Source organism: Oncorhynchus clarkii, chromosome 14, assembly GCF_045791955.1.
Source record: "Oncorhynchus clarkii lewisi isolate Uvic-CL-2024 chromosome 14, UVic_Ocla_1.0, whole genome shotgun sequence".
In the NCBI taxonomy this organism is placed as follows: Eukaryota; Metazoa; Chordata; class Actinopteri; order Salmoniformes; family Salmonidae; genus Oncorhynchus; species Oncorhynchus clarkii.
Genome location: NC_092160.1, coordinates 30,949,719 through 31,057,218, shown reverse-complemented (window position 1 = coordinate 31,057,218; position 107,500 = coordinate 30,949,719). Strand labels below are relative to the sequence as shown.

Sequence of the window (107,500 nt, the reverse complement as noted above, 5' to 3'; positions counted from 1 at the left end):
TCAAGTGAAAATGCAGAAGGTGTAAAGAACGCCAGTTGGATGTGTGTTGTTTTCCGTTGTTGATGTGATGTGTGTTTTATCATAACAGATGTGTGTTTGCCATTGTTGATGTGATGTGTGTTTTGTACCGTTAGACTCATCATAACAGATGTGTGTTTGCCGTTGTTGATGTGATGTGTGTTTGGTACCATTAGACTCATCATAACAGATGTGTGTTTGCCGTTGTTGATGTGATGTGTGTTTGGTACCATTAGACTCATCATAACAGATGTGTGTTTGCCATTGTTGATGTGATGTGTGTTTTGTAACGTTAGACTCATCATAACAGATGTGTGTTTGCCGTTGTTGATGTGATGTGTGTTTTGTAACGTTAGACACATCAACAGATGTGTGTGGTCTCTCTGTGAATGTTGTTTCTGTTAAGATGGCCCATTCCTCAGTCTAGGGGCTCTATTGGAATGAAATTTGGTCCCCTCCCCATTTTATTTCATTTGATAAAAAATCAAGTGTAGCCTACCCTCCCCTTAATTAAGCCTGGTTTATAAGCATTGCACTTATCCTGGCCATTAGCCAAGTAGCCTCTGGATACAGGCCTTTTAAATGGTCTACTGAGAGTGACGTGAAATATTTAGGAGATTTTGACATACCTGCATACTTCATTTAGCTTGTTCAGTAGATTATCCATCCCCATTCTCAAATAGAGCCCCTCGTTTGATAACCAGTTCCTCCAAACTATTCAGTCCTCCTATAAATGCTTTATCAACGGCAGATTGTTTTGAGGATCTGCCTCGCACATAGGCAACGATACAATCGACAGTATCCTAGTATTTTGTATAGATGTGCCAGTGTTATGCGTAAAGACATTTAGACCTACCTGTGCACACAGTGCCATGGAACGAGAGATGCGCATTATGACATCATACTTCTGACCCCACCCTATTTATAAATATTCTTGCTGTTTTTTTTATTTATTATTGTTTGTCCATTTCATATCGGGCCCTACATAGTGCTACCCTTACCCTGGGCCTAGGATACTAAGGCTGGTTCAACAGCAATACGTCTTGTTTTTTTTTATCCTGGCCTGGCAACGCAGCCGATCCATAAAAGGTGTTTAAATGTTCTATCCGTCAGAGTGCCTTGAATTGAAAATATACCTCACATCCAAAAACAGACACACACATGCCTACCTGCTTGCTACCTTTCAATTGTTCAGGTATCCATTCCCATCTCCAAAGAGCCCATCTCCTCAGGTGACCAAAGACGCTCCAAACTTATTTCAAATGTTCAGTCCTATAATGCAGCATCGGCGGTAGTCCTAGGCTATATCTGGCTTATTGAGAACCTGTCTCACACATACAATACAATTTACAGGAACCTATAATGTTTTATTTCAGGAGAATTGCGATGCGCTTGTCGGCTAGGCTTGGTGAAGCCAAATACAACCATTTTGACTGCCAACACTCCCAAGTGTGGCTATTGAGCAAATACTGGATGTTTTTTAATTTACTGTTGCTATTAAGTTATTGTAGCCTTTGCTATTTAATAAACTGTAGTATCAATATACTATATACTGTAGTATCAATATACTATAAACTTTAGTATCAATATGCTATAAACTGTAGTAGTGTCAATATACTATAAACTGTACTATCAATATACTATCAACTGTAGTAGTATCAATATACTATAAACTGAAGTAATGTCAATATACTATAAACTGTACTATCAATATACTATCAACTGTAGTAGTATCAATATACTATAAACTTTAGTATCAATATACTATAAACTCTAGTATCAATATGCTATAAACTGTAGTAGTATCAATATACTATAAACTGAAGTGTCAATATACTATAAACTGTAGTAATGTCAATATACTATAAACTGTACTATCAATATACTATAAACTGTACTATCAATATACTATCAACTGTAGTAGTATCAATATACTATAAACTGAAGTATCAATATACTATAAACTGTAGTAGTCTCAATATACTATAAACTGTTGAATGAATATACTATCAACTGTTTTATCAATATTCTATCAACTTTAGTATCTATATACTGCAAACTGCGGTAGTATCAATATACTATAAACTGCAGTAGTATCAATATACTATGAAGTGTAGTATCACTATACTATAAACTGTAGTAGTATCAATATACTATGAAGTGTAGTATCACTATACTATAAACTGTAGTAGTATCAATATACTATCAACTGTAGTATTGATATACTATAAACTGTAGTATCAATATACTATGAACTGTAGTATCAATATACTATGAACGGTAGTAGTGTCAATATACGTGCTATAAAGTGTAGTATCAATACACTATAAACTGTAGTATCAATATACTATGAACTATAGTATCAATATACTATAAACTGTAGTATTATCACAATACTATCAACTGTAGTATCAATATACTATAAACTGTAGTATCAATATACTATAAACTGTAGCAATATCAACATACTATAAACTTTAGTACTATCAATATACTATAAACTTTAGTATCAAAATACTATCAACTGTAGTGGTATCAATATACTATAAACGTTGTATCAATATACTGTAAACTGTAGTAGTATCAATATATTATGGACCAGGAGGAAAATATGCCATGTCCCCAGCCAAACTTAAAGATTGTCAATAACTTACAGAACTCGAGACAAATGCATGCAGTAGACTAAGCCATGGAACACATGGATTGGCCAGTGAGTGGCCAGGCCCTAGTCACACCTACAGGTTGTTTATTCTTCAAAACCCTGCCGTTTCACACCACCGCCAGCTACTGCACTCATAATTCTGTCTGTGAAAATAGTACAAATATTTTGACCTATAGCGCTACTGCCATCTCTGAGATTTACCACTGGGTTAGGCTTGTTAAAATAGAGCCCTAGATGTGTGTCAGAACTGTGTTGTTCTGTGTTTGGTTTGGTGTGTCACAGTACTGTACTGTCCTGTGTTTGTGTTACATCGTGGTTTGACAGTAACTGTGTGTGTATTACATTGTGGTTTGACAGTAACTGTGTGTGTATTACATCGTGGTTTGACAGTATCTGTGTGTGTATAACATCGTAATTTGACAGTAACTGTGTGTATTACATCGTGGTTTGACAGTAACTGTGTGTGTATTACATCGTGGTTTGACAGTAACTGTGTGTGTATTACATCGTGGTTTGACAGTAACTGTGTGTGTATTACATCGTGGTTTGACAGTAACTGTGTGTGTATTACACGGTTGGCACAAGGTGAAGTACTGCTCTTGAATTTTCAGATTCATTGTTAGATATCATCTTGAGAAAGAGGGCCTTGTTTTATGGACATGGTTTGAAAATGATAAAGGTATATCATTCATTAGAGTTTTGTTTACTGTAGAGATAATGCAACAAGATGCCATGGCAACTGATAAGAAATCTACTACTACTATAATTACCAATGGCATTAGAGCATGTTGATCTAGTATGTTCTATTTTACTCTCAAGGCTCTCCAAGATCTCCATAGAGAAACCGTGTCTATAATCAGTTAAAAAATACGAAGAAGGACACTGTGTTTTTCAAGATGCCATGGCAACTTTAAAACTTTCCATCATCAAATATTGATTATTCACAGTTTTATATTGGCTGTGGAGTAGTTGTTGTAATGCTCATAGATCGTAGTCCAACAGCTTTCTATTCTTATAAATCTATTTTGATTGCTCTTAATTTGCGTAGTCTTAGGGTGCTATTCAATCAAACACGTAATCAGCAAAGACGGAACACTCTCCTTCGTCAATGGAAACGCCTGATTTCATATATGTGCTGGAAGAATGTTATTTCCCCGGGTCCTCGTGTTTGCCTGATTCAAGGATTGTTTGAATAGCATCTCTAGTTCTCCCTTGTGTCATTACTAGAGCAGAGATGTGTATTTTCCATCCTCAAGCATCATCATATGATCATAATATTATATGCTACAATAGTAACACAGTGCTGAACAACGTAGTGCATAGTTGTAGTTGCTTGTTTGTTGTGAAAGCATGACTAGATGTTGTGTACAATGTTCTGTTTCTGATCCAATACTGACCATGTTTCTCTGGTTATCCACTTCTCCACCCCTTTGATTCTACTATTTGCCTCTTCCCCTACTCTGTTCCCTCCTTCCTGCCCCCTACTCTGTTTCCTCCTTCCTGCCCCCTACTCTGTTCCCTCCTTCCTGCCCCCTACTCTGTTCCCTCCTTCCTGCCCCCTACTCTGTTCCCTCCTTCCTGCCCCCTACTCTGTTCCCTCCTTCCTGCCCCCTACTCTGTTCCCTCCTTCCTGCCCCTACTCTGCACCCTCCTTCCTGCCCCCTACTCTGCTCCCTCCTTCCTGCCCCCTACTCTGTTCCCTCCTTCCTGCCCCCTACTCTGTTCCCTCCTTCCTGCCCCCTACTCTGTTCCCTCCTTCCTGCCCCCTACTCTGTTCCCTCCTTCCTGCCCCCTACTCTGTTCCCTCCTTCCTGCCCCCTACTCTGTTCCCTCCTTCCTGCCCCTACTCTGCACCCTCCTTCCTGCCCCCTACTCTGCTCCCTTCTTCCTGCCCCCTACTCTTCTTCCTCCTTCCCGCCCCCTACTCTGCACCTGCCTTCAAGGTGTGAACAGGTGCGTGCCCCCCTCCTACCCCCCTCCCCAGGATCCCCTACCCCTGGAACAGTATGACCTAGCAAAGGACTTGGCACATGCAGAGGTTTTTGAATTGAGTCAATCCAAACGAGGCCAGGCTCCTTTCTGGCACAACAATTTTACTAGATTAACACCTTTTAAGAAATAGAGAAACAGACTCTTTCCAAGGACCATCTATTTTTTTCTGAGAGACACTCAAACTAAAATATTTGGAAGATTACATCGTTGTCCTGTGAAAAATAATTGAAGACAAAAAAAAGAACTACTGGAAGAAGGACCAATGATGTTTATTTGTGAGTTTCATTGTGGAGACTGAGTTTGTGAGTTGTCACCCAGGAGACTGGAGAACTATGGATTCTAACTTCTTCACTTCATTCTAACTGTTCTTGGTTCTGAGTTCCAATGCTTCTCTCCTTCAGTAGACACTCCTGTTCCATACTGAACTGTACTGTACAGGAGTCTACTACTACATCCCTCAACCCCACCATCGCCATCTGAATGTCCTGGATTCATGGAGATAGCTTTTATTTTGTTCTTTTCAGGCTCTGCCTCTTTTCCATATTTGAAGTAAGCATATTTAATGTTTCTTTACCAGAACTAGTGAGTCCACCTATCTACAGTACAGTATGATTGTGTAGATGACAGGCGCTGTGTTGATGTGTGTGTCTGTGAGGATTATGTTGTTGTGAGTGTGCACTGCAACGATGAGGCTGAAATGGCATCCTATTCCCTATATTGTTTGGTAGGTGGGGTGCCACTTTAACTGACAGGAGAGCTGTTGGCCGGTTCTAATGTTTCTCAGAAGTTCTGTCGTCAGCATCACTGACGACTGTCCCATTAAAGACTGGTCAGACCATATCTCTCTCTCTCATTCTCTCTCTCGTCTATCTATCTCTCTCTCTCTCTTTACCCTCTGTCTATCTCTCTCATTCTCTCTCTCGTCTATCTCTCTCTCTTTACCCTCTGTCTATCTCTCTCTCTCTCTCTCTCTCTCTCTTCTCTTTACCCTCTGTCTATCTCTCTCATTCTCACTCTCTCTCACTCTCTATTCACTCTGTCTATTTCTCTCTCTGTGCTTTCTGTTTTTCTCTATTCCCTTTCTTTCTCTCTCTTTACCATCTGTCTCCTCTCTATTCCCCCATCTCTCTCCCCCTCTCCCTCTCTCTCTCTCCCTCCCTCCCTCTCTCTTTCTCTCGTCTCAATCCCCATTCCCCTCTATATCTGTCTTATCTGTCTCTTTCCCCTCTCTCTGTCTCTCTTTTCCCTCTATCTTAGTTGTCTCTCTCTTTCTGTCCCCTCCCTTCTATCTGACTATGTTTTTGTTTAGTGAGGTTAGACATCTAATTGGATGTCTGCCATTATCCATGATATTACGGCAGGTCAGGGAAATAATCAATAGCCGTAACATCAATACAACATTTACATAATCTACTACACACCAAACACTGTTGACAGGGTATAATCATTGCGTCCATCCACAGAGGCTGAGTGTTGGGTCACAAAGGGTTTCATGTTCCTGTCTGTCTGAGTACTAAGATGTAGACCAGTAGAATGTCTGTCTGTCTCACCTGTCTGCCTGAGTACTACGCTGTAGACAGGTAGAATGTCTGTCTGAGTACTGAGCTGTAGACAGGTAGAATGTCTGTATGTCTGAGTACTGAGCTGTAGACAGGTAGAATGTCTGTCTGCCTGAGTACTGTGCTGTAGACAGGTATAATGTCTGTCTGTCTGAGCACTGAGCTATAGACAGGTAGAATGTCTGTCTGCCTGAGTACTGAGCTGTAGACAGGTAGAATGTCTGTCTGTCTGAGTACTGAGCTGTAGACAGGTAGAATGTCTGTCTGTCTGAGTACTGAGCTGTAGACAGGTAGAATGTCTGTCTGCCTGAGTACTGTGCTGTAGACAGGTATAATGTCTGTCTGTCTGAGCACTGAGCTGTAGACAGGTATAATGTCTGTCTGTCTGAGTACTGAGCTGTAGACAGGTATAATGTCTGTCTGTCTGAGTACTGAGCTGTAGACAGGTATAATGTCTGTCTGTCTGAGTACTGAGCTGTAGACAGGTAAAATATCTGAGTACTGAGCTGTAGACAGGTAGAATGCCTGTCTGTCTCACCTGTCTGTCTGATCGGACTAACACATATAATCTAATTCCATGACAGAAATGACAAAATGACAAAATTATATGACAGATAATTTTTCTTTTTTTCATTTTATTCAGCTGTCGAATAATTGACTTTCACAATGAAGCAAATAGGTTTTTTCTCGTTTTTTAAAATTCTGCATATGTTGAGGAAGCAGAGCCAACCATACAGTTGTGTGTGTTCCCTTGTTTTAGACATAAGTAAGAATACTACACTATTGGAGATGGTGTCAACCAGCGGAGGCTGCTGGGGAGGCTGATGAGGGGAGGACGGCTCATAATAAAGTCTGGAACGGCGTCAATGGAATGGTATCAAACACATCAAAGACGTGGTTTCCATGGTTTCCATGGTTTCCATGTGTTTGATACCATTCCATTGACGCCGTTCCAGACATTATTATGAGCCGTCCTCCCCTCAGCAGCCTCCACTAATATCAACTGGTGTCGGGTTTCATTTCAAGTTCTGATGTGGCTCAGTTGGTAGAGCATGGTGCATGTAATGCCAGGGTTGTGGTTTCCATTCCCTTGGTGGCCCAGTATGAAAATGTATCCACTCACGACTGAAGGTTGCTCTGTAGAAGAGCTTCTCCTAAAAGTTCAATGTTTTTTAAGGGTGAGAATGTTGTAAACTAGAGAGAAATATCCACTGAATATCTCTGTTTATAGGTCTTTGTTTTCCTGTTTCAAAGTTTGAATTTAAGTTCATCAAGTCTGTCATATTAATGATCAAATCTTCTATATTAGTTATAAAATCTGTCATATTAATGATCAACTCTGTCATATTAATGATCAACTCTGTCATATTAATGATCAACTCTGTCATATTAATGGAAGCGATGTTCATACTTAGACACAAATACAGAAACAGATTTTTTATCAGATGATACCAGTTGATGGAAATCAAATACAGTATGCCAACTTGTGCAATGTGATATATCATTGTATCTACAATACTCACGACAATGTGATATAAAACAATTATTATATAGTTTTATGTCATTTGTTTGCCTTCTCATAGGCCCTATATAAATTAATTATTGAAGAAGAAATCATTTAGATTTTATTTGTATGGTGTGTAATTTATGTTTTTTTATTTCAGTAAAACAAATGTGATAAAAGGATGATTTGATTCCTGGTATCTCTAGAAAGTGTTCCTAGAATGATTGCTTTAGATCAGGGTGGCCAACCCTCCTCCTGGAAAGATACCCTCCACCTGGAGAGATACCCTCCTCCTGGAAAGTTACCCTCCTCCTGGAGAGATACCTTCCTCCTGGAGAGATACTTTCCTCCTGGAGAGATACTTTCCTCCTGGAGAGATTCCCTCCTCCTGGAAAGATACCCTCCACCTGGAGAGATACTTTCCTCCTGGAGAGATACTCTCCTCCTGGAAAGTTACCCTCCTCCTGGAAATTGACCCTCCTCCTGGAGAGATACCTTCCTCCTGGAAAGATACCCTCCTCCTGGAGAGATACCCTCCACCTGGAGAGATACTTTCCTCCTGGAGAGATACCCTCCTCCTGGAAAGATACCCTCCTCCTGGAGAGATACCCTCCACCTGGAGAGATACCCTCCTCCTGGAGAGATACTTTCCTCCTGGAGAGATACCTTCCTCCTGGAAAGTTACCCTCCTCCTGGAAAGTTACCCTCCTCCTGGAGAGATACTTTCCTCCTGGAGAGATACTCTCCTCCTGGAAAGTTACCCTCCTCCTGGAAATTGACCCTCCTCCTGGAGAGATACCTTCCTCCTGGAGAGATACCCTCCTCCTGGAAAGATACCTTCCTCCTTGAGAGATACCCTCCTCCTGGAAAGTTACCCTCCTCCTGGAGAGATACCCTCCTCCTGGAGAGATACTCTCCTCCTGGAGAGATACCTTCCTCCTTGAGAGATACCCTCCTCCTGGAAAGTTACCCTCCTCCTGGAAAGTTACCCTCCTCCTGGAAAGTTACCCTCCTCCTGGAGAGATACCCTCCCGTTTGATTTTATTCCAACCCTGCACCTACACACCAGACTCTACTAACCAGCTGATCCCCAAGACCGTGATTATCTTGAATCAGGTGTGTTAGAGCAGGGCTGGAACAAAAGCCTGCAGGAGGCTATCTCTGATCTAACTGTGCCCTAACAAAATGCATCCCAAATGGCACCCTATACCATATACAGTGCAATACTTTTGACCAGTACCCATGGTCAAAAGTAGGGAATAGGGTGCCATTTGGGACACACTGTGCCCTAACAGAGATGCTATCTAACAGAGATGCCCTAACAGAGATGCTATCTAACAGAGATGCTATCTAACAGAGATGCCCTAACAGAGATGCTATCTAACAGAAATGCCCTAACAGAGATGAAATCTAACAGAAATGCCCTAACAGAGATGCTATCTAACAGAGATGCTATCTAACAGAGATGCCCTGACAGTGATGCCCTAACAGAGATGCTATCTAACAGAGATGCTATCTAACAGAGATGCTATCTAACAGAGATACCCTAACAGACATGCTATCTAATAGAGATACCCTAACAGAGAGGCTATCTAACAGAGATACCCAAACAGAGATGCTATCTAACAGAGATGCTATCTAACAGAGATACCCTAACAGAGATGCTATCTAACAGAGATGTCGTAACAGAGATGCTATCTAACAGAGATACCCTAACAGAGATGCTATCTAACAGAGATGCCGTAACAGAGATGCTATCTAACAGAGATACCCTAACAGTGCCTTCCAGCGTCCCACTAGTGATTACTGGATCTATTCATGCAGCAACAATGATTCAGGCATGTATTCTCTTTCCCACTCCAGTGTAGGACTTCTCGTCTTTCTGGGCCGTCCCAAATGGCAAACCAATTCCCTATAGGTCTCTGGCCAAAAGCAGTGCACTATATAAGGAATAGGGTGCCATTTGGGATGCTCTGTGCCTGCGAGTGGGAATTCCCAGTGTTAGAGAAACCAGACAGACAGAAACATGAAGGGCAGGAGCCTGGGAGCCAAACTGAATATCACTCTAAATATCACTCAGAATATCCTTCTAAATATCTCTAAATACACCAGTCAAGCACAACAACCTCTGCTCACATATGCAGTGTGTATTCCAGGATAGGTCAGGCTGTTTCCATGTGAGCGGAGGTTGTTGTGCTTGACTGGTGCATTTACCCCCTAGCAAACCCAAAAATGATTATTGTAGTACCAGAGCATCTGTTGAATATCAGGGACATTTTACTCTTTTTACCTGACGAATCCTAAGACTATCTAAAACCTACATTTTCGCCTAAAATTACATACCCAAATCTAACTGCCTGTAGCACAGGACCTGAAGCATGGATATGCATATTCTTGATACCATTTGAAAGGAAACACTTTGAAGTTTGTGGAAATGTGAAATGAATGTAAGAGAATATAACACATTGGATGTGGTAAAAGATAATTCAAAGAAAAAGAACATGCTTTTTTTTCATCATATTTGAAATGCAAGAGAAAGGCCATAATGTATTATTCCAGGTTTGGTATGATTTTGATTTTGGCCACTAGATGGCAGCAGTGTATGTGCAAAGTTTTAGATTGAACCAATGAACCATTGCATTTCTGTTCAAAATGTTGTATCGAGTCTGCCCAAATGTGCCTAATTGGTTTATTGATACATTTTCAAGTTCATAACTGTCCACTCTCCTCAAAGAATAGCAAGGTATTCTTTCACTGTAAATTAGACAGTGAAGTAAGATTAACAAGAATTTAAACTTTCTGCCCATATCAGATATGTCTATGTCCTGGGAAATGTTCTTGTTACTTACAACCTCATGCTAATCACATTAGCCTGCGTTAGCTCAATCGATCCCGTAGAGGTTAAATTAAATGTAGATTAAATCAGTTAATTTAGATTTTAATACATTTTCCTATTGATCTCCTCAGTGTATTAATGAAAGATGTAGGGGGTTTGACAGAAGGACAGAATGGTGGGAGATGATTATATAGTTAGTCAGTATTTGGTTTATTTACATTACTTTTTAATTTTCCAGTTCAACTTCCACATTTTAGAGAAGCTAACTGACATAAAATGGTGAGGAAACAGACAGAACAGTCATACTACCTGTGACTAGCAGCTAGCTAGCTATATGTGCATACTGTATAAACAACAGATCATATATTATATTACAATATTAGTATTTTCCGTTGGAGACTGCCAACAGTGTTGCTTCAGTTCTAGTTTGAATCTCAAATGACAACATAATCCCCAATATAATGCACTACTTTGGACCAGAGCTCCAAGGCTCCTGTTCAAAAGTAGGGCACTGTAAAGGGAAGAAGGTGCCATTTGAGGCCCAGTTCTATCCTCAGTACCAGAGACCCAGTTCTATCCTCAGTACCAGAGACCCAGTTCTATCCTCAGTACCAGAGACACAGTTCTATCCTCAGTACCAGAGACCCAGTTCTATCCTCAGTACCAGAGACCCAGTTCTAGCCTCAGTACCAGAGACCCAGTTATATCCTCAGTACCAGAGACACAGTTCTATCCTCAGTACCAGGGACCCAGTTCTATCCTCAGTACCAGAGACCCAGTTATATCCTCAGTACCAGAGACCCAGTTCTATCCTCAGTACCAGAGACACAGTTCTATCCTCAGTACCAGAGACCCAGTTCTATCCTCAGTACCAGAGACCCAGTTCTATCCTCAGTACCAGAGACACAGTTCTAGCCTCAGTACCAGATACCCAGTTCTATCCTCAGTACCAGAGACCCAGTTCTATCCTCAGTACCAGAGACACAGTTCTAGCCTCAGTACCAGATACCCAGTTCTATCCTCAGTACCAGAGACCCAGTTCTATCCTCAGTACCAGAGACCCAGTTCTATCCTCAGTACCAGAGACCCAGTTCTATCCTCAGTACCAGAGACCCAGTTTTAGCCTCGGTACCAGAGACCCAGTTCTATCCTCAGTACCAGAGACCCAGCTCTAGCCTCAGTACCAGAGACACAGTTCTATCCTCAGTACCAGAGACCCAGTTCTAGCCTCAGTACCAGAGACACAGTTCTATCCTCAGTACCAGAGACCCAGTTCTATCCTCAGTACCAGAGACCCAGTTCTAGCCTCAGTACCAGAGACCCAGTTATATCCTCAGTACCAGAGACACAGTTCTATCCTCAGTACCAGGGACCCAGTTCTATCCTCAGTACCAGAGACCCAGTTATATCCTCAGTACCAGAGACCCAGTTCTATCCTCAGTACCAGAGACACAGTTCTATCCTCAGTACCAGAGACCCAGTTCTATCCTCAGTACCAGAGACCCAGTTCTATCCTCAGTACCAGAGACACAGTTCTAGCCTCAGTACCAGATACCCAGTTCTATCCTCAGTACCAGAGACCCAGTTCTATCCTCAGTACCAGAGACACAGTTCTAGCCTCAGTACCAGAGACCCAGTTCTATCCTCAGTACCAGAGACCCAGTTTTAGCCTCGGTACCAGAGACCCAGTTCTATCCTCAGTACCAGAGACACAGTTCTATCCTCAGTACCAGAGACCCAGTTCTATCCTCAGTACCAGAGACACAGTTCTATCCTCAGTACCAGAGACACAGTTCTATCCTCAGTACCAGAGACCCAGTTCTAGCCTCAGTACCAGAGGCCCAGTTCTATCCTCAGTACCAGAGACCCAGTTCTATCCTCAGTACCAGAGACACAGTTCTATCCTCAGTACCAGAGACCCAGTTCTAGCCTCAGTACCAGAGACCCAGTTCTAGCCTCAGTACCAGAGGCCCAGTTCTATCCTCAGTACCAGAGACCCAGTTCTATCCTCAGTACCAGAGACCCAGTTCTATCCTCAGTACCAGAGACCCAGTTCTAGCCTCAGTACCAGAGGCCCAGTTCTATCCTCAGTACCAGAGACCCAGTTCTATCCTCAGTACCAGGTAGATCATTATCATCATATCATGGTGTTTTATGACATTCAGAGTTCTGCATGACACATGAGATGAACTATTTGAAGGTTTTCTCTTTTAACAACCAACATGTTTGCCATTATTTTACAACCTTCCACTGTTTCATTCCATGTAATGATATGATGATTTCTCTAGGCCATAATATTCTGTTTCCCTCTCTCAAGGGATTATATGTATTCATGGCAGACAGTAGAGAAGTAGAGAATATTAATCCACAGTCATGCCTTAGTAATATTATTATAACACTTGATTGTGGTTTGCTAGCAATCAATAATTAATTGATTGGTGGTTAAGACATTAACATAACACTGGACTCTAGTTAATACTTTGATAAATCATGTGTTCATTTGATCAGTTAGTTCTCTGCCACACACTGACTATTGATAGAATATCCTACCACTCCTACAGAACAGATTCAAGGTAAATGGGTCATTTTCTATGGCATCGGCACACAACATAGGAGATTTATCTACTGTTCATGGTGTTCGCATGTATTTATGCTGAACCAATAAGAAACCTGGTAGGAGGAGCTATATGTAACCATGGTCCTGAATACATTCATGTACTCCGTCTATTCATGGCAGCAGCTCTACTCAACACAGTTATGGATTCTTTGAGGTGCATTTTGGAGAGACACTATTTATTTTCCTTCCAATATTATCACAAATATTTATGAAATGTAATATGGTGTATTATGTTGATATTAATGTTGTTGTTTTAGTCATTGACAGTATAAGCCCTTGATTCTGTTGTTGGCCGGGTGTCTGTTGTTGGCCGGGTGAGTCTATATTTAGGGCTGGAAGGAAGGAGAAATCTGTAGCAGCCATTATACATATGATGCACTGGTTTCGTCCCAAATGACATCCTATTCCCTATATAGTCCCCATGGGCCCTCGTCAAATGTAGTGCACTAAACAGGGAATAGGGTACCATTTGGGACGTACACACAGTCATCATTACAAATCCTTGTTGCTTTTCTCTAGTTGGTTATACAGTAGTATGTGGTTTCAGAACAATCAGGGTACTAGTGTATGGACACTGAAACAGGTAACAAGACAAGTAACAAGTTTAGTTGGAGCTATTAGGCTATTCACTGTACATTCACATTGCCATCTAGAATGGGGGGGGGGGTGGACTCTGGTATGACTTCTATTTTATCTGTCAGTCTGAAATGTCATCACCATGTTTGTACAGTACAAATAGCAGGAACATATATTTTCTCTCTGGCCTTCGATTAGGTTTGTTTTGATTTGTTGTAGAAATGGAAAAAAACAACCCTGAAACTAAGTAATGCCTATTCAAATCCTGAAACTGTGAATGGGGATCGTCGAGAAGTCTATGTATATGTTTTGATGTAATCAAAGAGCACTGGGAATTATTACGTTGTATTTCTCTGTAAAAACTGAACCACATTGATATAACTGTACTTCTGTTGAAATTAAAACCTCTATATACTGAACTGTGTTCTAAGGTCAATGTGGACGTTCGACAGGATATCCTTATCCTGTAATGTGATGTAATATCCTGTCTGTGTACTAATCCTTCTGTTCAAATAAGGCAATGTCTTGTTTCCCTGTTTGTTTGCTGCTCCAGTGACTGACTGGGTTTGAACCTGGTTTGATGCACTACACCATACTGTGTCGCTGAGCTATCAGCAAGGACACTCCTAATGCCAGCAAGATTCCACAAATGACATTGTTTTTAGCTTGACTAAAGATTACTTGCCAACGGTGAGAAGTGATTTCATAGACGGAGAATACATCTACAGGGGTAGTGTGACACCTAGTGGTTACTCGTAGTTTTACACTTACTAAAGGTAAGCTCTGTGCACTTATATAACTGTCCAAGAAGAGAGGGCATTTTCTTCACCATAGTTTCAGCATTCTTCAACCAATTTCCAATGATTACATTTACCAAACATTTGCTGAATTCAATCACAGAGAATAAGTTAAATAAACATGTTTAATTCAACCTCTACAGCTATTCAAAGGCAAACTTGGTATAATTATTATTCACACCTACAATAGAAACCGAACAAACTGGACTTTGCAGCCCATGATGCACTCAGTAGAGACAGAAGAGGATGGTATGAAATTGTTGCACTTTTTTTGAAAGTTTTGCAGAAAACATCCTCCATATTGTTTCACCTAACATGTGTTTTCAGAACAGTGGAGATGAAGCAGAGGAATCCACTGTAGACTATTGAGACACAGCCATATAGCGTATCCATTTGTGACATCATCTTCATGCAGAGTTCAGAGGTCAGGAGATAGAGGTCATGTGAGATGTTTCAGGTAGTTCCTCAGTATCTGGGGAATGTCCAAGCGGTCTATGGACGTCATTTTATTAACCACGGGGAGGTAGCTCCGAATCGCAAGCCGTGTCAGTGACATCAGAGTATTGGGACAAACTGGAAATAAAACACAGGGGAGGTTCTCGTTAATTCAATGAAATACGAGAATGTCTCCAATGTTCTCATCATTAACAACCATCAATCAATTAGAGTTACAAAACAGACTGAATATGTGACAGTCAAATATGTAACAAATGTAACGAATGTATAATGATTCTTTAACAAATATGATACAACTGTTTCACAAATATAACACAAAAGTAAAACAAGTGTGTGTGATGTTCTCACCTCTCTCCTTGAGCAGCAGAGCCACCGCCTCGTTCTGCTTGGTGGTCTTGTCAATAATCAACGTGGGCAGATACACGTCTGCCCCAAAGTCTATGAGCAGCTGTATGTATTCCACTCCACAGCCATACCTGAGACACATCTCCAGCACCGTCTTGGGCTGCTTGATCCTGGCCAGCATCTTCTCTGACTTACAGTTATAGTTAGGATTAGCCCCGTGGAGCAGCAGCAGCTTAAAACAGTCCAGGTGTCCATATACAGCGGATATGTACAGGGGTCCCCTGCAGGCTGTGGCGTTGGAGGCCCACTCAGGGACTTTGGGCCAGACGTCGACCTCGGCTCCGAACTGAAGCAGCTCCCTGAGGACCTCCACGTCTCCCTCGCGGGCGGCGGTCAGCACCGGGGAACAGTTGTTGTACGGGCTGCCGTTGGGGTCGGCTCCAGCCTTTAGTAAGACCACAACACAGTCCAGGTGTTTACCACTGACCGCTGTAAACAGAGGGGTCTGGGCCTTCACATCTAGACTGTCCACCTGCAAAACCAATCAATCACCAAACAATAATTAATCAATAGGTTAAATCACATTTATATTCTGAAGCCATTTTTACATCAGCAGCTGTCACAACATGCTTATACAGTAACATAGAGTAAATGACTGTTGTTTGAATCAACCTTAACTCTAAAAGTGCAGATTAAATTAAACCAGGATTTTTTAGTCCATGTCAGGAGTAGGCGTCTGGGTACGAGAAGCTAGTCCAAAGTACTCTATCGCCATATCTCACCTCCGCTCCGTGCTCCAGCAGGAGTTCCAGACACCTCAGGTGTCCGTGTGCTGCGGCAGTCCGTAGAGGGGTAACAGGGATCCCCCAGCCGCTTCTGCTGTTGATAGACTTTCTGTAGCTCTCCTGGGACAACAGCTCAGCTAACACCTCCACGTCATCACTGCTCACTGCCTGGTTCAGAGCCTGGGGAACAGAGCAGTATTATACTTCCACTTATACCTCCACCATACACACAGTGTTATTGAGCTGCACTGCTGGGTGGTATTCACTACACTCAAAACAAAAAAAACTGAAGCAGGGAGGTACTATCTGAACTTGTTCAATAAAATAAGCTTGTCATTTGTAAATGATGTCCTTATGAATACGACCCTGGTTAGGTCACACCCATGTAGACCTGGAAGTCACCCTCTGATGCTGTGCAAGTCTACTGATGCTGTCTCAGTGATAGGTTGCTAAGTTACAAAGCACTGCAAGCTCATTGGCTGTACCTGGCCATGCTCATTGTCCTCCTCATCCTCTTCCTTGGGCTGAAGCAGAGAGAAGATCTTGGAGACATCCATTAGACTCATCTTGAGAGGGTTGGTGGCTGTGTTGATACTGTCTAGGACCATACTGTTACTATAGCTGTAACAGTTACAACTCCCCCATCTGAGGAGAGAGGAGAGAAAGAGATAGGAGAGAGGAGAGAGAGAAGGGGGGATACAATTCAGTTAATGAATGACCTTTATAGATTCTCTGAGAAAAAATTGGAATCAGACAAAGACAGGGAGAATACAAACACACAGGCATAGCTAAACTGTTTGGGTTTGTACCAACCAGGACTCATCTGTGCTTAAGGACAGTAATAGATAGAGACAGGGAATAAATAGAGACAGGGAATAGATAGAGACAGGGAATATATAGAGACAGGAATAGATAATAGAAAGGAATAGATAGACAGTGAATAGATATAGATAGGAATAGACAGAGACCAGAATGGATAGAGACAAGGAATAGCTAGAGACAGGAATAGATAGAGACCGGAATAGATATACAGTGCCTTGCGAAAGTATTCGGCCCCCTTGAACTTTGCGACCTTTTGCCACATTTCAGGCTTCAAACATAAAGATATAAAACTGTATTTTTTTGTGAAGAATCAACAACAAATGGGACACAATCATGAAGTGGAACGACATTTATTGGATATTTCAAACTTTTTTAACAAATCAAAAACTGAAAAATTGGGCGTGCAAAATTATTCAGCACCTTTACTTTCAGTGCAGCAAACTCTCTCCAGAAGTTCAGTGAGGATCTCTGAATGATCCAATGTTGACCTAAATGACTAATGATGATAAATACAATCCACCTGTGTGTAATCAAGTCTCCGTATAAATGCACCTGCACTATGATAGTCTCAGAGGTCCGTTAAAAGCGCAGAGAGCATCATGAAGAACAAGGAACACACCAGGCAGGTCCGAGATACTGTTGTGAAGAAGTTTAAAGCCGGATTTGGATACAAAAAGATTTCCCAAGCTTTAAACATCCCAAGGAGCACTGTGCAAGCGATAATATTGAAATGGAAGGAGTATCAGACCACTGCAAATCTACCAAGACCTGGCCGTCCCTCTAAACTTTCAGCTCATACAAGGAGAAGACTGATCAGAGATGCAGCCAAGAGGCCCATGATCACTGGATGAACTGCAGAGATCTACAGCTGAGGTGGGAGACTCTGTCCGTAGGACAACAATCAGTCGTATATTGCACAAATCTGGCCTTTATGGAAGAGTGGCAAGAAGAAAGCCATTTCTTAAAGATATCCATAAAAAGTGTTGTTTAAAGTTTGCCACAAGCCACCTGGGAGACACACCAAACATGTGGAAGAAGGTGCTCTGGTCAGATGAAACCAAAATTGAACTTTTTGGCAACAATGCAAAACGTTATGTTTGGCGTAAAAGCAACACAGCTCATCACCCTGAACACACCATACCCACTGTCAAACATGGTGGTGGCAGCATCATGGTTTGGGCCTGCTTTTCTTCAGCAGGGACAGGGAAGATGGTTAAAATTGATGGGAAGATGGATGGAGCCAAATACAGGACCATTCTGGAAGAAAACCTGATGGAGTCTGCAAAAGACCTGAGACTGGGACGGAGATTTGTCTTCCAACAAGACAATGATCCAAAACATAAAGCAAAATCTACAATGGAATGGTTCAAAAATAAACATATCCAGGTGTTAGAATGGCCAAGTCAAAGTCCAGACCTGAATCCAATCGAGAATCTGTGGAAAGAACTGAAAACTGCTGTTCACAAATGCTCTCCATCCAACCTCACTGAGCTCGAGCTGTTTTGCAAGGAGGAATGGGAAAAAATGTCAGTCTCTCGATGTGCAAAACTGATAGAGACATACCCCAAGCGACTTACAGCTGTAATCGCAGCAAAAGGTGGCGCTACAAAGTATTAACTTAAGGGGGCTGAATAATTTTGCACGCCCAATTTTTCAGTTTTTGATTTGTTAAAAAAGTTTGAAATATCCAATAAATGTCGTTCCACTTCATGATTGTGTCCCACTTGTTGTTGATTCTTCACAAAAAAATACAGTTTTATATCTTTATGTTTGAAGCCTGAAATGTGGCAAAAGGTCGCAAAGTTCAAGGGGGCCGAATACTTTTGCAAGGCACTGTAGATAGGGAATAAATAGAGACAGGGAATAGATAGAGTCAGGGAATAGATAGAGACAGGGATTAGATAAAAGACAGGAATAGATAGAGACAGGGAATAGATAGAGACAGGAAATATATAATAGAAAGTAAAAACATAGAGACAGGGAATATATAATAGACAGGAATAGATAGAGACAGGGATAGATAGAGACAGGGAATAGATAGAGACAGGGAATAGATAGAGACAGGAATAGATAGAGACAGGGAATAGATAGAGACAGGAAATATATAATAGAAAGTAAAAACATAGAGACAGGGAATATATAATAGACAGGAATAGATAGAGACAGGGATAGATAGAGACAGGGAATAGATAGAGACAGGAAATATATAATAGAAAGTAAAAACATAGAGACAGGGAATATATAATAGACAGGAATAGATAGAGACAGGGATAGATAGAGACAGGGAATAGATAGAGACAGGGAATAGATAGAGACAGGAAATATATAATAGAAAGTAAAAACATAGAGACAGGGAATAGATAGAGACAGGAAATATATAATAGACAGGAATAGATAGAGACAGGGAATAGATAGAGACAGGGAATAGATAGAGACAGGGAATAGATAGAGACAGGAAATATATAATAGAAAGTAAAAACATAGAGACAGGGAATATATAATAGACAGGAATAGATAGAGACAGGGATAGATAGAGACAGGGAATAGATAGAGACAGGAAATATATAATAGAAAGTAAAAACATAGAGACAGGGAATATATAATAGACAGGAATAGATAGAGACAGAAATAGATAAGCCACTTAAGTGCTGGGAATGTTTGTGTTACATGCATCTCTCACACACACTACATAGAGACCAGTTCACAGAATAATATATACAATTCAGTTAATTTACTATCAGACATCTGTAAATGTGTTATTGGAAGCCAAGTAGGATGAGCACTTCTTGGAAAAGACATTACTATGCAAGAGTTAAATTAGTAAAATCCACATCCTCACCATATGGGTTTGCACAACTTTGCAGAGAGGGCATAATGGGGAATTGAAAATTAAATATTTCTAAGTATGATCATGGAAAATATGAACAAAAAGCAACAGATTTGGGGATTGTTAAAAACTTCCAACCCAGACAGAATCCCATTCCCCATTTAACTCCTGCTATAGCTACCATGATCCAAAGACCCAGAGCCACACAGCAAATGGTGGTTAACAATGCTTTCCACTTACCTCACCTACAGGGTCACCAACCAGGGATTTTTCTGCCAACAATGTTAATCGGGACGTTGGTAGTAAACACTTACCACTCTCTTATAACTCCATGGTCCGTTGGTCACGTGGAGGAAGAGGAGACTCCAAGAGGAATGTGTTGCTGTATCTACACAGGGACTGGGGTCTGAGAGCTGTGTGTGTGTGTGTGTGTGTGTGTGTGTGTGTGTGTGTGTGTGTGTGTGTGTGTGTGTGTGTGTGTGTGTGTGTGTGTGTGTGTGTGTGTGTGTGTGTGTGTGTGTGTGTGTGTGTGTGTGTGTGTGTGTGCGTGTGTGTGCGTGTGTGCGCGCACGGGTGTGCATATGTGTTGCTGTCTAACACAGCAGAGCAGAGAGGGGGTCTGGCTGGCTGGGTGCTGTTTGGGGGCTATTTTTAGTCCCACAGATGGACCTATCTAAACTTCCATTCTTGGAGAACTGTGGGGGGTTATAATTAGATGGGTGATAGACTAGTGACACTGACACTCAGGCTGTGAGTTTGGTTGGTGGGTAGGGGCCTTGGTGTTTCACTGTGTCCTGAGTAAAGATCACATGATAAGGCAGCACTTCTAGTTCTGATGGTCAGTGGTAGAAATAACTACTAGACTACTCTACCAGCAAACATGTCATTCAATGATGTGTGATCTGAAATTACTTCAGTCCCTTTTCATTTTAGCTTGCCATAATCACCAAAAGTAACTTTAACCCTTTAGGTTTCATTTTTTTTTAAAGAGTGTAAGTGTGTAGTGAAATCCTTTAAGATCAATGATTTGTGCTGTATTGTGTCTACGTGTAACAGGCCTGTCATCACCTCCATTTCTTTAGTTTGCACTGTGACTTATAGTCTGTGCGCAGCTGTCTGACTGTCAGAGAGGCTGTTGTAGACTATCAGCTGTTCACACAGCCCTGCCCTGCCCTGCCTGCAGAACCATGATCAAGAAGACCTCTGCATTTGTAGAAGTATGGTGGTCATGGTCATCTTACATTCCTTTCCAAGATTATCTACACATTCCAGGCATTTTGGGAAGTGAAGTCTGTTTCCGCCTCTCAAAAACACAGGGAAGGGAAATTATTTGATGTAACCATTGTTTGCTTATAGCTTAGATTACTTTGTCCTTATAACTAAACTGAAAATGTAGCCAATTTCTGAAAGTAGGCCTGCTTTTGTAGTTTAATTATGCCTGCCTATAACATACGTTTCTACAAAAAATGTATGCAGGTAATAAAGTATACTATGATATAATATCATAAAGCATCATGATTTACATAAAATGTTGTCACATAAAAATATATAAGCAGGCAGATAACAAGGTTAGCCAAAAGTATTTCTAAATATGAACTTTTTCTTTTTCGGACCCTCTTCATCTACCCCTCTCCAGTACGCTAGGTGGCGGTAAATACTCCTTGTTAGCAGCACTGCGCTCGCAAGAAGAACATATTTGCTCTGTTGTAGTTTTGGTTGTGTAACTAGCTATCTAACGCGTTTTACATTTTATATAATAGCTAGCTAATTCATCACAACGTTTGGGGATACATAATTTCGCCAACAAGGTTAGGTTTTTAATGTTACGTGTACGTTGTAGTTGTGTGCACTTTACTATATTCGTTGAGGCTAGACGTTATGGTCTGCTGGCAGCGGTAAAGCTAGCTACTTTAGGTAGCATCAATCCAACTTTCGTCAACTCCTCTCGTTACGTGATTCAGTTGTCCGTCAGTTGATCAGAAAATCACGAAAATAATATCACATAGTGGCCACAGTGTTTGATATTAGGTCGGTTTGTTCAACCTTTGAAAGTCGAAGTTACGTTGGCAACATCATAAACAAATACGTCGCCATGTTGGCGGAAGTTGTGTTCCCTAGATATTGAAGTGGCATTTCTGGCGTCGTGAAAATAGCTTTGTCTTGGCCCTAGGTATGGAGGAGAACGAGGCACTGGAGATCTACTGCAGGAGAATGATAACACAGGTCAACAATCAACTAAACCCAGAAACTGCAGGGGAGAGGGGGTGGAGAGAGAGGCAGGAGGAGAAGGGGGAAGAGGGGGAGAGAACAGCTCTCCGGGGGAGGGGGAGGAAGGGGTTGCAGAGTGAGATGTGGAGGAGGATGATCATACAAATACACAGAAAACAGAACACAGAAACTACAGCAGCGAGTGAGAGGCAGAAGGAAAAGACTGTGAGGAGACAGAGGGAGTGTGAGGACCTTGCAGGAGAGCCTGTCCCTATACAGCTAATTTCTGCTCTGAAGATGAAGACTTTCACAGAGGAGATGAGACGGGTAAGACAGACACTTTATCTGGGCATAGTAACTGTCTATCAGTTCTGGTGGGTCTACCCTGGTTTAGTCTCATTGTATCTCAGCCGTATCTCTCTATGTTTGTGTGTGAATTAACAGGCCATGGACACGGAGCTGCATGACCCATCAGTGTGTGGAGTGTGTGTGCAGCAGCAGGCAGCGTTGTCCCTAAACACCTTCATCAGGAGGAAGACTACTCAACTAGACAATAACATACTGGAGGATAAACTACACACACACCTCTGTAACAGGGTACAACACACACACACACCTCTGCAACAGGGTACACCACATACCTCTGCAACAGGGTACAACACATACCTCTGCAACAGGGTACAACACACACACACCTCTGCAACAGGGTACAACACACACACACCTCTGCAACAGGGTACAACACACACACACCTCTGCAACAGGGCACAACACACACACACCTCTGCAACAGGGTACAACAAAACACACACCTCTGCAACAGGGTACAACAAAACACACACCTCTTTAACAGGGTACAACACACCTCTACAACAGGGTACAACACACCTCTACAACAGGGTACAACACACCTCTACAACAGGGTACAACACACCTCTACAACAGGGTACAACACACCTCTTACAACAGGGTACAACACACCTCTACAACAGGGTACAACATAACACACCTCTACACCAGGGTACAACACAGCACTCCTCTACAACAGGGTACAACACACCTCTACAACAGGGTACAACACAGGAAGACGGACTGCACATAGAGTACAGGATATTCAATTGTGGTGTTCCTTTCTGCTTCTGTCTTGTCAATACATTCCCTGCTCTGGTCTGTTATCATTTTAGGTTTCTGTGCCAAAATGGCCGTCTAAACTACCAACTGTCCCAGAAAAAAATATGGTGTGTAGTGGGTGAAGTAACCTGTGTTCTCATGTGTTGTAGGATGCTGTGTGTCTGTTGGGAGAGTTGCTAAGGGGCCTCCCCAAGCCCTCTGACGCCCCCAGCGGGATTTGGGAACAACTGCAGGCCAGAGGAAGACAGCAACTTGGGGTTACCTTGGAGACAGAACAGGAATCTGGATGTACCCAGACAAGAGAACGTCAATCTGGGGTTACCCTGACGACAGTACAAGAACTGAGCTAAGTGCACCCTCATGCTGGCCATGTGACTGAGCATAGCAGAAATGGCACCCATTTCCCTATGTAGTGAACTAGTTTTGCGTGGAGACAGCCCTACGTGGAAGTGGATTGCAGCCTGTGATTTTCACTGAGTGTCATTGATCATGTGTAATATAATGAGATTCATCTTATAAAAGAAAATACAATTCCAACTGCAGTACAAAATACATTTTATTTCTGTATTCTTGTATTCAAGTTTCACATACAACACTGTTAAAAGCAAATAAGCATCGTGGTTTTCTCAGTCCTTGACCATCCATTATGCCTTCAGTAAACATTAGAACAACTTCCTGGGTTATACAGTCCAATATCACAAACAGTTACAACACAGTCATTATAGTTCAGCCATGGAAAGTGTTCATGCAATGTAAACATGTTAAATACAGAGTAACAAGTAAATGCAGTACGTTTCACATTTCTAATGTTAGAGCCAATAGCAACATTAGCTGAAGAACGCTCAACTCCGTTTGCTTATATCGAGGCAGAGTTGAGTTTTGATAACTGGTTGCATGATATGCGAGCAACAACATTGAGTCACCATCAGTTGATACTTGTTAAAAAGTCCATTCTGGGGCCTCCCGGGTGGCGCAGTGGTTAAGGGCGCTGTACTGCAGCGCCAGCTGTGCCATCAGAGTCCTGGGTTCGCGCCCAGGCTCTGTCGTAACCGGCCGTAACCGGACCGGGAGGTCCGTGGGGCGACGCACAATTGGCCTAGCGTCGCCCGGGTTAGGGAGGGCTTGGTCGGTAGGGGTGTCCTTGTCTCATCGCGCACCAGCGACTCCTGTGGCGGGCTGGGCGCAGTGTACACTAGCCAAGGTGGCCAGGTGCACGGTGTTTCCTCCGGCGCATTGGTGCGGCTGGCTTCCGGGTTGGATGTGCGCTGTGTTAAAGAAGCAGCGGCTTGGTTGGTTGTGTATCGGAGGACGCATGACTTTCAACCTTCGTCTCTCCCGAGCCCGTACAGGAGTTGTAGCGATGAGACAAGATAGTAGCTACTACAACAATTGGATACTACGAAATTGGGGAGAAAAAGGGGTAAAATTTAAAAAATAAATAAATAATATAGTCCATTCTGAAAACACCTACCTGTCCCTATGTTTGTCCTGTACATCCTGTCCCTATGTTTGTCCTGTACATCCTGTCCCTATGTTTGTCCTGTACACCCTGTCCCTATGTTTGTCCTGTACATCCTGTCCCTATGTTTGTCCTGTACACCCTGTCCCTATGTTTGTCCTGTACACCCTGTCCCTATGTTTGTCCTGTACATCCTGTCCCTATGTTTGTCCTGTACATCCTGTCCCTATGTTTGTCCTGTACACCCTGTCCCTATGTTTGTCCTGTACACCCTGTACACCCTGTACACCACATATGTCAGAGTCAAGGCCCGCGGGCCACATCCGGCCCGCAAGAAGGTTTTTTACGGCCCCTGGGATGATCTTGATTTATTATTAGAACCGGCCCGCAGCAAGCCGGCAGCCCGCAGATCTTTTACACGCACCAATACTACATTTCCCACAATGCAAAGGTGACGCACCGAGCAGTAGGCTGCTTCATTTCAATATTTATTGGCACAGCAGTCGTCAGCATCACAGTAAAATTAACTTTCAGATACCCATCAAAAATGGCAAAACGGAAGGTGGATACTGAGAACCGGGGGTTTCAAACAAGGTGGGAGTCGGAGTATATGTTCACGAAGGTAGCTGGAAAACCTGTGTGTCTTCTGTGTGGAGAAAGTGTGGCGGTACTGAAAGAGTATAATCTGAGACGACATTATGAAACGAAACACGCGGACAAAAACAAGAATATGGACATGGAACAAAGGCTACAAAAGGCAGAGGAATTAAAACGAGGCCTCAAATCTCGACAGGCTCTGTTCAAAAAAGCCAAATCACAAGGCCAGGCTGCTGTCAAGGCCAGTTTTATTTTGGCAGAAGAGATCGCTAAATCAGCCCGGCCATTTACGGAGGGGGATTTCATCAAAAACTGCATGATTAAAGTTTGTGACGAAGTTTGCCCAGAAAAAAGGCAACTCTTTTTAAATGTGAGTCTGAGCAGAAACACCATTGCCGAGAGAGTAGACCAGTTGTCCATCAATCTAAAAGAGCAGCTTGTGAAAAAGGGAAAAGATTTTATTGCATATTCCTTGGCTGTGGATGAGAGCACCGACATTTCTGACATTGCCCAGTTGTCAATTTTCATCCGCGGAGTGGACTCCAACCTAAGCGTGACAGAGGAGTTTTTGGCTTTACGTCCTATGCATGGCACAACTACGGGGCATGATTTGTATGAAGAGGTGTCAAGATGTGTAAATGAGATGGAGCTGCCTTGGGAAAAACTCGTGGGGTTGACAACCGACGGAGCACCTGCGATGTGTGGACACAGGAGCGGACTGGTGGCGAAGATACGGGAAAAGATGCAAGAGGAAAACGCGACAGGTGAGCTGACAGCTTATCATTGTATCATACACCAGGAAGCGTTGTGCGGTAAAGCCTTGAAAATGGAGCATGTAATGAGCATCATCACGCGCACAGTTAACTTTATCAGAGCCAAAGGTTTGAATCACCGCCAGTTCAAGGCATTTCTGACGGAGTTAGAAACGGAGCATGGTGATTTGCCTTATCACACAGAGGTGCGATGGCTAAGCCAGGGAAAGGTGCTTCAAAGATGTTTCGAGCTTCGTGAGGAGATTTGTCTGTTCTTGGACAGCAAAGGGAAAGACACAACACAACTCCGAGACGAAATGTTTCTGTGTGAAATGGCTTTTCTGTGTGACATTACGAGTCATCTGAATGCAATAAACTTGCAGCTGCAGGGTCGGGATCGTGTCATCTCTGATATGTACAGTACAGTGAAGGCATTTAAAACCAAACTGACTCTGTGGGAGACGCAGATGCGGAAAGAAAATTTGAGCCACTTTCCCAGCTGCCAGACCATGAAAGAGAAGCTCTCTACCAGTGCGTTCCCGAGCACACAGTTGGCTGATAAAATAGGTATGCTTGCCGCTGACTTTCGACGCCGATTTGCTGACTTTGAAGCACAAAAAAGCAGGTTGGAACTGCTCGGTAACCCATTTGCTGTTGACGTGGAAAGCTCACCACCAAACCTCCAAATGGAGTTGATTGACCTCCAATGCAATGATGCACTGAGGGCAAAATATGCGGCAGTGGGTGCTGCGGAGTTCGCCCGTTTCCTCCCCGGCACAATGCCCCAGCTGCGCATCCAGGCTGCTCAAACGTTGTCTATGTTTGGCAGCACATACCTGTGTGAACAACTGTTTTCTTTGATGAACCTGAACAAAACATCACACAGAAGTCGACTTACTGCTGAACACCTCCACTCAATTCTGAGGATTTCTTCAGCTCAGAGCCTTACCCCGAACATTGATGAACTTGTGGAAAAGATGGGACACCACCAAGTATCACCCTCAACCTCAAACAAGTGAACATTACTGTGCAATCACATATTTAGAGTTTTTACTCAGTTCAAGTTTAAAAGTTAAAATTTAATATTTGTTTTCACTGCATGTTACTTCTCCTTAAACAAAGTGTTGTTTTTGATTAATAGATTTTTGCACTTTATTTTTTTGTATTTCAATCCAATTATATTTTAAAAATATTTCAGTTGAGTGGATGATAGAAAATTGCTATTATTGTTTTTTCTTTGAAGTAAATTTAGCCCACTTTTGCTAAAATAGAAAATATAGTCTACTGATGGTGCCTTGAATACCGGTTTCTTTCATTTAATGTTCATGTTATGGGGATATTTATATAAAGGAAATTTGTCTTTTGTGTCTGTTGAAAATTAAAGATTACTGACAGAGCCATAAGAAAATATTGCTTTATTTATCTGATCATATTGTAATATATTTGTTAGGTTTTCAGTAGGTTCAATTAGGTTCACTAGACTATATGCGTCATTTAAAAATTTTTCAATGAACATTCGAACAGTCCGGCCCTCGTCTTGTAGCTGATTTTTTTATTTGGCCCTCCGTCCATTTGACTTTGACACCCCTGCTGTACACCCTACCCTGTACATCCTGTACATCCGCGGTCCTTCCATAGGGTGCCGAATTCATACTTTTGAATCGACTTTTTCCTAATTTATGTTGCTTGTAAACTCGCTGTTTATTATCTATGCATAGTCACTTTACCCCTACCTACATGTTCAAATTAGCTCAACTAACCTGTACCCCAGCACATTGACTCGGTACATTGAAAATTCTAGCCCTTCGGCTGCTGCCATAGAAGTGCCCATCCATGAAGGCTCAAGGTCATTGGCCACAGATAAAATGACTTCAAATCACGTTATATGTACAGTAGCTTTGATTGGACTGATCATGTCAACATCATACTTTCAAAATTTTAGCTAGCAAGCTAGACAAGCAGTCATCATCATGAATCAAGACGACGATCTACTGGCAAATCCAATTTAATCCTTGTCATATGAAAGATAAATTATAGATAAAACGTATCGGTGCTCATCGGCCATTGGACATTAATATTAAGTTGGAAATCGCAAATTCAACGAGTAGTTTGGAAGGAATCGGTGACAGTGGCTGTGTGGACAAGGCTCTCCTGGCCTCTGATAGTCTGCACTTGGGTAAGATGTAAGTATCCCATGTGCCTCACCCTAATAATTTACCCCTCTTAATTTTGCCTACTGTTCTGTCTGTAGCCTATAAACTGTTTTGGAGAAATGTAAAAATCAAATATTTTAGGAGCTTTCCTTGTCTGCTTCTATGACCCCTTTATTCATCCTACTGTTCTGACTTGGTGTACAGAGAGAACACTATAAGAACGGCCCATCTTCTGAATTCTGTTGCTGTACATTTCAAAAGTGCTAAACAAATAGTTATATTGACTGACATTACGTCTGTCCTAGCTCGCTCATTGTCTTAATCGAAATTGCTGATTGCCTCTTATCCACTTGTCTTCCCCTTATGCCATAGTTTGTACATCTCAATTGTCATTAGAAACCACATTTCTTTAAGCAAGTCAGCCATATCAGCTATGTTTTTAAAAGGCAGTAAATGAGGCTGAATGAACTGTTTCGCTGCCAGACAAGGCTCTGCTGATAGCCAGGTGTAGCAGTGGTAAGATGTTGGGACTGCTGTTATGTTTGTGGGCACCATTTGTCACCGTTATAGTGCAGTTCATGTATTGTTTAGTGTTGTGTTGTGTATTGGCTTTTCTGGCATGCATTCCACTTCTTTTTTTGCCCCACCAAGATTTACACACTAAAATCACATTTGGAAACCTGGCACCATCCCTATGGTGAATCATGGTGGTGGCAGTATCATGCTGTGGGGATGTTTTTCAGCAGCAGGGACTGGGAGACTAGTCAGGATCAAGGAAAAGATGAATGGAGCAAAGTACAGAGATCTTTGATGAAAACCTGCTCCAGAGCGCTCAGGACCTCAGACTGGGGCGAAGGTTCACCTTCCAATAGAACAACGACCCTAAGCACACAGCCAAGACAATGAGGGATTGGCTTCGGGACAATTGCTCTGCCAAAACCCGGCCTGAAAATAGCTGTGAAGCAACGTTCCCCATCCAACCTGACAGAGCTTGAGAGGATCTGCAGAGAAGATTGGGAGAAACTCCCCAAATACAGGTGTTCCAAGCTTGTAGCGTCATACCCAAGAAGAATCGAGGCTGTAATCGCTGCCAAAGGTGCTTCAACAAAATACTGAGTAAATGGTCTGAATACTTGGAAAAACTGAAATATCACATTTACATATTTTCTTTAAAATTAGCAAACATTTTTCAAAAACTTTTCTGGTTTGTCATTATGGGATATTTTGTATAGATTGATGAGGGAGGAAAACAATTGAATCAATTTTAGAATGAGGCTATAAATTAACAAAATCTGGAAAAAGTCAAGGGGTCTAAATACTTTATGAATGCACTGTAAGGTTAACAATTACATTTTAATACTCAAGCACTGATTTAAAAAGAAAACACATAGGATAATGACGATGATACTAAATGTAGGTTCCATGGCATGGAGAAGGTTATAAAGACGTATTACTGAATTCCAGCGATTTAAATGTATCAAAAGGAGGTGGTCGTAGGAGAGTGTGTGTGTACTCTTGTCAGGCTTCATCTTGGGTTTCTTGTGGGAGAGACTCTTGGCGTTACACAACGGACAGATAGGAGCGTTATGATGGAGCTGTTGGTGGCATGGCAGACAGGCATAGGATACATTTACATTTTTGTAACTTAGCAGACGCTCTGCAATAAGTGCATTCATTTGAAGATAGCTAGTTGAGGCAACTACTTCAGTCTTAAGTATACTTTTCCTGAATAAAGTAGTTATCAGAAAGTCAGTGTCTTAGGAAAATACACGTGCGTGTTATATCTTTTTTTACAAATAATGGAGTAATGCGACATATAAGCGAACAAATGAAAGTGTAGTTTAAAGTATCGTTATTGTTTCTTTTTAGATCCTTTTCGTGATCTAATCCCACTCCGGTACGATAGGTGGCGGTAAGGAATCACTGTTGACAGCGCTGAACTCGCTAGAAATAAATGGTTCTGTTGTGGTTATTCGTGTGTAAACAATTGAGTTGCTAGCAGTCTTTATAATCTCTTAGCTGGCTAATTATTCACACAGTTTGTAGATACACAATTGGAACAACATTTGTATTTCTTGCACGTTTAAGGTTAGATTTGTATTTGCACGTCGTAGTTTGTGTTGCACTTTACTACAACGATATTCGTTTCGGCTTGCTAGCTTTTTGTTCTGCAGCAGTACGGCTTTGAAGCCCGTTTAGCTACTATAGATAGTTAACGTCAACCCGATTCTCGTCATCTCTTCTGATTACGTGATTGTTGTCCGTCAATAGATCAGAAAATCCTGAAAATAATATATCAAAGTGGCCACTTTTCTTTGATATTAGTTCGGTTTGGTCAACCTTTGAAAACTTACGTTAGCCATTCTTGTCTGCTTCACAGTCAGCGGTCGCCGGTACGATTAATTTTGTTTATTCGTTTTGTTTACTTCTAGCTAGCTATCTATCATCAATTCGTAATGCATTCGTGATAGCTTATAGTTTGGTTAAAGGCGGCATAATTCGCAATCCCGTTTATTTCCGTCATCACGTTTGAATTAATCTGAATTTGGTATTGTTTTTTGTTAACAGGTTTTGAGCCCATTATGGACCTTCACAAGATAATCCACGATACCCTGCAGGAGTTCATTCAGACATGCATTCCAGAAGCAGACCTGAGTTCCCTGGATGATGTGTTGCTTCCCTACATCACTGGAGTCCTGGAGGATCTGGGATCTCAGGAGAGCGTGGAGGAGAACTTTGACGTGGAGGTCTTTGTAGAAATGCTGGAGGCCTACATTCCTGGCTTTGCTGAAATTGACAGTGTTAACGTTTGTGATATGATGTTCAGCCTGGCTTCAAAACTAGCCACAGCCCGGAGTTCAGAAAATAGTGTGCCAAAGGCTAGAATGGAGGTCCCACTGACAGTCAGCGCTACCTCCACTGGGCCTCCTGTGAGGGAGATGCACTGCCTTACTACACAGACTGAGGGGGCCACCGCCAAGGTGCCATTCCCTGAGTGGGAGGCCCAGGAGCCGCTCCTTCTGGAGATGTTCCCCAAGTGCAGACTATCAGAGGCCAGGAGTGCGTTGTCCATTGCTAAAGGTGACATGGAGGAGGCTGTCCGCCTCATCATCGAAGGAGACATCCAGCTCAGCCACACACCTCTAAACGTAAACCATGGGAAGATGGGTTCCCCTCAGGCAGAGCAGAAGATGAAAGAGAGCATCCTGGAGAAGTACATGCTAGTGGACAGGGAGGAGGATAAGAAAACACACAGGCCTGTTGCACCTAAAGATGCCCCTAAGAAACTGGTGCGTTACCACAGCAACCAGGTGGTGACCACAAAAGGGGAGCGGTACCAACTGGTGAAGAAAGAGGAGACGGAGGAGGTGAAGAAGACTTATGTCAGCATCAAACCCGCACGCAAATACAGATTCCATTGATGACTGACTGGCACTCTTCTGGAACACCAGCCATTGACTTTGTTGTTTACATCCTTTCTGAATGCCTTGTTTTTTTGTTTGCCTGGTTATGGAAAATGTTTGTTTTTGGTATGTGTAAGTGTCTGATTTGAAAAGTGTGTGGCCATCGTCTTGCTTCGAATATAATTTCTCCTTTGCAGTGATTCTCTGGCATCATTGTTTTGTTCTCTAGGTGGGTCATGATGTGCTCTTGTAGTGGGCTGGCCATGTGTATAAGACTTGAATAACTGCTACATTTGATTCTCTTATGTCCAAACTGTGTACTTTTTTTTTCTCCATTTCAGCAGGTCTGACATGGTACAGATTTTTTGGGGTCAGATATAATTGTTATTGGTATTTTTCCTGGCAGGGGGACTTAGCGATTTGGGGCCTGTTTCAAAACACTATTTTCAGTACTCTATCGCAATACCTTATTCCTCATATAAGGGTAAGTTTAGTCCATTGAGCCTGTGCACCCATTCTTTTACTAAAATAAAAATATCATTTTTTTTTTTTTACTAAAATAAGTTATCGGCGACCTCATAAACATGCGGCGCCACGTTGGCGGAAGTTGTTCCTTAGACTGGAAGTGATATTTCCCGCAGCATGAAAAGGGCCTTTTTTTACTAGCAAGGCACTGGAGATCTTCTTCTGGAGAATGATAACACAGGTCAACAATCAGCTGAACCCAGAAACTGCAGGGGAGAGGGGGTAGAGAGAGAGGTGGAGAGAGCAGCCCTCCGAGGGAGGGAGAGGCAGGAGGAGAGGGGGAAAGAGCAGCCTTCCAAGGGGAGGCAGGAGGAGAGGGGGAAAGAGCAGCCTTCCGGGGTAGGGGGAAAGAGCAGCCCTCCGGGGGAGGGAGGAGGAGAGGGGGAAAGAGCAGCTTTCCAAGGGAGGGAGGAGGAGAGGGGACAAGAGCAGCCTTCCAAGGGAGGGAGGAGGAGAGGGGAAAAGAGCAGCCTTCCAAGGGAAGGGGAGGCAGGAGGAGAGGGGGAAAGAGCAGCCCTCCGGGGGAGGGAGGGGGAAAGAGCAGCCCTCCAAGGGAGGGAGGAGGAGAGGGGAAAAGAGCAGCCTTCCAAGTGAGGGGGAGGCAGGAGGAGAGGGGGAAAGAGCAGCCTTCCAAGGGAGGGGGAGGCAGGAGGAGAGGGGAAAAGAGCAGCCTTCCAAGGGAGGGGGAGGCAGGAGGAGAGGGGGAAAGAGCAGCCTTCCAAGGGAGGGGGAGGCAGGGGTTGTAGAGTGAGACGTGGAGGAGGATGGTTATACAAGTACACAGAGAACAACTAAGAAAGGAGAGGGGAAAAGAGCAGCCCTCTGATGGAGAGGGGAAGCACCCAACCCTAAAGGACAGAGAGAGACAGGAGAAAGGGCTGCAGAGGCAGTGAGAGTCTGTGGACCTTGTAAGAGCAAGGAAAGGACCAACCCTGCTGCCCAGACTGGGACCCAGCTGGTCTCCTTACAGCTCATCTCTGCCCTGCTGCCCAGACTGGGACCCAGCTGGTCTCCCTACAGCTCATCTCTGCCCTGCTGCCCAGACTGGGATGTACAGTGCCTTGCGAAAGTATTCGGCCCCCTTGAACTTTGCGACCTTTTGCCACATTTCAGGCTTCAAACATAAAGATATAAAACTGTATTTTTTTGTGAAGAATCAACAACAAGTGGGACACAATCATGAAGTGGAACGACATTTATTGGATATTTCAAACTTTTTTAACAAATCAAAAACTGAAAAATTGGGCGTGCAAAATTATTCAGCCCCTTTACTTTCAGTGCAGCAAACTCTCTCCAGAAGTTCAGTGAGGATCTCTGAATGACCCAATGTTGACCTAAATGACTAATGATGATAAATACAATCCACTTGTGTGTAATCAAGTCTCCGTATAAATGCACCTGCACTGTGATAGTCTCAGAGGTCCGTTAAAAGCGCAGAGAGCATCATGAAGAACAAGTAACACACCAGGCACCGAGATACTGTTGTGAAGAAGTTTAAAGCCGGATTTGGATACAAAAAGATTTCCCAAGCTTTAAACATCCCAAGGAGCACTGTGCAGGCGATAATATTGAAATGGAAGGAGTATCAGACCACTACAAATCTACCAAGACCTGGCCGTCCCTCTAAACTTTCAGCTCATACAAGGAGAAGACTGATCAGAGATGCAGCCAAGAGGCCCATGATCACTCTGGATGAACTGCAGAGATCTACAGCTGAGGTGGGAGACTCTGTCCATAGGACAACAATCAGTTGTATATTGCACAAATCTGGCCTTTATGGAAGAGTGGCAAGAAGAAAGCCATTTCTTAAAGATATCCATAAAAGTGTTGTTTAAAGTTTGCCACAAGCCACCTGGGAGACACACCAAACATGTGGAAGAAGGTGCTCTGGTCAGATGAAACCAAAATTGAACTTTTTGGCATTAATGCAAAATGTTATGTTTGGCGTAAAAGCAACACAGCTCATCACCCTGAACACACCATCCCCACTGTCAAACATGGTGGTGGCAGCATCATGGTTTGGGCCTGCTTTTCTTCAGCAGGGACAGGGAAGATGGTTAAAATTGATGGGAAGATGGATGGAGCCAAATACAGGACCATTCTGGAAGAAAACCTGATGGAGTCTGCAAAAGACCTGAGACTGGGACGGAGATTTGTCTTCCAACAAGACAATGATCCAAAACATAAAGCAAAATCTACATTGGAATGGTTCAAAAATAAACATATCTAGGTGTTAGAATGGCCAAGTCAAAGTCCAGACCTGAATCCAATCGAGAATCTGTGGAAAGAACTGAAAACTGCTGTTCACAAATGCTCTCCATCCAACCTCACTGAGCTCGAGCTGTTTTGCAAGGAGGAATGGGAAAAAATTTCAGTCTCTCGATGTGCAAAACTGATAGAGACATACCCCAAGCGACTTACAGCTGTAATCGCAGCAAAAGGTGGCGCTACAAAGTATTAACTTAAGGGGGCTGAATAATTTTGCACGCCCAATTTTTCAGTTTTTGATTTGTTAAAAAAGTTTGAAATATCCAATAAATGTCGTTCCACTTCATGATTGTGTCCCACTTGTTGTTGATTCTTCACAAAAAAATACAGTTTTATATCTTTATGTTTGAAGCCTGAAATGTGGCAAAAGGTCGCAAAGTTCAAGGGGGCCGAATACTTTCGCAAGGCACTGTAGCTGGTCTCCCTACAGCTCATCTCTGCCCTGCTGCCCAGACTGGGACCCAGCTGGTCCCTCTACAGCTAATCTCTGCCCTGCTGCCCAGACTGGGACCCAGCTGGTCCCCCTACAGCTCATCTCTGCCCTGCTTCCCAGACTGGGACCCAGCTGGTCCCCCTACAGCTCATCTCTGCCCTGAAGCTCCAGACTGGGACCCAGCTGGTCCCCTACAGCTCATCTCTGCCCTGCTGCCCAGACTGGGACCCAGTTGGTCTCCCTACAGCTCATCTCTGCCCTGAAGCTCCAGACGTTCACAGAGGAGATGAGATGGGTAAAATAATATTTCTCTTCACATAACTGTCTGTATCTTTTGAGCTACATGTCCCTACTGGCTGTGCCATTTACTGACACACTGTGTGTGTGTGTGTGAATTAACAGGCCATGGACACGGAGCTGCATGACCCATCAGTGTGTGTGCAGCAGCAGACAGCTTTGTCCCTAAACACCTTCATCAGGAGGAAGACTACTCAACTAGACACCAAAATACTGGAGGATAAACTACACACACACACACACAACAAGGTGAAACAGGGTAAAACACACCTCTACAACAGGGTACAACACACCTCTACAACAGGGTAAAACAGGGTACAACACACCTCTACAACAGGGTACAACACACCTCTACAACAGGGTAAAACAGGGTACAACACACCTCTACAACAGGGTAAAACACACCTCTACAACAGGGTACAACACACCTCTACAACAGGGTAAACCAGGGTACAACACACCTCTACAACAGGGGGAAACAGGGTACAACACACCTCTACAACAGGGTGAAACAGGGTACAACACACCTCTACAACAGGGTAAAACAGGGTACAACACACCTCTACAACAGGGTAAACCAGGGTACAACACACACAGTACTTTAGACTGCTCACTATCTGTGTTCTTTGCTGTTTAGGTCCTGTAGCTGCTGCCATGTTGTTATAGTCACGTTCTGTCCTTATGTTCCTGTACACTTAAAAGGCCCTCTGAATGGCAAACAGTCCCAAGAACAACAAGTCTTATGAGAACAGAATATTAATCGGTGTTGTAGGGCGCAGTGGGAGAATCTCAATTGCATACCGCCTCCTCTAACCCCATTGGAGGAGGTCAGAGAGGTGGTACCTGTAGCTTTCTCATCCAATGGGTTTTGAGGAGACAGGGAAAGAGGACACCAGGAGAATGCAAATGAGGTTTTCCCAGTATGTTTGTTGGGTGAGTTGCTGAGGAGCCTCCCCAAGCCCTTTGACTCCCCCAGCAGGATCTGGGAACAACTGTAGCCCAGAGGAAGACATAGCAACTTGTGGTTACCTTGGAGACAGAACAGGAATCTGGATGTACTCTGCCAACGCAATGTCAATGAAGGGTTACCTTGAAGGCCCAGAATGTTAACCTGACAGCAGTACAAGAACTGAGCTAAAGGTGCCTTCGTACTGGCACTATCACCGTGTGGACATATCTGAAATATTTCCTACGTACTGCACTACTTCTGATCAGAGCCTTGTGTGACCCAGCCTGTGATTTTCACTGAGTGTCATTTATCATATGTATTATGAGATTCATCCTAAAGTATAAAAGAAAATACAATTCCAACTGCAGTACAAAATACATTTTATTTCTGTATTCTTGTATTCAAGTTTCACATACAACACTGTTAAAAGCAAATAAGCATCGTGGTTTTCTCAGTCCTTGACCGTCCATTATGCCTTCAGTAAACATTAGAACAACTTCCTGGGTTATACAGTCCAATATCACAAACAGTTACAACACAGTCATTATAGTTCAGCCATGAAGTGTTCATGCAATGTAAACATGTTAAGTACAGAGTAACAAGTAAATGCAGTACGTTTCACATTTAATGCCAGAACCAATCACAACATGGGTACAGCTACAGTATAGTATTGTGTATTATTGCATATAACGTGGTTATGGTCTATTAAACCTTAAGGTTAACAATTACATTTCAACACTCAAGCACTTTTAAAAAGAGAACTACACTAAATGTAGGTTCCATGGCATGGGGAAAGGTTATGACGACATGTTTTACTGAATTCCAGATGTGAAATTTAGCAATATGAGGTGGTAGTGTGTGTGTCTACTCGTCAGGCTTCCTCTTAGGTTTCTTGGGGTTGCGGGAGCGACTCTTGGCCTTGCACAGTGGACAGATGGGAGCGTTACGATGGATCTGTTGGTGGCATGACAGACAGGCCTGGAGAGAGGACAGAGATGTTAGTGTGTTATTACTATGTAGACACACAGACGTCAGTACAGTGTCATTATTGTGTTGGTACACAGACAGGGGAGAGGTGTGTATGTGTGTACCTTCATAGGAGGGTGTGTACTGTGTACCTTCATGGGAGGAGGCTGTTGTCTGAAGGTGGCGGTCTGGCGGGCATCTTGTTTCCGGGAGACCTGGAGCTGTTGGGCCGCGGCAGCCGCTGCTGCAAGGGATTCTGGGATGGTGGGCTCATGAGGCTCCTTCTGCCACTCAGCCTTCTGCTTCTCAAAGTAACTATGGCAACAGAGATAGAAGATAGCACAGAGAACAGTTGATGTGTGTGTGAGAGTGTGTGTGTGTGTGTATAGTATGTGTACTGACTCCAGAGAGAGTTTCTCCTCCTCTTCGTTGAGGTTGGGCAGTCTGTGAAGGCCCAGGGTCATCCTGAGGGCATCTACATGTTCCTTCAGGGGTTTGTACTCATCATGGAGCCTCCGCGTCGTCTCCAGCAGCTTGTTCAGGTCGTTCTCTGACTGCTTTATAGTGCTCTCCATCTGGGGAGTAGGAGGAGAGAAATACATCAACTATTAAAGGGTAACTCTCAACCCCTTCACCTTTAAAAAATGCATCCAGGTGAGAAGTTGTGGGTGGGGTGAATTGCTCAGAAATATTCATTTTGGGGGGGTGTAAACGTAGTTGTGCTTGATCCCAACACTTTCTCACTAAAGAATATTTACCAGAAGTCCACTGGTACCCCCGTGGGCACGGGATGAATATTGTAAATATATATATGTGCCTCGTGGGATTAGAACCCACAGACTGCACCACTAATCAGTTGTAGGAAGTTGCTATGACCACCATTGTCCTCTAGTTCTTGTTACAATGGATATAGTCTCGCTATTGTTATTTTACTGCTGCTCTTTAATTACTTGTTCCTTTTATTTCTTATTCATATTTTTTAAACTGCATTGTTGGTTAGGGGCTTGTCAGTAAGCATTTCACTAAGGTCTACTACACCTGTTGTATTCAGCATTTCACTGTAAGGTCTACTACACCTGTTGTATTCAGCATTTCACTGTAAGGTCTACTACACCTGTTGTATTCAGCATTTCACTGTAAGGTCTACTACACCTGTTGTATTCAGCATTTCACTGTGAGGTCTACTACACCTGTTGTATTCAGCATTTCACTGTAAGGTCTACTACACCTGTTGTATTCAGCATTTCACTGTAAGGTCTACTACACCTGTTGTATTCAGCATTTCACTGTAAGGTCTACTACACCTGTTGTATTCAGCATTTCACTGTAAGGTCTACTACACCTGTTGTATTCAGCATTTCACTGTGAGGTCTACTACACCTGTTGTATTCAGCATTTCACTGTAAGGTCTACTACACCTGTTGTATTCAGCATTTCACTGTGAGGTCTACTACACCTGTTGTATTCAGCATTTCACTGTAAGGTCTACCACACCTGTTGTATTCAGCATTTCACTGTAAGGTCTACTACACCTGTTGTATTCAGCATTTCACTGTAAGGTCTACTACACCTGTTGTATTCAGTATTTCACTGTGAGGTCTACTACACCTGTTGTATTCAGCATTTCACTGTAAGGTCTACTACACCTGTTGTATTCAGCATTTCACTAAGGTCTACTACACCTGTTGTATTCAGCATTTCACTGTAAGGTTTACACCTGTTGTATTCAGCATTTCACTGTAAGGTCTACTACACCTGTTGTATTCAGCATTTCACTGTAAGGTCTACTACACCTGTTGTATTCAGCATTTCACTGTAAGGTCTATTACACCTGTTGTATTCAGCATTTCACTGTAAGGTCTACTACACCTGTTGTATTCAGCATTTCACTGTAAGGTCTACTACACCTGTTGTATTCAGCATTTCACTGTAAGGTCTACCACACCTGTTGTATTCAGCATTTCACTAAGGTCTACCACACCTATTGTATTCAGCATTTCACTGTAAGGTCTACTACACCTGTTGTATTCAGCATTTCACTGTAAGGTCTACTACACCTGTTGTATTCAGCATTTCACTGTGAGGTCTACTACACCTGTTGTATTCAGCATTTCACTGTAAGGTCTACTACACCTGTTGTATTCAGCATTTCACTAAGGTCTACTACACCTGTTGTATTCAGCATTTCACTGTAAGGTCTACTACACCTGTTGTATTCAGCATTTCACTAAGGTCTACTACACATGTTGTATTCAGCATTTCACTGTAAGGTCTACTACACCTGTTGTATTCAGCATTTCACTGTAAGGTCTATTACACCTGTTGTATTCAGCATTTCACTGTAAGGTCTACTACACCTGTTGTATTCAGCATTTCACTGTAAGGTCTACTACACCTGTTGTATTCAGCATTTCACTGTAAGGTCTACCACACCTGTTGTATTCAGCATTTCACTAAGGTCTACCACACCTATTGTATTCAGCATTTCACTGTAAGGTCTACTACACCTGTTGTATTCAGCATTTCACTGTAAGGTCTACTACACCTGTTGTATTCAGCATTTCACTGTAAGGTCTACTACACCTGTTGTATTCAGCATTTCACTGTAAGGTCTACTACACCTGTTGTATTCAGCATTTCACTGTAAGGTCTACTACACCTGTTGTATTCAGCATTTCACTGTAAGGTCTACTACACCTGTTGTATTCAGCATTTCACTGTAAGGTCTACTACACCTGTTGTATTCAGCATTTCACTGTGAGGTCTATTACACCTGTTGTATTCAGCATTTCACTGTAAGGTCTACTACACCTGTTGTATTCAGCATTTCACTGTAAGGTTTACACCTGTTGTATTCAGCATTTCACTGTAAGGTCTACTACACCTGTTGTATTCAGCATTTCACTGTAAGGTCTACTACACCTGTTGTATTCAGCATTTCACTAAGGTCTACTACACCTGTTGTATTCAGCATTTCACTGTAAGGTCTACTACACCTGTTGTATTCAGCATTTCACTGTAAGGTCTACTACACCTGTTGTATTCAGCATTTCACTGTAAGGTCTACTACACCTGTTGTATTCAGCATTTCACTGTAAGGTCTACCACACCTGTTGTATTCAGCATTTCACTAAGGTCTACCACACCTATTGTATTCAGCATTTCACTGTAAGGTCTACTACACCTGTTGTATTCAGCATTTCACTGTAAGGTCTACTACACCTGTTGTATTCAGCATTTCACTGTAAGGTCTACTACACCTGTTGTATTCAGCATTTCACTGTAAGGTCTACTACACCTGTTGTATTCAGCATTTCACTGTAAGGTCTACTACACCTGTTGTATTCAGCATTTCACTGTAAGGTCTACTACACCTGTTGTATTCAGCATTTCACTGTAAGGTCTACTACACCTGTTGTATTCAGCATTTCACTAAGGTCTACTACACCTGTTGTATTCAGAATTTCACTGTAAGGTCTACTACACCTGTTGTATTCAGCATTTCACTGTAAGGTCTACTACACCTGTTGTATTCAGCATTTCACTGTACGGTCTACTACACCTGTTGTATTCAGCATGTGACTAATAACATTTGATTTGACATAGATGTGCGTGAAACGGTAAACCAAAATGTAGAATTCGTGTGCCTTACTGCCTTTTGAATTTTGTGTAACGTCAGTAGTCTAGTCAAGGAAGCATCAAGAAAAATATATTGGTACACTCCACTATATATTGGTACACTCCACTATATATTGGTACACGCCACTATATATTGGTACACTCCACTATATATTGGTACACTCCACTATATATTGGTACACGCCACTATATATTGGTACACTCCACTATATATTGGTACACTCCACTATATATTGGAACACTCCACTATATATTGGTACACTCCACTATATATTGGTACACGCCACTATATATTGGTACACTCCACTATATATTGGTACACTCCACTATATATTGGTACACTCCACTATATATTGGTACACTCCATTGCCAAATAAGGTGCTTGTTTCTAAATGAAACCAGAAGGCGGTACCACCCAGCACATCTAGAAGGGAGTGTATTTCATACCGAACCCCTCCCTTGAGGTGACGTATAGGAACCTTCTCCAGGTGCCTCTACATCACAATTTCAATGGTAGAGTTGAACCACTGGGGCAAAAATAGCTAGATGTACTACTAAAAGACCAAATTACAAAACATTATGAACACCTGCTCTTTCCATGATGTAGACTGACCAGTTGAAAGCTATTATTGATCTCACTTGTCAAATCCACTTCAAGGGGAGGAAACAGGTTAAAGAAGGATGTTTAAGCCTTGAGACAATTGAGATATGAATTGTGTATGTTTGCCATTAGGCGGGTGAATGGGCCAGACAAAAGATTTGTGTCTTTGAACAGGTTATGGTAGTAGGTGTCAAGAACTGCAACGCTGCTGGGTTTTTCACGCTCTACAGTTTCACGTGTGTATAAAGAATGGTCCACCACCCAGCCAACTTGATACAACTGTGGGATGCATCGGCATCAAGATGGCCAGCATCCCTGTGTAATGCTTTCGACACCTTATGTCCGTGCCGTGACAAATGTAGGCTGTTCTTAGGGCAAGAGGGTGCAACTCAATATTAGAAAGGTGTTCTTAATGTTTTGTAACTGTCAAAATGAACACACCAGAATTTAGGTTTCACTATAACTCTAAAACTTCTGTTTCTCAAACAACTAACATTTTTTCATGCGTTACTTTTTAAAATCTTTTTGTGCAATCAGAAGTCGAATAGTGGCTTCTGTCTCACACACACACTCTTTATTGCTCTCTCTCTACTAGAGGTCGACCGATTAATCGGAATGGCCGATTAATTAGGGCCGATTTCAAGTTTTCATAACAATCTGAAATTGATATTTTTGGGCGCCGATTAAAAAAAAAAAATTATACCTTTATTTAACTAGGCAAGTCAGTTAAGAACACATTCTTATTTTCAATGACGGCCTAGGAATGGTGGGTTAACTGCCTTGTTCAGGCGCAGAACGACAGATTTTCCCATTGTCAGCTCGGGGGATCCAATCTTGCAACCTTACCAGTTAACTAGTCCAACGCTATAACCACCTGCCTCTCGTTGCACTCCACGAGGAGACTGCCTGTTACGCGAATGCAGTAAGCCAAGGTAAGTTGCTAGCTAGCATTAAACTTACCTTGTAAAAAACAATCAATCAATCATAATCACTAGTTATAACTACACATGGTTGATGATATTACTAGTTTATCTAGCGTTGCATTGCATATAATCGATGCAACGCTGGGGGATGATTTAACAAAAGCACATTTGCGAAAAAGGCACAATCGTTGGACGACTGTACCTAACCATAAACACCAATGCCTTTCTTAAAATAAATACACAGAAGTATATATTTTTAAACCTGCATATTTAGCTAAAAGAAATCCAGGTTAGCAGGCAATATTAACCAGGTGAAATTGTGTCATTTCTCTTGCGTTCATTGCACGCAGAGTCGGGGTATATGTAACAGTTTGGGCAGCCTGGCTCATTCCGAACTAATTTGCCAGAATTTTACGTAATTATGACATAACATTGAAGGTTGTGAAATGTAACAAGGATATTTAGACTTAGGGATGAAACCCGTTAGATAAAATACCAAACGGTTCCGTATTTCACTGAAATAATAAATGTTTTGTTTTAGAAATGATAGTTTCCGGATTCGACCATATTAATGACCAAAGGCTCATATTTCTGTGTGCTATTATGTTATAATTAAGTCTATGATTTGATAGAGCAGTCTGACTGAGCGATGGTAGGCAGCAGCAGGCTCGTAAGCATTCATTCAAACAGCACTTTCGTGCGTTTTGCCAGCAGCTCTTCGCAAGCACAGCGCTGTTTATGACTTCAAGCCTATCAGCCTAATGGCTGGTGTAGCCGATGTGAAATGGCTAGCTAGTTAGTAGGGTGCGCGCTAATAGCGTTTGAAACGTCACTCGCTCTGAGACTTGGAGTGGTTGTTCCCCTTGCTCTGCATGGGTAACGCTGCTTCGAGGATGGCTGTTGTCGATGTGTTCCTGGTTCGAGCCCAGGTAGGGGCGAGGAGAGGGACGGAAGCTATACTGTTACACTGGCAATACTATAGTGCCTAAAAGAACATCCAATAGTCAAAAGGTATATGAAATACAAATGGTATAGAGACAAATAGTCCTATAATTGTATTAACTACAACCTAAAACCTCTTACCTTGGAATATTGAATTCTCATGTTAAAAGGAACCACCAGCTTTCATATGTTCTCATGTTCTGAGCAAGGAACTCAAACATTAGATTTTTACATGGCACATATTGCACTTTTACTTCTCCAACACTTTGTTTTTGCATTATTTAAACCAAATTGAAAATGTTTCATTATTTATTTGAATCTAAATGGATTTTTATTGATGTATTATAAGTGTTCATTCAGTATTGTTGTAATTGTCATTATTACAAATAAATAAAAATCGCTGATTAATCGATATCGGCTTTTTTTGGTCCTCCAATAATCGGTATTGGCGTTGAAAAATCATACTCAGTCGACCTCTACGCTACCCACCACATTGATATCAGCATGTATTAGTCGTAGCTCCTCTACATGGGCCATCTTCTCCTGCATTAGGAGGTCCATCTCCTGTTTGTATTCCTTCAGATGTTTCTCCTCAGACTCTAGGGACTCAAACTCTGACTTCAGACGAGACTTGATCTTCTGCATCTGTACTGTCTTGTTCCTGAAATGATAGAAAACACAATTTAACCAATACATTACTACTTAGTTATCACTGTACACCCCTAGTTACCAATGTAACACAGTAGATACTTTACAAATACACTAGTAGTTAATTACCAATTATACAACATTCTGTAATTTTTTAACCTTTATTTAACTAGGCAAGTCAGTTAAGAACAAATTCTTATTTAAAATGACTGCCTAACCTGGACTACGCTGGGCCAATTGTGCGCCGCCCTATGGGACTCTCAATCACGTCCGGTTGTGATACAGCCTGGAATCGAACCAGTCTTTAGTAACGCCTCTAGCACTGAGATGCAGTGCCTTGGACTGCTGCACCACTCAGTAGTTACATACCACTGGGCTACTTACCAATGATCCAGTTACCAATTCTACAGCATTAGGTAGTTACCTACCACTGCACTGTTTTACAATTGCAAGTATTCATTTGATTACAGGGCAGAAGGCACAAAGACAACATTCTGTCAGTTCAACTTCACATCACTCAATCATGCTTCAGAAACCAATTCCCCTAAGGCATCGTCTATTGTTTCTCCTTTATTTAACCAGGTTAGCCTCTTCAGATAAAAACGTTTTTTTTTTAAAGAAAGACCAGAACCCGAGACATCATAGTGTATTATTGTGTTGCTGTTTCAATAGATTCGTTTGTGAAACAAGGAGCGAGAATATTTGTCACGGAAATAAGTAATATAATGCATGCATAACCGACATATTCGTGCACGACATGCCATTGTTATAACTGGAGCAATTCTTGTCTAGACATCTTTTTTTCTACTGATGCCAAGCTAATCAGCGTCACATCTATTCAACAATGTGCAAATTTGCAACTGGTTCCGCCTGAATGAACTCAGACATTGGGGGAACGGGACCACCAACCATGGTTAGCCAATTATTAGCTAACGTTACCTGGCTAATGACAGAAAGCTAGCTAAGTAGCCAACTAGCCGATAATCTGGCAAAGCACTTCGCATCTGGATTTTTGTTGATGCAAACAGCTGGATTGGTTATGCATAATACATAACTAGCAAGCAATTTTGTAATGTGCAAAACAAAAGCGAGAGTTTATCTGCAGTTCTTTCAAGAACAATAGAACGGTCGCCACTGCTGGCTAACCTTGATCAAGGCTATGTCGCCACATATAGCTAGCTCCCTAGCTCAATAACAAAGCCAAGACGCTAATATTAGCTTCTCGCTGCTCTTTTCCTGAGCCATCCAGCTACCTGATTTACCAGATGTGGTTTCTTTGAAGAAGAAAAAAAATCTTTACCGTATTTCCATAATGTTTTCTAGTTTGCACATTATCTCTTGTTCGTCCCCCATGATTTAGACTTTAGGCCCTGATAAATTAGATCTTAATGGAAGGACAGGGTGGTCTGCCAGCTAGCTAATAAAAACACAATACCTTCAGCGGTGACATGCGCTATGAAGCACCACGCATGCGCTAGGAAAGCCAGTGCCTACGTGTCCTGTACTGCAGTGACCCTGGCTGGAAACTGTTACATAGTGTCCGCCTGGCACTGAAACTATCTGATAAAACCCGTTACATCAGGGGTTCTTAAACGTTTTCAGCCTGGGACCCAAATAATAAATGGTGTGTTTTCCTGGGACCCAAGCGTAGGAACATGTGCAACTATACGTAAATATCATTGCCCTTATGTCTAAAAAAAAAAATGTAATATAGACAAAAATAAATAATGAAATACCCATAGATATCTTTTGTTTATTTTCCCCCATTAAAAACACTCTTACATACCTGTCTAGAATGGAACTATTGCTGTTAAAATACAATAAATAATTGAATTCTGAACTTGAATATTGATTGATCACGTTACACAGATGTATAACAGAACACACACACACGCACACAAGCTTTTTGATCGTGCAACCCAAAGTAACAGTATAGATAAAGCATTAGCAGGCCTACTGTACATTTTACTGTATAAATTATTGTTGATAGAAAGTCTAGGTTGGAACTGTTGCTGTTAAAATACATATTTTTATATTCTGAACTGGAATAAACGGATCATATCACACAGATGTAGACCAGAAAACACACACATACACACAGTCCTAATGAGAGGTGTATGGCTGGTTGAAGTTTTCAACAAACATATATATTCTGGGCTGCTTTAGACAGAACCCTGACTTGCATAGGTGTGTGATGCCAAACTGTATCAAAACATCTTACTGCTTTCTCAGTCAGGCTGGAGACCGCTTCCTGCTGCATATGAGCAACCCAGAACTGTGTGAGTGTTTGCCTCTAAAAGCATCTTGCTTCAATCAGTCAGTTTATTCCAGTTCAGAATAAAAATTATTACATGTAACAGCAACAGTTCCAACCTAGACTTGTTTTCAACAATAATTTCTACAGTAAAATGTACAGTAGGCCTGATCATTTTTAATCTTCATCTGTAGTGTTTCTTAGGGTTGCTCTATCAGTGGCTAAGCTTGCTTTGGCTAACGTTAGCTATTAGCTGTATGACGTTAAAAGGCCAGGGGATTGTTGAAAGAGAAACTCATATCTACTACTATGAGAGATAGTACTCCCTTATTTATGCTTATCGTCACTTGTTATAAAATGACAATGCCTTGCTAGTTGAATTACTGTTCCACTTTTGAAGCACTTTTTCTTGAAGCCCGGTTCTGAAATCACTCCCTGGGTTTACCGTCATGTACAGTAGTGCCTGGACTCATTACTAACCACTTCCCCACACACAAAAAAACATTGTGGGCGCTCCTCGTTATTTCTCAAAGTTTGTATGAAAGAGACAAGAAGTCATCACTGTATTTGCGTTTCATGACGATTGAGCTCAGTGAGAACGTGTGGCTAGCATGAGTCCATTTCCTGACAGCGGTGAAGAACAAGTCAGTGGCTTGAACCACAGCGCTGCAGCGAGTGGGTCGCGGAGGGATCTTCAACAAAACTGGAGAACAAAAGATCCGGTAAACCGCGAAGCACACGGGTATCTCCCTCTCCCACTCGCGCAGCTGCCAAACTGAGCAGAAACCGCTGATAAGCAGAGAGCGCGCTGAACCGAGAGCGCAGTTGCACTTGACCAAATCAATTCTAGTAATTCATGAAATAATTATACATTTACGTCGCGACCCACCATTAACAGGTCGCGACCCATACTTTAAGAAACGCTGCGTTACATTGTTGTTGTAACATTGTAATGGAAACGGTTGCATTGTTTCAATGTAATTCTAAAGATAATGATGCCAACTGCCTACACTCATAGGGTAAAGTTGATAGTAGATTTCTTATTGTGTTTCAATTCTTAAAACATTATTTTCACAAAATAACAATTACATGTTGTATTATAAAAGAACAATGAAAAAGACATAGAGGGTATTTTACAAAACAACAACAATGTAGAAGTAGGAATGAATGTCTTGAGTGTTGTATTTACTAATCACTTTTTCCTTGGCTAGTGGCAATGTGGTCTAGGGTTAAGGCTAGATCTACAGTATATTATCAACATTGCCTTATCATATATCTCATGTGAAAGTATCGTATTCTAAAGGTGGATGTAAATTCAACGTATTGTGCGCCATTTTGCGGTGGTCCTGTGAGGGTCAAGTGTTAGTACACCGCAGTAATCCACCTTGAGTTAGATTCCTGGGCTGCCATTGGATTAGTCCTGAGAACACAACAATGGCTCGTTTTAATTCACCATAATCCCAGTGAATATTGAAAGCACTTTCATATGACTCTGTGGAGAAGAGGCTAATGCCGAAAGAAGAAACTCTCAGGAACGTAATAATATAGGAGATAAAATATTTACAAATGTCTTCTGTGAGTATCCATTTATACTCTTAATCCTATAAAATCTGGATTGAAGTTAAAATGCGGCTGTTTGTGTAAGATTAGGGTGAGATTGTGTAAATGTAGCATTTGACAGTAAAACAAGGCCAACTTTTTCCCATAGTAATGTCTCTGTTGCTCTGTGAGACAGAATAATGGTCTAGAAAACTATTTATTGTATATAATATGCTTACTTCCTTTATTGTGTATTTCACATTTCCTATTCTTATTTATTGTGTTCTTTTTCTAGTATTACATTGTTATTTATTATTGTATTGTTGGGGTTTTGAGTTTTCAAGAATCGCATTTCACGGTACGTGTGCATGTGACATTACAACTTGAAACCAGTCATTTTAAAGGTTTACGGTATTACTACCCTGACTTATACGTGTTTGTTAAAAGTTACATTTTTGTTTGTTAACCACTCACATCAGACACAAATGTTTTTTTAAAGTTTGCGTTTCAACACAACAGTACGTTGTTCTGTGAGATACTTGTAGTACGGTGAGTTCACTCAACTTTGAAACTCAATCTTTTATATCTTAGCACTTTTGAGTACTATAAACATTGTACTTGTAGAAACATTCATATTTTTTTGTGGTTGACGTATCCTGGTCAGAAGAGGCCGATGTGATCAACATTAAACATCTGATAATTGGCCTAAATATGGGCCTTCCTGGTTGGCCTGGTCGTCTCAGATCTCAGCTGTTTAGTAACTTTATCCCAATTTGCTCCATAATCAGTGTTAATAAAAACCACCTCGGAAATCCTAGCGGGGCTACCTGGGATAGGTTTGAACTTATTATATATATTTTTATTGTCCACACAATTTGGAAACTTTCACTAACATGATTGACATCAAAACAACAACAGCAACAATAGAAACCTACACTACAGTTCTGTGTGGATCATGGGGTCCTAGAATAAACCTTCCCCTGTTCTGAGAATACTCTCAACTCTATTCTGTTCTGAGAATTCTCCCTAAATAATATTTAACGTTTAAAAATACCTTGTGGGCTTCCTGTTTTGATTGTAGTCCCCTACGACCTCTTGCGATTGGATGATCCTGCAGGTTGAACAGAAAAATGTAAGAAACATAATTATATTATATTTTGGGGGTCTTCTACGTCCCTAAGAACCTAGCACACAATTTTACAATCATAGTAAGAGACGTATAATTCGCTTAGCCCCTTAGTACACTGAACAAAAATATAAACGCAACATGTAAAGTGTTGGTCCCATGTTTTATGAGCTGAAATAAAAGATCCCAGACATTTTCCAGATGCACAAAAAGTGTATTTCTCAAAAAATGTTGTGCACAAATTTGTTTACATCCCTGTTGATGAGCATTTCTCATTCGTCAAGATAATCCATCCACCTGACAGATGTGGCATATCAAGAAGCTGAATAAACAGCATGATAATTACACAGGTGCACCTTGTACTGGCAACAATAAAAGGCCACTCTAAAATGTGACATTTTGTCACACAACCCAATGCCACAGTCTCAAGTTTTGAGGGAGCGTGCAATTTGAATGCTGACTGCAGGAATGTCCACCGGAGCTGAATGTTAATTTCAGGCGCCTCCAACGTTATTTAAGAGAATTTGGCAGTACGTCCAACCGGCCTCACAACCGCAGACCACGTCTATGGCGTTGTGTGGGCGAGCGGTTTGCTGATGTCAACGTTGTGAACAGAGTGCACCATGGTGGCGGTGGGGTTATGGTATGGGCAGGCATAAGCTAAGGACAACAAACACAATTGCATTTTATCTAAGGCAATTTGAATGCTCAAAATGCCCATTTTTTTAAAAAAGGTATCTGTGACTAACAGATGCATATCTGTATTCCCAGTCATGTGAAACCCATAGATTAGAACCTACTTAATGTATTTCAATTGACTGATTTCCTCATTTGAACTTTGAACTCAGTAAAATCTTTGAAATTGTTGAATGTTGCGTTTATATTTCTGTTCAGTGTATTCTGCATGCCTATCCCTTATTGTAAACCATACTACCTATTATACTAACCATTACTCTATCTATGTGTTTTAATAGGCTATTAAGTTCTCTCTCCTCCCATTCATACTCCAGTTTGTGTCTATGTGAACGCCCTCTGGTAGATCAATGTTCGTGTCACCACCATGGACGCTGAGCTGGAGTTTGCCGTCCTGCCCAGCACCACTGGCAAACAACTCTTCGACCAGGTACGTGGACAGGCGGACGAACGGACAGACAGTCAGGCAGACAGACAGACAGACAAATCTTTGTTTCCCCGACTAGGGACAAACAAGTGATCTTCTTCTTCATTGTTGTGTAGATAGTGAAGACCATCGGGCTGAGAGAGACCTGGTTCTTTGGCCTACAGTACCAGGACAGCAAAGGCTTCTCTACCTGGCTCAAACTCAACAAGAGGGTGAGTACATTCTCACTACTCTCCTCAGACAGTAACAACATATAGGACTGCCTCTTCCGCTGCCCAGCGCTCCTTCTCCAGACGCTCTACCTCCTCCTGGGCAAACGTCCTCCTTCTCCAGACGCTCTGCCTCCTCCTGGGCAAACGTCCTCTCCTTCTCCAGCTCCAGGGCCTGCGAGTCTGCTCATCCAGCTCTGCACGCATGCACGCACGCACACACACACACACACAGAGTAAACACACACACACACACACACACACACACACACACACACACACACACACACACACACACACACACACACACACACACACACACACACACACACACACACACACACACACACACACACACACACACACCCATGCCCATTCATTCACTTATTAACTCACTCATGTTGTTGCAATGCTGTAATGTTCCCAGGTGACAGCTCAGGATGTACGCAGGGAGAACCCTCTGTTGATAAAGTTCCGGGCCAAGTTCTACCCTGAAGACGTAGCTGAGGAACTGATCCAAGAGGCCACGCAACGACTTTTCTTCCTGCAGGTCACACACACACACACACACACACGACTACATGCGCATACACAGACACACACACACACGAGCTGGCCAGACACACGTGCACACACACATACATCAAATCAAAGTTTATTTGTCACGTTCACAGGAAACAACAGGTGTGAACAGTACAGAGAAATGTTTACTTACAAGCTTTTCCTCAACAATGCAATGTTCTATATCAAAGGTAAAGGAGACCTGATTGTTTTCATCAAGGATCTCTCTGTACTTTGTTCCATTCATCTTTCCCTTGATCCTGCTGCTAAAGAACATCCCCACAGCATGATACTGCCACCACCATGCTTCACCGTAGGAATGTTGCCAGGTTTCTTCCAGACGTGACGCTTGGCATTGCTTGGAGAGAATCTTGTTTCTCATGGTCTGAGTCCTTCAGGTGCCTTTTGGCAAACTCCATGTGGGCTGTCATGTGCTTTTTACTGAGGAGTGGCTTCCGTCTGACCACTGTCGTGTCTTTACTATCATTAACTGAAGACTGATAGTTTTTATCAAAGATTCTCTGTAATTAGTTATTACACGATCAACTGATTAATCATGTAACTAATTAACTAGGAAGTCGGGGCACCAATGAAAAATATTCAGATTACAAAGTTATAATTTCCTAAAATAACTTTTCAGATGTTTTATCTGATCAATTAGCCTTTGAATTAATGAATTATTTACTTTACCTCACGTTAGTCTCATTCCAAACGTCGTAAATTGTTGGTTATCTGCACGAACCCAGTCTTCACTATGAGTCATCCATACATTAATTGTCTTAAATCATTTATTTATTACTAACTAATTCACAGAAATGCATAAACAAACAAACAAACAAGGTAAATGTGGTTACAAGAAATGATAGGAGAATGTGCCCTAGTGGGCTAAACCGGCATGGTGGCTTGTTAGACAAAAGGGGAAGTGGGGGTCGACTAAGAAGTCACTACAGAGTGATAATTATAACAATTGAAATGCTAATCCTTTACACATGAATGCTCACTCATTCGGGAACAATTGCAATCAATATATATATATTTACGCTCAGTGTGTCGTCTTGATCGCTGGTGAAAAGTTCATTTCTTTTGTAGAATTGTCCGTCTCTCTCCCTCTCTCTCTCGGTTGTGGTTAGAGGGGATTGTTCAGAGTGACATTCGTTATAGAATGGATGTTTCGGCGGTTGTCGTTCTTCGCTTTCAATGATACCGAATTCCTAGCTGCAGACTAGTAATTAATATCAAAGACTTGTTCTTATTCTTTCGGTATCGATAGTCTAAGAGTTTAACCACGTGGGATGGTTAAAAGATTCAGCAATGGTCTACAACTTTTGTCTTCCTAATGGGGAAAAACATGGTCTGCAACCTTTAGCCATCTCGTAATTGAGGTAAGCTCGGTCTGCTGATCGAAAACCCGAGTGGGGTTTTTATTTGGAATGGCAGAAAAGGCTGTCCCAGGATGTCTGACCCTAACTGGGCTCAGGGACGGTCCTCTGATTTAGTTCAAATCCAATTCCCTTTTTTAGTTTTCCTTCATTAAACAGTCCAAAATCACATTGTAAAATTATGTAAACAGTATCATAGTCACTCATTCATCTTATACAACAATTAGATGTAAACCTCATATCTGGGGCTATTATATAAACAGCGTTATGGTAATGTGGCCACACGTCTCCCATGAGCTTCCCCAAAGCGTGACAAACGGACCAGTTCGTAGCTGGATTCTTCACCGATCTTTTATACTTTCTCCGGAACATGAAATTTGTTCGTACCTCAAGTTCTGTGAGGTGGAAGGATTTCCTTTGTCCTCTATGAAAATGTACTCTCTCTATACTATGTGGCAGGGTCTTCTCAGGAATTTACGACCTCTGACCACAGCAGCCTAGTTGAAGGAGGCAAGGGGGAGGCAGGGAGAGGGGGATGGGTTTGCTATACCCAAAGAGGCCAACGTCATGACACCACTATACCATAAAGTCCTGTTTGGTGGAGTACTGCAGAGAAGGTTGTCCTTCTGGAAGGTTCTCCCATCTCCACAGAGGAACTCTGGAGCTCTGTATGAGTGACCATCCTTCCCCAGATCTGTGCCTCGACATAATTCTGTCTCGGACCTCTACTGACAATTCCTTAGACCTCATGGCTTGGTTTTTGTGGGACCTAATATAGACAGATGTGTGCCTTTCCAAATCATGTCCAATAAATTGAATTTACCACAGGTGGACTCCAATCAAGTTATAAAAACATCTTAAGGATGATAAATGGTAACAGGATGCACCTGAGCTCAATTTCGAGTCTCACATCGAAGGGTTTGAATACTTATGTAAATAATTTATTTCATATTTGAATTGTTTTTAATTTGCCCCAAAAAATTGATGAGGAACATTTTTATTTGATCTATTTTAGAATAAGTCTGTAATGTAGCACAATGTGGAAAAACTCAAGGGATCTGAATTCTTTCCAAATGCACTGTATGTATATTATGATGTACACAGGTTAGACACACACACACAGCTCACACTGTTTATAATGTATGTCACTGCAGGTGAAGGAAGGCATCCTGAATGATGATATCTACTGTCCTCCTGAGACGGCTGTGCTGTTGGCCTCCTACTCTGTTCAGACCAAACATGGAGACTACAAGAAGGACTACCACTTCCCTGGTTACCTCAGCAGGGACAAGCTGCTTCCCCAGAGGTGTGTCATCTCTCCCCGTCCCCCTGTGTGACATACCTCAGCCCACAAACAGAAGCTAAACTGGTGATCATTTTGAAGAGAGATCTATTCCAAGTCTCCCTGAACGCTCCTCTGATTGTTGTCTTCCATACTCAGATCAGTGTTGGGGTCAATTCCATTTCATTTAGCAGACACTCTTATACAGAGAGAGTTACCTAGTCTGCTCTGGGATTTGAACCAGCAACCTTTTGGGTACCGGCCCAACGCTCTTAATCACTAGGCTACCATCTTCTCTCTATCCTCCTAATTGACCCTTCTCGGTTCCTCTACCCTTAGGGTTCTGGAGCAGCACAAGCTGAACAAGGAGCAGTGGGAGAATAGGATAAAGGTGTGGCATGAGGAGCACAAGGGAGTGCTGAGGTAAGACCACATGTCCTCTCTACTCACAGTACAATCCAAGTTAACACTGGCTTACTTGTATTGCACTGATTTTACACTGATGTACAAAACATTAAGAACACCTTCCTAAAATGGAGTTTCACCCCCTCTCTTTTTCCCTCAGAACAGCCTCAAATCGTCGGGGCATGGACTTTATAAGGTGTTGAAAACATTGCACAGGGATGCTGGCCCATGTTGACTCCAATGCTTCCCACAGTTGTGTCAAGTTGGCTGGATGTCCTTTGGGTGGTGGACCATTCTTGATACACATTGGAAACTGTTGAGTGTGAAAAACCCAGCAGCTTTGCAGTTCTTGACCCAAACCGATGTGCCTGGCACCTACTAACAGACCCCGTTCAAAGGCACTTAAATATTTTGTCTTGCCCATTCACCCTCTGAATGGCACACATACACAATCCATGTCTCAAGACTTAAACATCCTTCTATAACCTGTCTCCAATCCTTCATCTCCCGTAATTGAAGTGGATTTAAAAAAAAACTAAAGTCAAAGTCCGCACGCACCTCTGTGGAAATCTAATTGGCATAATAAACAAATCCCCATGAAATATCTGTCAGTTTAAGCCAGAGATATCTTTAGTTTGCTTTGGATATGTCCAATCCACCGCATTCGGACTTCTGCATATGTTTGTAAGACCATGAGACATCACAGAAACCTCACAAGATCGTCTGTAGCATCCTAACGATTTGGCCTACAAACCACTCTATGGGAAGATGAGACTCTCATGAACACAATGGTGGTTCTCCATTTTGCCCTACGACCCCCACAAGCGTCTTGGTACTCGTCTGAAGTCGGTACAGCCGATCTGCCAACTTCTGTCTGTAACGTCCCAACAGTTTGGGCTACACACTAATAGGACCCCTCTGTGGAAAGGTCTCACGAACACATACACATTTTTTTGTTCGTTGTTTTGCTCCACAGGCCACACAAGACTTGTCTGAAGGTCCCCCAGTACCAGTTTAAAAAACATATGGAATTATACATGGAGAATGTTTAGTGCCAAAAATAAGGGGTTAAATACATGTATAAAATCTAAAAAAAACAACAACAAATGTTTCCTGATCTTTCTAATATCTCTCAGATGTAGGACAGACACTTCAGAACAAACTTCCTTTACATTTTTTGGGGGGGGACTATCTGTTATTCAATGCATTTGCTAATAGCAGTAAGACCAATTTAAAATATTCATCAAATAATAATATTTTTTTGGGATGCATCAAGGGGTCTTAAAATTCAAAATAAAATATCTAAATGATCCTTGGTATGACCTTCTTAAAACAATTCCCTCCCACCGGTATATAGACAAGGTTTAGTCTGTAGACTGTAGAGGGTTCAGGTGACATTAATAAGAGATCATAGCTTTCACCTGGATTCACCTGGTCAGTCTATGTAATGGAAAGAGCAGGTATCCTTCATGTTTTGTACACTCAGTGTATGTAGAATGTGCTAAGCATTATGATAGCTGCATACAGAGCATCTTCCTCACTGATTGTCTGTGTCTATGTGTGTCTGTGTCTGTCTCTGTGTCAATCTGTCCCCAGGGAGGATGCCATGGTGGAGTATCTGAAGATAGCTCAGGATCTAGAGATGTATGGAGTCAACTACTTCAGCATCAAGAACAAGAAGGGTTCAGAGCTGTGGCTGGGGGTAGACGCTCTGGGCCTCAACATATACCAGAACACTGACAGGTAGGAACAGTTAACTACACTGAATAAAAATATAAACTCAATATGTCAATTTAGCAGTGCCCCATGGTGGCGGTGGGGTTATGGTACGGGCAGGCATAAGCTACGGACCTCATGTTTCAGCATGATAATGCACGGCCCCGTGTCGCAAGGATCTGTACACAATTCCTGGAAGCTGAAAATGTCCCAGTTCTTCCATGGCTTGCATACTCACCAGACATGTCACCCATTGAGCATGTTTGGAATGCTCTGGATTGAGAAGTACGACAGCCTGTTCCATTTCACACCAATATTGAGGAACTTCACACAGCCATTGAAGAGGAGTGGACAACATTCCACAAGCCACAATCAACAGCCGGATCAACTCTATGTGAAGGAGATATGTCGCGCTGCATGAGGCAAATGGTGGTCACACCACATACTGACTGGTTTTCTGATCCACGCCCCTATCTTTTTTTAAAAGGTATCTGTGACCAACAGATGCATATCTGTATCCCCAGGCATGTGAAATCCATAGATTAGGGCCTAATTCATTTATTTCAATTGACTGATTTCCTTATATGAACTGTAACTCAGTAAAATCTTTGAAATTCTTTGAAATTGTTGTGTTTATATTTTTGTTCAGTATAGATCCGAATTCTCCATAGATTCATCATGATATTAGACTACTTTTGTCTGAAGTGTGAAAACATTGGATAAACTTTGATTTTGGAGTGAACTATTCTACAGTGTTTTCTTTATAGGATGACCCCTAAGATCGGCTTCCCATGGAGTGAGATCAGAAACATTTCCTTCAACGACAAGAAGTTTGTTATAAAGCCCATGGACAAGAAAGCCCCGGTACGTCACCTCTGTTTCTTTGTCTGCTGTGTTATAATTCAAACCTCTGATAGTACCCGTTTCTTAAGTATAAAAAAAGGTCACTTCATTTTTTTCAAGAGGCATTTGTGGTAAATGAGTCTGTTCCAGGATTTTGTGTTCTACGCCCCTCGTCTGCGGATCAACAAGCGTATCCTGGCGCTGTGCATGGGGAACCATGACCTGTACATGAGGAGGAGGAAGCCAGACACCATCGAGGTCCAGCAGATGAAAGCCCAGGCCCGTGAGGAGAAGACTAAGAGACAGATGGAGAAGTGAGGACAGAGACATGGAGAAAAGAGAGAGAGAGAGAGATGAGTTTGTTAGCACATGTTTACTCATCCCTTGTGTCCCTCGTTCCAGAGCTCTGCTCGAGAGCGAGAAGAAGAAGAGGGAGAATGCGGAGAAGGAGACAGAGAAGATCGCCAGAGAAACCATGGAGCTGATAGGCAGGCTGAAACAGATTGAGGAAGAGACCAAGAAAGCTCAGGAAGGTCAGACTCATTCTGTCATCTGACAGTGTGTGTGCTGTATGTGCTGTATGTGCATGCATGCTTGTGTGTGTTCATATTATTTTGTGTGTGTGTGCATGTGTGCGTGTGTGTGTATGTGTATGTGTAGAGCTGGATAAGAGGACTCGCAGGGCCATGGAGCTGGAGAAAGAGAGGACGTTTGCCAAGGAGGAGGCAGAGCGTCTGGAGAAGGAGCGCAGGGCAGCGGAAGAGACCAAGGCAGCCCTCCTACAGCAGTCAGAGAGCCAGATGAAGAACCAGGAGAACCTGGTACACACACACACATAGACACACACACACATAGATAGACAGACAGACACCACACAAAGACAGACAGATAGCCACACATACATAGACAGACAGAGACAGACAGCCACACAGACAGACAGACAGACACACACACACACACACACAGACACACACACACACACACACACACACACGCACTATACATACACATGGATTTAGTACTGTAGATATGTGGTGGTGGTGGAGTAGGTGCCTGAGGGCACACAGTGTGTTGTGAAATCTGTGAATGTATTATAATGTTTTTAAAATTGTATAAACTGCCTTAATTTTGCTGCTTTGACAGCAGCTAATGGGGATCCATAATAAATACAAATAGACAGACAGACCGACAGACAGACGGACAGACAGCCACACAGACAGACAGACAGCCACGCAGACAGACAGACAGACGGACACTAGGAGAATCATTTATTATTCTAAGGTTCTTTTTCCAGGCTACTGATCTGACCTCTAAGATCTCCCTTCTGGAGGACGTAAAGCAGAAGAAGGACGACGATACGAAGAGATGGCAGAAAAGGGTGAGAGAATAAATTAATAAATGAAGGAATTAATGAATAAATGTGTGTGTGTGCCAGCGTAACCCTCCATCTAACCACAGTGATTAAATGTGAGTGTGTGAGTGTGAGTGTGTGTGTGTGCTAGTGTAACCCTCCATCTAACCACAGTGATTAAATGTGAGTGTGTGAGTGTGTGTGTGGGCTAGCGTAACCCTCCATCTAACCACAGTGATTAAATGTGAGTGTGTGAGTGTGAGTGTGTGTGTGTGCTAGCGTAACCCTCTATCTAACCACAGTGATTAAATGTGAGTGTGTGAGTGTGAGTGTGTGTGTGCTAGCGTAACCCTATATCTAACCACAGTGATTAAATGTGAGTGTGTGAGTGTGTTTGTGTGTGTGTGCTAGCGTAACCCTCTATCTAACCACAGTGATTAAATGTGTGTGTGAGTGTGTGTGTGTGTGCTAGCGTTATCCTCTATCCAACCACAGTGATTCAATGTGAGCGTGAGTGTGAGTGAGCGTGTGAGTGAGTGTGTGTGAGTGCGTGTGAGTGTGTTATCCTCTATCTAACCACAGTGCTTCAATGTGAGCGAGCGTGTGTGAGTGTGTGAGTGAACATGTGTGTGCGTGTGTGTGTGTAATAGCGTTATCCACTCTGAGCGGTCATGTGTGTGTTTGTCATCTGGCGGTCATGGTGGATGTTGATTTGAAGACTAAAGTCATCCGTGTCCACATCCAGGACTCTGTGCAGGGGGACCACGACGAGACCGACGAGAGCAGCGCTGAGGCCAGCGCCGAGCTGACATCACCAGGCATGGTCAGAGACCGCAGCGAGGAGGAACGCATGACGGAGGCTCAGAAGAATGAACGGCTACAGAAACACCTCAAGGTCAGAAACACCTAACTTAAAGGGGAACTTTTTTCACCCATTAGTTCACTGTTGATACGGTCCCAAAATGTTTTTCATGTCAGCAGTCAAGTTGTCAAGATATTGGATTTTCATGAAGAAAAGTTTCACCAACCACATCATCATGATGATCCTTGCTCCAAGATGGCATAGCAGTCAGACGTCTTTTGTCCTCGTCTTGTCGTGTCCCGTATATATACAGTGGGGCAAAAAAGTATTTAGTCAGCCACCAATTGTGCAAGTTCTCCCACTTAAAAAGATGAGAGAGGCCTGCCATTTTCATCATAGGTACACTTCAACTATGACAGACAAAAAAATCCAGAAAATCACATTGTAGGATTTGTAATGAATTTATTTGCAAATTATGGTGGAAAATAAGTATTTGGTCACCTACAAACAAGCAAGATTTCTGGCTCTCACAGACCTGTAACTTCTTCTTTAAGAGGCTCTGTCCTCCACTCGTTACCTGTATTAATGGCACCTGTTTGAACTTGTTATCAGTATAAAAGACACCTGTCCACAACCTCAAACAGTCACACTCCAAACTCCACCATGGCCAAGACCAAAGAGCTGTCAAAGGACACCAGAAACAAAATTGTAGACCTGCACCAGGCTGGGAAGACTGAATCTGCAATAGGTAAGCAGCTTGGTTTGAAGAAATCAACTGTGGGAGTAATTATTAGGAAAAGGAAGACATACAAGCCCACTGATAATCTCCCTCGATCTGGGGCTCCACGCAAGATCTCACCCCGTGGGGTCAAAATGATCACAAAAACAGTGAGCAAAAATCCCAGAACCACACGGGGGGACCTAGTGAATGACCTGCAGAGAGCTGGAACCAAAGTAACAAAGCCTACCATCAGTAACACACTACGCCGCCAGGGACTCAAATCCTGCAGTGCCAGACGTGTCCCCCTGCTTAAGCCAGTACATGTCCAGGCCCGTCTGAAGTTTGCTAGAGAGCATTTGGATGATCCAGAAGAAGATTGGGAGAATGTCATATGGTCAGATGAAACCAAAATATAACTTTTTGGTAAATACTCAACTCGTCGTGTTTGGAGGACAAAGAATGCTGAGTTGCATCCAAAGAACACCATACCTACTGTGAAGCATGGGGGTGGAAACATCATGCTTTGGGGCTGTTTTTCTGTAAAGGGACCAGGACGACTGATCCGTGTAAAGGAAAGAATGAATGGGGCCATGTATCGTGAGATTTTGAGTGAAAACCTCATTCCATCAGCAAGGGCATTGAAGATGAAACGTGGCTGGGTCTTTCAGCATGACAACGAAGGAGTGGTTTCGTAAGAAGCATTTCAAGGTCCTGGAGTGGCCTAGCCAGTCTCCAGATCTCAACCCCATAGAAAATCTTTGGAAGGAGTCTAAAGTCTGTGTTGCCCAGCAACAGCCCCAAAACATCACCGCTCTAGAGGAGATCTGCATGGAGGAATGGGCCAAAATACCAGCAACAGTGTGTGAAAACCTTGTGAAGACTTACAGAAAAATACTTATTTTCCACCATAATTTGCAAATAAATTCATTACAAATCCTACAATGTGATTTTCTGGATTTTTTTCTCATTTTGTCTGTCATAGTTGAAGTGTACCTATGATGAAAATTACAGGCCTCTCTCATCTTTTTAAGTGGGAGAACTTGCACAATTGGTGGCTGACTAAATACTTTTTTGTCCCACTGTATATATATATTTACAACTTTCTTCGCATACCTTTTTATACATATTTTTTATTTTCCATAAACTCATCTTCAAAACACTCTCCTGCAACCCGCCTCACCAATTTATATTTAAAAAAAGAAAGTATTATTTACCTCAAATCTGTAATCCTCCATAGAAGCTAACCAGAAGCTAGCCAGAAGCTAGCCCAGAAGCTAATCCATAAACTAGCCAGATGCTAGCCAGAAGCTAATCCAGAAGCTAGCCTGAAGCTAACCAGAAGCTAATCAGAAGCTAGTTAGCTTCTTTACTGGCTAATCGCTAGTTTTCAGCTAACCACGGTTTGTGGTCATCAGCTATCCTTTAGCTCAAAAATCTATCGCCAGTTTTGTACGCCGCGGCTCGGACCGGAACATACCGGACCTATTTTTCTCTCCATGTCCCCGGATTTCAACCGCTAACTCTGGACATTTATACCTGGATCTCACAGTTAGCTAGCTGCTATCCGTGTAACTATCGGCGTACGACGATTCCGGAGCAAACATCAATTATTCCGGAGCTAGCCAGCTGAAGAGTTCCATCAGTCACTCCTGGGCTACAATCACCTATCCGGACCCGTTTTACTGCCAACGCGGAGCCCCACCGGGCCTTCACAACTGGACTACCGACGTTATCTACCCGAGGGAGTTATCCGGCTGGCTCCTCCGTCGCGATGTTACCTGAATGCCCATCTGCGGTCCGCTAATCGTTAGCTGTCTTATCGGCTGCTATCTGAATAGACCTATCGGACAATTTATTATTCTTTTTTTTTCTTTTTTTTCTTGGACCTCTATAACTATATCTATTGTTTTTTTTTGGCGAATTGGATTCATCCCCTCTACCACACGGAACCCCACTAATCCTACCGACGGAAACGCACGAGGTGGCTAAAAGCAGACCTTCATCCTATGCTAGCTTGCTACCGATGGCCCGGCTAGCTGTCTGAATCGCCGTGACCCCAACCAACCTCACTACTCACTGGACCCTTTTGATCACTCGACTAAGCATGCCTCTCCTTAATGTCAATATGCCTTGTCCATTGCTGTTCTGGTTAGTGTTTATTGGCTTATTTCACTGTAGAGCCTCTAGTCCTGCTCACTATACCTTATCCAACCTATTAGTTCCACCACCCACACATGCGATGACATCTCCTGGTTTCAATGATGTTTCTAGAGACATTATCTCTCTCATCATCACTCAATACCTAGGTTTACCTCCACTGTATTCACATCCTACCATACCTTTGTCTGTACATTATACCTTGAAGCTATTTTATCGCCCCCAGAAACCTCCTTTTACTCTCTGTTCCAGACGTTCTAGACGACCGATTCTTATTGCTTTTAGTCGTACCCTTATCCTACTCCTCCTCTTTTCCTCTGGTGATGTAGAGGTGAATCCAGGCCCTGCAGTGCCTAGCTCCACTCCTATTCCCCAGGCGCTCTCTTTTAATGAATTCTGTAACCGTAACAGCCTTGGTTTCATGCATGTTAACATTAGAAGCCTCCTCCCTAAGTTTGTTTTATTCACTGCTTTAGCACACTCTGCCAACCCGGATGTTCTAGCTGTGTCTGAATCCGGGCTTAGGAAGACCACCCAAAATTCTGACATTTTCATCCCAAACTACAACATTTTCAGACAAGATAGAACTGTCAAAAGGGGGCGGTGTTGCAATCTACTGCAAAGATAGCCTGCAGAGTTCTGTCCTACTATCCAGGTCTGTACCCAAACAATTTGAACTTCTACTTTTAAAAATCCACCTCTCTAAAAACAAGTCTCTCACCGTTGCCGCCTGCTATAGACCACCCTCTGCCCCCAGCTGTGCTCTGGACACCATATGTGAACTGATTGCCCCCCATCTATCTTCAGAGCTCGTGCTGCTAGGCGAGTAAAACTGGAACATGCTTAACACCCCAGCCATCCTACAATCTAAGCTTGATGCCCTCAATCTCACACAAATTATCAATGAACCTACCAGGTACCTCCCCAAAGCGTTAAACACGGGCACCCTCATAGATATCATCCTAACCAACTTGCCCTCTAAATACACCTCTGCTGTCTTCAACCAAGATCTCAGCGATCACTGCCTCATTGCCTGCATCCGTAATGGGTCAGCGGTCAAACAACCTCCACTCATCACTGTCAAACGCTCCCTGAAACACTTCAGCGAGCAGGCCTTTCTAATCGACCTGGCCCAGGTATCCTGGAAGGATATTGACCTCATCCTGTCAGTAGAGGATGCCTGGTTATTTTTTTTAAATGCCTTCCTCACCATCTTAAATAAGCATGCCCCATTCAAGAAATTTTTTAAATGCCTTCCTCACCATCTTAAATAAGCATGCCCCATTCAAGAAATTTAGAACCAGAAACAGATATAGCCCTTGGTTCTCTCCAAACCTGACTGCCCTTAACCAACACAAAAACATCCTATGGCGTTCTGCATTAGCATCAAACAGCCCCCGTGATATGCAGCTGTTCAGGGAAGCTAGAAACCATTATACACAGGCAGTTAGAAAAGCCAAGGATAGCTTTTTCAAGCAGAAATGTGCTTCCTGCAACACTAACTCAAAAAAGTTCTGGGACACTGTAAAGTCCATGGAGAATAAGAACACCTCCTCACAGCTGCCCACTGCACTGAAGATAGGAAACACTGTCACCACTGATAAATCCACTATAATTGAGAATTTCAATAAGCATTTTTCTACGGCTTTCCACCTGGCTACTCCTACCCCGGTCAACAGCACTGCACCCCCCACAGCAACTCGCCCAAGCCTTCCCCATTTCTCCTTCTCCCAAATCCAGTCAGCTGATGTTCTGAAAGAGCTGCAAAATCTGGACCCCTACAAATCAGCCGGGCTAGACAATCTGGACCCTTTCTTTCTAAAATTATCTGGCCAAATTGTTACCACCCCTATTACTAGCCTGTTCAACCTCTCTTTCGTGTCGTCTGAGATTCCCAAAGATTGGAAAGCAGCTGCGGTCATCCCCCTCTTCAAAGAGGGGGACACTCTTGACCCAAACTGCTACAGACCTATATCTATCCTACCCTGCCTTTCTAAGGTCTTCGAAAGCCAAGTCAACAAACAGATTACCGACCATTTTGAATCGCACCATACCTTCTCTGCTATGCAATCTGGTTTCAGAGCTGGTCATGGGTGCACCTCAGCCACGCTCAAGGTCCTAAACGATATCTTAACCGCCATCGATAAGAAACATTACTGTGCAGCCGTATTCATTGATCTGGCCAAGGCTTTCGACTCTGTCAATCACCACATCCTCATCGGCAGACTCGACAGCCTTGGTTTCTCAAATGATTGCCTCGCTTGGTTCACCAACTACTTCTCTGATAGAGTTCAGTGTGTCAAATCGGAGGGTCTGCTGTCCGGACCTCTGGCAGTCTCTATGGGGGTGCCACAGGGTTCAATTCTTGGACCGACTCTCTTCTCTGTATACATCAATGATGTCGCTCTTGCTGCTGGTGAGTCTCTGATCCACCTCTACGCAGACGACACCATTCTGTATACTTCTGGCCCTTCTTTGGACACTGTGTTAACAACCCTCCAGGCAAGCTTCAATGCCATACAACTCTCCTTCTGTGGCCTCCAATTGCTCTTAAATACAAGTAAAACTAAATGCATGCTCTTCAACCGATCGCTGCCTGCACCTGCCCGCCTGTCCAACATCACTACTCTGGACGGCTCTGACTTAGAATACGTGGACAACTACAAATACCTAGGTGTCTGGTTAGACTGTAAACTCTCCTTCCAGACCCACATCAAACATCTCCAATCCAAAATTAAATCTAGAATTGGATTCCTATTTCGCAACAAAGCATCCTTCACTCATGCTGCCAAACATACCCTTGTAAAACTGACCATCCTACCAATCCTCGACTTCGGCGATGTCATTTACAAAATAGCCTCCAATACCCTACTCAACAAATTGGATGCAGTCTATCACAGTGCAATCCGTTTTGTCACCAAAGCCCCATATACTACCCACCATTGCAACCTGTACGCTCTCGTTGGCTGGCCCTCGCTTCATACTCGTCGCCAAACCCACTGGCTCCATGTCATCTACAAGACCCTGCTAGGTAAAGTCCCCCTTATCTCAGCTCGCTGGTCACCAAAGCATCACCCACCTATAGCACGCGCTCCAGCAGGTATATCTCTCTGGTCACCCCCAAAACCAATTATTTCTTTGGCCACCTCTCCTTCCAGTTCTCTGCTGCCAATGACTGGAACGAACTACAAAAATCTCTGAAACTGGAAACACTTATCTCCCTCACTAGCTTTAAGCACCAACTGTCAGAGCAGCTCACAGATTACTGCACCTGTACATTGCCCACCTATAATTTAGCCCAAACAACTACCTTTTTCCCTACTGTATTTATTTTATTTATTTATTTATTTTGCTCCTTTGCACCCCATTATTTTTATTTCTACTTTGCACATTCTTCCACTGCAAATCTACCATTCCAGTGTTTTACTTGCTATATTGTATTTACTTTGCCACCATGGCCTTTTTTGCCTCCCTTATCTCACCTCATTTTCTCACATCGTATATAGACTTGTTTATACTGTATTATTGACTGTATGTTTGTTTTACTCCATGTGTAACTCTGTGTCGTTGTATCTGTCAAACTGCTTTGCTTTATCTTGGCCAGGTCGCAATTGTAAATGAGAACTTGTTCTCAACTTGCCTACCTGGTTAAATAAAGGTGAAATTAAAAAAAAACAATTTTAAATGATGATGTAAAAGGCATCAAAGGTGACACTTTGCTTCCGGAAAGTCCAATATCTTGAAAACTTGGCTGCTGACATGCAAAACATTTTGGGACCGTATCAGCAGTGGACCAATGAAACAAATACTAAAATTATGTTTTTTAGTGAAGTTCCCCTTTAACCCATAACCTATGACCTTTAATTAATCCTAACCCATAACCTATGACCTTTAATTAATCCTAACCCATGACCATGACGGAGGCCCAGAAGAACAAACGGCTGAAGAAACACCTCACCACCTCAAGGTCAGACAGTCAGACCCTAACTTAACCCATAACGCATTTGTATTTATTAAGGATCCCCTACTCTTCCTGGGGTCCAGCAACATTAAGGCAGTTATATACAATTACAAATATTACATGACATTACATTTCATGACACTTTTCACAACACATTTTGTTCCCTCAGGCCACTATTCTATTATCACATATCTACAATACAAAATCCATGTGTAAGTGTGTGTAGATGTGTGTGTCTTATCATGTGTGTATGCCTGTGTGTGTGTCTCTTCACAGTCCAAGCTGTTCCATAAGGTGCATTTTTATCTGTTTTTTAAATCTAATTTTACTGCTTGCATCAGTTACCTAATGTGGAATAGAGTTCCATGTAGTCATGGCTCTGTGTAGTACTGTGCACATCCCGTAGTCTGTTCTGGACTTGGGGACTGTGAAGAGACCTCTGGTGGCATGTCTTGTGGGGTACGAATGGGTGTCTGAGCTGTGTGCTAGTAGTTCAAACAGACACCTCGGTGCATTCAGCATGTCAACACTTCTTACAAAAACAAGTAGTGAAGAAGTCAATCTCTCTTCCACTTTGAGCCATGAGAGATTAGCTCTCCGTGTACATTTAAGGGCCAGCCGTACTGCCCTGTTCTGAGCCAATTCTAATTTTCCGAGGTCCCTCTTTGTGGCACCTGACCATACGACTGAACAGTACAAAACTAGGGCCTGTAGGACCTGCCTTGTTGATAGTACTGTTAAGAAGGTAGAGCATCGCTTTATTATGGACAGACTTCTCCCCTTCTTAGTTATTACTGTTGTATCAATATGTTTTGACCATGACAGTTTACTATCCAGGGTTACTCCTAGTAGTTTAGTCACCTTAACCTGTTCAATTTCCACATGATTTATTACAAGATTTAGTTGAGGTTTAGGTTTTAGTAAATTATTTGTTACAAATTTTAGTTTTTGAAATATTCAGGACTAACTTATTCCTTGCCAACCATTCTGAAACTAACTGCAGCTCTTTGTTAAGTGTTTCAGTCAATTCAGTCGCTGTGGTAGCTGCTGTGTATAGTGTTGAGTCACTACACACGTCACTCAAAGTCAGTGGCATGTCGTTAGTAAAGACTGAAAAAAGTAAGGGGCCTAGTCAGCTGCCCTGAGGAATTCCTGATTCGATCCTGGATTATTTTGGAAAGGCTTCCATTAAAGAACACCCTCTGTGTTCTGTTAGACAGGTAACTCTTTATCCACACGATAGCAAGGGGTGTAAAGCCATAACACATACGTTTTTCCAGCAGACTATGATTGATAATGTCAAAAGCCGCACTGAAGTCTAACAAAACAGCTTATAAAAACTTTTTACTATCAATTTCTCTCAGCCAATCATCAGTCATTTGTGTAAGTGCCGTGCTTGTTGAATGTCCTTCCCTGTAAGCGTGCTGAAAGTCTGTTGTCAATTTGAGAGTAAAATAGCATGTATCTGGTCAAACACCATTTTTTCCCAGAAGTTTAATAAGGGTTGGTAACAGGCTGATTGGTTGGCTATTTGAAAAATAAAGCTTTACTACTCATTTATTTATTTATATTGTTATTTTTTTACCCCATTTTCTCCCCAATTTCGTGGTATCCAATTGGTAGTTACAGTCTTGTCCCATCGCTGCAACTCCCGTACGGACTCGGGAGAGGCGAAGGTCAAGAGCCTTGCGTCCTCCTCTTAGACGACATGCGTTACACATGCACTACACATTCTTTCCCATGTATATGATATTATGTTGACGCTCCACCAGTTTATTTGTGTCCTTGTTGTCCGTTTGTCCTCAGGCCCTGAGTAGTGAGTTGGCCAGCGCTCGAGACGACAGTAAGAATACTCCCAATGACCTGATCCACGCGGAGAACGTTAAGGCCGGCCGGGACAAGTACAGGACCCTCCGTCAGATACGACAGGGCAACACCAAGCAACGCATCGACGAGTTTGAGTCCATGTGAAGGAAAGAAAGAATGCGAATGAGAGAGAAGGTGTGTGTGTGCGCGTGTGTGGGAGTGTGGGAGTGAGAGAGAGTGAAAGAGAGAGAGAACAAGAGTCTGTACTGAATCTATGTATTTAAATGGGAGTCATATAGGCAGGTACAGTGTAATTACTAAGTCATTAATGCTTCTCCCCAGTAGTGTGTTGTCCCCTGTGACTAAAGAGTGCCAACTTTATGGGATTTGTAGTTTGGTCAAGTAAAATTCTGTGGACTACAGACTGTAGGCTACTAGTACCACAATCAAAGTGAGTGATGATACTATTAATCATAATATATCATAATTTATGCTGCTTTTGCTCATGGTTTTTGCAATCTTGAAATGAATCTATGCAAAATAATTATTAGCTGATATAGCATGAAAACCATATTTTTATGTATGGATAGATTAGTGACAGGAAGGGAATGGATAGATTAGTGAGAGGAAGGGTTTGAGCTTAATTGCAATATTTTCTTAGGATGTTATTTCACAGGTACAGTTGAAGTCGGAAGTTTACATACACTAAGTTGACTGTGCCTTTAAGCAGCTTGGTAAATTCCAGAAAATTATGTCATGGCTTTAGAAGCTTCTGATAGGCTAATTGACATAATTTGAGTCAACTGGAGGTGTACCTGTGGATGTATTTCAAGGCCTACCTTCAAACTCAGTGCCTCTTGACATCATGGGAAAACCAAAAGAAATCAGCCAAGACCTCAGAAAAAAAATTGTAGACCCCCACAAGTCTTGTTCATCCTTGGGACCAATTTCCAAACGCCTGACGGTACCATGTTAATTTGTACAAACAATAGTACGCAAGTATAAACACCATGGGACCACGCAGCCATCATACCACTCAGGAAGGAGACTCGTTCTGTCTCCTAGAGAGGAATGTACTTTGGTGCGAAAAGTTCAAATCAATCCCAGAACAACAGCAAAGGACCTTGTGAAGATGCTACAACATGATCTATTTCCACAATAAAACGATTCCTCCACAGTAAAATGATTCCTATATCGACATAACCTGAAAGGCCGCTCAGCAAGGAAGAAGCCACTGCTCCAAAACCACCATAAAAAAGCCAGACTACGGTTTGCAACTGCACATGGGGACAAAGATCGTACTTTTTGGAGAAATGTCCTCTGGTCTGATGAAACATAAATAGAACTGTTTGGCCATAATGACCATTGTTATGTTTGGAGGAAAAAGGGGGAGGCTTGCAAGCTGAAGAACATGTGAAGCACGGGGGTGGCAGCATCATGTTGTGAGGGTGCTTTGCTACAGGAGAGACTGGTGCACTTCACAAAATAGATGGCGTCATGAGGAAGCAAAATTATGTGGATATATTGAAGCAACATCTCAAGACATCAGTTAAAGCCTGGTCGCAAATGGGTCTTCCATATGGACAATGACCCCAAGCATACTTTCAAAGTTGTGGCAAAATGGCTTAAGGTATTGGAGGTATTGTCAAGGTATTGGAGTGGCCATCGCAAAACTTTGAACTCAATCCAATAGAAAATTTGTGGGCAGAACTGAAAAAGTGTGTGAGAGCAAGGATGCCTACAAACCTGACTCAGTTACAACAGATCTGTCAGGAGGAATGGGCCAAAATTCACCCTACTTATTGTGGGAAGCTTGTGGAAGGCTACCCGAAACATTTGACCCAAGTTAAACAATTTATGGGCAATGCTACCAAATACTAATTGAGTGTATGTAAACTTCTGACCCACTGGGAATGTGATGAAAGAAATAAAAGCTGAAATATATCATAAACTCTACTATTATTCTGACATTTCACATCTTAAAATAAAGTGGTGATCCTAACTGACCTAAGACAGGGAATTTTTACCAGGATTAAATGTCAGAAATTGTGAAAACTGAGTTTAAATGTATTTGGCTAAGGTGTATGTACACTTCTGACTTGAACTGTATCAATGAGTACAACATCCATTGCAAAGTGTTTTGCTATGACTCCAATAAATACCATTAACTAACACTGAATATGTGTTGAGTGCTGTGTATTTTGCTACTGTATCACTCTAGGCATATATTATTGTACTTGATGTGAGTGTGTTTGTTGTTTTATGTGTGTGTGTGTGTGTGTGTGTGTGTGTCTGACATATGTTTGCACGAAGTGTGTGTGTTTTTCAGTAGGCATGTTATGACTGAAAACATATAGTAAGGACTGTTTTAAAAATATATATATTGATTCCACATACAATTGTAAAATAACCAGCTGGAGCAAAAATGTTGTTGAGCCAACTCACAATCATATTGCAGCTGGTTGCTTTAAGTTGAATCAACATCTTTATTTTTTGTATACAGTGTTATAAAATCTGAGGTCCACTATTCTGGAAGACAAAATCCCTCCCTTAGGAAAATACAGTTATGTTCTTTGGGAAGTAGGCTATTGAGCCGCTCAGTTACATTACATTTGAGTCAATTAGCAGAAGCTCTTATCCAGATAGACTTACAATTAGTGCATTCATCTTAAGGTACTGTAACACGGTGGACATAGCTTTCAATCACTTTTTTAAATACATTACCGGAGAGTCTGTGGGTCAGAAAAACACTAACAAGTCACTGTTGTTGTGTTATTACACTGAAGGAGGAGGAGAGCACACACTGTGTTTTGACTGGGAGATAAGAGGAACCAGCAACAGAGGCACTCTTGTCTCTTCAACTTTATTAAAACTACATTTCAAATATAATTTACAGTGAGAATAGCAACAGTCAAATAAGTAACAGACATATTTAGATCGACATGGATTTAGAACCATATACATTTAGAACAATGTGTTATAAACAGACAATAATAATACGGTATAGAATGCACTTTACCCCACACAAGTCTCAACTTGGACACGCGCCAGCCATTCCCTTCATTGAGCTGCGGAGGTCACACCCGAATGAGCAAAGCGCGGAGGCGTCGAAGTGACTTGTTGTTAATGTAGATCCCGTAGTTCGATGTGGTTATAGGTGGTGGCCAGACATAACGACATAGCAGGAGTCTCCGGTGACACGGTTGCGTTTGGATTTGACGTAGTTGCTTCTACTCTCACATTACGGGAGATTTTTTTTTTGTAGCTCCTCGAGTTTTAGGTTCTACTGTGCACAACTGAGACCTAGAGATCACGTATTTGTTTAGAACCGTGCGCGTCTGTGACGGAATCAAAACAACAATGCAGAGTGACACAAATAAATCACATACAGCCAATGAATTAAGTGACGCGGTGCCTGTGTTTTTAGGTTTGAGTTCGCAGTTTAACGAGATAGTGGATAATGGACGGGGCGACATTCCGTTCGCTGCAGACAGCGGCCCAAATTACGGAAACCGTTTTTCCATCTCGGAGGATTTTGGAGCTGGCGCCAGTTTGACCTCATTAACCACCCAGATGTCGAGGAAAACGATAATTATATCAAATGGGCCATCATTCGAAGTAAATCAAGACATTTGTGGACAAAATGACTCGGGTTTTTTACAAACTCTGGAGCGCGAAAGGGACTGCGAATGGAACGTGACAAGGCCTACGCACGATTTGGAGATGGCCCAAGGTCTCCGTAAAAACTCGGACATGTTCGTGAATCTGGATAACGGTAACGCAGTGCCCTCTCAGTTTGACGAACTGTTACCTTTAAGTTCTCCATTACGTAAAGACCCCCCAGCCCTGGTGTTTGGTAGGGACTTTCCGGACACATCGGCAGTCAATTACCAAACCCAAAGCAGCCGTAACATCAAAATCGAACCAGGGCATGAGGGACCCTGTCCCGTGGCGGATGGATCTTGGTTCTGTAAATATTGTGACAACGGAAATTGCATGTCTCGTGGAGCACGTAAACCCTTTCCCTGTACCTCGTTCTCTGGGGTTAACTATACGGACTATGACTCTGGGATGCCACAGGAGTTTCATGTCCAGGCGCAAAGTTACCAAAGTGTGATGATGGGTGAAAGGGGTCTCCAAGTGTATCATTCCGCCATCAAGAAGGATAGTTCTGGATGGATGGGTGCTGACCCCAGTTTGAGGTAGATATACTCTTTATAAGACATTTTATTTAAATTGTTTGTTTGTTTCCCATAATTACCAAGCGGGCCAGAGGAACATCAATGTAGCTTCTCTAACTATGTTTGTGTCATCATAACAAAACAACAGTTGTTATAATCTGTCAAATTCAATAATAGTTGTAATGCCATCTGTTAATTTGTTATGACAGTATTATGTAGAGTTAAGTGTTGTGATGCTTCTGGATGGCACCATATTCACTATGTGTCCTCCCATTTGAGATGCAGCCTTACAGCTTACCTGGTAAAATAAGGGTAAAAAAAACAAAAACATTCTGACCAGACCACAAGCACACGTGTGTCCACATGCCCTATCACGCACATGTTGATTTTGTCCACCACACACCAGGCACGATCAGGACACACACATTGAAATATCAAAACAAACTCTGAACCAACTATATTCATTTGGAAAATAATTCAACATTTATGGCAATAGCTAGCTAGCTTGCTGTTGCTAGCTAATTTGTCCTGGGATATAAACATTGGGTTGTTATTTTATCTGGAATGCACAAGGTCCTCCACTCCGACAACTAATCCAACAATAAAAGGGTAAACCCAGTTAGTTTCTAGTAATCTATCCTACTTCAGACTTCTTCTTCTTCTTTGGACTTTATATGGCAGTTGGCAACCAACTTTAAGGTGCATTACCACCACCAACTGGACGAGAGTGTGGACCTCAGTTCGTCTTTCAATCACCCACGTGGGTATATGTTCCTAAAAACCAATTTAGGAGATGACACATGGGTATATGCTCCTAAAAACCAATGAGGAGATGGGAGAGGTGGGACTTAAAGCACGTCAAGCGTCACAAATAGAACCAAGTTCTATTTTAGCGCCTGGCTATGCAGACGCTCGTTGACGAGCGCGAGCAGTGTGGGTGCAATGATTGAATAACGTGTGCGTAAATATATTTTGCAACGCTCGTGCACGCGATGGGATTGGTGTGGTAAGCATGTTAGTGAATATCCATTTTAACATGTGACCTAATTCCCTTCACCAGCTGCCTCAGAGACTCACTACAATATCCCCTTGCTGGAGAGGACAGACTGCAGCTGTCTTTTCCAGCATGGCCGTCTACTGACTACTACCCACCAGTGGGTCTGCCCCTGACACAACTGTTTACTTCCTAACCAGTGTTTATTTAAGGAGTATTAGAGTAATAGGCTTCCAGTCAACTATCCGCTGGCCTTCAACTAACCAGGTGTAATGTATTTAGTCTCAATCCGCCGGCCCATTAGGACATTTGGCAACACTCACCACTTAAAGATGCACTATGCAGAAATCACTAAGCCATTTCCTGGTTGCTGAAATTCTAATAGTTTGCCTAATTTCAGTTAATGGGACCAAAACAAGCAAGTATAATGTAGACAATGATTGTTCCATTTAAAGATCTGTGAAATATATTTTCCATAAGCAAACATATTGTATTTTCTGATATTTGAAGCTGGTGTACAAGCCGAAAGTAAAAGACGCAAAAAAACATACTTAAGCATGGGAAGTATAGAAACAGCGCATATAGAACAGATATACTGCTTCTTAGACATGCTTTCAATGAGAACGACAGATCTATTACTCACATTTCTATGTGAATTTGGTCAGGCTGCCCCAAAAGTGACATATTGCAGCTTTAATAATCAGGGGCACAGCTTTGGGACATAATATACAGTACCAGTCAAAAGTTTAGAATCAAATTGAATTACACATTTTTAGCAGATGTTATTGTGAGTGTAGCGAAATGCTTGTGCTTCTAGTTGTGACTGTGCAGCAATATCTAACAAGTAATATAACAATTCCACACAACAAATCAAAACTATGAAATAACACATATGGAATCATGTAGTAACCAAAAAAGTGTTATACAAAACAAAATATATTTGAGATTCTTCAAAGTAGCCACCCTTTGCCTTGATGACAGCTTTGCACACTCTTGGCATTCTCTCAACCAGCTTCATGAGGTAGTCACCTGAAATGCATTTCAATTGACAGGTGTGCCTTGTTAAAGTTAATTTGTGGATTTCTTTACTCTTAAATGCGTTTGAGGCAATCCGTTGTGTTGTGACAAGGTAGGGGTGGTATTAGGGTTGCACATTTTGGGGAATATTCTGAGGTGGAAACTTTCCGTGGGAATTAACCAGAATATAGGGGAATTAACGGAAATGCAAATTAATATTAATACCATTTAAATGTAGATGTTTTTTGCATTGGATATATTTACCATATCATATGGTGAAAGAAACATAAACCTTTAACCTCATCATAAATAGACATAATTGAAAATGATTAAATCTTTCCAATAGAAAGAAAAAACAATTTTGTTACGAATTGAACTTTTATTAAATGAGTTGACTCTTCACATGGGATGATTTTCAACAAAAGAATGGGAATATTCAATGATCCCCAATGATCCATCGCATCTTCCAAAAATGTTTTCAACATGCATCTGTAAAATTATAGTCTAGAAACTAAAGCTTTGGTTGTCTTCCTCTCAGGCTTCCATGTCTTCGCTCTGGACCTCCTCAATGTCCACCTCTTGAACATCAGACTCTGAGGCCTCATCTTCACTGTCACTTTCCAACTTTGTTGAGGATGGCTCGTGGTCAGGCTCAAAAAGCCTCAAATTTGCCCGGATGGCCACCAATTTTTCAACCCTTGTATTGGTCAGCCTGTTGCGTGCTTTGGTGTGTGTGTGTGTTCCCAAACAAGGACCAGTTGCGCTCTGAGACGGCTGATGTTGGTGGGATTTGGAGGATGATGGAAGCAACAGGGGAAAGAGCCTCAAATCCACAAAGTCCCTTCCACCAGGTGGCTGATGAGATATGTTGGCACGACTGCCATATTGCATCTCCATCCCAAAGCCCTTGCTTGGAAGTGTACTTCGCCAGACTGCCAAGAACCTTGGCCTCATCCAGGCATGGTATTGATGACACCATAGGCCTTGTGGATCTCTGCACCAGACAGGCTGCTCCTGCTAGCATACTTGGAGTCCAACATGTACGCTGCGGCGTGTATGGGCTTCAGGCAGAAGTCTTCACGCTTTTTGATGTATTTCAGAACTGCAGTTTCCTCTGCTTGGAGCAACAGTGAAGTGGGCAGGGCAGTACAGATTTCTTCTCTTACATCTGCAAGCAGAGTCTGAACATCAGACAGGATGGCATTGTCTCCCTCAATCCATGCAATGGCTACGGATATAGGTTTCAGGCTGCTTACCACTCTCTCCCAATATACATTATCCAGGAGGATCCTCTTGATGCGGCTGTCCATATCGGCAGACTTTGACATGGCCATTTCTTGGAGACTCCTTCCCCTCCAGGAGACTCCCAACGTGTGTTGCTGGGCAGCTTCAATGTGGTGCTCTTATTCTTCTCACTTTGCTTGGTGAGGTAGATTGCTGCTGTAACTTGATGACCGTTCACATACATGACCATTTCATTGGCTCTCTTGCAGAGTGTATCCATTGTTTTCAGTGCCACGATGTCCTTGAGGAGCAGATTCAATGCATGAGCAGCATAGCCAATGGGTGTGAGGGTTGGACTCCTCCACTTTAGACCAAGCAGCCTTCATGTTCACAGCATTGTCTGTCACCAGTGCAGATACCATCTGTGGACCAAGGTCATGATAACAGCCTTCAGCTCATCTGCAAGTAGAGACCGGTGTGTCTGTTGTCGCTTGTGCTTGTGCTCTTGTAGAATACTGGTTGAGGGGTGGAGATTATGTAGTTAATTATTCCTTGCCCACAAACATTCGACCACACATCAGAGATGATTGCAATACAGTCTGCTTTCTCTATGATTTTCTTGGCCTTCACTTGAACTCTGAACTCTGCATCCAGCAAATGAGTAGATAAAGCATGTCTGGTTGGAGGGGTGTATGCTGGGCGAAGAACATTCAAAAATCTCTTCCAATACACATTGTCTGTGAGCATCAGAGGTGAACCATTTGCATACACAGCTCGAGCAAGATATTCATCAGCATTTCTCTGAATACGTTCCTCCATTGAGTCAAAAAAAACTTCTGATTCCAGGAGGTACATGAGCTGTTGCTATCGATAAGGTATCTGATTCATAATTTTCACCTCGAATAGAAGTAGAGGGACTTTTGTCAAAGGTTGCTTGCTGTGAGCGCTGAGGGAACTTTATGCACTTGGCCAGATGATTCTGGATCTTTGTTGCGTTCTTTACATATGATTTGGCACAGTATTTGCAAATGTACACTGCTTTTCCTTCTACTTTAGCTGCAGTGAAATGTCTCCACATATTAGATAGTGCCCGTGGCAGTTTCTTGTAAAGATTATAAATTGTTAACAAGTTAGAAATTATTTAAACACACTTTGCTGTAGGCTACTATTTGCTAGTTAACAAAAAATCATGTATGTCATATAAAATATATTCACCCCACCCAGTATTGTAATCAAAATATACCGGAAAGCATGTAGTCCTTGGCTCAGACAGTGTAGCAGTGTAGGCTCAAAAAGCATCACATTAGTGTGCAAGATCTTGAGAATCAGCTGTACATGTGATGGAAGAGTGCACTGTGCATGCAGATGTTTGCAATTCCATTGAATTGGGAGAATTGGGGATAGTTAACCAAAATATGCCGCAAGACCTAGAATTGCCTTATGTGTATCCCACAAAAAAGGTTCACTGTTATAAGCTAACATTTTTTGATGAAATTAAGCAAAATTCCCAAAATTCCAGGGCTTAACTTCCCATGGAAAATTTCCAGAAATTTACCGGAAAGTTTGCAACCCTAGGTGGTATACAGAAGATAGCCCTATTTGGTAAAAGACCAAGTCCATATTATGGCAAGGACAGCTCAAATAAGCAAAGAGAAACGACAATCCATCATTGCTTTAAGACATAAAGGTCAGTCAATACGGAACATTTCAAGAACTTTGAAAGTTTCTTCAAGTGCAGTCGCGAAAACCATCAAGCACTATGATGAAACTGGATCTCATGAGGACCGTCATAGGAAAGGATTAGGACTTAAGAGAGCCGTTTTATGTCTCTATTTGGTCAGGTCAGGGTGTGATGTGGGGTGGGCATTCTATGTTTTGTTTTCTATGTTTCTTTATTTCTATGTTCTGGCTGGGTATGGTTCTCAATCAGGGACAGCTGTCTATCGTTGTCTCTGATTGGGAATCATACTTAGATAGCCCTTTTCCCCTCCTTTCAGGGTGGGTAGTTAACTTTGTTAGAGGCATCATACATAGCCCTGTTAAGCTTCACAGTCGTTTTGTCTTGTTTATTGTTTTTGTTGGCGACATTTATCTAATAAAAGGAATATGTACGCTCACCACGCTGCACCTTGGTCCACTTCTTACGACGCCTTTTGACAATAAGTGTATTATATTAGAGTGTCTAGTTTGAGAAACAGACACCGCACAAGTCCTCAACTGGAAGCTTAATTTACTAGTACCTGCAAAACACCAGTCTGAACGTCAACAGTGAAGAGGCGACTCCGAGATGCTGGCCTTCTAGGCAGAGTTCCTCTGTCCATTGTCTGTGTTCTTTTGCCCATCTTAATATTACATTTTTATTGGCATCTTAATATTACATTTTTATTGGCCAGTCTGAGATATGGCTTTTTCTTTGCAACTCTGCCTAGAAGACCAGCAACTCTAATGTACTTGTCCTCTTGTTCAGTTGTGCACCGGGGCCTCCCACTCCTCTTTCTATTGTGGTTAGAGCCAGTTTGCGCTGTTCTGTGAAGGGAGTAGTACACAGAGATGTATGCGATCTGCAGTTTCTTGGCAATATCTTGCATGGAATAGCCTTCATTTCTCAGAACAAGAATAGACTGACAAGTTTCAGAAGGAAAGTCTTTGTTTCTGGCAATTTTGAGCCTGTAATCGAACCAACAAATGCTGATGCTCCAGAACTAGTTTAAAGATGGACAGTTTTATTGCTTCTTTAATCAGGACAACAGTTTTCAGCTGTGCTAACATAATTGCAAAAGGGTTTTCTAATGATCAATTAGCCTTTTAAAATGCTAAACTTGGATTAGCTAACACACCGTGCCATTGGAACACAAGAGTGATGGTTGCTGATAATGGGCCTCTGTACGCCTATGTAGATATTCCATTAAAAATCAGCCATTTCCAGCTACAATAGTCATTTACAACATTAACAATGTCTACACTGTATTTCTGATCAATTTTATGTTATCAATGGACAAAAAAATGTGATTTTCTTTCAAAGACATTTCTAAGTGACCCCAAACTTTTGAATGGTCCTGTATTTGTATTTTCTTCAGTCAGATAAGCACTCCAAACAGCCTACCCGACCGCTCGGTGGCGTTCAACTGGTCCTAAAGCACACTGTTGCCCCGTTTAGTATCACATTTCCATTATAAAACACGAAAATGCTATTTCTGAATGTGGGGGTGAGGTGGGGGGGATGGGGGACATTCCCCTGTCCCCAGTGTAAGTTGCGCCCCTGTTAATAATAATATCACACTTAATGCCAAGGCTGTGGGGTAATGGGTCAGTCAAATGTCTAGTAGTGGATATTAATCAAGTTGAATTAATTCACATTCAAGGACCATTTAATTTATACAGTGCATTCGGAAATGATTCAGACCACATCACCTTTTCCACATTTTGTTACAGCCTTATTCTAAAATTGATTGAACAACATTTTTCCTCATCAATGTACACACCATACCCCATAATGAAAAAGCAATGACTGTTTTTTTTAATCAATTTTAGCAAATTTATTACAAAATATTACAAAAAATACCGTATTACACCTTATTACATAAGTATTCAGACCCTTTGCTATGAGACTCGAATTTGAGCTCAGGTTCAATTGATTGGACATGATAGGAAAGGCACACACCTGTCTAAATAAGCTCCCACAGTTGACATAGCATGTCAGAGCAAAAACCAAGCCATGAGGCCGAAGGAATTGTCCGTAGAGGTCCGAGACATGATTGTGTCCAAGCACAGATCTGAGCAAGGGTACCAAAACATGTCTGCAGCATTAAAGAACACAGTGGCCTCCATCGTTCTTAAATGGAAGTCATTTGGAACCACCAAGACTCTTCCTAGAGCTGGCCACCCGGCCAAACTGAGCAATTAGGGAGGAAGGGACTTGGTCAGGTAGGTGACCCAGAACCCGATGGTCACTCTGACAGAGCTCCAGATTTCTTCTGTGGAGATTCCTTCCAGAAAGACAACCATCTCTGCAGCACTCCACCAATCAGGCGTTTATGGGAGAGTGGCCGACACGGAAGCCACTCCTCAGTAAAAGGCACATGACAGCCCGCTGGTTCTCTGATCTGATGAAAGCCAATATTGAACTCTTTGGCCTGAATGACAAGCGTCACGTCTGGAGGAAACCAGGCACCACTCATCACCTGGCCAATACCATCCCAACAGTGAAGCAAGGTTGTGGCAGCATCATTCTATGGGGATGTTTTTAAGTGGCAGGGACTGGGAGACTAGTCAGGATTGAGGGAAAGATGGACGAAGCAAAGTACAGAGAGATCTTTGATGAAAACCTGCTCCAGAGCACTCAGGACCTCAGACTGGGGCGAAGGTTCACCTTCCAACAGGACAACGACTCTAAGCACACAGACAAGAAAACGCAGGATTGGCTTCGGGACAGGTCTTTGAATGTCCCAAATACAAGTGTGCCAAGCTTGTAGCGTCATACCCAAGAAGACTCAAGGCTGCAATCGCTGCCAAAGGTGCTTCAACAAAGTACTGAGTAAAGGGTCTGAATACTTATGTTAATGTGATATTTCAGTTTTTCCATTTTTTATACATTTGCAAAAATGTTTAAAAACCTGTTTTTGCTTTCTTATTATGGGGTATTGTGTGTAGGTTGATGAGAGAAAAAAACCCAAATCAAATCAATTTTAGAATAAGGCTGTAATGTAATAAAATGTGGGAAAAATGAAGGGGTCTGAAAACTTTCAAAATGCACTGTAGATATGCTACCTAATGTCAGACCAACTTTGCCACGGTCGTACACCAGCTGGCTGAAGCAAATTTGCTAAATTATTTGGCTAACTTTTCCACCTGTGAACACACAAGACACCCACATCAAACCACACCCCGAAACCAACTTGTTTGAATTCAGTCAGGCCACTATCATTTTTTTATGAACCAAATCTAAAACACGGCCAAACCAGAAAGTCCAGTCGCCCTTTAAAAGGATAGCTGGCTAACTTAAAATGTAACATTTGTCAGACTTGTCATACCTCAAATGTAGTGTAAAGGCGACCTGAGACCGTATTCCACACCATATCTGGTAAACAGATTCTGCTGCTAAATGAATGAAAAAGAATCATAATGACTCAATCCCAATCATCAATAGGCAGGTATGTGCAGATAGGCAGGTATAGGCAGCTAGTCAGGTAGGTGCTTTTCAGAAGTGAGGGTGTATCTGTAAGATCTAAACGAGCGTTAGGTGTGTTGTGTGTTTTGTGTGTGTGTGTGTGGTTATGAGGTGTATATATAAGATCTGAAGGAGTGTTAGGTGTGTGTTGTGTGTTTATAGATGTGCGTGTGTGTTTCAGATGTGAGGATATGTTGCCAGTGAGGGTGTATTTCTCAGACCGGAGGGTGTGTAAGGTATGTGGAGACGAGGCGTCAGGCTGTCACTATGGAGCTGTTACCTGTGGGAGCTGCAAGGTGTTCTTCAAGAGGGCCGCAGAGAGTGAGCCACACACTCATGCACGCACATACACACACACACATATCAAACACAACACACATGCACACCAAACACGGCACGCACACATGCCATACACATACACTCGCACACATACTGTACGTTTGTCTTACTATCCTCTGGGGGAACAAAACTATTGATTCCCATTCAAAATCCTATTTTCCCTAACCCCTAACCCTAACTCATAAACCTAACCCCTAAGCCTAAAATAGCCTTTTCCCCTGTGGGGACTGGAGAAATGTCCCCACTCCCTGTTTTACTATCTTTGTGAGCGCGTCTGGTCCCCACAAGGATAGTAAAAACAAAAACACCCTTGCACGTGCACACACACAGGAAATGGGATACCCAATTCCCCTGAAGCAGCCTTGTTTGTTATTGTGTTCCCAGGTAAGCAGAATCACCTGTGCGCCAGCCGTAACGACTGCACCATCGACAAGCTGAGGAGGAAGAACTGTCCTTCCTGTCGTCTCAGCAGATGCTTCCGGTCTGGAATGAGCCTCAAAGGTAACAACTTTTACCATAACATACATGACTGTTAAATGGAGAGAGGGAGAGAAAGACATAACGAAAAAGAAGGGGGTGAAGAGGGGAGGGCAGGAAGCCTAGACACGCCTGTATTTTGGTTACAGGGTCTATGAAAAATCAGGAATCATGACTAGGTCTCTAGGATTTAATTGACTATGTTTTTTACCCCTACCTACCCTCTTTCAGCTATACCAACAGCTGTATACACAAGCAGGCATGGTAAAATAGTGGGATTTTCTCTGTCTGTCTCTCTCTTTCTTTGACAGTTTTAACATAGCAAAGGTATTTTGAAAATTCTGTCAAATTGGTTGTTGATCATAGATAGACAGCTATTTTCAGGTCTTGACATAGATTTTCAAGCAGATTGAAGTCTGTCAACCTGCAACTCTGCCACTCAGGAACATTCACTGTCTCCTTAGTAAGCAACTCCAGTGTAGATTTCAAAATCAAATCAAATGTATTTGTCACATGCGCCGAATACAACAGGTGTAGACCTTACTCTGAAATGCTTACTTACAAGCCCTTAACCAACAATGCAGTTCATATTTACTAAACTAAAGTAAAGTTTAATAAAACATTTTTTTTAAATAACAATAAATAATAAGATAAGATTTGTATGAAAAATACTTATAATTCACAGCAGACAAAAAAACGGTAAAAACTATTCTCGTTGTGTAGAAACCAGGGTCTGGCCCCGAGCCATCTCTCCCTGGTACCTTATAGAAGAGCGTTAACTCCTACTCTGGAATGCGGTATCACCCAAAGACATCGTAAATCTCCTGTCAGTGTTAAATCTCCTAGAGGCCCACGTTCAGTTCACACAGACACGATAGAGTTATAAGAACCCTCTATTCTGTTGCATTAAACTACCAGTTGATGCAATTACAGTATTATTACATAATCTTACAATTTTGCTCTCACACTGTTAAGGAGCTTTTTGGTCCTAGACTTGGTGCTCCGGTATCGCTCGCAGTGCGGTAGCAGAGAGAACAGTCTATGACTTGGGTGACTGGAGTTTTTAACATTTTTTTGGGGCCTTCATCGGAAACCGCCTAATATATTGGTCCTGGATGGCAGGAAGCTTGGCCCCAGTGATGTACTGTGCCTTATGCACTACCCTCTGTGGGTCTTTACGGTCAGATGCCGAGCAGTTACCATACCAGGTGGTGATGCAACCGGTCAGGATGCTCTCGATGGCGCAGCTAGTAGAACTTTTTGAGGATCTGGGGACCGATGCCAAATCTTTTCGGTCTCCTGAGGGGGAAAAGGTGTTGTCGTGCCCTCTTCACGACTGTCTTGGTGTGTTTGGACCATGATAGTTCGTTGGTGATGTGGACACCAAGGACCTTGAAACTCTCGACCCGCTCCACTACAGCCTCGTCGATGTTAATGAGGGGCCTGTTCGGCCTGCGTTTTCCTGTAGGCCATGATCATCTCCTTTGTCTTTCTCACATTGAGGGAGAGGTTCTAGTCCTGGCACCCCACTGTCAGGTCTCTGACCTCCTCCCTATAGGCTGTCTCATCGTCGTCAGTGGTCAGCCTACCACTGTTGTGTCGTCAGCAAACTTAATGATGGTGTTGGAGTCGTGCTTGGCCACGCAGTTGTGGGTGAACAGGGAGTACAGGAGGGGACTAAGCACACACCCCTTATGGGCCCCCGTGCAGATGTGTTGTTGCCTACTAGAGGTCGACCGATTATGATTTTTAAACGTCGATACCGATTATTGGAGGACCAAAAAAAGCCGATACCGGTTAATCGGCCGATTTATATATATATATATATATATATATAATAATAATGACAATTACAACAACACTGAATGAACAATGAACACTTATTTTAACTTAATATTATACATAATAAAATCAATTTAGTCTCAAATAAATAATGAAACATGTTCAATTTGGTTTAAATAATGCAAAAACACAGTGTTGTGGAAGTGTAATATGTGCCATGTAAAAAAGCTAACATTTAAGTTCCTTGCTCAGAACATGATAACATATGAAAGCTGGTGGTTCCTTTTAACATGAGTCTTCAATATTCCCAGGTAAGAAGTTTTAGGTTGACATTATTATAGGAATTATGACATATCAACTATTTCTCTCTATACCATTTGTATTTCATATACCTTTGACTATTGGATGTTCTTATAGGCACTTTAGTATTCCCAGCTTAATCTCGGGAGTTGATAGACTTATAAACAGTGCTGTGCATCAAGCATTGCTAAGAGCTGCACGCAAACGCAGTAAAGTGCTGTTTGAATGAATGCTTATGAGCCTGCTGCTGCCTACCACCGCTCAGTCAGACTGCTCTATCAAATATCAAATCATAGACTTAATTATAATATAATAAAGACACAGAAATACATGCCTTTGGTCATTAATACGGTAAAATTCGGAAACTATCATTTTGAAAACAAAACATTTCTTCTTCCAGCGAAATACGGAACAGTACAGTATTTTAGCGAACGGGTGGCAACCCTAAGTCTAAATATTGCTGTTACATTGCACAACCTTCAATGTTATGTCAGAATTATGTAAAATTCTTGCAAATTAATTACGGTCTTTGTTAGGAAGAAATGGTCTTCACACAGTTCACAACGAGCCAGGCGGACCAAACTGCTGCATATACCCTGACTCTGCTTGCACTGAATGCAAGAGAAGTTATATAGTTAATATTGCCTGCTAACATACATTTCTTTTAACTAAATATGCAGGTTTAAAAATATATACTTCTGTGTATTCATTTTATGGAAGGCATTGATATTTATGGTTAGGTACATTTGTGCAACGATTGTGCTTTTTTCGCAAATGTGCTTTTGTTAAATCATCACGCATTTGGCGAAGTTGAAGTAGGCTGTGATTCGATGATAAATTAACATGCACCACATTGATTATATGCAACGTAGGACAAGCTAGTTAACCTAGTAATATCATCAACCATGTGTAGTTAACTAGTGATTATGTTAAGATTGATTGTTTTTTATAAGATAAGTTTAATGCTAGCTAGCAACTTACCTTGGCTCCTTGCAGACACAAGGTCCTTTTGATGCTGCACTCACGTAACAGGTGGTCAGCCTGGCACGCAGTTCCCTTGTGGATTGCAATGTAATCGGCCATAAACGGCATCCAAAAAGGCAGATTACGATTGGTATGAAAACTTTAAATTGACAGCTGATCATCCCGCAGTGGCAGACCATGTGTAACAACACCTGTACAGGATCGGTACATCCGAACATCACACCTGCGGGACAGGTACAGGATGGAAACACACTATCCCTCCAACAGTGCTCAGACTGTCCGCAATAGGCTGAGAGAGGCTGGACTGAGGGCTTGTAGGCCTGTTGTAGGCAGGTCCTCACCAGACATCACCGACAACAACGTTGCCTATGGGCTGAACCCACCGTCGCTGGACCAGACAGGACTGGCAAAAAGTGCTCTTCATTGATGAGTCAAGGTTTTGTCTCACCAGGGGTGATGGTCGGATTTGCGTTTATCATAGAAGGAATAAGCGTTACACCTGTACTCTGGAGCGGGATCGATTTGGAGGTGGAGGGTCCGTCATGGTCTGTGGCGTTGTGTCACAGCATTATCAGATTGAGCTTGCTGTCATTCCAGGCAATCTCAACGCTGTGCTTTACAGGGAAGACATCCTCCTCCCTCATGTGGTACCCTTCCTGCAGGCTCATCCTGACATGACAATGCCACCAGCCATACTGCTCGTTCTGTGCGTGATTTCCTGCAAGACAGGAATGTCAGTGTTCTGCCACGGCCATTGAAGAGCCTGGATCTCAATCCCATTGAGCACGTCTGGGACCTTTTGGATCGGAGGGTGAGGGCTAGAGCCATTCCCCCCAGAAATGTCCAGGAACTTGCAGGTGCCTTGGTGGAAGAGTGGGGTAACATCTCACAATAAGAACTGGCAAATCTGGTGCAGTCCATGAGGAGGAGATGCACTGCAGTACTTAATGCAGCTGGTGGCCACACCAGATACTGACTGTTACTTTTGATTTTGACCCCCCCTTTGTTCAGGGACACATTGTTCCATTTCTGTTAGTCACATGTCTGTTGAACTTGTTCAGTTTATGTCTCAGTTGTTGAATCTTGTTATGTTCATACAAATATTTACACATGTTAAGTTTACTGAAAATAAATACAGCTGACAGTGAGAGGACGTTTCTTTTTTTTGCTGAGTTTACAATGTTGTTGATACATCCTCAGTTTTTATCTTATCACAGCGGCAGTGTAGCCTAGTGGTTAGAGCGTTGGACTAGTAACCGGAAGGTTGCAAGTTCAAAACCCCTGAGCTGACAAGGTACAAGGTCTGTCTTTCTGCCCCTGAATAGGCAGTTAACCCACTGTTGTTGAAAATAAGAATTTGTTCTTAACTGACTTGCCTAGTTAAATAAAGGTAAAATAAATAAATTAAACTCTGTATCTGTTTTAAAGTCACCATTGGCTTCATGGTAAAATCCCTGAGCCGTTTTCTTCCTCTACGGCAACTGAGTTAGGAAGGACGCCTGTATATTTGTAGTCACTGGGTGTATTGATATACTCTTAGAAAAAATGTGTATTTTAAATTTCTACACATTTACCAATAGGTGCCCTTCTTTGCGAGACATTTTAAAACCTTTGTGGTCTTTGTGGTTAAATCTGTTTTTGAAATTCACTGCTTGACTGAGGAACTTTACAGATATTTATATGTGTGGGGTACATAGATTAACACTATTATTGCAGACAGAGTGAGTCCATGCAACTTATGTGACTTGTTAAGCAAATGTTTACTTCTGAACTTTTAGGTTTAGGTTTACCATAACAATGGGGTTGAATATTTATTGACTCAAGACATTTCAGTTTTTCTATTTTTTATAATTTGTAACATTTTTGCAAAAAACAGAATTCCACTTTGAAATTATGAGGTATTGTGTGTAGGCCAGTGACATAACATCTCAATGTAATACATGTTGAATTCAGGCTGTAACACAACAAAATCAGAAAAATTGAAGGGGTGTGAATACTTTGTGAATTTCCTGTATATGTATGATCTACACTGAGTGTACAAAACATTTAGAACACCTGCTCTTTCACTTACATACACTGACCAGATGAATCCAGGTGAAAGCTATGTTCCCTTATCTCTTTTTAAGGCTTGAGACAATTGAGACATGGATTGTGTACAGTATGTGTGCCATTCAGAGGGTGAATGGGCAAGAAACAGATTGTATGTACTTTTGAACGGGGTATGGTAGTAGGTGCCAGGCGCACCAGTTTGTGTCAAGAACTGCAATGCTGCTCAACAGTTTCCTGTTGGGTATCAAGAATGTTCTACCACCCAAAGGACATCCAGCCAACTTGACGCAAATGTGGATAGGGCTGTGGCAGTCATGACATTTTGTCAGCCGGTGATGGTCAAACAAATAACTGCCGGTCTCACGGTAATTGACCGTTAATTAACGTAAACATGTTTAGCATCTCCTGACTTCCACACACAGCCTACAAGCCACTGATGCAGACCTATGGAACATCTACATTTTTAAAGTTTAATACAACCATGTAATATAGCCTACGCCTTCACAATAAATCCATTATTTATTTTAGACAGGTCTAAAGAAGCATGATATGAAGGGAATGTAGTCTATTTCAGAAGAACAGAATAACATACTCTGAGTTGTCTTTATGTTAGGTCCTGATCTGGCTATGCCATATGCCTGTGGGCTACACTAGTTCATTTAGCAGACAAGATTTGCTTAGAATTACGTGGCATTATTTTTATATGATTTTATAGTATGAAGAATAGTATGAACATAGCTGAATAATATATAAAGGATGTTTTCTCCAAACGATTTGAGGGAGTGAACACATGCAGCTGTTCTGTGTTGAATGGTTAACAAAGAAACAGGTCCTCCTATATGCTTCATTAAAAGTTATTTATGCAACTTTACCTGTGATACAAACGTTGGGCTGTATGTTTTGATTTGAAATACATTCTAAAGCTGCATGATGCCACTCTAATGATGATTTGATAAATGTCACATGAAAGGCATGAGCTTTGATTTGTGCCTTGTGAAGGCTGCACACACTCCATCAGTCTCTCATTCACAATGTGATAAAAACCTGATCATATTTTCACCAGGCCTCGATTTTTCCCGGCGGCATCCCCTTTGTGTGGCTGTAACGCCCCATAAAACATACATGTATTTTCCGGCCAAAGTTGCCATTGTGCCCTTGGGCTGAATATAATAATAATTCCCTTCTCCCGGCAGCAGTACTCAAAAGCACCTCTCACTCAAATGACTCTCTCAGTTATCTCAATTCTTATTAGCCAATGCCTGTCACACGATCGGGTTCTTCTCTCAGGCATCTGAGCTCTGAAGTAGGCTACAAGTGAAGACAGACACATCGGGGATGCAACTGCGCGCATTCCTCTTATCGAATTCCGATGTAAAAAATATTGAAGATTTTAGAACTGTCCACATTTACTTTTCATCAGCCAACAAGATGAGTAGGCCTAACGAACGGCAAAAGCACTAGCCTATGTCAGTCTACTATCCCCATAGTACAAAAGTTGACCTATTGTGTCGGTCAACTTCAATTTTTAAAAGCAATGAGGCTGATGCAACAGATCAGAACATTTAGCTTTTAATATTGATAAACTATTAGGTTATTTCTTCACATTACAAGCAAAGCAATGCACACACGGCAGTAGGCTGTAAGCTCGAATGTTTCAAAATGCAATCAATTAGCAGGAAAACACTATTCTCAAAAGTGACCGCAAATGCGATTATGCATGTAATGAATTTATTATAAAGGTGCATTTTTAAGGTGAAAATTATCTTCCCCAAACTTGAAACTGACGCGCCGCCTATGTATACCAGTTAGGATCTACAGTCGTGGCCAAAGGTTTTGAGAATGACACAAATATTAATTTCCACAAAGTTTGCTGCTTCAGTGTCTTTAGATATTTTTGTAAGATGTTACTATGGAATACTGAAGTATAATTACAAGCATTTCATAAGTGTCAAAGGCTTTTATTGACAATTACATGAAGTTGATGCAACAAGTCAATATTTGCAGTGTTGACCCTTCTTTTTCAAGACCTCTGCAATCCACCCTGGCATGCTGTCAATTAACTTCTGGGCCACATCCTGACTGATGGCAGCCCATTCTTGCATAATCAATGCTTGGAGTTTGTCAGAATTTGTGGGTTTTTGTTTGTCCACTCACCTTTTGAGGATTGACCACAAGTTCTCAATGGGATTAAGGTCAGTTTCCTGGCCATGGACCCAAAATATCAATGTTTTGTTCCCCGAGCCACTTAGTTATCACTTTTGCCTTATGGCAAGGTGCTCCATCATGCTGGAAAAGGCATTGTTCGTCACCAAACTGTTTCTGGATGGTTGGGAGAAGTTGCTCTCTGAGGATGTGTTGGTACCGTTCTTTATTCATGGCTGTGTTCTGAGGCAAAATTGTGAGTGAGCCCACTCCCTTGGCTGAGAAGCAACCCCACACATGAATGGTCTCAGGATGCTTTACTGTTGGCATGACACAGGACTGATGGTAGCGCTCACCTTGTCTTCTCCGGACAAGCTGTTTTCCGGATGCCCCAAACAATCGGTAAGAAGATTCATCAGACAAAATGACTTTACCCCAGTCCTCAGCAGTCCAATCCCTGTACCTTTTGCAGAATATGAGTCTGTCCCTGATGTTTTTCCTGGAGAGAAGTGGCTTCTTTGCTGCCCTTCTTGACACCAGGACATCCTCCAAAAATCTTTGCCTCACAGTGCGTGCAAATGGACTCACACCTGCCTGCTGCCATCCCTGAGCAAGCTCTGTACTGGTGGTGTCCCGATCCCGCAGCTGAATCAACTTTAGGTGACGGTCCTGGAGCTTGCTGGACTTTCTTGGGCACCCTGAAGCCTTCTTCAAAAAAATATAACCGCTCTCCTTGAAGTTCTTGATGATCCGATAAATAGTTGATTTAGGTGCAATCTTACTGGCATTAATATCCTTGCCTGTGAAGCCCTTTTTGTGCAAAGCAATGATGACGGCACGTGTTTCCTTGCAGATAAACATGCTTGACAGAGGAAGAACAATGATTCCAAGCACCACCCTCCTTTTGAAGCTTCCAGTCTGTTATTCGAACTCAATCAGCATGACAGAGTGATTTCCAGCCTTGTCCTCGTCAAAACTCACACCTGTGTTAACGAGAGAATCAATGATATGATGTCAGCTGGTCCTTTTGTGGCAGGGCTGAAATGCAGTGGAAATGTTTTTTGGGGATTCAGTTCATTTGCATGGCAAAGAGGGACTTTGCAATTCGTTGCAATTCATCTGACCACTCTTCATAACATTCTGGAGTTTATGCAAATTGCCATCATACAAGCTGAGGCAGCAGACTTTGTGAAAATTAATATTTGTGTCATTCTCAAAACTTTTGGCCACTGATTGTAAGCGGATTAATGTGCTTAATTTTAAGAAGGTATTTGGCCACATTTAAAAACATATAGGCCTATGGGCTAGGCTACATGAGCTGAGCGACTAGGATTTCAAAAAGTCGGGGGGAAAAAGGCATGCTCTGTTTATTACCTTACTGCACACGCTGGGCATCATTCAAGTGATAATACATCTCTCACAAGTGATAGGCTAATATTGTCACCCATCAGACTATTCTTAATTTCATATTTCTTTACATAGCCTATACTAATAATATACAAGTAACTTTGGTAAGTATTCAGACCCCTTGACTTTTTACTCATTTTGTTAGCTTACAGTCTTATTCTAAAATGGATTCTTGTTTTTTAAATTCTTATTCTTGTTTTTTCCCCCTCATCAAACTACTCACATAATGACAAAGCAAAAACAGGTAATATCACATTTACATAAGTATTCAGACCCTTTACTCAGTACTTTGTTGAAGCACCTTTAACAGCGATTGCAGCCTCGAGTCTTCTTGGGTATGACGCTACAAGCTTGGCACACCTGTATTTGGGGAGTTTCTCCCATTCTTCTCTGCAGATCCTCTCAAGTTCTGTCAGGTTGGATGGGTAGCGTTGCTGCACAGCTATTTTTATGTCTCTCCAGAGATGTTCGATCGGGTTCAAGTCCGGGCTCTGGCTGGACCACTGTCATGACGTTGGCCTGGGGGTAAGGTTTATGACACCCCCCCCCCCCCCATAAATACTTTTCTCCCTTTGTCACGTTCTGACCTTTATTTCCTTTGTTTTGTATTTATTTAGTATGGTCAGGGCGTGAGTTGGGTGGGCAGTCTATGTTTGTTTTTCTATGATTTGGGTATTTCTATGTTTCGGCCTAGTATGGTTCTCAATCAGAGGCAGGTGTCATTAGTTGTCTCTGATTGAGAATCATACTTAGGTAGCCTGGGTTTCACTGTGTTTTTGTGGGTGATTGTTCCTGTCTTTGTGTTTACACCAGATAGGACTGTTTTAGGTTTTCTCACGTTTGTTGTTTTTGTTAGTTATTTCATGTGTAGTGTCTTTATAAATTAAAGAACATGAATAACCACCACGCTGCATTTTGGTCCGCCTCTACTTCACCTAAAGAGAACCGTTACAGAATCACCCACCACAACAGGACCAAGCGGCGTGGTAACGGGCAACAGCAACAGCAGCGAAAAGAGGAATGGACATGGGAGGACGTTTTGGACAGCAGGAGTATGGACTATACTACTTGGGAGGAGATAGACAGGTGGGCGGTCGACCCAGGGAGAGTGCCGGAGCCCGTCTGGGATTCGATGGAGCAGTGCGCGGAAGGTTATCGGAGAATGGAGTTGGAGAGACAAGCACGGCGAAGCGGTAGGAAGCTCGAGAGTCAGCCCCAAAAATGTCTTGGGGGGGGCTCACAGGGAGTATGGCGAGGCCAGGTAGGAGACCTACGCCAACTTCCTGTGCTTACCGGGGGGCTAGAGAGACCGGGCAGGCACCGTGCTATGCTGTGGAGTGCACTGTATCCCCAGTGCAGGTGCATAGCCCGGTGCGGTACATTACAGCTCCCCGTATCGGCCGGGCTAGAGTGAGCATTGAGCCAAGTGCCATGAAGCCGGCTCTACGCAGCTGGTCTCCAGTGCGTCTCCTTGGGCCGGCTTACATGGCACCAGCCTTGCGCATGGTGTCCCCGGTTCACCTGCATAGCCCAGTGCGGGCTATTCCACCTCGCCGCACTGGCAGGGCGACCGGGAGCATTCAACCAGGTACGGTTGGGCAGGCTCGGTGCTCAAGAGCTCCAGTGCGCCTGCACGGTCCGGTCTACCCAGTACCACCTCCACGCACCAGCCCTCCGGTGGCAGCCCCCCGCACCAGGCTTCCTGTGCGTGTTCTCGGCCCAGTACCACCAGTGCCAGCACCACGCATCAGGCCTACAGTGCGCCTCGCCTGTCCAGCGCTGCCAGAGCCTTCCTCCTCTCCAGCGCTGCCGGAGTCTCCCGCCTATCTAGCGCTGCCAGAGCCTTCCTCCTCTCCAGCGCTGCCGGAGTCTCCCGCCTATCTAGCGCTGCCAGAGCCTTCCTCCTCTACAGCGCTGCCGGAGTCTCCCGCCTGTTCAGCGCAGTCAGAGCCTTCCTCCTCTACAGCGCTGTCGGAGTCTCCAGCCTGTTCAGCGCAGTCAGAGCCTTCCTCCTCTACAGTGCTGCCGGAGTCTCCCGCCTGTTTAGCGCTGCCAGAGCCTTCCGCCTCTACAGCGCTGCCGGAGTCTCCCGCCTGTTCAGAGCTGCCAGTCTGCAAGGAGCTGCCAGTCTGCAAGGAGCTGCCAGAGCTGCCAGTCTGCAAGGAGCTGCCAGTCTGCAAGGAGCTGCCAGAGCTGCCAGTCTTCAGGATGCCGCCAGAGCTGCCAGTCTGCAAGGAGCTGCCAGTCTGCAAGGAGCCGCCAGAGCTGCCAGTCTGCATGGAGCAGCCAGAGCCGCCAGTCTGCATGGAGCAGCCAGAGCCGCCAGTCAGCATGGAGCAGCCAGAGCCGCCAGTCAGCATGGAGCAGCCAGAGCCGCCAGTCAGCATGGAGCAGCCAGAGCAGCCAGTCAGCATGGAGCAGCCAGAGCCGCCAGTCAGCACGGAGCAGCCAGAGCCGCCAGTCAGCATGGAGCAGCCAGAGCCGCCAGTCAGCATGGAGCAGCCAGAGCAGCCAGTCAGCATGGAGCAGCCAGAGCAGCCAGTCAGCATGGAGCAGCCAGAGCAGCCAGTCAGCATGGAGCAGCCAGAGCTGCCAGTCAGCATGGAGCAGCCAGAGCTGCCAGTCAGCCAGGATCTTCCAGATCCGCCAGTCAGCCAGGATCCGCTATTCAGCCAGGATCCGCCGTTCAGCCAGGATCTGGCAGTCAGCCAGGATCTGCCATTACTGCCAGCCAGCCAGGATCTGCCAGAACTGCCAGCCAGCCAGGATCTGCCAGAGCCCCTCTGTCCCGAGCAGCTGCACCTCTGTCCCGAGCAGCTGCACCTCTGTCCCGAGCAGCTGCACCTCTGTCCCGAGCAGCCCCTCTGTCCCGAGCTGCCGCCCCTCTGTCCCGAGCTGCCGCTCTCTGTCCCGAGCTGCCGCCCCTCTGTCCCGGGCTGCCGCCCCTCTGTCCCGAGCAGCCGCCCCTCTGTCCCGAGCTGCCGCCCCTCTGTCCCGAGCTGCCGCCCCTCTGTCCCGAGCCGCCGCCCCTCTGTCCCGAGCTGCCCCTCTGTCCCGAGCTGCCCCTCTGTCCATTGAGAAGGGTCGCCGTGGTTAGGAGGCCACGGAAGCGGACAATAAGTCAGACTAAGACTATGGTGAAGTGGGGGCCACGTCCAGCACCAGAGCCGCCACCGCGGACAGACGCCCACCCAGACCCTCCCCTATAGGTTAAGGTTTTGCGGCCGGAGTCCGCACCTTTGTGCCCCGACTTTCTAGTTATTTACATTTACATGATTAGCTCAATCAGGTAATATTAATGACAGAGAAAGGATTTTATAGAATAGCATGTCATATAATTTAATCTGGCATAGCCAAAGACACGACACCACTCAAGGACATTCAGAGACTTGTCCCGAAGCCACTGCTGCGTTGTCTTGGCTGTGTTTAGGGTCATTGTCCTGTTGAAAGGTGAACCTTCACCCCAGTCTGAGGTCTTGAGCGCTCTGGAGCAGGTTTTCATCAAGGATCTCTCTGTACTTTACATTGTTTATATTTCGCTCGATCCTGACTCGTCTCCCAGTCCCTGCCGCTGAAAAACATCCCCACAGCATGATGCCTCCACCACCGTGCTTCACTGTAGGGATGGTGCCAGGTTTCTTCCAGACGTAACACTTGGCATTCAGGCCAAAGAGTTAAACCTTGGTTTCATCAGACCAGAGGATCTTGTTTCTCATGGTCTGAGAGTCTTTAGGTGCCTTTTGGCAAACTATTGAGGAGTGGCTTCTGTTTGGCCACTGTACCATAAAGGCCTGATTGGGGTAGGGCTGCAGAGATGTTTGTCCTTCTGGAAGGTTCTCCCATCGCCACAGAGGAACTCTAGATTGCTCAGTTTGGCCAGGCGGCCAGCTCTAGGAAGAATCTTGGTGGTTCCTAATTTCTTCAATTTCGATTACATTGTGTCTGAATATCCTTTGAGTGTGTTGTGGTAATTCTAACCGAAAGGAGAGACAGTATTCTTCAAAACAACTTTATTATAAGATTTGCAAAAATTAAGCAATCAATAACATACACTCAACAACTTTTTGTTAGGAGAGCCGGGGTAGGCCGTCATTGTAAATAAGAATTTGTTCTTAACTGATTTGCCTAGTTAAATAAGGGTTAAATTCAAAAAGCTGATTTAGTTGTCTATGCAGATTTAAGATACCACAATTGTCTGTTCCTTCCTGCATGTTTCCACACATCTAAGTTCTTGCAGATTGAGAAAACAGGATGTTACACACTGTAGTCGCACCCACACAAGACAAGCGTGTATCAAAACTATGTGCACCCTTTGGAAATACCTGGATATCTGCATAAATTGGTCATAAAATGTCATCTGATCTTCATCTAGGTCATAACATAGACAAACACAGTCTGCTTAAACTAATAACACACAAGCAATTATACGTTTTCATGTCTTTATTGAACACACCGTATAAACATTCACAGTGCAGGGTGGGAAAAGTATGTGAACCCTTGGATTTAATATCTGGTTGACCCTCCTTTGGCAGCAATAACTTCAACCAAACGTTTTCTGTAGTTGCGGATCAGACCTGCACAACGGTCAGGAGGAATTTTGGACCATTCCTCTTTACAAAACTGCTTCAGTTCAGCAATATTCTTGGGATGTCTGGTGTGAACTGCCCTCTTGAGGTCATGCAACAGCATCTCAATTGGGTTGAGGTCAGGACTCTAACTGAGCCACTCCAGAAGGCATGTTTTCTTCTGTTGAAGCCATTCTGTTGTTGATTTACATCTGTGCTCTTTGTCCTGTTGCACCACCCAACATCTGTTGCATTTCAATTGGTGGACAACCTAACATTCTCCTGCAAAATGTCTTGATAAACTTGGGAATTCATGTTTCCGTCAATGATAGCAAGCTGTCCAGGCCCTGAGGCAGCAAAGCAGCCCCAAACCATGATGCTACCTCCACAATACTTTACAGTTGGGATGAGGTTTTGATGTTCGTGTGCTGTGCCTTTTTTTCTCCACACATAGTGTTGTGTGTTCCTTCCAAACAACTCAACTGTAGTTTCATCTGTCCACAGAATATTTTTCCAGTAGTGCTGTGGAACATCCAGGTGCACTTTTGAAAACTTCAGACATGCAGCAATGTTTTTTTTTTGGACAGCAGTGGCTTCTACCGTGGTGTCGTCCCATGACCACCATTCTTGTTTAGTGTTTTAAGTATCGTAGACTCGTTAACAGAGATGTTAGCATGTTCCCAGAGATTTCTGTACGTTTTTAGCTGACACTCTAGGATTCTGCTTAACCTCATTGAGCATTCTGTGCTGTGCTCTTGCACTCATCTTTGCAGGACGGCCACTCCTATGGAGAGTAGCAACAGTGCTGAACTTTCTCCATTTATAGACAATTTGTCTTACTGTGGACTGATAAAAAAACATCAAAATTCTAATTTATTAATAAAGCCCTTCTTACACCAGCTGATATCTCAAACTGCTGTACAGAAACCCAGCCTTAAAACCCCAAACAGCAAGATTTGCAGGTGTAGAATGAACATCAAGGCTGAACATCAAGGCTTTTAGAGATACTTTTGTAACCCTTTCCAGCTTTATGCAAGTCAACAATTCTTAATCTTAGGTCTTCTGAGATCTCTTTTGTTCGAGGCATGGTTCACATCAGGCAATGCTTCTTGTGAATAGCAAACTCAAATTTTGTGACTGTTTTTTATAGGGCACGGCAGCTCTAACCAACATCTCCAATCTTGTCTCATTGATTGGACTCCAGGTTAGCTGACTCCTGACTCCAATTAGCTTTTGGAGAAGTCATTAGCCTAGAGGTCATTAGCCTAGGGGTCATTAGCCTAGGGGTCATTAGCCTAGGGGTTCACATGCTTTTCCCAACCTACAGTCTGAATGTTTAAATTAGGAATTCAATATAGACAAGAAAAATACAGTAATTTGTGTCTTATTAGTTTAAGCACACTATGTTTGTCTATTGTCTTATGTAGAAATCCAGGTAATTCCAAAAGGTTCACATACTTTTTATTGCCATTGTATACTACATACTATATACTATTAGTTCATTTTAGTACACCGTAAACTAATGGTATCCTTTTAGTTGAGCGAGCAAGCCCTTTGCCTGTCTACCGGAAGTTTATGCTGTTGCTCTGCAACTTCTTGCAAGCTTGTTAGCATAACAAATTACTAGCTAGACATCGTATAACCAGTGGTGGAAAAAGTACTCAAATCTCCTACTGGAGTAAAAGTAAAGATACCTTAATAGAAAATGACTCAAGTAAAAGTGAAAGTCACCCAGTAAAATACTACTTGAGTAAAAGTCTAAAAGTATTTGGTTTTAAATATACTTAAGATTCAAAAGTAAAAAGTATGAATAATAAAAACATTCCTTCTATTAAGCAAACTAAACGGCACAATTAAAAAAAAAAAAAATTAATTACGGATTGCCAGAGTCACACTCCAACACTCAGACATCATTTAAACACAAAGCATTTGTGTTTAGTGAGTCCGCCAGATCAGAGGCAGTAGGGATGACCAGGGATGTTCTCTTGTGCGAATTGGACCATTTTCTGTCCTGCTAAGCATTCAAAATGTAACTAGTACTTTTGGGTGTCAGGGAAAGTGTATGGAGTAAAAAGTACATCATTGTCTTTAGGAATGTAATGAAGTAAAAGTTGTCAAAAATATAAATAGTTAAGTAAAGTACAGATACCCCCCAAAAAACGACTTAAGTAGTACTGTAAAGTATTTTTACTTAAGTACTTTACACCACTGCTTATGACTTCATTAACAATGCCCATTAAGAACACAACCACTATACCACTTAGCTAAGCTAAGAATGACCTGAATAATCAAGACAATAGATTGTGTTTATAAAGCCACTGTGGTTATCTACTCCGATTTCAGAGCACTCTCGTCTGAGTGTGCCAGAGCGCCGAATAACTGACAAATTTATGAACAAAACACCTGTTTAATATGTCAGGTGTCAGTAAACAATTGGCCCAGCGTCGTCCGGGTTTGGCCGGAGTAGGCCGTCATTGTAAATAAGAATTTGTTTTTAAACTGACTTGCCTAGTTAAATAAAACATGTTTTTTAAAAAGTCATCAAAAAAGCATAATCCAATTGTTGCTTGCAGCACAGTTAGTCAACAACGCTCTGGATAACATGAAAACAGCCTAACCAGCTCTGCTAGGGCGAGTAAAATGGTCAAAGGGAGGTGTTCTCTCATTTGTGTCAGGAAGTAGATCTGAGGTCAGAACGCTCGGATCAACCCTACTCCTCCTCCAGAGTACAGTACGCGCTCTGATGCTCCTAATTTACAATGGACAATCTGACAACGCTCTGAATTTACGGACACCCAGAGCGAAATCTGGCACTCAAGATTGAATTAATGAACACACCCTTAGAAGCCAACTAACATTAGGTAGCTAGCTAACATACAGGTACATACTGCTGTAATTACATGCTATGCGGTTTGTAAGTAGCGTAGTTTTCAAATTGTCAGCCAACGTAAATTAACTTATTCGAAAAGTAATTACTTATTACATTGGCCAACATTTTCTTAACATTTTTCATAATTAGATAAAGCAATGAATTTGTATCGGACTTCGTCTGCATATAGGCCTATGGGCTAGGCTACATGAGCTGAGCGACTAGGATTTCAAAAAGTCGGGGGGGAAAAGGCATGCTCTGTTTATTGTCACAAATAGTACCATTAGTGTGGTTAGTATGAGTATTCAAACACAGCTCTGGATTCACCTGCCCACTCTATGTCATGGAAAGAACAGGTGTCCCCAATGTTTTATACACTGTGTAGTTTGTAATGCATAGCCTCCTGGCTAGTGGCTACTGTGACATTCACAGTACTTTTAATTAAGCTGCGAAGCAAGAACGTGACTCGAACCCTCTCGGCTCGTGACATTCCCTTTGCTAAAGTTCATTGAAAAGTGTATGTTCATATGGTGTCAATTGACATTTCAGACCGATAATGCCATTCATTGAGAATAAGAAAGAGCCTCTTCACAATTTACTCACACGTTCCTTTCATAAAAAATACCATGGGCTACACATTACTCAAATGTAAACTCACGTATTTGCTATGTCTCGACCGCTTCCTCCGAAGGTATTGTATGACACTCGCCCGCAGTTGTCCGGCTTGAAGCAGGGCAGTGTAAACAGAATTGTCTTGTTGAGTCAACACTCCTACAGTATAAATGGTAATAGCAGAACAATGTTTTTGAAACAGCTGAAATGTACAGACATTTTCCTAATAGGTGAGATTTGTTTTATTGTGTTTTTAACAGAAATTGAAGTAACATGCTGTTACATTCTGAAATTGTTGCAGTAACTGCACGCTGCTCTGAGCCATGTTTAGCTCCACCACAAAAACATGTCAAATGTAGATTATACAAATAGGATATCTTTGTTCTATTTATAACCAGTGTTGCCGATTTAGCAACTTTTTCGCTATATATAGCAAGTTTTCAGACTCTTCCAGCGACTGAAAAGATTCTAGCGATAAATTCAGTTGCTTTTCAGGCTACTTTGGGGAGTTTTGACACAGAGGGTTTATATGGTTTAGATAGCATTTAGCGACTTTAACCCACTCAATTATGCCAAAAACAAGAGTGGGAGAAGGTGTCTGTGCAACAGAAGTCACAGCAATGGCACACGCACTGGGGATGGGGTGTGCGGCGGGAGAGGGGGAGAAAACGTTATGTCGGTGACTCCGCAGCTGTGCCACACGAGAACTGTAACGCGCTGCATCATCTCTTCCGTAGCGAGAGATCGGGCAGTGTTGTGTAGGCAACGAAGGTTGCTTAGTTCCTTCATCTGATCAACAGTATAGGCTATGCATCAAAGAAGCCTATTTTGCATTGAGAAGCAAATATAATCTCCACTACTGTTCAAACAATAAACCAAACAACATTTAACCTTAATAGAATCCACACAAAATTGCATTTTGTTAGGGTTAGGGTTATAGCCTGTAATAACTACAGGCTCTTACGAAATGGTAGAAACTGCTGTAGCCAACTAACTTCTATTTTTAGCTGATAGGGGAATGAATATACAAGCAGCATATCAAACTGGGATACTGTTTTAGGTTACAACGGCAAGATTAAGAATATTTGCGAGGTATATATTTTTATTATTAATCAGATTTTTTTTTTAAATCCCACTCCACCCACGTGCACGCATGTAGATCAACATAATGGAGCATGTAGAAACCTTAACCAACTCCTGACCGTAGTTCCAGCGTAGTTCTAGCGTATGACATAGTAATACATTACTAGTAAACATTTTTTTAAATATCAGGTCATAAGGTTTTTTCTAAGATCCTGGAAAAACTCCTGGCCCTAGGGAGGGTGGCAACATTAAAACACTTTACACAGGCAGAGACAACAACTGCGAATGGACACAAACTAACAGGGCTGAGCTGGCTGTATGCAGGATTGCATGGTTTAGGGCTTTGCATCTGTAATTAAAAAGATACTCATACTGTATGTCATCACTATTGTGTTGATCGATTAATTTCAGCCAATCATTTTCGATTAAAAAGGCCTAGGTAGCCTAGCCACCCGAAGTGTGAATATAAACCAAATTTGATCACAGTCACATTTTGTCAGAACACAAATAATTTGGCCAATTTTAGGCTATAAATACATTGTTTAGGCCAGTTCCCCCAGATGGGCTCAGAGACAATATGCTTCTCTAGGCTATCTGGATCTGTATTTATCTATTTCATAATTATTATTGTTTTTAAAAAAATCAGATATTATGTATTGTACCACAATTTTACCATGTTTTCAGTCACAATTAGCTTTTACCACATCTACTGATTTGCATGATATTGATAAAAATGAAGCCAGGTTTGTTGTAAGGTAGTCCTTTTGTAATTTTATATTAGAATGAGAGCATTAATCGTTCATTTCTGATAGGCTAATATTACTTGATGAAGACATGCTGTTATAAAAGCAACTCTGTGCCTTTTTCTTGAAGCAAATGTGTAAGTGTAGCCTACAGATGGGAAAATCAACCTTTTAATTGTCTGCATGTACATGCTTGTGAATTTTTGCCTTATTCAAGAGTGTAAAAGTTTGTCATTGTTAAATAGTTTGTGCTTACTGGCTAGTGGCTACTGTGATATTTACGGTCAATTTGAGCTGCAGACCAGGAATGTCACATGGCCAGCAGCCACAACGAAAGGTTAAGGCAAGGATGTCATGTGAATGGAAACCTAGCATTCTCTTTCTCCACCCCACTCCTCAGACTCCTTCATATCTCCTAGTGGTAATGGGGCCTTTCTCTCTGTCCTACTTCTGTGTGTGGTGCATTTCAGGCCGGAAGCTGAGGGGAGCTGGCCCACTGAAAGGAGGAGTGGAGGGGGGAACACAGGCACCTGGCAGAGAGAGGCCTGGAGAGAGGGAAGGGGAGAGGCCTGGAGAGAGGACTGGAGAGAGGGAAGGAGAGAGGCCTGGAGAGAGGACTGGAGAGAGGGAAGGAGAGAGGTCTGGGGGACTACAGTTAGCCACCAATTCCCCACAGGCTCAATGTGAGGATCAATATTTTATTTTACCTTTATTTAACTAGGCAAGTCAGCTAAGAACAAATTCTTATTTTCAATGACGGCCCAGGAACAGTGGGCTAACTGCCTGTTCAGGGGCAGAACAACAGATTTGTACCTTGTCAGCTCAGGGGTTTGAACTTGCAACCTTCCGGTTACCGCTCTAACCACTAGGCTACCCTGCCGCCCATATGTGAAATATTTTTCTTAACCAGAATGTCATTTTTTCAAATGATCCCTAACAAAGAAAGCAGTTACAACTTAATTCAGAATTTACGACCAACCCTGGATGAAAGGCAGCACATATTCAGTCTCAACTTGTCTAATTTTGTCACATATCTCTTGTCTCAACTCATCTCATCTCATATCCCTCTCTGCAGGCTGTGGTGCTTCGCAGGCTCCCACTCTTGGCCCCTCCCCTAGTCTACGCCCCTCCCTCCTCAACGTCCTGAGTTCCATCGAGCCAGAAATGGTCAACGCAGGCCATGACACCTCCCAGCCAGACTGTTTCACCTCCCTACTGTCCAGCCTCAACGAGCTGGGAGAGAGGCAACTGGTGTCTGTGGTGAACTGGGCTAAAGCCATGCCAGGTAAACCATTCTTCCTGTATTCTACTGTTACCTAACCACTACATGTTACCAACCCTCTATCTTACTGTTACCAAACCACTACATGTTACCAACCCTCTAACCCTGTATCCTAACCACTACATGTTACCAACCCTCTATCTTACTGTTACCTAACCACTACATGGTACCAACCCTCTATCTTACTGTTACCTAACCACTACATGGTACCAACCCACTAACCCAGGTGTGATAGAGAGAGCTGGGGGACAGAGAGCTGGTCTGTGTATGACTGATACCATTGCTGTAGCCTCGGTTCTAGTTTTCTATGTCCTTCCCACCAGAGGGGGCTCTACTCATCACGTATTTTATTCTCCCTGCACTGTGGGTTTCAGACAGCTGCATGTAGAAGACCAGATGTCAGTGATACAGTCTTCATGGCTGGGGTTGATGATGTTCTCTCTGTGTAGGTTTCAGACATCTGCATGTAGAAGACCAGATGTCAGTGATCCAGTCTTCATGGCTGGGGTTGATGATGTTCTCTGTGTAGGTTTCAGACAGCTGCATGTAGAAGACCAGACGTCAGTGATACAGTCTTCATGGCTGGGGTTGATGATGTTCTCTCTGTGTAGGTTTCAGACAGCTGCATGTAGAAGACCAGATGTCAGTGATCCAGTCTTCATGGCTGGGGTTGATGATGTTCTCTCTGTGTAGGTTTCAGACAGCTGCATGTAGAAGACCAGATGTCAGTGATCCAGTCTTCATGGCTGGGGTTGATGATGTTCTCTCTGTGTAGGTTTCAGACAGCTGCATGTAGAAGACCAGATGTCAGTGATCCAGTCTTCATAGCTGGGGTTGATGATGTTTTCTGTGTAGGTTTCAGACAGCTGCATGTAGAAGACCAGATGTCAGTGATCCAGTCTTCATGGCTGGGGTTGATGATGTTCTCTCTGTGTAGGTTTCAGACAGCTGCATGTAGAAGACCAGATGTCAGTGATCCAGTCTTCATAGCTGGGGTTGATGATGTTTTCTGTGTAGGTTTCAGACAGCTGCATGTAGAAGACCAGATGTCAGTGATACAGTCTTCATGGCTGGGGTTGATGATGTTCTCTGTGTGGGTTTCAGACAGCTGCATGTAGAAGACCAGATGTCTGTGATCCAGTCTTCATGGCTGGGGTTGATGATGTTCTCACTGTGTAGGTTTCAGACAGCTGCATGTAGAAGACCAGATGTCAGTGATCCAGTCTTCATGGCTGGGGTTGATGATGTTCTCTGTGTAGGTTTCAGACAGCTGCATGTAGAAGACCAGATGTCTGTGATCCAGTCTTCATGGCTGGGGTTGATGATGTTCTCTCTGTGTAGGTTTCAGACAGCTGCATGTAGAAGACCAGACGTCAGTGATACAGTCTTCATGGCTGGGGTTGATGATGTTCTCACTGTGTAGGTTTCAGACAGCTGCATGTAGAAGACCAGATGTCAGTGATCCAGTCTTCATGGCTGGGGTTGATGATGTTCTCACTGTGTAGGTTTCAGACAGCTGCATGTAGAAGACCAGATGTCAGTGATCCAGTCTTCATGGCTGAGGTTGATGATGTTCTCTGTGTAGGTTTCAGACAGCTGCATGTAGAAGACCAGGTGTCAGTGATCCAGTCTTCATGGCTGTGGTTGATGATGTTCTCTGTGTAGGTTTCAGACAGCTGCATGTAGAAGACCAGATGTCAGTGATCCAGTCTTCATGGCTGGGGTTGATGATGTTCTCTCTGTGTAGGTTTCAGACAGCTGCATGTAGAAGACCAGATGTCAGTGATCCAGTCTTCATGGCTGGGGTTGATGATGTTCTCTCTGTGTAGGTTTCAGACAGCTGCATGTAGAAGACCAGATGTCAGTGATCCAGTCTTCATGGCTGGGGTTGATGGTGTTCGCTCTGGGCTGGAGGTCTTACACTAACACAGACGCTGGAGAGCTCTACTTCGCTCCTGACCTCATCTTCAACGAGTCAGTACAACTATTGTCTTGCTGAATACAATATTGATAAATCTCTCTCTTTCTCTAGACAATAAATAAAAGGGAAATAAGCAATCCTAAATTAAGAATAAACATTATACTGAGCCTCTCTTTCAACTTCTGACCCCCCCCCCCTCTCTCGCTCTCTCAACTTCTGACCCTCTCTTTCTCTCAACTTCTGACCCTCTCTGCTCTCAACTTCTGACCCTCTATCAACTCCTGACCCTCTCTCTCAACTCCTGACCCTCTCTCTCTCTCAACTTCTGACCCTCTCTTGCTCTCAACTTCTGACCCTCTCTTTCTCTCAACTTCTGACCCCCCCCTCTCCCTGTCTCTCAACTTCCGACCCTCTCTCTCTCAACTTCTGATCCTCTCTCTCAACTTCTGAGTCTCTCAAATTCTGACCCTCTCTCTCTCTCGATCACCTTCTCTGTCTCCCCCTCTCTCTCTCGCTCTCTCCCTCTCTCTCTCTGACCCTCTCTCTTTTTCTCACTTTCTCACCCTCTCTCACACCTTCTCACCCTCTCTCTCTCTCTTTCCCTCTCACCTTCTTACCTATCTGCCTCACTTTCTCTCTGTCTGTCTGTCTCTCTCTACCTACCCCCCCCCCCCCCCCCACCCCAGTCAGAGAATGCGTGTGTCCAGTATGTATGAACACTGTGTCCGGTTCCGTCTGCTGTCCCAGAGGTTCTGTATGCTCAGAGTCACCCAGGACGAGTTCCTCTGTATGAAGGCTCTGCTCCTCTTCAGCATCAGTGAGTCACATCACTGACACACTGACACCAAGTGACTGTATCATTATCTGGTTCAATATCTGCTTATTTATTTGTGTTAGTCCCTGTGGAGGGTCTGAGGAATCAGAAGTGTTTTGACGAGCTGAGGATCTCTTACATCAAGGAGCTGGATCGTCTGGCCAGCTACCATGGAGAAAAACACCACACACAACGTCTGTTCCAGCTAACACAGCTACTGGACTTCCTACACCCGGTAATATACACTAACCCTGACCTCTGACCCCTAACCAACGCCTGTTCCAGCTAACACAGCTACTGGACTACCTACACCCAGTAATATACACTAACCCTGACCTCTGACCCCTAACCAACACCAGTTCCAGCTAACACTGAGACTGGACTACCTACACCCGGTAATATACACTAACCCTGACCTCTGACCCCTAACCAACGCCTGTTCCAGCTAACACAGCTACTGGACTTCCTACACCCGGTAATATACACTAACCCTGACCTCTGACCCCTAACCAACGCCTGTTCCAGCTAACACAGCTACTGGACTACCTACACCCAGTAATATACACTAACCCTGACCCATGACCCCTAACCTCTAACCCGTACACAACACCAGTTCCAGCTAACACTGAGACTGGACTACCTACACCCGGTAATATACACTAACCCTGACCTCTGACCCCTAACCCGTACACAACACCTGTCCCAGCTAACACAGCTACTGAACTACCTACACCCGGTAATATAGATCTACTATCCCTAACTTTTGACCCCTGACCTGATCAACCCCTCCTGCTTTGGTGGTATTGAAAGTTAACATCTCTCTCCCTGTTCGCTCTCTACCCACCCACCCTCTTTCTCTCCCTCTCTCTTTTTCTTTCTCTCAGATTGTAAGGAAGCTGCACCAGTTCACCTATGATCTGTTTATTCAGGCCCAGTCTCTGCCCACCAGAGTCAGCTATCCAGAGATGATCTCTGAGATTGTCAGCGTTCACGTGCCCAAGATCCTCACAGGCATGGTTCAGCCAATCCTCTTTCACAATGCACCTTGCTAGAGGGTCATCCCATTACAATTCATCCTAAAAGAGGGACAGACAATAACAAAACAATCTGCTAGACATTCAACCCAGGGTCCCCCATTCAACCCAGGGTCCCCCATTCAACCCAGGGTCCCCCATTGATTTTGTCAGTCTCTCTCACTCAGATATCATATGAACATGGCGTAAGTCCTGGCAAAATGTGTAGAATTGTAGAAAATTGGCTTTAAAACAGCAAGATTTTCTCTCCACCCCATTGCAAAATGAGTAGAATAGCATGAAATGTGTTTTAAAACTGCAGCATTTTCTCTCTGGCTCATGGCAACATTTGTAGAATTACAGAACATGTGCATTAAAACCACAACAGTTTCTCTCCTCCCCATGGCCAAATGTGTAGAATATCAGGAATATATGCTTTAAACCCACAACATTTTCTCTCCTCCCCATGGCCAAATGTGTAGAATATCAGGAATATATGTTTTAAACCCACAACATTTTCTCTCCTCCCCATGGCCAAATGTGTAGAATATCAGGAATATATGCTTTAAACCCACAAAATTTTCTCTCCTCCCCATGGCCAAATGTGTAGAATATCAGGAATATATGCTTTAAACCCACAACATTTTCTCTCCTCCCCATGGCCAAATGTGTAGAATATCAGGAATATATGCTTTAAAACCAAAGCATTTTCTCTCCTCCCCATGGCCAAATGTGTAGAATTGAAGAAAATGTACTTAAAAACATTTCTTTTTTTTTGCCGTCAAGAGGGGTACCAGTGAAATGTTTTACCCGCGAGGTGGGGGTAAACCTAACCCTGGTTCAATATATCACAAAACACCTTGGAGGTCAAAACTATAACTATGACCTTGTTAGACACCCAACCATTTACTGTACATAATTAGACACAAAGCCATCGATGACATCACATCAAGTCGGTTTTAGCTTGCTGAGATGGCATCTCATGAGAGAGATTTATGTAGACATCACATGCACAGTTGCAGGCTAGCTCAGTGCTGCGCCTCTCATTGAGTTTCTTAAGTTGAAATGATAGCCGACCGGGGTACTGCAGGCTGCCATAGCAACTAAATTATCCATATAACTTCTTTGTGTGATTAAAAAAAAAAGAAAATTGGTTCAAGGACATACATCTGTTGTAATAGAAGCAATTATCTGGAACATGATTGTCTTCTAATGTTTTTTTCTTTTTTTTTCTTTGAATATTGACCTGAAGGTTGCTATTTACTATATGGCAACCATTTACTATAACGGGGGATCCTGCTTTCTGGAAAAAAAAAACAGCCTGGCTTCAATGAGAGGTGGCAGTTGGTCTCCCCTGGGTCCCACACATACTCTTCATTTGCGCTGCTAGTCACTAGCTTGGAATCCAAACTGAATATCATTCTGTATTGTTCACTATCCTTCACTTCACCGATAGTCACCAGAATCTATGCCATTGATTACGTTGGATCCCCTGATCTCAAGCTGGGGTTTGATCCTGAATGTGCATCTCAGATTGTTGTTTTTCTCTTTTACTTTTCTGGTTACCATTATTTTCTCTTTCATAGTTTCAGCAAAATGTAGTAAGTAGTACATTACACAATATGTCAAAATAAGACATAATTCTTCTGAATTACACATCATTCATACTCTATAGACACAGACAAAGAGGTGCCTATAGCTGTTCATTTGACCTTTGTATATAAAACCATATCAAACACAAAGTGTACATGACTTCTGTAAATATGGAATGGATTATATGTTACATATTCTATAAAAACAAATCAGACTTCTTTAAAATTCGATCTAAAACGAACAAATAAAACAATCTATATTCCACTTCACTGGGGTCCCTTGCTTTATTTAGTGTTTTCCATAGTGTGTCCAGAGGGAATCAGGCATACAGGGTGTGTCCAGAGGGAATCAGGCATACAGGGTGTGTCCAGAGGGAATCAGGCATACAGGGTGTGTCCAGTGGGAATCAGGCATACAGGGTGTGTCCAGAGGGAATCAGGCATACAGGGTGTGTCCAGTGGGAATCAGGCATACAGGGTGTGTCCAGTGGGAATCAGGCATACAGGGTGTGTCCAGAGGGAATCAGGCATACAGGGTGTGTCCAGTGGGAATCAGGCATACAGGGTGTGTCCAGTGGGAATCAGGCATACAGGGTGTGTCCAGTGGGAATCAGGCATACAGGGTGTGTCCAGAGGGAATCAGGCATACAGGGTGTGTCCAGTGGGAATCAGGCATACAGGGTGTGTCCAGAGGGAATCAGGCATACAGGGTGTGTCCAGTGGGAATCAGGCATACAGGGTGTGTCCAGAGGGAATCAGGCATACAGGGTGTGTCCAGAGGGAATCAGGCATACAGGGTGTGTCCAGAGGGAATCAGGCATACAGGGTGTGTCCAGAGGGAATCAGGCATACAGGGTGTGTCCAGAGGGAATCAGGCATACAGGGTGTGTCCAGTGGGAATCAGGCATACAGGGTGTGTCCAGTGGGAATCAGGCATACAGGGTGTGTCCAGAGGGAATCAGGCATACAGGGTGTGTCCAGAGGGAATCAGGCATACAGGGTGTGTCCATAGGGAATCAGGCATACAGGGTGTGTCCAGTGGGAATCAGGCATACAGGGTGTGTCCAGAGGGAATCAGGCATACAGGGTGTGTCCAAAATAGAACCGTATAACTTATAGAGCACTACAGGAAACGGCAAAGGGAGCACGCCCCTATCCACATCGACCGCGGTGGAGAAGGTGAAAAGCTTCAAGTTCCTCAGCGTACACATCATCGATGATCTGAAATGGTCCAGCCACACAGCCAGTGTGGTGAAGAATGCTGCAACAGCACCTCTTCAACCTCAGGATGCTGAAGAAATTCAGCTTGGCCCCTAAGACACAAACTTACAGATGCACAATTGAGAGCCTTAGAAGCTGTACCTTAGAAGCTGCTGCCCTATATACATAGACATGAAATCACTAGTCACTTTAATAATGGAACACTAGTAACTTTAATAATGTTTACATACTGCTTTACTCATTTCATATGTATTTACTGTATTCTAGTTAATGCCACTCCGACATTGCTCGTCCTAATATTTATATATTTCTTAACTCCATTATTTTACTTTAAATTTGTGTGTATTGTGAATTGTTAGATATTATTGCACTGTTGGAGCTAGGAACTGAAGCATTTCGCTACACCCACAATAACATCTGCTAAATATGTGTACGTGACCAGCACAATTTGATTAGATTTTTGAGTCGGGCCCTCAGGGCTCTGGCCAAATATCCTGCACTATATAGGGTGCCAATTTCTGACTGAATCCCAGTCGTTTTCCATGAAAAGCCTATATTTCTCTTTCAGGTAAGGTGTACTTCTATTGAAGTATTGAGCTTCATCAATACTTTATCCTGTCCGAGTTCACATTTCTACTTACCAAATAAATACCGTACCTCACTAATAAGTCAGTGTCCTGATTCTAAAAGGTATGTTCTATTCAGTGAGGTGATACGGTTAAATAAATACCTTACCTCACTAATAAGTCAGTGTCCTGATTCTAAAAGGTATGTTCTATTCAGTGAGGTGATACGGTTA

At 42.8% G+C, this 107,500-nt stretch overlaps 6 protein-coding genes across 34 annotated transcripts in view; 4 read left to right on the top strand and 2 right to left on the bottom strand.

The window, feature by feature from the left end:
- The window catches only part of LOC139366508 (uncharacterized), a 105,791-nt gene extending 81,706 nt beyond the window's left edge, over nt 1-24,085 (top strand). For 16 of the 22 annotated variants that reach the window (XM_071104064.1, XM_071104069.1, XM_071104067.1 and 13 more), the window contains one exon: nt 4,624-14,177. In XM_071104064.1, the coding sequence (XP_070960165.1) occupies nt 4,624-4,802 (179 nt within the window). In that variant the 3' untranslated portion in view covers nt 4,803-14,177. Of the gene's footprint in view, nt 1-3,291; nt 4,424-4,623; nt 14,178-21,966; nt 22,332-22,448; nt 22,602-23,284 lie in introns of those variants that run through there. The other 6 variants (XM_071104048.1, XM_071104051.1, XM_071104050.1 and 3 more) reach the window with 2 other exon arrangements.
- Nucleotides 14,673-20,391, bottom strand: LOC139366513 (ankyrin repeat and SOCS box-containing 12b). Of its 3 annotated transcripts, none has more exons than XM_071104075.1 (5): nt 20,111-20,391; nt 16,633-16,792; nt 16,145-16,327; nt 15,366-15,894; nt 14,673-15,134 (listed from the first exon to the last, which is right to left on the bottom strand). In XM_071104075.1, exons 2-5 carry the CDS (start codon nt 16,753-16,755, stop codon nt 15,001-15,003), a joined length of 969 nt encoding a protein of 322 aa, XP_070960176.1. In that variant the 5' UTR covers nt 16,756-16,792; nt 20,111-20,391; the 3' UTR covers nt 14,673-15,000. The 3 variants fall into 3 exon arrangements, with proteins under 3 accessions (XP_070960176.1, XP_070960175.1, XP_070960177.1); XM_071104074.1 differs by having other exon boundaries at nt 20,037-20,162; XM_071104076.1 differs by lacking the exon at nt 20,111-20,391 and adding an exon at nt 20,042-20,106.
- A 5,940-nt stretch (nt 24,086-30,025) lies between the features above and the next one.
- LOC139366507 (CUE domain containing 2) lies at nt 30,026-31,813 on the top strand. Its single transcript, XM_071104045.1, has 2 exons — nt 30,026-30,489; nt 30,665-31,813. Exon 2 carries the CDS (start codon nt 30,679-30,681, stop codon nt 31,516-31,518), a length of 840 nt encoding a protein of 279 aa, XP_070960146.1. The 5' UTR covers nt 30,026-30,489; nt 30,665-30,678; the 3' UTR covers nt 31,519-31,813.
- A 4,522-nt stretch (nt 31,814-36,335) lies between these two features.
- LOC139366514 (zinc finger C4H2 domain-containing protein) lies at nt 36,336-45,155 on the bottom strand. Of its 4 annotated transcripts, none has more exons than XM_071104081.1 (5): nt 44,992-45,155; nt 43,533-43,704; nt 37,341-37,513; nt 37,091-37,253; nt 36,336-36,950 (listed from the first exon to the last, which is right to left on the bottom strand). In XM_071104081.1, exons 1-5 carry the CDS (start codon nt 45,042-45,044, stop codon nt 36,837-36,839), a joined length of 675 nt encoding a protein of 224 aa, XP_070960182.1. In that variant the 5' UTR covers nt 45,045-45,155; the 3' UTR covers nt 36,336-36,836. The 4 variants fall into 4 exon arrangements, with proteins under 4 accessions (XP_070960182.1, XP_070960181.1, XP_070960179.1 ...); XM_071104080.1 differs by having other exon boundaries at nt 37,064-37,253; nt 44,992-45,153; XM_071104078.1 differs by having other exon boundaries at nt 37,064-37,513; nt 44,992-45,149.
- A 2,273-nt stretch (nt 45,156-47,428) lies between these two features.
- Nucleotides 47,429-69,102, top strand: LOC139366511 (moesin-like). 2 transcript variants are annotated; one of them, XM_071104072.1, is made up of 15 exons: nt 47,429-47,520; nt 48,566-48,616; nt 49,650-49,733; nt 49,847-49,942; nt 50,367-50,489; nt 53,034-53,185; nt 53,501-53,584; nt 55,163-55,309; nt 56,050-56,146; nt 56,276-56,439; nt 56,528-56,658; nt 56,786-56,946; nt 57,420-57,503; nt 58,222-58,371; nt 66,924-69,102. In XM_071104072.1, exons 1-15 carry the CDS (start codon nt 47,512-47,514, stop codon nt 67,086-67,088), a joined length of 1,698 nt encoding a protein of 565 aa, XP_070960173.1. In that variant the 5' UTR covers nt 47,429-47,511; the 3' UTR covers nt 67,089-69,102. The 2 variants fall into 2 exon arrangements, with proteins under 2 accessions (XP_070960173.1, XP_070960174.1); XM_071104073.1 differs by lacking the exon at nt 48,566-48,616 and having other exon boundaries at nt 66,924-67,123.
- An 870-nt stretch (nt 69,103-69,972) lies between these two features.
- Nucleotides 69,973-105,750, top strand: LOC139366510 (progesterone receptor-like). Of its 2 annotated transcripts, XM_071104071.1 has the most exons (9): nt 69,973-71,125; nt 79,688-79,827; nt 80,230-80,346; nt 99,329-99,541; nt 99,934-100,143; nt 101,970-102,114; nt 102,748-102,878; nt 102,959-103,110; nt 103,760-105,750. In XM_071104071.1, exons 1-9 carry the CDS (start codon nt 70,284-70,286, stop codon nt 103,925-103,927), a joined length of 2,118 nt encoding a protein of 705 aa, XP_070960172.1. In that variant the 5' UTR covers nt 69,973-70,283; the 3' UTR covers nt 103,928-105,750. The 2 variants fall into 2 exon arrangements, with proteins under 2 accessions (XP_070960172.1, XP_070960171.1); XM_071104070.1 differs by lacking the exon at nt 99,329-99,541 and having other exon boundaries at nt 70,074-71,125.
- The last annotated feature ends 1,750 nt before the right edge of the window (nt 105,751-107,500 follow it).

What these genes read in the sequence shown, in the direction of transcription:
- LOC139366513 (XM_071104075.1), bottom strand. Translation starts at nt 16,755, where the DNA reads ATGGTCCTAGACAGTATCAACACAGCCACCAACCCTCTCAAGATGAGT. An exon ending in AGGACAATGAGCATGGCCAG is followed by an intron (nt 16,328 to 16,632) that starts GTACAGCCAATG and finishes TCTGTTCCCCAG; the next exon opens with GCTCTGAACCAGGCAGTGAG. An exon ending in TCTGCTGCTCAAGGAGAGAG is followed by an intron (nt 15,135 to 15,365) that starts GTGAGAACATCA and finishes TTTTATTTCCAG; the next exon opens with TTTGTCCCAATACTCTGATG.
- LOC139366507 (XM_071104045.1), top strand. Translation starts at nt 30,679, where the DNA reads ATGGACCTTCACAAGATAATCCACGATACCCTGCAGGAGTTCATTCAG.
- LOC139366514 (XM_071104078.1), bottom strand. Translation starts at nt 45,044, where the DNA reads ATGGGGGACGAACAAGAGATAATGTGCAAACTAGAAAACATTATGGAA. An exon ending in GAAAACATTATGGAAATACG is followed by an intron (nt 43,705 to 44,991) that starts GTAAAGATTTTT and finishes CTATCATTTCAG; the next exon opens with GAACAAGACAGTACAGATGC. An exon ending in TACATGCTGATATCAATGTG is followed by an intron (nt 37,514 to 43,532) that starts GTGGGTAGCGTA and finishes CCTACTCCCCAG; the next exon opens with ATGGAGAGCACTATAAAGCA.
- LOC139366511 (XM_071104072.1), top strand. An exon ending in TGCAGGTTGAACAGAAAAAT is followed by an intron (nt 48,617 to 49,649) that starts GTAAGAAACATA and finishes GCCCTCTGGTAG; the next exon opens with ATCAATGTTCGTGTCACCAC. An exon ending in AACGACTTTTCTTCCTGCAG is followed by an intron (nt 50,490 to 53,033) that starts GTCACACACACA and finishes ATGTCACTGCAG; the next exon opens with GTGAAGGAAGGCATCCTGAA.
- LOC139366510 (XM_071104071.1), top strand. Translation starts at nt 70,284, where the DNA reads ATGCAGAGTGACACAAATAAATCACATACAGCCAATGAATTAAGTGAC. An exon ending in CCTGACCTCATCTTCAACGA is followed by an intron (nt 102,115 to 102,747) that starts GTCAGTACAACT and finishes CCCCCACCCCAG; the next exon opens with TCAGAGAATGCGTGTGTCCA. An exon ending in TCTGCTCCTCTTCAGCATCA is followed by an intron (nt 102,879 to 102,958) that starts GTGAGTCACATC and finishes TATTTGTGTTAG; the next exon opens with TCCCTGTGGAGGGTCTGAGG.